General features: G+C 35.6%; 2 protein-coding genes across 4 annotated transcripts; both read left to right on the top strand.

The window, feature by feature from the left end:
• Nucleotides 1-14511: 14511 nt before the first annotated feature.
• LOC136033405 (lysosome-associated membrane glycoprotein 1-like) lies at nucleotides 14512-45567 on the top strand. Its single transcript, XM_065714175.1, has 5 exons — nucleotides 14512-14630; nucleotides 33645-33943; nucleotides 39775-40012; nucleotides 41468-41659; nucleotides 44678-45567. The coding sequence occupies exons 1-5, from the start codon at nucleotides 14588-14590 to the stop codon at nucleotides 44827-44829; spliced, it is 924 nt and encodes a 307-aa protein (XP_065570247.1). The 5' UTR covers nucleotides 14512-14587; the 3' UTR covers nucleotides 44830-45567.
• Nucleotides 45568-50136: 4569 nt separating this feature from the next.
• On the top strand, nucleotides 50137-137240 carry LOC136033376 (dual specificity mitogen-activated protein kinase kinase 7-like). Of its 3 annotated transcripts, XM_065714174.1 has the most exons (14): nucleotides 50137-50362; nucleotides 60712-60875; nucleotides 68514-68630; nucleotides 72402-72629; nucleotides 88962-89141; nucleotides 93050-93162; nucleotides 103313-103423; nucleotides 109936-110097; nucleotides 114463-114617; nucleotides 121114-121286; nucleotides 130444-130729; nucleotides 133863-134115; nucleotides 134877-134965; nucleotides 136222-137240. In XM_065714174.1, exons 1-13 carry the CDS (start codon nucleotides 50245-50247, stop codon nucleotides 134956-134958), a joined length of 2142 nt encoding a protein of 713 aa, XP_065570246.1. In that variant the 5' UTR covers nucleotides 50137-50244; the 3' UTR covers nucleotides 134959-134965; nucleotides 136222-137240. The 3 variants fall into 3 exon arrangements, with proteins under 3 accessions (XP_065570246.1, XP_065570236.1, XP_065570241.1); XM_065714164.1 differs by lacking the exon at nucleotides 134877-134965 and having other exon boundaries at nucleotides 50146-50362; XM_065714169.1 differs by lacking the exons at nucleotides 68514-68630; nucleotides 134877-134965 and having other exon boundaries at nucleotides 50153-50362; nucleotides 136222-136592.
• The last annotated feature ends 6939 nt before the right edge of the window (nucleotides 137241-144179 follow it).

Here is a 144179-nt window from a genome sequence, read left to right as displayed (position 1 = left end):
GTGTGCGCTGTCAATACCTAAAATTCGACGTGTGCACTGTTATTACGTAACACCTACGTGTGCCCCATATCATTACGTAGCATCCACGTATAAGATTGTGTCATATCCCACGTGTGCATCGTCATTAAGTAACACCCCACGTTTCGCACTGCCAGTATATGATATCTCACGCATGTATGTGCTGTCATTACGTAACACCCACATAGGCACCGCCATTACGTAGCACCCACGTGTGTGCTGTTGCTCAGTTACAAGTGGGGGTTCTCCACGTTCCCCTTAAGTCTAGCTTGTCATGCGTGATTATGTCACGCGTGACCATCAAGTCACACAAGATTGTGGCACCCACTTCTCCAATTATGTACCATGCACTTGTTGGCTATTGTCGAAATAACGGGATAGGGATGAGCTTAAAACTAGAGCTATCATGGAATCCATGCACCTGCGTTTCTTAGTAAATATTCCCTATGATTTGCACCTTCTGGCTGCCGTGGGAATGATGTGATAGGGCTCCCGCGAAAAGTAGGGCATCATTTAAAAGTAGGGTTAGGGTTCCTGTAAAACCATCTTGGGTTCACTATTAACGGGGGTCAAAAACACACATTACCATTATTCTGGGAACAACCACCGTATTGATGTGAAATATCCGGGGTGTCATGAAGGGCATCGTTCAACTGACCAAAAGACAAAATGTAGATGCTACTTCTGTTGTTAATACTGCTGTTACTACTGTTACTACTATCACTAACACAACATTGCTACTCCTGAGACTTCTCCTATTACCGCCACTAGTATTGTGATACTAGTACTACTAAGGCTAAGTCTATGAAAGTGAAGATTTGAGAGAACTGAGGGGAAATTTGAATAAAACAAGTAGACACAATGTGTATATATATATATATATATATATATATATATATATATATATATATATATATATATATATATATATATATATATATATTGTCAAAAGGGTGCATCTCAAGAGGGAATTCGGGTTTTAAGTTAGAACTTTCAAAGAATGCTCAAAGTGCAAGATAAATTCACCAAAAGAGAATATATGCACGGTAGTAGTAATATTACTGCCACTGTTACATTTACTACTGCTATAACTGCTTCAACTACTACTTCTATTGCAACAACTTGTAAGGCTAAGAGGATGAGGATGAAAATTTTAAGAACTACATGAATATATAGGCCATCAAAACGACATATCAGCAATGTCGTAGCAACGGCTAGCTGGTGAAGCTTCCAGGACCTGATGAGAGGGATTTGTAACTGCCCAAAGCAATAAAACAAAATAGATTTTAAATCTTTTCACCTTTTTAACCTTAACAAATAAAAACTATTAATACTTTAAGTAATAAATAGTTGTACATGTACATTACACGACGATCCAAGTTTATTCGTTATTTGTTTTTCAGTAAAGTGCAAAATGATGTTCTGGTCTTGAGAAGGCATGGGAGTTGTCAGCCCTACTCTGATTGTTTCGAGTTTATCTCGGTTATTATTGTAATTTCTATTCGGTTTGGGTTTTTTGTCTGTTTTTTATTTTCTCGAAAAACGTTTTTAAAATTGATCTATTATAAATAAAAAAGTCTCATCAGTACATTTGATAATAGAAAGAAATAAGTCGACATTCCAGAGTCTACAGTAAATAGCTGGTTTATAGTCAAAATAATACTTAACTCGGAGCGGAAAATTGAAACGAGTAATATTGAAATGAGCAATATGGCTTTTTGAACTACTGACAAAAAGAGATAGTTGGCATGACATGTCAGGACACCAACCATAGCTTGGTATTCAAGTCACATCAAAATATGACTCTAGTGATTTATTGATAGTAGGAGTAATAATTTAGATAATTTGTTAGACCACGCTGCTTTTCCATTTAAAATTTAACCAAAAAGTGGTTTAATTAATCAAACAGTGAACAAAATATACTGAAACCAAATCAAAACAAAATACATTAATCAATAACAAATTACCGAATAGTTGTTGAGCAAATGCTTCATGTAGAAATCAATCAGTTTTAAAACAAAAGAATTATTATAGTCTTACGTTTTATTACTGACGGGATAATATCCTATTTATTGATTGGAAATTCCTCTATTTCCAGCTCTTCAGGAATTATATCATAGCCGGAATACACAAGTCCATTCTTTTTTTTTCTAACGCATCTGGGGTGGTTGAAGAAATGTTTTAAAAAAAACTTCTTCATTGTCCATGTTTGTACAAACAACTGGAAAAAAATATAAACAATTAAAGAGCGGGAAGTATTATAAATAACGGATGGAGGATTGTCTAAAAATAAGATGAATTATCCTTGCTATTTTTCAGACAGAATATCCCCCTCTCTTTAGTCTGATTCTTGATAAAGGAAATCACAAAGGATTAAACCTTAGATTTGCCCTTCCCACAAAATTTTGAAAGAACGACGTAAATAACATAAATAACGTTTCTTATGTTTGTCACAATTTTTTTCATTTTTACTATATTTTCAAGAGGGGGGGGGCATAAAAAAGTCCATTTTAGGCGACACAATAAAAATTTTTCTTTAACAGAGACGAGTCTGTCATACTAATCTAAGAGGAGTATTCCTTACATATCGACCCCCTTTTCAGCTTGCGTGCAGGCTGTAAAAATACCTATTTCTACGGGTTTCTACAGTCTGGACTAGTCTGGCATGTAGCTCTATAACGAACTAAGGCAGAGAAAAAAAAATACCAAAAAGTATGAAATTACATTCGACGAGCAGAAAAGAAGAAACGAAGCATTCAAGGGTAATAGTAAAGGTAAAAGTCAAAGGAAAAAAAAAATACATGAATAATTAAATTAAAAGATTAACATTGACTGTGATGTTACTTTATTCAGTATATAAATTGTTTGGTCAGTTTTTTGTCTCTTTGGTAGAATAAAAATTATGATTAAAGTTATATTAGAGATAGGAGTAAAACAATACTCAGACAATTTAACACGAGATTTATCTGCACAATTATAACCATAAAGCGTACGAGTTTGAGTGTATTTGAATTAAGAAATTCCAAGATTCGAGATTTTTATTTCACATAAAATAAAAAAGCACAAATAATTTAATGCAACCAACAGGAAACTGAGCTCGAAAAAAAAGGCTAAAGGGATAAACTAAAAACATCATAGAATAGAAGAAGAGGGACAAATTAGGCTAGCCCAAGATGGCAGATTCCATGAAAAAAAATGACCAAATAAAATCACCCGGTCATCAAAGGTCAATAATATGTTCTACGAATTTTGTCTTTGAAAGTGATCAGCTATTAATATTTTTAAATAATTTCAGCCTATTTGCTATAAAAGATATTTGATATCTTGTTGAAAATTTATCTTTTTCACATTTAACCGAGGGGATTCCATACGCTCCAAAACGAGCCAAAGAAGCAACAAGTAAGCGAAAGGGGATGACAAGAATATGTGACTCATAAAGAAAACTCTAGAGACTGAATTTCATAAAGCCAGAGCGATAATTCTAAATGCTTAAGTTGACTAAGATTTGATATATGAAGAAATAAAAATAAAGTTTTTGCTTTACTTTTAAGTGGTGCAGGATGAAAAAAGAAAGTACCAAATATTCTTTATTTTGAAATATCTGGAAGGGTTTAAAACGATTAGGAAACGTATTTAGGCAAATAATGGGGCAATATTTTAGGCATGATTCTATCAAAGAATGATACAATAATTGAAAAAGGAAAAACATACTTTAATCGAAGTAAATATCCTAAACTTTGGGCTAATTTTCTAGGAAGATGATCAGAATGACTAAGAAATGACAAAAACTCATCAAGAATAATCCCTAAATATCTCAACCCTTCAGAATCTTCTCCCAGAGATAACTAAATCATCAATAGCAACTCCATGCTTATATCTTCCGAAAAACGTAAATTCTGTCTTAGACAAATTTGAGACTAAACAATTACAAGGAAACCACTGGATAACTTGGTTCATTTCATCCACCAGATTCTCAATCAATGACGAAGGGGTTTTAGCTTCAAGAGATAACCCTATATCTTCTTCAAACATAAATGATAGGCTATCCTTATAGGATAGACAGTTGGGGAGATCATTTATGTGTATCAAAAACATTAACGGTCCAAGTATAGGTGCCTTGGACACTCCAAAATCATCTAGGGAGTTAGGCTGAGGCTGACGGACCTGGCAAAAAGAGGAAAAAGGATGAAACTTGTTTGCCAGTGATAGTGCAACCCCTCTCTTCAAGTGTCCCAGAAACTAGTACTATCGATTACCCCAATTATTATACTGTCTCAATCAAGAGAACCAATGGCCAACCCTTTTCAAAATATCGAATAATGCAAGTTAGGAAATCTGCCTTTCTGATCGCCAAGGTAAATTTTGAACTTGTTTTCAAGCAGGACGAATCTATTGATATTTACTTTACGTCTTCTCAGGCGGCAGATCATGTCCTGTCAAAATCCAAAGAAATAATTCTTGATGGCTCAAAACTTTTAGCCACAAAAAAAAGATGTGGAAAAGTTACACAAGTGTTTGCTGTATGGTATTGATACCAGTGTAAAAGTGGAGGAAATACAAACTGAACTAATAGAGTCTTCAAGCCTTCTCATCAATCCTTCAACTGCAATAAGACTAAGTTTAAATAAAGAAGGAGTCCTTCACCCAAGCCGTTCATTCCTCATCTCCTACAAAGTTGAGCTAAACAAAGGAATATTCTTGTACGGTATGTCCCTTTTTTAAAACATTTATAAGCCGAAGCCATTACAATGCTCCACTTGTCTGGCCCACGGCCACAGAAAAAACACAGCAAACATTCCCATCCATCTTGCCTCAAGTGTGGGAAAACAGGCTATGCAATTAGTGAATGCCCTGAGTCAGACCCTTAATGCATAAATTGTAACCGTAAGGGACACACAGCCCTCCAAAAAAACTACCCTACTCAATAGTAGCTGCAAGAGTCCCTTGGCAACCCACACCCCATCGGCCCAGTAGAAGCCAAGCAACAGTTGCCGTAGAAGATGCAAATACAGTATCATTTCCAAAAGAGGCAAACAATATTCATAATCAAGGTTTTAGTCAGTCCCTCATCCCTTACCTAAGTTTATTTCAACGTCCTCCCCTCCAAAAGATTCATCTACAAGTAGCCAAGAATAGTAAAAAACTCTGACAACACAACATTTCCCAAGACGTTTACCGTCTTGGGAGAAACTTCTAAATGTTCATCTTAGTTGAATATGAATTGGCTTGCATGGGAACATAAGTGACTAAAAACCAGAGTGTTGTTCAAATAAATAAAAGTAAGTCTTCGTTTCCTCAAAAGATTTTTCCAGAGCGAGGCATATGTGTATTGCTTATCATCTTGGTGGATAAAAGCTTATTTTTCGAAGAAAACATCATTGCTAGGATGAAAGTGAATACCTCAGGGTTCATTACATAGTGGAGCTCTAAGACCTGAGGTCTTGGCGCTCAGTCGATAGTCCTACTGTTAACTCCAGCATTATTGCACCTAAAGACAGTTCTCACACGCTCTCTTCCACCTTCAACAAACAAAGAACAAATTTCCAAATTCTCAGGTTCTGTTATTCGGTTGCCAAAAATCCCTTCTTAGCATCAGGACTGAAAAAGCCTGAAGAGATGAATGCCTAATGAAGGCTTGTAGTATCTCAAGGCGAAAAATCTGAAAACAAAAGGAGTTACTTACAAAAAGAGCTATTTTCCTTGTTGACAAAGGTGACGGGTGTCAGATGTTTGGCTGGTGCAGTGTCATCGGAGTCATTTCTAAAAGTTTCGGGCGTATCCATTGTGCTACTGCTTGAAATGTTTGAAAGAGAAAGACGCTTCCGCGGAGTGTCGGTTTTTCCCAAGAAGTTTTTCCCAAGACGGTAGTCGGTGCATCTGCCCTAGTCAAAGTCAAGAAATCTAAGAAAAAACTGCAAACTTTCCATCCCAGTCCAAAATAACCACCAATGATATTTCGTCGGCTGAAGAAGAATTCCAATATTCTAATCAAGAAGATGATGAAACTCAGACCACAATGGATGTTTAAATCTGTACTGTACAAGATTTTACGTTTCTCACGAATTTATAACTGTGGAATAATGCTCTTTTTAACTATTACGATGACCAAAATATTTTGCCCACCAAACCCTTAGCTAGCCCCGATAGCCCTTTAAACCAAATTAACTATGAATATCTCGACACCTTTGATTTTGTGAAAAATTTGAAACCTAAGCTAATTGAAGAGACCAAGCTTATTGTAATCTGCCTTAACATCAGAAGCATACGGGATAAGTGGGCTAATTTTAAAGATTTAATTTTAATGAAAGGTTACTGCCCTTTCGACGTATTTGAAATAACGCAGACGTGGCTTACAGAAACTGATGATACTAATGAATTTTCTCTTCCTTGGCTTTCAAGCTATTCATATTGAAAGAAAATTAACCAAGTCCTCTGGCGGCATTTCTCTTTACATCCGGTCAAGAATAAAATTCACCAGGCTATTAGAATGTGAATCCTTATTCTTGTAACCTATGAATAATAGTTACATTTATTCAACAATCGTAGACATAAGTTTAGACGACAATTCTTTTATTTTTCATTATTTCACAAGCCATCCTCATTTCCGACACCCTTCTTTTGTAATCTGTTTGATGATTTTTCTAGTTTTATTAATTTACCACGGAAGAAGGCAATAGTTTTTTGTGGTTTCGATTGTAATTTACTAAATGCTAGCAAAAATAATGATTGTGATACCTTCTTTGAAACATTTCCCTCAAGTGGTATTCTTCCCACAATCCCTTTTCTTACTAGAGTTGATCCTACGAGGTCTACAGCTACTATAATTAACAACATTTTTGTATCCACTTCCCTGGGAATCCACCTGTCCTCCAAAATAATATTTTCTGACCTGTCAGACTACTTTCCAATCTGTCTCTCACTACCCTCCCTAACAGCTACTCAGCCCTCTAGAACTAATAACCCTACATCTAATAGAATATATAATACTGTGAATATGAACCGTTTCATGGATCTTTTGAAATCCTACGACTGGTCCAAGGTTTTGGATTGTCAGGATGTTATTTCAGCCACATATGGTTTTACACAGGGGTTGAGTGATCTTATCAGTTCAACCTTTCCAATCCATAAATCAAACCAAAAAACTACCCATACACGTCCGTGGATGTCATGTAGCCTGATAATCTCATCTTACCGCAAGAATGACCTATACAAGTTAGCTTGCAAAACCAGTAGCGTTATTGACCTGACTAATTATAAAAAAATATAAAAACTTATATAGGCTACCAAACTCGTCCGGGAAGCAAAAAAGACTATTATTATTCAAAAATTTCTCGCTGCAAAGGGAACTTGCAAAAAATTTGGTCCACAATAAATGAAATTAAAAAAAAAAGAGTTCAAGATCTGTACCTATTAACCTTAAGGACATCAGTGGCATATTAAATGACCCAATTTCAGTACCTGATGCCTTTAATAATTATTTCACTGTCTTCCCAGAAATATTTAAATCAGCAATTGTTACCTCGATTCATAAAAATGCGATCCGTATGAGATAAGTAATGATCGTCCAGTCTCACTTCTCCCAGTAATATCTAAAGTGCTCGAGAGAATAAATATTCCGACGTCTTTATCCCATTTTATTTGGGATTCATTCTTCAGATTTGTTGATTTCTCCTCATCAATATGACTTCCGTTCCAAATTGTCAACTGCTCTTGCACTAATAGACGCCACATAGTTTATACCTTCCCAACTTGACTTTAAAAATACTGTATTGGGCTTATTTCTGGATTTTTCTAAGGCCTTTGACATGGTTGATCACAGTGTTTTATTAAGTAAACTCAACAGTTTAGGGGCTCGGGGAGATCCTTTCTCATGGATCGGCTCTTATCTCTCTGGTAGAGTACAGAGTGTGAGTCTGGGCGGAGTGACTTCATATCCCCTACCTGTCCTGAGGGGCGTCCCACAGGGCTCTATTCTTGGTCCAATACTTTTTCTCCTTTGTATTAATGATTTTGTTACGGACCTGGGTCCATCAGTGCACCCAGTACTTTTTGCTGACGATAGTAGCTTTTTCATCACCGATCCTAATTTACCATCCGTCGTCACCTCTACTCAAACCATTCTGAATAGAGTATAGGAGTGGTGTCAGGTTAACAGCATGACCATTAACAGCAAGAAAAGTCAGGTTGTATTATCTCGAACCCCTTATAAAAAAAAAGAAACCCAGCAAGCACTTGGCCTAAAATATTCTACCAATCTCCTCCCGCAGGTCGAAGTTGCCAAGTTTCTTTGTGTCCACATAGACTCCTCCCTGTCATTTACAACACATGTGTCCTACACCAGAGCCAGAATCTTGCAACAGGTAAGTATGATTAATCGTGTTAATTATTTTCTTCCTCCCGATATCCTTGTCACCTTTGTTTTCTCTTTTATTTACCCATATATCTCATACTGTGGATCTGTTTGGGGCATCACTTATTCTTCAGTTACCAATAACTTAAAATCTGCCCAAAATCGTGCCGTCAAAGCAGTTTTTGGCTGCCCCGACTATATCCTACGCAGGACCTGTATTCCGATTTTGGTATTATCCCTTTTGAACAAATCATCAAGAAATTAAATCTATCCCTTGCAAACTCCACTTACCAGAAAAATCTTCCTCCCCAATTATTATCTTATTTTAATAGTAATAATTTTGAAGACCTCTCTCTCCGTTCATCCAACCATTCCTTCATTGTCCCCAAGTGTGTCTCTAGTTCGGCCCAGCGTTCCTTCATTTATAAATCTATACTTCAATGGAACAGAATACCATCCAGTGTCGATCTATCCAGAGGTTTTCACTCGCTGCATAACAATGTGCTAAAATTTTGACATTATAATTCTCTAAATTTGTATTCGATTTGCTTTAATTACCCATGTTTTCTTTTTTCTCTCTTCTTCATTTTCAATTTTGTTGTTATGGTCCTCAACAAGTTCACTTCCAATATCTTTATTATTATTGGGGTAATGTTTTTTTTTTATTTGAATAAATTTAAATTGAATTGATTGCCTCCCATCCGTCTAGTGCTTGACAGTGGGTCAAAAAGCACAAACTTCGTCAATCTGCCATCCTTTCTTGAGAACGTGCCTAAGCCATCTCAATCTTCCTCTCATCATGGCCCTAGAAAGTGAGATTAATTCGAAAAACTAGAAATAATCAGGTATTTTTAACTTACGAACGGGTGATCGGATCTTAATAAAAGTTGATATTTAGAAGAAAATTGTGTCTCAGAGCTGTTGTTTTAAATGCAGACCGGATCTGGTGGCATTGGGGGGAGTTTTTTTGGGGGGAGGAACCTGAAATCTTGGAAAACACTTAGAGTGGAGGGATTGGGATGAAACTTGGCAGGAAAAATAAGCACAAGCTCTAGATACGTGAAATAACTGGAACACATCCACTCTCTTTGGAGGAGTGGGGGGAGAGGATACATTCTTAAAAATTAGAAAAATAAAGTATCTTAACTTACGAAGCAGTGATCGGATGTTAATGAAATTTGATATTTAGAAGGATATCGTAACTCAGATCTCTTATTTCAAATTTTGACCGGATCCAGCATCATTGGAGGGAGCGGGGGGACCGGGAATCTTATACGTGATTGACATAACCGAACCAGATCCGCTCTCTTTGGGGGAGTCTTTTTTTTTGGGGGGGGGGGTCTGATTTGGTAATTCGAAAAAATTAGAAAAATGAGGTATTTTTAATCAGACCGTATCTGTCGAAATTGGGGGGATTTCGAGAAGGAAACCGGAAATCTTGGAAAATGCTTAGAGTGAAGAGATCGTGATGATGCTTGGTGATTAGAATAAGCACAAGTCTTAGATACTTAATTTACATAAGCAAACCAGATCGACTCTCTTTGGGGAAGCTGGGGGGGGGTGTAATTCGGAAGAATTAGAAAAAAACGAGTAATTTGTAACTTACGAACGGGTGATCAGATCTTAATGAAATTTGATATTTAGAAGGATCTTGTAATTCAGAATTCTTATTTTAAATCCCAACCAGATCCAGTTGGAGGAAGTTGGGGGTGAAAACCGGAAATCTTGAATAACTTGAAAATTGAAGTATCTTTATCTTACGAATGGGTAAACGGATCTTAATGAAACCTGATATAAGTTTCAACCCTTTTCCGGACTTTGAATTTTTATGGAGGAAAATAAAATATTTAAAAATTTAGGTATTATTTTCTATTCTTATCTTATAATTCATAATCATGAAGCTAAAAAAATTGCTTTTCTTCACCTTTTTTTTTTAGATCCGTCAGCATGTTTCATTCCCATTATGGCATACTAAAAATTTAAGTAAAAAATTAAAAGACTTGTAACTTTCAGAAGTAGATGACAGAATCAGATTAGCAAGACAGTAGTGATGAGCTAAAACAAGACATAGAAATGAGCTCCCTGTGTGCCTTTGAGTTAAAACTAAAGGTCACTGTAAAAAAAAGAAGTTCACTATACTTGACAAAAAATAGGACCAAGTTTTACGGCTTGACCTTTTAAGAGTTCCACCAGATAGGGAAAAGGTCTGAGGATCATTCTAATGACTATTCGGCTGTTATGTAAACCAAAAGGGGTATCTTAATCAAATTTATTTTAGTCTGAGGAGCATCCTAATGGCTATCAGGTTGTTCTGTCAACCAAAAGGGGCTTCTTAACCAAATTTCTTTAGAAGTGACGCACGATATCCTAGTTGTACCTTTCAATGAGAATTAATTCCCCAAGCATGTTGCGATAGGTCCAAGCTCTTCTATTACGAATACAAACCAGAAGAAAACGTAGAACACCAACCAAACAAGTTGAAAAGCTAGAGCTAGGCTTATGGTTTTGCCTTTTCACGGTTGACACCTAGTCTAATATCCATTTTTGGAAACTCATTATCAGCTAAATTGCTAGGTGGGATAGAAGAATTTTTTCAACTAAACCTCGTCAAGAGCTAGAAATATTCTCTGTGATGCTTTTTGTTCAGAAAATGGCTACATTTTTTCATTTGTATACACAACAAGGGACAATTGAAACTTACTTCGGTCTGGCTGGGATCAAAAGCTCTTGCTTTTGCTGTATCTTTAAAACGTTTGAGTCAAATCGGAGAGATATTATGGGTTTTGTTACTCTGCAACTCTGAACAATAGGTCAGAATAAATGCTACACTTCGTCAACCCCAGCATCAAAGTTCGTGCTTTTGTTGATATAATTATCCCAAATATCTAGAATATTGCCTGTGCATCAACTCCTCTCCTTAAAATAATCAATTTAATAGACTTTTTCCACAAAACTATTTTTTCAAAGAAAGGTAAAGAGCTCTATTAAGCCAAGAATGAGCAGAATTAAGTCAAATAGCCTTCGAAGCGTAAAACTACCACAAATCACTTTCAGTAAATAATTTAAACTCAAAACTAACAGAAATTACAATAAATAGCCAAGTCAAACTCAAAACGAGCAGAAGATTCTGGAAAAAGATGGTGTCAGGGAGGCGGGCTTGTTGCTCTCATATTGAAAGACATTTAAAAAGGAACCAAAGTATACATTTCAAATCAAATTAGCCTCTTTTGCGTCAATTTGGCAATTTTGAGCTCGTTTTCTTAGTCTGTCGCAAGATTCCACCATCTAGAAAGAAAACAAAAATTAGTTTAAAAGAATCGGGAATAGAAGTCAAAACTTTAGCGTAAAGAGCAGGGTATTGTGTTTGAGGCGTCCTCCCTCATTTGCGAACCAATTTCTCACTGCTTTGAGTTTTAATATCACTCTTTTCTTTCATTTTAGAAAACTTTTAATTATTTAATCTAGTTTAGGACATAATTTTTTTTATCTTCTAAACGAGTCTAAGGCTGGGATTGATCTTTACATCTGCGTTTAGGACTGGAGAGGCAACTCGTATATAACACATTTTCTGGTCTCATTGGACCTAAGCCCCAGGTTTTACATAATTACAATCAAATGTTGTATTAATTATTTCTAAGATGTAAACAATAAGAACCAGCTACACACAGAGTCCAATTACGAACAGCAAATAAACTTACAATTGTGTGAAATGAGAAATTCAAATATGGAAAACATTTTTGAAACACCGAAATACGTCGAGAAATCAACATTGAATATAAATGTGCAAATTTGAAAAACACTGTTCCTATTTTTACCTAATTCGCTTCACAATTTTGAGCCACGATCGTCCGATGTTGTATTTTTACAGCATGAGGAAATGTATCTTGCTACTGATCCAGATTATTGCACACTTCGTGAATTTCAACTACAGTAATTTTGAATTGTACATATTTTATACACATATGACACACAAGGAATCTCCCACCTTTTCATTTTATTTCCAGTTTCTAGCTTAGAAATCACCCACCTTTTCATTCGTTTTTCTTATCCTTTGGTTTAGTGACTCGCTGTTTAGGCCACGCGTCACACAGCAGCTCCCCAAAGGCATCAATCGACTGCCATCTTTCAGCCCCATCAAAAAATATTGCTAAAAGCAATATTTTTTTTACGGCAAGATGGCAGTCAAAGCTCGAAGGGTACAGTGTTGTTTTCTACAACAATTGCCTCTATAGGGTTAAAATTTGTCCTTTAAAGAAAAATATAAAGAGTTTGGGAGGACTCTTCAAAAGGGAGGAAGTATTGCAATAAGGTTGACCATATGAAGAGTCAGGACTTGATGTTTACAAAATAAACTAAAATATATAAAACGTAAATTACAAAGTTTTGAAATAAACACTTTCACTGAGACAAAGAGGTTTAAAAATAACTAAATAGCCAAGAACTTATAGGATGTATTGGTTAATTTACAGAATTTTGAAATATACCCTTCCATGTTTGAAACAGGATACGTGGTTAGGGCAAAGGCTAGAAAATGTATGTGCTTATTTTGAGATTACGTCAGACTTAACCTCGGAACTTGCTATCATCACTGATTTGCACTGTTTATGTTGTGTATTATGTTGTTAATTTTAAGTCGTGCATGGTTTAACTATTATTTTATGTACCAATTAATGATTACTGTAATCTTTTTTGTCACTATAACTCCTCATTCCGTGCCGTTACTTATTTAAGAATCAACTAAAAGTAAACAATATTTAACCTGTGTCTTTTCATAAAACTTAGTAGTTCACGCCTTCTCCTAATTAGATTAGGTTTTGTCACGACCAAGACGCTATTCGTAACTATTAACTTCATTACTTTTGGTGACCTTAAAAGTCACCAGTCTCATGAAAAATATTTTATTTTACATCATTTCGTGGCTATAACATTTTTAAGGTCGTTCGAAATAAATGGTCTTTCGGATAAATATGCAGGACTTTACTATTGACCTCCCTTCGGCTGGGAGAATCTATTCAGGCTAAGCATGCATTATGGATACTTAAAAGTCATGACAGCCCCCCTCTCATAGTAAAAATAGTAGTTTTTAACATCTAACGTTTGATCGTAAATATATAGGCACTACACAGGCAGAAACTTAAGTAGGCAGGGATATTTCTTAGATAATATAATAAGAAAATAAGAAATAAGAAAAAAAATAAGAAATAAGAAGCAAATAACAAATAATAAAGTCTGAAATGAGTGCTTCAATATACAAACCTATTGAACAGATTCAATACAGGAAGCTAACTCTTATGTAAGATATATATATATATATATATCCTTCTTAAAATGACCCGATGAGCCCTCTTATTAAGAAAATGAGAGTCTGGAAAGTAAATGTCCTTATTTTATGCCCCCCTCCCCCAATCTAAAGGTTAGTCCTATCATTTCTTCCCTAATTGTTTGGCCTATGTGCAGGATTGCCACCAGGGCAAGCCACCAGGGCGTTTTTTAGTAGTTCACACCTTCTCCTATTTAGATTTGGTTTTGTCACGGCCAAGACGCTATTCGTAACTATTAACTTCATTACTTTTGGTGACCCTAAAAATCACCAGTCTCATGAAAAATATTTTATTTTATATCATTTCCTGGCTATAACGTTTTTAAGGTCGTTTTATATGATCCACCAAGCTTCCTGTGAAATTTTATGCACTACAAAAGGTTCAACGGTTGTGTTTAAAAAATTCTACTGAGTTACCGAATACTGAGTAACTGAGTAACCGTCTACTGAGTAACAAATCATATTTATTTGGAGCTATCCATTAATTTTACAAATAGCATTAAGGTCAAGTCTTTTTGATTCCAGTATCTAATGATTAAGGATCAAGGGGGTATTTCTGGGAAAATGAACATATATTTTAACCAGGCATGGCTAGCCTAAGTAAATATAGGTTACCCTTTGAATATTTTACTTGGATTCTTAAACTTCACTTAGCCCATTCATGTGCGCATGGTTTATAAATATCTGATAATAATTTTGTGCTTCAACCAATGCAGTGAACAGATTCCGTATGAACATTTTTATGACTTCCGTGCATCCGCTAGTTTTACGTTAAAAAATTGCATCAAGCTCACAAAAAGAATGCACTTTAGGGATTTTCGTATTCATCATTCGCCTTCTTTAAGAAAAGAATATAATCTATTGTTTTTCGTCATTGTTGTTGGATCTGATCCTTAGCAATGGAGTTCTTTATTCTTTTTGCTCTTGTCATTATTGCATCAGGTAGTTCGAGTTCCATTATTGATATCCCAAAATATCCTTACAGCTTTAGTAAGCCATGATTTTAAAAATAAAACCTTTAGCTAATTGTTGGTAAAACATGACTGCTTTCAAACTAGGCTATTTTCAATATTGTCTTTTGGACAAAGGATGTTAGTCTATTTTATATTATCTTCCGAAAAAATATTAGTGACTTTTATTTATTGTTTAGCATCTTCTGTAGCAATTATGCTTAACAAACAAGCCTAAGAGGGTACAATTCTAGACAAGCTGCTTTGGCTAACTTGGAAAGAGGCTAGGTTACAAAAATGAAACTTTCAGCAATAATTCTAGGGTTAAATACATACTCTAGGAAATTATAGCTAAGCTTCTATGTTAGCTTTCTTCTGATTTATTTAGAAATTTTCCTAAATGTCAGGTCTAGACCTATTAGAATTTTAATAAACAACATTGTACCTTAGTTTTTGTTTTAAATTTCTTTGTTAAAATTCTAGTCAATTGACTTCTTGCTATCTTGGAAAGGGTTTAGGTTAGGAAAATGAAACTTTTAACAGATGGGTCTAAAGGGTAAAGTATGTTCCAGGAAAGTAGTCTATTTTGAAGTAGCCTACCTACCTCAATTCTTTCTCCCTCTAGAGGGCCCTGACCTTTGATGACCCCTAAAAATATGTGTTATAAAAGTGAAACCTTGCAAAATAGATCTTATGCTTAATTGAAGTACAACAAAATTGTTTTCAGCTTCATAACTTTGCTCAATCTCAATTAGGCTATAAGGTTTTACAGATATTCAAATCCATTTCCTAAATTTTGAAAACATTGATATGGCTCAAGATTCAGTCATTGTTCCTATTACCTGAACAATTATTTAGGGTCATGAAACTATTGTTAATAGATGTGTTTTGATTTTTGAACATCTTTTCTTTTTTCAGTGCAAACTCACTGTTATGGAGTTATTCTGGCCCAAATATCCTGTGTTTACACATATAGAATTGTTGATTTCCAATTTTGTTGATTAGATGTTTGAAATCATGAATCTGTAATAGTTTAGAAACAAATTTGGGCTATATATTTGCACATCAGGGGGGTGGGGGTAAAGCATAGCATATATTAAATACATAAACTAACCATTACTATATTTGGTAAAATTCTAGTTAATTGACTTCTTGCTACCTTGGAAAGGGTTTAGGTTAGGAAAATGAAACTTTCAGGGATAAATCTACAGACTAAAGTATGTCCCAGGAAGGTATTTTGAAGCAACTACCTTCACTTCTTCTCCTTCTAGAGGGCCCTGACCTTTGATGACCTTTAAAAATATGTGTGCTATAAAAGTGAAACCTTGCAAAATAGATCTTCTGCTTAATTGAAGTATAACAAAATTGTTTTCAGCTTCATAACTTTGCTCAATTCTGTTTTATGAGGTTTTACAGATATGCAAAAACATTTCCTAAATTTTGAAAAAAAACATTGATATGGCTCAAAATTCTAGGCTACTCAAATAACAGGAATAGCATTTTCAGAACTAAAGGCAGAGAAAAAGCAAATAGTAACTGAAAATTAAGGTAAAATGTTGTTTTGTCAAAATTTCAATAGGTAATAGACCTGTCATGTAGGTAAATTTCAGGGCCCTCTAGAGGGAGAAGGAGTGGAGATTGGTACTTTAAAATACCTTCCTGGGACATATTTTAGCCTGTAGACCCATCCCTAAAAGTTTCATTTTCCTAACCTAAACCTTTTGTGATAGCAAGAAGTCAATTAACTAGAATTTTACCCTAAATTTAATATATGCTATGCTTTACCCTCCCCTTCCCCCTAATGTGCAAATATATAATAACTCCATAATGGTGAGTTTGTGGTAATTTTGCAAGAGAGAAAAGATATTCAAAAAGTTAAAATGCATCTATTAGCAATAGATTCATGACCCTAAACAATTGTTCAGGTAATAGGAACATTGACCAAAATTCTACTCAAATAACAGGAATTGCATTTTCAGAACTAAAAAGAGCAAAAAAGCAACTAGGAAATTGAAAATTAAGGTAAAATGTTGTTTTGTCAAAATTTCAGTAGGTATAGACCTGTCATGTAGACAAACTTCAGGGCCCTCTAGAGGAAGAAGGAGTTGAGGTGGGTACTTTAAAATATCTTCCTAGGACATACTTTAGCCTGTAGACAAATCCCTGAAAATTTCATTTTCCTAACCTACACCCTTTCCTAGATAGCAAGAAGTCAATTAACTAGAATTTTACCATTTCTTTTTCTCTATTTTTAGTTTTCAAAATAGAATTCCTGTTATTTAAGATGGATCTTAAGTCGTCTTACCTTAAATTGCATTTACAGCAAGATAAGGTGGACTGTATCCTCCTGTAGAACATCTTGCTGTTGAATTGATGAGGTAACACAATTAGTGGGTGTGGCCTCCCACTGGTACTTCCATTCCACATTACTCCACTCCAATTCAACTGCATTTTTGAAGGAATTAATTGTTTCATCAGTGACAGTCTCATTGGAAAGACTGTTCCAAGTTGAGACAGCACATACTGAGAAAAAGTTTGTCCTCTCTCTGCATCTGGAGTGCTTCTGTTGCAGCTTCATTGAGTGGCTTCATGTCATAGTGGCTAGGGAGGGAGTAAAAATGGAGTTAGAGCCATGTTGTTTTGGTGTATTTTCTTGACAAAAATGACATCTCCTCTGTGCCACTGGTAAACCAAAGTGTGTATTTTCAGGCAATCCAGACACTCAGGGTAGGGAAGCTGTTGGTGTGGGGCACAAAGCTTAGTTGCTCTTCTCTGTATACTCTCTAGGGCTGCCACATCTTGCTTGTATTGAGGATTTGTAACAGAGCAGCCAAACTCCAAATGTGGTCTTGCAAAAGCATTACATAATTTTCTTATTATCAGAGGATGGTGTGATGATATGGTTTGTTTAATTAGTCCCGGGGCTCTGTTGGCCTTAGCAACTTGTTGCATACTGTGCTCATGGAACTTAAACTTCCTGTCAATGATTACCCCTAAGTCTGATTCACTCTCAACAGCCTCAACTTGAATATGTGTGCCAGATTTATCCAGCATAAAATATGAAATCTGATTGTTGTGGGGACCCATATGAAGGACTTTGCATTTTGATGGGTTGAACTCCATCATCCAGGTGGAAAGCCCATAAGGAGAGACTATTCAAGTCATTTTGCAGGGTTTCATTGGCAATTCCAATTAGTTTGCTGTCATCAGCATAGAGAGTGATGGGTTTTTGTAGAACATCCTCACAATCATTAATATGTATAGAGAAGAGGGTGGGGCCAAGGATGCTTCCCTGCAGTACCCTGCTTATAACTGGTACAGGCTCTGAAAATATGGGGTCTCCATTGTCAGAATAGACCATGAGCTTCTGGATTTGGTCAATCAGAAACGATCTTATCCACTCCACAGTGTCAGCATAGACTCCATATGCATGGAGCATATGTAAAAGATATTTGTGGACAACTTTATCAAAGGCCTTGGCTTGGTCAAGTAACAGGACATCAACTGCTTTACCTTCCTCAATTAATTTAGTGACTATATCGTAAGAGTGGTTTGTCTCAATGGACCAACTTCTTCTGAAACCATGTTGAGATTTCGACAGTAAGCCATTTTTTCGAGGTGGTTAATAATAGTGTCATACAATCTAGACAGTTTTTTTTCTAAATTTAGGAAACATTTTTGTAGATCATTAAAACCTTATAAATCAGGATTGAGCTGGAAATACTTTAATTGTAGCCTACTTTCTTTTAGGCTAAGCATAATATCTGTTTTTCAAGGTTTCAGATGATGAGGCAGATTTTGGTCCCTTCTTGACAACATGGTCATTCAAGTCCTCTCTCTGTATTCTTCTTGATACTCACTTGTCAAGCTGGAAATTAAATGATTCCCAATGTCTTTAATTATATCCTCTGATCATGTTCAATTTTTTCCAAGAATTTCAGCACTAAGTATACAACTAGTATTTATTTCATCACTTGAGAAGCCACCCAGAAGTAGATTCACTGAAATATTAACCTTTTGTTCCTTGAAAATTGATTCTATAGGGCAACTCTGGTTTATGATCAGACTCAGTTAAAAAATGTTCATCTTTTTCTTCACTGTCACATTTCACAAGTGCTTTCCTCTCCACCAAATTCTGTAAGATATTAATCAGCACCTGCATTTCTGTGTTTCAGACAAAAGGCTATTGTTCCTTCTCTCCTTCTTAGCTTTGTATAATGTTTCACTTCTGAGTTTATTCTGATTTTACATATTATGAACCAGTTTCAAAGAAGTTATAATTTTCCTCAAAATATAATTGCTGCTTTTTTTATAATTTCTTCAGTTATCATGATCTGAGTTTTAGAATTACATCTTGTAAAAGGACCACAAAGAGTGGTGCCATTTTGGCAGCCTTGCCAGCTAGTTCATTTCCATGTAAATCAACATGAGCTGGAACCCACTCTAATACAATCTCCTGTCCTAGAGATACTTCCCTTAACCATGTCCCTCATCTATTTATGTTGCTACTGTTGTCTAGTACACTTTTTGCATCCAAGCATATTAATATGTTAGAACAATCTTTCAGACCTTCCTTAGTATACATCACTGCTTTCTTTATTTTTATTAGAGTTTGGCTTGACTTTGGCCTTTCCCCAAAATGAAATGGACACAAGAGCCCTTGAAAGTGTCCAAAGGAGAGCAACCAAACTGGTCCATGGCTTAAATAATGCCCTTTAACAGGATCGCCTAAGGTCTCTGCGACTTCCAACCCTCATGTATTGAAGATATAGAGGAGATGTGATCATGGCATGCAAAATTTTCAGATCTGGTCACCTGAACCATATCTTCACCCCCTCCCTGGCTAACAATTCAAGATGTTACAGTCTGAAGCTTCACCTGCCTGGATGTTGGAGAAGGGAACAACATGGCTTCTTTTCCATTTGGGTGGTCCCCCTCTGGAATAGCCTATCCAAGTTGAGACTCCCCACTCCAAGGCTGGAGTCAACAGGGACTGAGAGAGGGCTGAGTTGAGGCTGGACTGGGAAGGTAAGCCAACATAATTACATCACTCACCACCCGCAAGAACTACAGGAGGATCTACAACCTTATCTTGCTGGCAAATGCAATTTACAGTAATTACTTCAGCTTAAAAATCATTGCTTGTTTAGGTAGCTTGTACTATTGTTGCAAGTTTCTTCTTTGGTATGCAGGACTATGATCATCTACTTTGGATCCCTTGGTATTAAATAACCAGGAAACTCCTGGATGACTCTCTCAATCAAATTCTGAACCTAGTGGCTAAGCCTAAGTTTCCTCTCTAATACATGATAGTTGAGCACTTACTTTTGCAGCTTTCTCATGGTGGAGGTAACTCTATGTATAAAACTTGCAGCATTTCTGTAATATTTTTGTTCCAGGTCAAATTGATAACATATTTGAACAGATCTTACAGAGAAATCTAATTGATTCTGCTTTGTGCAATTTTTTGCCATCATATACAGACCTGGTTTAACAATCCTTGATTTCACTGGATTTGTTCCATTTGACCCCATGTTTTTGATAAATATCTTAATGTAATAGTATTACTTCTTGTTTCTAGATCTTCCAAGTCACTTTCTGATTGCAGGAATGACACTAGGGCTGTTTTCCTAGCTCCAAGTACAGTCCTCATTTATGTATTTGGTATTGCATTTAGCTTTTTAAGGGATAACAGAGTTACAAGACAATAAACAACATCTGATTTAGTAACCAATTTACCACAACAGCTGTATAAATGAATGACTGTATTTAAAGCCATTTTTCAGGCTGTATACATACATATATAACAACAAACAAACTAAATTATGTAACAATCAACTTTCAAATAACAAGACCCTTCTGGACAAAATTTGCCACTGCTACTATATTTATTTTCAATGTTGACTTCAAAGTTCCAAGAAGGGGCTCACAACCACCCACTCCAAGAAAACTCTCTCTTAGCTCATTTAGCCCCTGACACCTGAAAAGAAAATGGTCTAGCACATCAAGATCACCACAAATTGGGCAAGTATACCACATTTCTGGGTGACAACTATTTTTCCAAATACTGTGAAGAGGGAGACAGTTTGCTCGCACCTGCATCCAAGACCTCAGGAATTCTTTTGGAATCCCTAATTTAAAATATAACTCTTCACCATAATTTTCTTTCACCTTATAGTAAGAACTTAAGCTTTCCAACTGGCTAAGGTCATTCCGCCATTCCTGAATTTCTTGGTCATCCAGCCTTGTTTGGATCTCTGACAGAAAGGCTTTTTGATCTGAGATTGGGCCCTCTCCTCCATTCCATGCATAAGATAGACCTGTGCTGTCCAGTAGTTTTTTGACATGGAAGGGCCTGTGTTCCAACTTTGATGTAATGTACTTTCTAGCTTTGGTATGTCTACCTGGCTTGATAATTGCCACTGCTAATCTTGACTTACATACTTTTGTGAAATCCACTCATTCAGGCATTATTTACTATACCCAGCTGCACTTCTGCCCATCCTTGTGGGATGTTTTTCATAAATTGAGGATAAACCTTATCAGCACATTGGGCTATATTTGACAAATTCTTGATTATATTGCTCAGTTTTCAATAAAGAGAAACATTGATTATATGGCTCATGTTTGTCTTTTTTTAGTCAATTGTCTTACTTATGCTACCATTTTGCTACTGCCTCTTTATCTGGATCCTCCTATCCAATTGTTTCCTTCATATGTTTAACACAAGCATTAACTTTGTCCATTTCACTTACCAAAGTCACATTCTCATAAACTAGGGGTGGGTTGCTTGTTCTGTTTGGCTTTTTGTTTTGCATCCTATGTATTTAACTATATACTTTACCTGCTTGCTTTCTAAAATCCAGATTAGCCAAAAACTTTAATGCTGTTCTTTTTTGCTGCAGACATAGTTCTCTTAAATCTTGCATAGAAGTATTTCACATTAATCATATTTTCTAAAGTTATTACTGAAACATTAACCTTTCTCTTTTTACATAGTCCTTCTTTGTATCTTCACATTCACTGTTCCGCCAACAGTTGTTTTTATGTGCCCTCTTTGAGTTATATTTTATTAGAACAGCTTTCTTTTCTGCTGTCAGTAAACTTTCTTGGAATATGCAAATGTTTTCATCTGTTGATGTTTCTGCATCCACTAATGTATTAATTAATACTTCTTTAAGTTAGCCCCCATACTCTTGTCAATTTGCTCTCTTCAATCAAAAACAAGGAGTGTTTTGTACTTTGCAAAGGTGTTTGATTGCTGTCAACATTATCAGCCCTCAATGTTGATTGGTATGGGGAATGATCTCTAAAAAGCAGCACATCCTCTGGAATTACAACAATATTCCTTGTGGTGAAGTTAGGACTAGTAAATATTAAGTCAATTGTTGTGGGACTACCAGTAAAATGATTTTTACAGCTTTTGCAATCCCTTGGCAAGGCAAATTTGGGATTCTAACAAGAACTGCTCCATACTCCCTCCAGATTAGTTCGCAATGTTGCATTTGCACCAAACTTTATAGTGTGCATAAAAATTACCTATCATAGCCAGTTCTTCATCAGAAGAAATTCTCTATGATACCTCATTAATAGTACACCGATTTTGCTGTTGTTTCTATTTGCATTGTACACATTTATATTGTTGATAGTTGATCCATCTTATTGAAGTACACTGTAACCATGGATTTCAACTTTATAGTCTAGAAAATCCTGCAGATCAATCTTCCACAAAATAAAATATAAAGGCTTTTTCACCCTTTTAAAGTTGAATCCATATATGGTCAAATAACTATGTTTCTAGTATGAAAATTACATCAGTCTAATTTTCTTACAGTAATCTATAATAAAGCCCTCTTCTCTTTCATGACCAACTGGGCATTTCCAAGATAAAAGTTTAAGGTTCATTTTGATCATTTTCAGTTATTCCATTCAGCTTGTAAACACTGGCAATCTTTGGCTTATTGAGCTGCCCTAGCTCTAGTTCTTCAATGAATCTGCAAGGTCTTGGAATTCAATTAAATATTGAAATGCTGCTCAGTTCCAAAAATTTATCTTTGTAGAGTAAACTTATTACCATTTTTTCTGCTGTTTCTTGTTTTTTAACCTTTCTTATTTGTTCAACATTGTCAGCTGATACAGATATATTTGTTGCTAGTTGTTGCAAACTCACCCTGTTAGCTGCATCTGCATAGCTCTTAAATGTTACTTAAGCCATCCTATATCCCATTTGGTAAGTTTCTGTCACCTTAGATATTTCATAATTTTCTTTCCTTACAGGGTAGGCAAATGATGTAGGGGCATGATTTGCTCTATAATTGGTATAAAAATATGCCCTTGGTCTGTTAAGTGAGACATCATTTTTCAAAGGACCCTGATCTGATGTGTTTCTTTAGCAATGTAGGGAAACTGGTAACTTGGCTCTTTAATCCTTTTGCAGTTGACCATCCTTCTGGCATTTATGACACTGCATGATTTGAAAATGATAAACATGCACATCTCTTTTCCTCCCACAAAACCAAATGTATAGAGTACCTGTTATCACTTTTAAATATCACCCTTACTGCAAAACTGTCTTCTAGTTTTTTTGTTTCACAGTTGAATCTTTTCTGTTTTACTGCTTCATGTACAACCATTATGCTTTGTAGACAGTACATTATTTCTTCTGCTTTCAGGTTAAGAGGAATCCTCTTCACAATTTCTCTCACAAGGGGCACTTTCATTATTGATGTTACTGTAATATTGTCAGTTTTTCATTGTTCATTATCTGTGCTGCAGTCTCATTTTGACTATATACAATCATCATGGGCCTACCCCTCATATCATCAAATTCAAGCATGTGGCTTGTGAGCAATGCTTTAAAGACTTCACCAGATCAAAGTCAGATAGAAGAACGTCCCCTTTATTAATCAATTCAATTTCAACCTTAGTGGTAAACTGTTCTGCTGAGGGGATATTCACATTTGCAAACTGTCTTTTGGATGGCTTGTCAATGTTCTGTCTTTTTATCTGAAGCAAAAAGGACTTATCACTATTTGGAGAAACTATTTTTTTATTTACAGCCACAATTCTGAATTTGACCCACCCTTGGCATTTGTTGGTCTCCGGATACCTTCAGCATCATATGGGTTTCACTACTTCTAAAGTTATTTCTGAAACATAAACCTTTGCCTTTTCACATAGTCCTTCTTTGCATCTTCACATTCACTGTTCCACCAAATGTTGTTTTTGTGTGCCCTCTTTGAGTTACAATTCACTAGAACAGCTTTCTTGTTTGTTGTCATTAAAGTTTCTTGGAATATGCAAATTTTTTCATCTGTTGATGTTTCTGCATCCAGTTATATCTGAATTAATGCTTCTTCAAGTTAGCCACCATACTCCTGTCAATTTGCTCTCTTCAATCAAAAACAAGGAGTGTTTTGTACTTTGCAAAGGTGTTTGATTGCTGTCAACATTATCAGCCCTCAATGTTGATTGGTATTGGGAATGATCTCTAAAAAGCAGCACATCCTCTGGAATTACAACAATATTCCTTGTCATCATAACTTTCACATAGTATTGCTGGCAATTGCTCTGTGCTTAATGGCATAAATATATTAGCTGTTGTTACAGCTTAACATTTGGATTCTGTGTTGGTTCTTGTTGGATCACTGGGTTTGCTGAGCATTTACAAATTTTGATCGTGCTGCAGCATAAACATGGCTATAGGAAGATTCATCCTAATTTGGATTATGCCAGCCTATTGATGGAGGTACATCCTGCTCTGGACCCAGCTGGTAATGATGAAACCAGTTCTTCATTGCTGGATTGCCCTTATAATAAGTATTTATTGGCATAAATTGTCCCTGACTCTTGAGGATCTAACAAATTATTCTTCTTCTCCCATTCACTTCAATTTATATTACACAATATTCTAAAACTATTAAAAAGGCAGAAAACTTCAGTAAGTTCTTAAGAATCACAAATACTCACAGGAAGATTGAAAAATTGAAGCAAACATTTTACAGCCAACTATTTAATATTTTCTTTTCCCTTGCATGTTTCACTCTTATAGCACAAAATTTTTTAATGGTCGTTAAAGGTTAGTGCCCTCTAGAGAGAGAGAAAGAGCAGAGATAAGTACTTCAAAATACCTTCCAGGGAGATGATTTAGTATATAGATCCACCCCTGAAAGCTTCACTTTCCCAACCTAACCCCTTTCCAAGATAACCAAAAGTATCTTGTCTAGAATTCTACCTTTGATTGCCAATTTTATGTACATCTTAATTGTGAAGTTGTTTTAGTGACAATTCAGCCCCCCCCCCCTGACCTGATGGTCCTGCATTAACCCTGTGCTACACAGAAAACTAAATTAAAATAAATGTAAGCATCATTAAATTTTATATTAATTTTTTCAAAATTATAGTCATTACCCTGACATTGCAAAGCCCTCATCTTCCTGATTGATACATATCCCTAATATAGGCCTATACTCAGAGCAACCTAACCAGGTCCGCAGAGAGTAACCTGTTTTACAACATATCTATCAGTAGAGAGAATAATAAACAGTAAATTTGGGGCAGTTTTACATTACAGTACTCAAAGTTCCTAATAAACAAATATGTCTCCTTTTTGAGAGCCCTTACTCAGCATATTTATTATATGTATTTTAGATTTTTTTTTTTTTTTTTTTTTTTTTTATTTAATAGAGGTACCTTCAAAAAGACCTCAGTCTAGCATCCAAAGCAAATAGAACTGACCTCAAAGATGGGTCCCCAATCACCTGGGGATTGAAAGTGATATAGCAGATGAAGTAGCCAGTGCTCAAACATCAGAAGAGGGGGAATAGAGTTAGCATAGGAAGGTGGGATGTAATAACAAAGCAAGTACTTTGAAAGTTTAACTCCATGCTAAACACATGGCTAAAAAGTCTGGTGATAAGAATGGTGACTGAAGCCATAACAGGAATGAAAATTATGGGAAACACCTTTCCTAGATGGCAAATGGCTGATTCTGCTTTTTTGCTAAAAACACAAGATAGTTTTGAAAACAAGGAAACATCTGGTTGAGGAATGTCCATTAAGGAGTAGACATTGGCTCAGGATATTTATGAGTTAAATTCTAAGCTAGGACACATTAGAGGAATTAAGAGTCCAACAGCTGTTATAAGTAATATGAAACTGGTTTGGAGGCCAAATACATCTTTGGTTCCTTCAACCAATGCTTATGTGTTTTTTGGGGGGAGGGGTTATAAAGGCAAGGGGTCTGTAAGTGCTATTAAATTAAGTTATGAGAAAACCAATCAGTATACTAGTATCAATTCTCAATGTATAATATGCAGCATGTTTCTGTTCATCAGATTATTATATTTCTTTCCATTATTATCCTTTCATTATAAGTCTTCAAATAATATCTATATTCACAGTTTTATTGGTCTCATTGAGGTGAAACTATTTTTTTTGAGTTGAGAATGGAAAACTAGAGAAATATTTTGTTGTTGAAACTAAGTTTCCTTGGAAGAATAAAAATATTGAAAATATACTATTAGAGCTACATCTGAGACCATAAGGGGGGTGGTGCTTTTTCGGAAAAGCAGCCATGATATTTGGAAAGAGCATGTTTCCTTTTGAGAAGGACAACCCCAAAATGTGTAGCCTAAGGATAACAAAACTCTTGACTTGTAGGTTTATAAAGTCAGGGTATTCAGTAATAAGCCCAATCACTGTTCCTGAGGTTAAGTCAGATACCATTCTTGATTAGGGGCTCCTCGAAAAGGAATGCTTTAATAAAAGGAAAGTATTACCATTAGATACTGTTCCTCTATTCTAACAAATAATTATTGTATCTCAGAGTATTAGTAGTAAATCCCTTATTTAATGATAAAAACAGGCATAATAGGAAATTCCCTCATATTACCATGTAAGAACTTCAGTTTTGTTGATTTTTAGTTAGGATTAATTAGGGATGATACAACGCAAAAGGGAGTAACAATTAGGGTGCAGTGTAAAAACCACAACTATGGAATCTAATGGCAGGCATCTAAGGTGAATGTTATTCAATAAGATGTTTCCTTCTATGGACCCACTGACCTAGAATGGTACAATAAGTGTCTAAAATCTCTATCATATTACCTAAAAATTGGGTTATTACACTACTGAATCTGTCTAAGGTTCTGCTCCAGATAGAAATTGCAGTTTAATTTTTATTTATTATTTGTGTTATTTTTATTCAATACAAATTAAATATGGACCTGGAATTATTTTTTTTACTGATGCCTCTTAACAACAGGTTATGAGTTCTGTTGCTTTGGCAGTTGAGAAATTAAGAGCTAGTGGAAATAATAGCAAACTGCTTTTCTCTGTACAAGCTCATCATTTTTCCTACACAAGGTCTGATGCTCACTGCATTTGTTGTTTATTTCTATTTTTTTCAATTTTATGACTGCGCTGAATTCACAAAATGCCTTTCTTGCAACCTGGAAAGCAAAGCTGGCTTAGTTTTCCATAGCCTAGTTTACACCATTATGTGGTAACTAAAGGAAAGCATCTAAATTAACATCTTTAAGAATACAAGAATTTGCTAGACTTGGAAAGCACATTGTACCCATTAATGGACTATTTTTCTGGCTAGTAGTTTTTGGTGTTGAATTCAAACTATTACACACATGACCTTAATAAAACTTCCAATTTTGACTCATTTTTTGTTCATGTTATCATCAATCAAACAGTTTGTGGTAACTAGTAAGGAGCGACCTGGCTCAATAGAAGCCAAAACTCTAAAAAACGAAATTCTGATACCAATAGTTACATCAAAAGAATCGAACTTTAATGCTGATTTTAAATATATACTTTTCATCAAGTTTAGACTTACCCATCAAAAGTTAAGAGTCAGAAAATTTGCCTTAATTTAGGCAATAGGGGCAAATATCCCTTAAAAGACATAGAATCTTAACGAAAATCATACCTTCAGATTCAGCGTATCAGAGAACCCTACAGCAGAAGTTTCAAGCTCCTATACACAAAAATGTGGAATTTTAGTGGAAAATAGAGCTGAGAAAAAGGGTCAAACTTTAGTGTAAAGAGCGGGGTGTGGAGGAGGGAAAAGCCCCTTTCATTTATGGAGTGATTTCTGTTCGTTTTAAGTTTTAATGTTGCTCCTTACTTTCAGTTAAACAAAAAACTTTTTTTTTTTAAATACTTCAAGAAAGGAATAGTATTCTTTTTGAACAGCTTTCTATATAATTACTAAAATAAATTATATCAATAAAAGGATGCCAGGGCTGTATCCAGGATGTTTGGTTGGGAAGAGGGAGGGGGGCTTGGGTAAAAATAAGTTTGAAAAATGTATCACAAATTTGCTTGTATGCAATTTGTTATTTTTTTAAAGTTGTGGGAAGGGCTTCGGAAATTGGACTTCTCCAAGAAGAACACTTCATGGTGCCCAGGTCTTTTCCCATTGTGTTGTACTTATATCTTGTCAACAATCGGTTCATAATTTCAATGTGTAAAAGCTACTACAACAACAACAAAAATATGCAAACTTTGAAATAGTTCAGGTGTGTCTTGTAAGAAGGGGAAAGGCGCTTGGTTACAGTCATAGCTGATGTGGTTATTATATTTTGACAGAATACTGAATGGGGAATCAAATAGTACATATTATTTTTTGCTATATAATTTCAGTGTCACAAGATAAATTTACTTTAACATTTGATAAAGAACCATAGGTCTGTTAGATGCAGTACAAATTTTATTGCTCTTGTAGTCTTTGCTGTTTGGAAGGGGAATAACCTAATAACATCTGCTTATTGAAAGATTCACTTGTCCTGTTCAGAAGTATTTCTATGTTTGTGAGAAGTGGCCAAACTAATTCTACCCCAACTTGAAGATATAAACACTTTTTTAAGCCTCAGCCTCTTCTCCCCATTTTGAAGGCTCAATTTATGAACTTGAAAAAATTTGTTAAAAAAGAATGATAAAAGGCAGGATGATTTGATCTTTGCAATCTTGGAAAGGAATAGAATAAGGGTAAGCAAAACTTGCTGAAATAAATTCAGGAAAAGATGGCAAATGGCTAAGATGATCTTTTGAGGGATATGTCTTTGCCCATTCTTCCTCTGAAGGACAATAAGCTCTTATAATCCTAGCCAAACTGTTATAAAAGCAAAATTTTAGAGATAAGTCTATAGCCTACACAGGGTCTGAGCAGTTTTGATCTTCTTGATTTCATCAAACCCTGATTTACATGGTTTTAAAGAATTTGGAGAATATATCTTGTTCAGAAAATGATCCAAAAGGGTTTTAAAACCTACTTCCCTTGTTTGAATTGCATTTTGAATATCTTGAGTCATCCAAATTAAGGAATATCAAAACCAAGCAAGGTAAGAGAAAAGCCTCCAAAAAGCAAGAAGTTATATTTGGGATTTTGAATTCTTGTAAACCAAGCCCTAAACCAGCTTATAGATTCATTCCAGTGTAAGTTTCATTTACCTAGCTCAACTACCTTCCCAAGATAGTGCAAAGTCTGTCATGGTTTCATGTCATAGTGGCTAGGGAGGGGTCTGTCATGTAGAATTTCTAACTCTAAAAGTAAAGCTTGTTGGTTGTATAAAAATAGGTCTTATCTTTCCAAAAAGTCTGTCATGTAGATTTTCTAACTCTAAAAGTAAAGCTTGATGGTTGTATAAAAATAGGTCTTATCTTTCAAAAACAATTGGTTTTGGCTCAAATATTCCAAACTTTCTTGTCATGGCCTGTCTTCAACTCTACAAGTCTCACAAGTAAAGAAGATGTCAAAATATAACCTTGATAAAACCATTTCATTCCTGAGAAGAAAGATTCCCGGTCTCCAGGTCTTATCTTATTTTGTTGGTTTTTATTATTTTTTGCTGTTGTATCTATTACATGCTGTAAATATATTTTTTAAAAGCTTTTATTGTTGAACAACTTTCTACAACAGTGACTTTTTAATATATATTATGATTCTATTATAGAGCAGTATGAATAAAGATTCTACAGATAACTTTTTATGGCACTTGGTAATAACCAAGTGACATATAGCAATCGCAAATTCTGTCGGTCCCAGTTTTGCTACTTTAGGCACTTCCAGGTAAGCTAGGACGATGAAATTTGGCAGGCGTATCAGGGACCAGACCAGATTAAATTAGAAATAGTCGTTTTTCCGATTTGACCATCTGGGGGGGGGGGCGGTTAATTCGGAAAAATAGAAAAAATTAAGTATTTTTAACTTACGAACGGTTGATCAGATCATAATGAAATTTGATGTTTGGAAGGATATCGTGCCTCAGAGCTGTTATATTAAATTCTGACCAGATCTGGTGACATTGGGGGGAGTTGGGAGGGGGAAACCTAAAAACTTGGAAAACAATTAGAGTGGAACGGATCCATTCTCTTTGGAGGAGCTGGAGGGTGTTAATTTGGAAAATGTAGAAAAATTGGGGTATTTTTAACTTATGAACGGGTGACCGGATCTTGATGAAATTTGATATTTAGAAGGAATTCATGTCTCAGAGCTCTTATTTCAAATCCCAACCAGATCTGTTGACATTGGGGGGAGTTAGAGGGGGAAATCTTGGAAAACACTTAGAGCGGAGGAATCGGGATAAAGGATCTTTTGCTTTAAAGCTCGTGCTTTAAATTCCAACCAGATCCTATGACATTGGGGGGAGTTGGAGGGGGAAACCGGAATTCTTGGTAAACATGAAAATTAGGGTATTTTTATCTTACGAAAAGGTGATCGGATCTTAATAAAACTTGATATATAGAAGGATATTATATTTCAGATGCTCCATATTCGACTCGGATCGGATCTGGGGACATAGGGGGTTGGAGGAGGGAAATATAAATCTTGGAAAACGCTTAGAGTGGAGAGATCAGGATGAAACTTGATGGGATGAATAAGCACTAGTTTTAGATACGTGATTGACATAATGGGAACGGATCCATTCTCTTTAGAGGAGCTGGGGGGTGTTAATTTGGAAAATCTAGAAAAATCGAGGTATTTTTAACTTAAGAACAGGTGACCTGATCTTAATGACATTTGATATTTCATTATGAAGGGGGGAAATCGGAAATCTTGGAAAACACTTAGAGCGGAGGAATCGGGATGAAACTTGGTGGGAAAAATAAGCACAAGGCCTAGATACATGATTGACATAACCGGAATGGATCCGCTCTCTTTGGGGCAGTTGGGGGGGGGGATCATGGAAAACGCTTAGATTGGAGGGATAGGGATGAAACTTAGTGGGAAAAATAAGCAGAAGTCTTAGATACGTGATTGACATAATTGGAACAGATCTGCTCTATTGGGGGGGGGGTCAATTCTGACAAATTAGAAAAATGATGTATTTTTAACTTACGATGGAGTGATCGGATCTTCATGAAACTCCATATTTAGAAGGACCTCGTAACTCAGATCTCTTATTCTAAATCTCAACCGGATCCAGTATCATTGGGGGGGGGACCGGAAATCATAGAAAATACATAAAGCGGAGAGATCAGGATGAAACTAGATGGGAAAAATAAAAACATGTCTAAGATAAGTGGCTGACATAACCGGACCGGATCTGCTCTCTTTGGTGGAGTTGGGGGGAGGAGATAATTCGGAAAAATGAGGTATTTGTAACTTACGAACGGGTGACCAGATCTTAGTTTGAAGTTGTTGAGGAATTGATGTTGGTGGTGTACTTCTAGAATAGGGTAAACTAGTTGGTCTGTCGCTTATTTGGCCCTGCTTTCTCTCTTGGGGTGGTCCGATGACAGTCTTTAGTTTGGATTGTGACAACAGCTGTTCTACTCAAGTAGCTAGTAGGAGACCTCTGGGTTTTCTGGGGTCTCATTATATTTGGAGAGAACAAGGATTCTTAGTAAGGGTTGGTTTTGATTTTAGGAATGTGTTGGTATGGTTTGATTTTTTTTTTTATATATATAATTCGTTTTACTACTTAGCTACAATAGATTCCTAGTTGTTTTCTCTTGAACTAGTTTTAGGGTTCTTGTTCTTTGTAAATATTATTTAAAAACGAAGTTTTCCAGAACAAAATAGAATACAAATATTAAAAACTTTAAGAAGCAGAAACACTCAAATTAAATTTCAACCTTAAAACACAGAGGAGTGATTGTGAGTGAATAATCAAGTCATAACATATATAGCAACCCAAAATTGCCCCAACTAATTGATGATTATTGCAGAATTAGCATTTTGAATTGTATGATTTTAATTTGTACAATGTCAGCAACAATAAATAAGTAACAGAATTCAAACCCTTTAAAAGATTAGTTTCATTCTACTGAAAAGTGTACATATTTTAATGGTAAGCTTTTCACTTGTCAAAATATCAACAAAAACAAAAGAGAATCAATGGTAAGCAAGGCTTCAGGAATGAATAGAGAATTCTTAGAATGTCCATAGTTGTGAACTTAAGTTTAATTTAACCAGATTTACATGATTTTGGTTTTATCAAGGCTTTCTCTTGTAATTCCAGTTTAATCAAAAGTATGAGAAATTGATACCTAAGCAGAAGCTTCAAAACTAACATTATAATTTTGGAAGCCATTACTTTAAATAGTTTTAGCAATATCATGAATCAGCAAATCAAAAAATAAATCACACGTTGACTTTTGTGCCTTTGAAAGATGTGCATTTAAAAGGAAGGCACTATTTGGAGAAATTTACTGTATATCAGGCTGCTGGATTCTTTGTGGAAAAAACTATAAATAAATAAAAGTAAATTATTGAAAGTAATCTTTTACTTCATAACTGGGGTGGAAGATGGGGAAATCAGTTATACCCTTGTTGCAGAATTCAATAAAGTTTGGTTTGAATGGAAGTAGAAAAAAAACATTACCTATTTATTGGGGAATCTTTCTCTAGCTTAAATATGTTTGGGTCTTACAGATGTATATTTCAAATTGTTCAAAAAATAGTTCAATGGATAGGCTATATATATATATATATATATATATATATATATATATATATATATATATATATATATATATATATATATTTTCCATTTTATCTGGTCTCTATTGGCCAATCCACTTATGGATACATGCTTCAGGAAAGTGGGGCTGTTTTTTTTTTGTGTTTTTGTTGTTTTTTTTTTTTTTTTTTTTTGCATTTGGGCTTTCTTGGGTGAATGACTTACAGATAAAAGTCTCAAGGTAACCAGAAATATTAGTTTTTTCAATTTCATGGAACTTGGGTTCTTAATCTATTCTTTTTCCAATTTTTGTGTGTGTAATAAGATCCTCTTGGCTCAATAGCCTATAGATTGAAGTCTCAAGTCATTTGGAAACAAAAGCTTTTTTGGCAAGCAAATACATTTATTTTTATTTATTTATTTAATGCTATGAATTTCAGACAAATCAGAGGCAAAAAGTTTTTTGGCCTGTTTTTGGGCCCAACAGATGATACTAGAAGGTTTCTAGCTAATCAGAAAGTTTGGTCCCATTGTAGAGGGCTATGTTATCATTACTATTTTTTTACTCAGCTTTTTGACAAGAAGTCCAAACATATCCCTCTTGCCTCCAATGTTACATATACCCATTTTAAAATATTTGCTTGCAACCTGGAAATCCTTTTGTAGTTCATAATTATTAAGTTTTGACTTAGGTAGTGCCACACTGCATTCAAGATTTGTTAACTGATTATTGTTAATTCATTAATTCTGTTATCAGTTTGAATAATTTTTTCTTTATTTTCAGTTTTCTAACACAGTCCTCGTAATATTGTTGGTTTGATGTAAAATTGTTAATTATTGGCCCAGGTTCGTGCATTTGATTTTCTCCCTAATATCTGTTTTAGAAGGAAAACCTTTTTGTTTTCCAATTGTTGTTTAAAACTTTTGGTAACTTTACTTTGCAAAACTCAAGTGGATATTTTGGTAAATTGTGATTTTATAACTACAAGCTATGATAAATACAGAAAGAATTTTATCTAGGAGGCACATTAAGTTATAATTCAAACTAATAATGTTTTCCTCGATTATGACTCATTTTTCTTTTGCAGCTGAAAATAAAACAACCGTTCTGCCTCCTACTACTGTGACATCAGAAGCTCCACCAAATATTACAAGTACTTCAACAGCATTTACCACGACTACAGTGAAGCCAAATACCACAACTACAATACAGCCATCCACCACAGTTACACCAGCACCAACTTCAACAAATGCACCAATACCTCCTGGACCTCCTCAGCCAGTTGCTGGATATTGGGTTGTCCATGATGAACATGCTAATATCACATGCATAGTTGCGAGGTTTTCTGCAGCCTTCAAAGTCCCTTACATTAAAACAGATGGGCAGGTAATTGTAGCTAAAATCCTTACATTTTTATGGAATTGCATGCTAAGTTGGTTACTGGCATCAAACCTGATCATTCGCTATATCCATGTTTAGGACAGATAGTTTTCCTAATAGAAATCGGTTGTTTTTTGAAATAAAGAGGCTGTTTTACTGGGAGGGGCACTTGCCTTGGGTTTCAATTAATTAATCCAAAGATTATAATCATCTTATAATTTTCTACATTTTGAATTTCGAAGTAAAGTATAAGGCGCAGTTAATAAATGGAAATATTCATAAATCATTAATTAATGGAATGGTAGTAATTAAAATAATTAAATTTCAAATAATTAATAAAATTTAAATAATAAAATAATTCGAAAAATTATTAAAAAAAAGTTATTAATTCATTTGCTAATAATTTTTTTTTTAATTTGGCTTGAAAATTTTGTGGGAGACAGGGGGGGGGGGGGCTAATCTGGATTTTGTTCGAGGCGCAAGAGAAACCAGAACCACCACTGTCTAAATATGACCTGACCTGTCCTTAGTTAATGTATTCAGTCTATTTTGTATGTTTATATCTATTTTAATGTTTTGACCCTTTCTTCTTAATATGGGGGAATGATATAAAGGTGCCATTCTCATTCAAAAATATGTTTCAAAAGTATCATGGGAATTTTCTTAAGAAAGCCTAATTGACCAATAATGGTATCTATAATTAGAAAAGTACTTTTGTTGCTGGTTGATTTGGTATTAGGACCTGTAAATACTTATATTCATTTAAATGAAAATTATTCCTATTCTCAAAGAAATGTAGTGTGGGAATATGGTCTTTGCAAAAGTCAAAATTTCCATGGATTTCCTAGCAAAAGGGCTTCAGCTAAAAAAAAAATTACATTTGCTATTGGAAAAGGTGATCTGATATTACCTGTGACTAAAATTAACATATTTGTTAAATATATAACATATATTTATATAATATATAAATATAACATATTGGGACTCAAATTAACATATTTGCAAAATGATTTCACAGTGCTTGTAAATAATCTTGTTCATTTAAATGAAAATAATTTTTATGCTTAAAGAAACACAACACGGGAATACGGTCTTTGCCGTGTCAAAGTTTATGTATGGTTTTGTGAGCCAAGGTAGATCTGCTTACAATTGAAATTGGTTTTGTAAATTGATTTTATCTTATTTCTTTTAATAATAAGATTAGATTTACATTTTTGAGTATAAACGAAGATAAACTGGATACATGGTTTCTGTTGAGCTAATATATTTCTACTAAAGATAGACTTTTTTTCGTAAAATGATTCAACATTGCATGTAAATAATCATGTTCATTAAAAAAAATTCTAATCCTTAAAGGAAGATAACATGGGATTACAATCTTTGCCGAGTCAAAAATATGCTATAATTTTCCATATGATTTGCCTGTTTTGTAAGGTTTTTTGACAACTCTGCTTCGAAGGCGAAGCAGATACCCATGCCCCAAAATACCCATGCCTCATGGGTATTTTGTTTTTTCATCTATGTTAACTTATGTTCTATTTTCCTACCTAATAGTTCTTTCCTAATTAGGAAATGATGGGTTTTGAATAAAATGAACCAAGGTAGAGTTACATTTTTTCAGGTGAGGGTGGCTAAGAAAAATGGACAAACTTTTTTTTTACAAAGTAAATGTGGCGGATGTGGGCTTATATCTGCTCAATAACTCTAAAGTAGTGGTTTTCTACCGATTTTGGGTCTTGGGGTCACAAAACCCCTCGTGGTTTTGTTAATCAAAATTCACCGAAAGGAAGCTTATAAAGTCATTAAGTTGGTGAAAAAACTTATACAATGCATCACGTTAGTGTAATATTATCATGTATCCATTTTGTTCTATAAATAAATATCAATGTAATGTTTTTCTGTTGTTGTTGTTTTTTTTTTTGTTTTTTTTTTATTAAGACTAAAATATAGTCAGCCGAACGGTGTACTTCTTGCCCTTGATCCGCTAAAATATTGCCATGCCCCAGCGGTGGGGCCTATATCCCATATTGGGAATCAGGGCTTTAGAGGATGATAGAGGGTGTCTATCTCCCAAATAATATCATTGTAAATATTGTTATTCCGTAGGAAAACCGATACATGGTCACCTAAAGAAGCACTCTTAGTATGATAAAGACAGAACTTGGAGAAAATAAGAAAAAATAACGTTTTGCTTTTAAGAAAGTTTATATATAGAATGAAAGGAAATCTAAATTGTTGATTTTGAAATGTACAGAAAGCTACACTGTGAATGAATTAGTGCAGACAGTTTTAAAAAGCTATTAATTTAATGTATAGAAAGAGTAGAATAGGAGTCACTCAGGTAGATAGAAGGGTAGATTGGATTGAACACAGAGGAAAGAGTAGGTAAGAACATGGATTCATAACATAGCCTCTTGCATTCTCATATAATTGTATTTGCTCTAGGAAGCAATATTGGCTGTTATTCATATTTTATCTGTCAATATAATTTATGACAGTTTTGTGCCGAAATGTTATTTGACTTTATTTCTGCTCATATTTGGGTATTGTAGCTCTATATTTCTCTTTGAAAAACCTCTTTTGTGGAAAAAGCTTGTTAAAATTAATTATTAGTTAAGACAGGGGGTACACCAAGCTCCTGGAGAATTTTTCACAGTTAAAAAAGTTAGGGAGAATAGTAATACAAGTATGCAAACCAAGATTAAAAAATTGGAATCGTCAGTGATGACAGTGGTTAATTATGGTTCTGAAGCATGGACGCTCTGAAAGATGGAGGATAATCTGTTGGATATGTACAAAAGATGTGTTTCAATCTTGTTTTCTTGAGGTATAATGAGAAAAATGTTGAGAAGGCTAGGACTTGATCTGTGGATGAAAGGTGTAAGATTGGCAAAGATTGTATTTGTTGATCAGCTATCTGGGGCCAAACGAAAAGCCGATCGTCCCCGAATGGGATAGGAGAAAGTTGTAAGGAAAGATTATAAAGGAATTGGAACTTCTTGGAAGGGTGTAAAGAGGAAGGCTTTGAGCAGGTTGGGATGGAGTAGGAGCGTGCGTAGTCGTTTTGGCCTCAGGTCGCTTGCTTCTGATGATTCGTTTATAGTGGTAGTAGTAGTAGGCAGTAGGTGACTTGGTGTGTTATTTCCTCGCTACCTAATCCAGGTCTTGGTTTTTATTTATCGGTTAATATGGGTGTGCTGAAGAAGTTTGCTATCTCCATCAGAGATTTATTTAAATGTACCGGGGCAATCCATATTTTCTCTTCATACATTAGAAAATATGAAATTTTAATATTTTTTTAAGTTTTCACTTTAAAAATATGACGAAAAAAAAATAAGAAACCTTCTATGCGATGCATTTTTAGCAAGTGGCTCAATTGTATCCCCTTCTTCTTTTTATTTTGTTTGAATTTTTTGTGGAAGTGAGCAGAAAAGAAAAAAAGAATATAAAACCTTCAATCTAAATTTTTCTTTTCTCTAAATAGATATCGAAACTCCAAATGTGGAATTACTTCAGTTACATCTTTATTTAAGACATCTTACTCTATTTAAGGCTACATCTTTCGTATTCCGTTATTTTTATTAACTTGTTGTTTCGCCGTGCTGTTTATTCAGTATCCCTGTTAATTTACACATTTTCTTTTCTTTTTGGAGACAAATAAGATATTCGAATGTTGAAAGGAATCAGAAAAATTTCAGAGAATCGGTTTTTTTTATATATATATATATATATATATATATATATATATATATATATATATATATATATATATATATATATATATATATATATATATATATATATATATATATATATATATATATATATATATAGTTGCACGTACTTCAGATTGAGTTCTTATATGGCGATATTTAGGGAGTAACCAATTGCATATATTTAACCTCTGAACATGCGTAGTGTAATTATATCCTAAGCATAGGAAGTTACTTTTGTTTATTTCGACGAATTTACCATGGTATTATAGTATACTATAGTTTATTTGAAAAAACAAAAACATAGGACCATGGCCACAAAGAAAATGAAATCACAAACAAAATATTTAAAGCAATGAAAAATAACACTCGGAAATACTAATAAAAACATAAAACACGCCATAAGACATCCTCCTGGTGGATATACTCATACAGATAAAGCCTGCCAGATTCTTAATACTAACAATTATATATTATACTAATAATAGTAATAGGATAGTATTGCATTTATTAATAATAAGTATAATGTTACTATATTATAATATTTGCTGTTTTTTTTTTCATAGGCATGTATTTTGGGGGTGATACCTGACAAGGGGATGCCATGGAAATTCTGTGGTAGGCACAACACTTGACTGGGTAGAGAATTTAAAGTGCCGAAACCCTATAGGCAAGTGTATTCTCCTGATGAGCCCTTGTGTTGGGTTGTTGCCTCTGAATTATTTGTCTTTATTGTTTTTATTGTTTGGTAAATGACGTCTTATACTTATTGACGACATGAATGCCTGTCCATGGATTATTCTTTATGGTTGATTGTGTATGGCTATGCTGTTTGACCTATGTGATTGTATGGATGAGTAGGGTTAAGGCCTCATTCAAGTGCTGGTCTATATTAATCACTAATTTAGGAAAACAGTCTTCCTTTTCTCCTTCTGTCTCTTTTTTTTATGTGTGTTTGTGCTGTTGCATTGGTGATTTCTCTTTTCATAATATATTATATTGTTATAATATTAATAATAGTATAGTATACTAATAGCATAGTAATACTAATAATACTAATACAATTACCAAACAAGTATTTTCTGCCACAATTCTACCCCTCCTTCACTTCAAAATCTTTATTTTTCAAATCCCTTAACACTTGACCACAACATGCAGCAAATTCTCCTTCCTCTATCGGACTGCTGTAAAGTCCATTCTTCATTCCAACTCCTTCCTAAATATGTTCCTCTTTCACCAGGTGGCATGAAATTACCTCTTTATTAAATTTAAGCTGATATGTTTTTGAAGTCGATAGTATTTATAGGGGTAATGTACTTTAAGTAGGAGGTGGCTCTACCTGAGGTGGTTTTAAAATTTCGGCCGAGGTGGCTTTCCATTTGTATACTAAAAAGGTAATAAAAATTTTTAAGGTAATATTGTATTTTTATTTCAAGGTTGGTAATGGAAGAGTGGTTCTTAATCAAAATGCAACAGTTACTGGCACTTGCGGTATTAACTTAAAATAGACTGCTGTCTATTTACTATTTAACTTAAAATAGTAGCAATAGTAAACGTAACAGTGATAGTAGTGGTAGTAGTAGTAGTCAGAAAAAGTACATATGTTTTGGAGGATTTGGGAAGGATGTCCACCTTTTCTCGCCAAAAAAAAAGAAAAAAAAATGATAGCACATGTAACCTAGCGGTATATAATTTGTAATTATGCTCCACATTAAAATAAATCGACGTGTTTTTCAATCATCCTTTTTTTCATTTTTAGTTTTTTTCCAAATTTTTACTTTTTGTAAAAATTTTCGGCCGAGGTGGCTTTCCATTTGTGTACTAAAAAGGTAATAAAAATTTTTAAGGTAATATTGTATTTTTATTTCAAGGCTGGTAATGGAAGTGGGGTTCTTAATCAAAATGCAACAGCTACTGGCACTATATATTGTATTTTTATTTCAAGGCTGGTAATGGAAGTGTGGTTCTTAATCAAAATGCAACAGCTACTGGCACTATATATTGTATTTTTATTTCATTGTATATGTCCATTGTATATGTGTTTTATTTTCATTATATATATATATATATTTTTATTTCATTATGTACTTTTATTATTGTATAATATTGTATTTTTATTTCAAGGCTGGTAATGGAAGTGTGGTTCTTAATCAAAATGCAACAGCTACTGGCACTTGCGGAGAAGTTGAGCAGACATTGACTTTGAAGTGGTACCAAGTGGCAGAGGGAATTCAAGCTCCAAAACCGAATATTTTAACTTTCACTTTTACAAAGAACATATCAAATGACATCTATTATGCGAAATCCATTGAATTAATGGCTTATCCAGATCTCATTTACTTTCCAAATGCAACTACCCCAGGTATTTTCTATTAATGTTTGCTCCTTTTTTTCTCTATGAATAGACGTATTTCCAGTTTCGTTTATCCCTTGCTTTCTTTTCATTTTTTTTCTTTAAAGCTTGAATTAGGCCATTGCATTTTTAAAACTCGATATAACGCAACCGCAAGCCATAGTCTTTTTCTGTATTTTATATTCTATACTACTTTAAATATGAAAATACTTTATGCGCTTTATCTTAAGTACTAGGGAAAAATGATTAGAAGTATACACTTTTAAGTAGTTATAAAACTTATTTATAAAAAAAAAAAAAAAAAATACGCATATGCTTATTGCCATTAGAAATATTCTGAGTGGAGGAAATCAGCGTAAAAAGTTTTATTGTGCAAAAAGAATCAATATCAACACTGGTTTAATCCTAAAAAGAAAGAAACTGACCAAAATTCTGAGGAAAGGACATTAAAAAGAATTGACAAAACTGATAGAAAAAGTCTAATAAGTTTTGGATCAACAAAAGTTGTTTTATTTAAGTCACATAAGTTATCTCAATTGCCAAAAGGTCAAATCTGACATTCTATCCGAGATAAAATTTGAAACATTAAAATTTAAAATTATAAAATTTTATTATAATTATTTTATAATTATTATAATTATTAAAATTTTATTTTATTATAAAATTTAAATTTAAAATTTAAAACCATGAGTTAAAAAATCAAAGCAAGAAATGGATGATAAAAATGATTTTTAGATGCGTGGAATTATAATTAAACTCCTACTGGAATATACTCCTACTGTATATATTTCATATTTACAATGATTCAATAACTTATAGACTGCAACCATGGAGTTGTAACTTATAGACTGCAACAATACTGAACAATAACTTATAGACTGCAACCATGGACTCCATGGTTACAGAAATAGCTGCAATCTAGTAAAAGGTACAATTAAAGATTGAAAAATAAAAAAGATGATTCTTGATGATTGATATATTTATTTGGATCCGAAATCTGTCACCTGTTTCTAAGACTAATTAATAGTTTATATTTAATAAATGTATATTATTTCATAATAAAATCTTATATTGTATATAATTTTAGAATACATAATTTCATTTAAAGTTTCATTTTGTGCTGATAGTTGTCCTTGACTGTTTTGAACACTTGATGTCTTAAATTCTGTATTTATTTCATATTTGCGATGATTCAACAACTTTTTGACTTAAAGACGGATGAACAAACAAGTTGATTCATAATGATTGATGTGTCCGTTTGAATTCGAAATACTCCATATATTTCTAATCTTGTCGAGAGTTTATATTTATGTAATTTATTTAATAATAAAATTTTATTGTATAATTTAACTTATTAATCTTTATCTAATTATATACAAAAATGTAAATTTTCTGTGTGTTCTAGAGTCATTTCTTCATCTGTCCCATTTTTCTAACGAACTACTTTTTTTAAATTCCCTATAGATTATATTGAATCAGTTCTTTCGGACTCCTACTTGGACTTTTTTCCTGCTCACCTAAATAACTCTTATGCCTGTCGATCGGAGCAAATTTTCAATATGCCTCAAGTTAATACCGGTTACCAAACACATGGAAGCATTACAGGCATGCAGATTCAGGCTTTTAGGAATACTGGAGATGAAGAGTTTGGAGCATGTAAGTTTGTCCCTTCTTTTTCCGTATATCCTTCAATTTATAATTTAAAATTTTACTGCAACAATTGACACAGAAGTCAAATCAGATATTGTACAAAGTATTTTACCCAAACATTGTAATGTATACAAAAAAAATAACTGCGTAGTTGTTAGTAATTGTAAATAGTCATCTGCCTGCTCTGTCTCATCAAAGAAGACAAATATATAAATTTTCTAGAAAATGTTTCCCCCTATGGCACTTGTCCGTCGGCCAAGTGCCGACGGCTAATTCGGCAAAATTAATAAAAAAAATGAGGTATTTTTAACTTACGAATGGGTGATCGGATCTTAATGAAATTGATATTCAGAAGGACCTCGTGTCTTAGAGCTCTTATTTTAAATCCCAACCAGATCATGTGACATTGGGGGGAGTCGGGGGGAGAGACCGGAAATCTCGGAAAACGCTTAGAGTGGACAGATCAGGAGGAACAGTATATTTGCAAGTTTATCTTTGTAACAATTGCCAATAAATAAAAAACACCAAAATTGATAACTAGTACCAAGTCTAATTTTAGGTTCCAATCTCGTCACAAGTGCCATATGAGCTCTTGGCTCTTGTTTAAATAGAAATACATCCTGAAAAGATTGCCTGATTATAATTTTTCACCTTTGGTGACATCAGGGCAATTTCAACTATTGAAAAGAAGGAAAACTTTCGTTTATGTTATGTTACTCTTTCTTTCCTCTAGCAAAAAATTGTATTTTGGCTCACATGGCTCATTATTTTTTTTTTTTTTTCAAAATGGCAACCAATTTTTTAAATGTAAGTTTGGTGTAAAATTTAACTGCAAAAAAAAAATTCAAGGAAGGAGCTCTAAATTCGACTTGAATTTGATGTTTCTACTGTTCACTAGCATTATTGCAGGGGTTTCAAAAAGTGAATAGTTTTTCACATTTTTCAGAAGTACTCATAACCCTGGCAATATCGCCAGGTTTGGCACCAGCCTAGTTAGCCTAATTAAGCCTAATTAGGCTTGAGTTTGGCACCAGCTAGGGGTGATCATATGTTCATAATATGTACGTATGTTCATGTGTTCATAATAGCATATGTTCCAGTTATTTTTTTTAATAACATTCTCCGCATTTCTAGCATCTTTAGAATGAATTTCTAAAGAGACATCCAGCTAAGCAATTTATTTCCATTGATATAGTGAGTATCAAATGAGTCTGTCGGATGACATGCGTCAAAAATGATAAGGTCTTTAAAACAGATAAGATCATTAAAATAAAGATATTAAAAAAGAACGTGGCGTACTCTTTTGCAAGGACCAGAGGAAAATATCTTCTTTGTTCTCGTACGCAAAAGTGGATATAACGTAAATGGGATGTAATCAGAGGTGATTTTAGGGGGGAGACAGAGGGAGCCCACTTGCACCTGGTAAGACATTTGAGGGGGGTGCAAAATTTCAAATAAATAGTATAACGGTTATTATCATTTTATAGTTTTTTAAATTCTATTTTTTCGTAGTAAACTAGAGGACGTAGTTAAGAAATGGAAAAAATTGATAAATTATTAATTAGTTTATAAATTGAAAATAATTTGTGAATCTCTGAAAAGTTTGTTAAAATTTGGCCTGAAAATTTTTGGGAGACGGGTATGGGCACTAATCAAGATTTTGCCCTTGGCGCAAGAGATGTTTGAACCGCAACCAGATATGATAAGGTATGGTCTTCCCGGTTAAAATCAATAGTGTGGTTGTTAATTCACTCCTTTCCTCTATTTCTACCACTGCAATGTCTCATCTTTTCAAGCAAACACTATATTTTGGAGAATTTTTCACTTTTGTGCAAATGTGCAATAAAGTATTTGAAAGAAAATGGGGTTTTTAATAAAATTTGAAATTAATTCCTTGAAATTAAAAGGTGATAGATAGATAGAGAAGAATCTGTAGAAACGGAGAAACAAAAGAGTTTAAATTATCAAAAGATGTAAAAACAAACAATAGGTAATAAAAAATTTGAAATTAATTCAATGGAATTAGTAAATGATTATAGATAGATGGAGAAAAAACTGTAGAAAGGGAGAAACAAAAGGGTTCATAAGACTTACCATAAAATCCAATTTTTAGAAGTGAAATTAAAAATATAAATAGTGCTAGAATCATTATTTCAACTATGTTAAACCAAGACATCAGACCCTCCTTGGCATCATCCAGTTAAACTGAGTCCTGGTTGAACTTTGTTGAAGTAATGATTCTAGGACTGTTTTAAGTTTTGATTTGAGTCTTAAAAATTGCATTTTTATTATAAGTCTTATTTTACCAGTATTTCGTGTTAGTTTATTTAGATAGATATTGTAGCACTCAAAAATGAACGCTAAATCATGCTACTTTTGCAATCATAAGAGATGTAGAAAAGAGCAAACAACAAAATCATTTCTGAAGTACGGTTACCAAACATGGCACGAAGAGGTTTACAAATCTATTCGTACGGCACTTAACGGGTCGTAGTTTACATGTCTTTGAGCGAATAGTGTGGGCAAGTTCAAGAGCACTTTCGTAGCTTCTGAAGAGGGGTCCGAGTATTTTTTTTAATTGTTTTTAATATTTATATATTGATATAAATATTTTTAATATTAATATAATAGATTTTAATATTTTTTAGTTTTTAATATTTATTTTTAATAATTTTTTATAGTACGTATAAGTGTTTTGCTGAGAACAGCTCATGAATATAGAGCCGAAATATTTATTTAATATTTAAACAAATTTCAATTTCTTCGAAATTTTTCATTGTTTTACCTATTGTTTGTTATTAAGATGGAAAGGCTGTGTGGCCTTCGTCATAATTCTCAATAGATGAAATTTTAATAGGAAACGAAGAACCCTAAAAATGTCGAATCTCACAAGACAGACATTTTTTAGATTAGGCTCTTCAATTCGCGGGGGGGGGGGATTTCTGTTGCAGAAAACAAAGTAAAAATGATAGTGCCTTTTCCGCGGACTTTCTTTATGCCTAATGTTTTTGTTTTTTTTTGCAGCTGAAAACTGTTCTGGCGACACGGCCACCTCAGACATTGTTCCAATTGCTGTTGGCTGTGCCTTGGCAGCTCTAGTGGTCATTGTTTTGATTGCCTACCTCGTCGGCAGGTCCCGCTCCGCTTCTCGTCAGCGTGGCTACCAAAGCGTGTGATTTACCTTATGAGTCTCCAAGAAACCGCGAAAAACGATCTTGTGTTAATTTTAAAAGGGCTTTCTTAAGTTCAGTTGTAAATGGCTTCTTTGAAGCTGTACTTTCATTTATTTTTTCTCTCTACTTGACTAAAATGGAATATATGAGGGCATTCAAAAAGTTTTACAACAGTGTTGTGACGAATTCAAGATTTTATGTCTGTTGTCATTTGGAACTAAACTGTTTTAAACGTTTCTGTCTAAAGTCGTGCGTCCAAAATGAACCATTATCTTGAATTCTATGCTTTTTCGTTCTTCATTAAATAATCATAAGTAGCCCCTTTATCTCTTCAAAGAGAAAGGTTATTGGCAACAATTACTTCACTTTTATTTATAGTAACCAACTTCTTTTCGTTTTACCCAACTAAAAGATAAATTATATTTACCATTTTTAAAACATACATAAATAGATAACGTATATTAATTTCTGGTCTGTGTTTCATAGTGATTCTTTCTCTTGTTTTCTTTGTCTTTATGAAAATGTGAAATCATTATGAAAATGTCTGGAATATTTGGTGCTGTGATTATGGTTTATTTTTTCTTTGCTTGTATGTGCCTTTATTGTACGTACCTTATAGATCGTTTTTCATTCCCTTTCGGTTTCAGTGAGTATTGTGCCGTGTTTTGTTTCATTTTTCCTCTATATATTACGCAGTGTGGTAGAGTTGTTTGATATTGTAGTAAAAGTTTTGAAATCTGATCAAGCAGTCTCGTCTTATTCTGACTTTTAGAACCATTTTCATAAATTTCTTGAGAGATTTTCAAATAGTGTGCAAGGTCAGCATCAACACAGAACTAAGAAACATCAGGTTCAGGTAGAAAATGTATTTCTGAGTGCCGGAATAAAAAACAATGGTGCGAATCTGAGGAAAGGACAAGAGGATCTCCAGGACATCATCTGAGGAAAGGACAAGAGGATCTCCGGAACATCATCTGAGGAAAGGACAAGAGGATCTCCAGAACATCATCTGAGGAAAGGACAAGAGGATCTCCAGGAACATCAGGTTCAGATAGAAAATGTATTTCTGGGTGCCGGAATAAAAAGCAGTGGTGCGAATCTGAGGAAAGGACAAGAGGATCTCCAGGCGCAGCATATTTTGTTCCGATCAAATAAACGTGTTTATTGGTTTGTTTTTAATTTCCAGAAAAATTTTTGAGGAGGGGGTGAAAAATAATATTGCTACCAGGCGCTGAAATGCTTGACCCCTTGTCAGAGAAAGGATTAGAACCCCTTACTAACAAAAAGGATAGCAAAAACTTGGTATTTTATATGGAATATCCAAGGTTTTGTTTTCAGATTTGATAAATATCAAATGATTTGATTTCTTCTAGTATCAGCAGAAGGACTTATTCTTTCTTGAAACTTGTGGAAAAAATTAAATGGGACTTAAAACATTCTCATAAAACTGGTAAGATTTTGTTCCTTTTTTTTCTTTTTTTTTTTGCTCTTCTTAAGATTCCGTTGTGAAAGATATTATAATGCCATCTTTTTTCTAACGAATCGAAAGCAAATTGTAAGTCGCTAGTGATGATCCAAATAATTGATTGGATTCTATCCTTACTAGTCATCGTAATTATGTTTCATAAGTTCCTCTCAAAAGTTTAATTTCTTTATTCCTTTTAAACGTGCTAATATAAGTCTTGGTGCTGAGTGTCCTTTAAGAACATTCTTTCTTCTCTTAAAAAATAGCCTGTAATTTCTGTGACACTTTTATTATTTTTTTTCTTCAAAGGTATTAGTTTAGTTTGTGAAGTATAATGGTATACAGTATTTTTGAAACAAAAATAATATTCATACCCTGCTGTACCTGTAGAATGTGGGTTAGTTTATTCCAACAAAATATGTCCTATGTTACTAGAAAGGACTAAAAGGCATAATAAATTGCTAATATTTCTGGAAGCTTCCATATTTAATTTCTCTATGACCTTGTGATTTAAACATCAATGGGTGAAAAGACGATATCACGCATAACTGCATTTATAACAAATCGAAAAGTTTTTTAGAAGTTCTGTAAGACCCATCAGAATTGCCTAATGTGCTGAAGATCAATACCATGTTCAGACACGGGTATTGAAATACAACTCGTAGAAGCTGTTATAGATGGGTATGTATTAATGGTTGCAGTGACACCTGTGCTTAGTGAAGGATCTTACTGCCTGGTGTCCTGTGCCTAGATATGTTGTCCAGTGACAAATATTGCTCGGGTATCACTAGTTCGAGAATAACAGTTATCATTGTTGGTCATCGTAACTGTAATTTGTAGTTATGAGAAGGAAGCTTCTGGAATTTCAAGATAGTACCTGAAACCAACTTTTTCAAAATCAAGTTGAGATAAAAAGTGCACCATAGAAATTGCCACATTTCGACATTCATCCTGTGAGCCCTGCCTAAGCTCAACTTTTAGGGAAACGTGGATTTTCAAAAACCGGGTATCTATCTATATATATATATATAAATAAGTTATTTGTTTGTGTGTTGACTGACGTCATGTTTGTCGACTGACGAAATTACAGACCGGGACACAGGGAATATAAATGACGACCGGGACACTCAAAGAGAAATTACAGAATGGGACACAAATAACGACCGGGACACAGGGAATATAAATGACGACCGGGGGGCACAGGGGGGATATATAAATGACGACAGAGAATGTTCGATTAGCAATCACCATCAACAAAGCTCGAGGGCGATCATTAGGATAATGAGGTATAGATCTGAATACGGATTGTTTTTCCCATGGACAATTATATGTTGCATGTTCAAGAGTCGGTAAACCTGACAATCTATTTATATTCACTGACAATGGGACAGCGAAGAATTCACAGGTGGGATACAGGGACACAACTACAATGGCACGTAACGACTTACGCACGGGGGGGGAGGGGCAAAACGCCCCCACCAACTAGGTGTTGGGATGGCGCGAAGCGCCACCCAACAGCGAGTTTTCTATATTTCTTTCTGTTTCTTAAACAGATATGACGATTGAAGAGATTACTGCATCATAATTTAAATTGCTTGCCCTAAGTAAGTAATGATGTTGTTCTTCCTAGAACACCATGGGGCATGTGAAACCTTTGTGTCGATCTCATGTCTTGTTAATTGTACTGTATGTTTAGGTTTTGCTTGAATAACCAGTAGGCTCTAGCATATTAGCTCAGATTGTTTGTAGTCTTTTATTTTGTAATACAAGGAAATTTGGTCAAAAACAGTTTCCACACAGCTTGGGGATATCCTATTGTGTTTAGGATTAGCTCCTAATTCATATTTTCCAGTGAAACCAAAGAAAATTCCTTATTTTATTGGATACCAATTAAGTAAAGCTGGGTGTATTCCCATTCGATCCTTCAATATAAAAAAGATACATTGTCATTTTCTTCACGACTAGCATGAAGCTTGTCAGTTCTTAGAATACACAATCCAGAAGGGTGCTGACTTCAGCTTCGTGTGCTTCGTTTTCCCTTGCCTCAAGAGAGATGAATCTGATAACTCCTGGGTGGAAGGTTATTTGCGGTGATGGCACGAAAGAAAAATCGAAGAAAGGAGAACTGGCAAGTCACTTACCAATCATTTTCGTCGGATTTGTGTCGCTTCGTCAATAATAGTATTCATGTTGATTTCCTACTTGTTAAAACGCTCAAATTAAGTTTTTGCACCAAGCAAAAGATAGAGACAAATTTTTAAATCCTTTTGGATATTACAAGGACCCTAGCGAAACAAGATTTGTCTTTAGAAGAATGAAGAAACAAACTGTAACTTTGTTCTGTTGACCTTCTTGCGAGAGTGCCCGCTCCTGAGTCTTCGTTAAATGCTCCCAGATATAGACCATACACAGTTACTTATTTACGCCCAAGATAAGATAATAGATTTGCTATCAGCAGAAGTCAGGGCAAAGTCTTGGAATCAGAATTTTGTGAGTGCAGATACGACATCCAATGCTTCACATTGTGATAAGCTTGTGGTCGTGATCAGCTAGGAAGTGACAGCTAGAGAGATTATTAGATGTTAACAAGTCTAATGATAGAATGCTATGCAGAGTATGTGTGAAAATATAATAGGAAAATTATCAAAGAGAGGAATTGCAATAAAACTAGCTTTCTAGTCTTCTGACTATGAAAGTGTAATGTCTCATCAGTTTAATGAAGCCCAGCAGAAAGTATCTGACCTAAGCAATTGTGTCGAATATTTTCCTCTGCTAAGACCACAAAATAATCATAGAGCATAGTTGCTATTTATCTTTTTATCTATTTATCTATTTATTCTATTTATCTATTTATATTTTTATCTATTTATCTTTTCGGATAGTCGAGCATTTCAACATTTTTGAAGATAATGTATGTGTTCCTTTCTTTTTCTACAAAGCATCTTGCCGCTCTTCAAGAGATACTGTTCGATTAAAAATAGCCTTAATATCCGAAGCTTAGGATGTAGTCGGTGGACTGCAATGACTGAAACCATTCAGGAAGCAGCTGCTCTGTATGAAGCAGCAGTCTCAGTCCCTGAGGAATTAAAACATAGAAAGATCGCTAATGTGATAAAGAAAGAGCCCGTAAGCGGGCCTCTTAAAAGGTTCCTCAATTTCGACTTCTTCGCCTGCCTCATGTTCATAAAAAAGGTCAGGATTTCAAAGTAAAACTTGAAGAGGTGATATACGTCATCGACTCAGTCAAGATGTTTTAAGCTACAAAGAGAACAGCACGATGAATATCGATCTAGATGAAGGTTACTGAGAATTGGCTGAAAACGGGCATGGTAACCTCTCAACTGAATTTTTTCTTGGTGATGGCAAGTGAAAAAGATCTCACCAGCGCAAATTGACTTTAACAAGATTGTTCAGCGAACGAGAACTTTGTAGCAAAAAGTAAACAATATTTGACAATAAACAATACATAACATTCTAAAAACAATTTGTAAACAATAAACTTCCGATTCGTGTGTAATTGGGCAAGAAAACCTTAATGGGATAATCTAAGAGAGCTTCTTCTAAACATTTCTGCGGCAGTCCTTATTTGTTTCATTTACCAAACGAAAGCGATCTGTAATTTAGCTGTTAAACGAATAATTCCTTAAATTAGTTATTTCCTGAATATGCAAATTATAAAAAAATGGGTTTTTTGAAGTCCTTACTGTTTTACTTGTATACTGTAGACGTTTATCCAGGGAATCCCTGAACGAGACATAAGCTATCAGAGCATCGATTTATTGCCTGTTTCTTGTTTGGTTTTAGGTTTTTTTGTCGCTTATGCTAAAAACATATCTATGCCATTTATTCTTCCCAGGAAGAAAGGAAGAGTTTTGGATAGTAATTGTAGATTTAGGAGGGTATGTTCAGAAATTAGCCTTTCTGAAGGGGAAACAGCTTTATGAAACAATTTAATGGAGCTGTCACTAACCTCTAAACTGATTGGATTGCAACTGCACAAGAATGACAGTCCCAGGTTCCAGGAAGAGCTATCTTTATCTCGCAAAAACTCAGGCAGACTTCGTCCTTCTTGTGAGTCATATTTCTTTAGAGCTTTCCTCAGCAGATATTGTAAACTTTTTGTATTTCAAAGATAGGCCTAAGTAAAATATAGTGGCTTTAGGCAATCTGAGGGAACCTGAGCACATGTGATGAAGTGCTACAAGAATGGACCTTAGCCAAAGGAGGGCCTAGAAAGGTCCTCCCACTCATGATTTTATATAGGGTAAAATTTTAGTTTTTGGCCTTCTCTCTATCTTGAGAAGTAGTTGAGTCAAATGAATAAAACCCATTGAAATAGATCCAGAGTCAAACTACCCTGGGAAGGCATTGCAAAGCTACTGTGGCTACCCTTTTCTTTTTTCCAGGGCTTAGACAGAACTGTTCCAGGGGTTTGTGGCATCCATGGAAAAATTAAAAAAATATGGCATCCAATTATTTTATGGAAAGCTCAAATATAAGCATAAAAGCTTATTCACTATAGCCAAAAAAATTGGGGTAAATTGGACAATATTCTAGCTGCAGCACCCCTCATCCCTAAACCACATCACCCTAGAAATGGCTCTAAAATCAAAAATTGCACACCTGACAGGTCTGTAACTGTCTAAATTCTGACAAAGAATATTTTGTACTAATTTGAATCTTCAGTCTTTTTTCATTGGCTTTGGTTTTTAACACACAATTCTGCTGTTTCAGTAGGGCATAATTTTTGCCATATCAAAGGGTTTTTTGAGCTGTTTTACAAGGTTAGCTTACAAATTTTTTGTTGGTTGCCTTATCAGGGGATCATCAAAACTCTGTAGTAATTCTTAGAAGTTTTAATCATTTAAATCAACCACTTTCCTAGATCAATCCTTGGTGGTTTTAATATGTTTCTGTTGTTTTTTTTTCATAATCTAGTGCATCATGTAAGCACTAGCAGAAGATGTATTTGAGATAGTGACAATGTGGATACCCTTTTTAATTTCTCTCTTTGAAATGTTTCTCTGTGTGATTGAGTACATAATCTACAAAAAATTGGTAAAATTCTAGTTAATTGACTTCTTGCTATCTCAGAAAGGGTTTAGGTTATGAAAAAGAAACTTTCAGGGATGGGTCTACAAGCTAAAGTATGTACTGGGAAGGTATTTTAAAGTACCCACCTCCACTCCTTCTCCCTCTAGAGGGCCCCAAAATTTGCCTACATGACAGGTCTACACCTATTGAAATTTTGACAAAACAACATTTTACTTTAATTTGCAGTTACTAGTTGCATTTTCTCTGCCTTTAGTTATGAAAATGCAATTCCTGTTATTTGAGCAGAATTTTGAGCCATATCAATGTTTTTTTTTCAAAATTTAGGAAATGTATTTGCATATCTTTAAAACCTTATAAAATGGAATTGAGCAAAGTTATGAAGCTGAAAACAATTTTCTTGTACTTCAATTAAGCAGAAGATATATTTTGCAAGGTTTCATTTTTATAACACACTTATTTGTAAAGGTCATCAAAGGTCAAGGGCCTCTAGAGGGAGAAGGAGTGGAGGTAGTTGCTTCAAAATACCTTTCTGGGACATTCTTTAGCCAGTAGACCCATCCCTGAAAGTTTCATTTTCCTAACCTAAACCCTTTCTGAGATAGCAAGAAGTCAATTAACTAGAATTTTACCAAATGAAACTTTCAGGGATGAATCTACAGACTAAAGTATGTCCCAGGAAGGTATTTTGAAGCAACTACCTCCACTCCTTCCGTTGTTATCCCCATTTTAATTAATATATATTCTCCAACTCAATTCTATCATGATTACCTAGGCTAAACCAGAGGTGCCATTTTTTTAGGGGGGGGGGGGTCAGGGGTGGGCCAATGCCCACCCCAGATTTTCCAGGGGGCCCAAGCTTCCACCACAAAGGGCCCTTTCCCAGCCATAATTATCCATTATGTCCAACATAATCCATTATGTTCAATTGATTTGAAATTGCTGCACGCCTATTAACCAAAGAGCATAATTACCTGATGACCCTTGGGGTAATTATGCTATTTGCTATTAATCATTGTAAACTTTGATAGTAGGTTAGATTCATAATAAAAGTCCTAAGTTCTGTCGAATGCCCATTTCCTAGGTGATTATATTAATATTATCATATATTAAACTTGCCCTGAAACTTTCAACTTAACACCCTTATCATTTCCAAATGTATACAAATATGCCCAAATGACAAACTTGGATGAAAATAGTGTCTTTTGATTTAGTTCAGTATTTCTGATAATTTACTCTGAAAGTTCCAACAAAACACCCATAGCTGTTACAAAGACATTACAAATACAACTTTTCAAATGAGAATCTTGTGAGGCTACACATAGTACCTTTTGGTTAAGTTTTACACCTCCTGAATTGTCCCTGAAAAGTGAAATGTATACCTTATTCTGTTCTGAAGATATTGTTATGCCATTTTGACAACCTGGTTGTATTTAAACCTTTTGGATAGAAAAACCAGTGTGTGACCCTAGTTGCAATTGCAGTTTGAAGTTGTCACAATTGCAGTCACAACTAGTTGGAATCACAGTTGCAAGTAGTCACAAATGCAAGCAATCAAAATTGTAAATAGTAGCAGTTGTAGTAGTAATGATACTAGTAGTAGCAGTTGCATTGGCCATGAAGGGTTTAATTGAATACCCTTAGTTGTTCATGTGATGTGGTTGATGTGTCCTTTTGACAACCTACATGTAAACCAAATTAAACTTAATATAAACTGGTTCGGTTTGATTTAGACTAAACCAAACTGAAACTTTAATTTTGTTGAAAGTTTCTACTTTATATTCTGTAAAAATATTTGATTTAGTTCAATATCATCTGTAGCAGCAGAAGTTGTAGCAAAAGTAGTTATATTAACAGCCCTGAAATTTTTAGTTCAATACCCTAAGGTGTTATTGGGATGTTGCTGATAAACCCCTTTGATAACCTGCATGAACATAGTGTGTTTTCATTTTGTTGGTAATCCCTCTTAAAATACCTTCTAAGCTTTAACTTAATCTTCTAAGCTGTTTCATAGATATTGCAGATACATCCTTTTGGCATGTTTTGATTTTATTAAATACTGACCTTACCTTTCCCTGAAAGTTTTATGTTAATACCATTAGCATTAACAAAAAGAAAATAGACAGTAGAAATAGTGACAGTAGGAGTAGTGGTGTTCACTTAAGTCACCTTTGTTATGTAGTCCAACATGCCCTGATAGTTTTGACTCAATACTTAAAGGTTTTTAAGATATTTTTGATCTATCATTTTGATAACCTGCATGCATATAATGTGTTTTGACTTAGCCCAACAACCTCCTCAACAATCCCTAGAAGTTCCACCTTAATAGCATTAGCCTTGGTTATAGTAGCACTGGTAGCAGTTGTAGTACTGCTACTGCTGCAAGTATTAGTAGTTGTATGCACATTGTGCCTTTTTATTGGTTCAACATTCCCCTCAAAGTTTCAAATGTATATTATAAACAGTTTTTACACCCTTTTGACAGCCTCTACACACATAGCATGTTTCAAGCTGGTTCAACACCCCCACCCCCTTAGAATTTCTCCTTACTAATCTTAGACTTAGTAGTAGCAGTAACAGCAGTAGTAGTAGTAGTACTAGGCATATAGTACCTTTTGATTGATTCTGCTTCCTATCAACATTCACATAGAGTTTCAACTTAATACTCTAACTTGTTCAAAGGATATGGCTGTTATACCCTTTTGACAACCTGCATTGGCATAATGTGTTTCAATTTAGTTCAACATCCCTCAACAGTTCCTGAAAGTTTAATCTTAATACCTTTACGTTAAATTGCAGCTTGGAACAATCAAAGGATATCTCCTTGTAGAGCTCCAGTGTTGATGATTTGAATTAAAATCAGGATTATTTAGTGACCAGGTGCACTGTGCTGATCCATAGAATCCCAGTTGAGTTTACACTTTCTGGAGGACCACTCAGCATTCAGTCTTCCTTTAAAGATGTCCACAGATTCAGCAGTAATAGTTTTTATGGCACTTGGTATTAACCAAGTGATATATAGCAATTGCTAATTCTGTCAGTCTGTTGGTCCTGGTTTTGCTACTTTAGGCGCTTCCAGGTAAGCTAGGACAATGAAATTTGGCAGGTGTATCAGGGACCGAACCAGATTAAATTAGAAATAGTCGTTTTCCCAATTTGAACATCTGGGAGGGAGTGGGGGGCCTGTTAATTCGAAAAAAATAGAAAAATAGTATTTTTAACTTACAAACGGTTGGTCAGATCTTAACGAAATTCGCTGTTTGGAAGGATATCGTGTCTCAGAGCTGTTATTTTAAATCCCAACCGGATCTGGTGACATTGGGGGGAGTTGGGAGGGGGAAATCTTGGAAAACACTTAGAGTGGAGGGATTGGGATGAAACTTGGTAGGAAAAATAAGCACAAGTCCTAGATACATGATTGACATAACCGGAACGGATCCGCTCTCTTTGGGGTAGTTGGGGGAGGGTTAATTCTGAAAAATTAGAAAAAAATGAGGTATGTTTAACTTACGAGCGGGTGATCGAATCTCAATGAAATTTGATATTTAAAAGGATATCGTGTCTGAGAGCTCTTATTTTAAATCCCGACCGGATCTGGTGAGATTGGGGGGGGAGTTGGGAGGGGAAAACTTAAAAGTCGGAAAACACTTGGAGTGGAGGGATCAGGATGAAACTTGGTGGGAAAAATAAGCACACGTCCTAGATACATGATTGACATAACCGGAACGGATCCGCTCTCTTTGGGGTAGTTGGGGGGGGGGGGGGTTAATTCTGAAAAATTAGAAAAAAATGAGGTATTTTTAACTTACGAACGGGTGATTGGATCTCAATGAAATTTGATATTTAGAAGGATATCGTGTCTCAGAGCTCTTATTTTAAGTCCCGACCGGATCTGGTGACATTTGGGGGAGTTTGGGGTGGGGGAACCTAAAATCATGGAAAACGCTTAGATTGGAGGGATTGGGATGAAACTTGGCGGTAAAAATAATCAGTAGTATTAAATATGTGATTTACATAACTTGAACGGATCCGCTCTATTGGGGGGGGGGGGGGTTAATTCTGAAAAATTAGAAAAAATGACATATTTTTAACTTATGAAGGAGTGATCTGATCTTCATGAAACTTCATATTTAGAAGGACCTCGTAACTCAGATCTCTTATTTTAAATCTCAACTGGATCCAGCGTAATGGGGGGGGGGAGTTGAGGGGAGCCGGAAATCTTAGAAAATACTTAAAGCGGTGTGATCAGGATGAAACTGGATGGGAAGAATAAAAACCTGACTTAAGACACGTGACTGACATAATCGGATAGGATCTGCTCTCTTTGGTGGAGTTGGGGGGATGGGGGTAATTTTAAAAATTGAGAAATTTGTAACTTACAAAAGGGTTACCAGATCTTAAAGAAATTTGATATTTAGAAGGGTCTTGCGCTTTAAAGCTCTAATTTTTAATTCCGACCAGATTCTGTGACATTGGGGGGAGCTGGAGGGGGAAACCGGAATTCTTGGAAAACCTGAAAATTGGGGTATTTTTATTTTGCGAATAGGTGATCGGATCTTAATGACATTTGACATTTAGAAGGAATTCATGTCTCAGAGCTCTTATTTCAAATCCCGACCAGATCTTTTCTCATTAGGGGGAGTTGGAGGGGGAATCTTGGAAAACACTTGGAGTGGAGGAATCGGGATGAAGCCTGGTGGATAGAATAAGCAAATGTCCTTGATACGTGATTGACGGAATCGTACTGGATTCGCTCTCTTTGGGGGAGTTGGGGGGAGGGGTTTAGTGATTTGGCGAGTTTGGTGCTTCTGGACGTGCTAGGACGATGAACATTGGTAGGCGTGTCAGGGAGCTGCACAAATTGACTTGATAAAGTCGTTTTCCCAGATTCGACTGTCTGGGGGGCTAAAGGGAGAGGAAAAATTAGAATTTTTTTTAGTTATTTATAACATACGAGTGGGTGATCGAATCTTAATGAATTTTGATATTTAGAACGACATCATGACTCAGAGCTCTTATTTTAAATCCTGACCAGCATTAAGCCTCTTATTTTCCTTTTAAATCAATCTATTGATTCGTAGAATTTTGCTAGAGCTCATACCATATGATCTCTTGGCTCTTTGCTCTTCTTGCCCCGTCACAAGCGCCATATGAGCTCTTAGCTCTTGTTTCAGAGAGCTTATTCCAAGTTTTTATGATTCTTGGAGAAAAAAATTGAGCACATACTCTGGACGAGGTAGGCTGCTTAGCAAGTTTCAACTGATGACCTCTAGATCTTGAGTAAGGACCAACAGTGGGAGATAATACTGGGAGTGTACTAGCTCTCATAAACTTATAGGTTAAAATGGCATTGCCTCTATTTCTCCTGTATACAAGAGTAGGTAGTTTCAGCTTTGCTAGTCTTGCTGGGTAGGAAACTTCCTCCATGCCAGATATTGCTTTGGTGGTATGTCTTTGCATATCTTCCAACACTTTTATGTCTTTTTTAAAATAAGGGGAGGCTATAGACGTTGCAACTTCTAGCTTAGGGTGCACAAGTCCTTTGTACAGAAGACTTGTGACTTTAGGGGAATGCATGGAGAGACTAAACTTAATCTGTCCCATGGATTAATTAGTTCCAGTAACAGACTTCTTAGCATGAGTGCTGAATTTTAGTTCATTATCAATAATGACTCCAAAATCTTACAAAATCTTTGTATTTACAGAGGAAAGTGGATAACCTGAGAGACAATAAGATCAACAAGAATTCATTTTGCCAAGTTGAATGACATGGCACTTGACAACATTAAATTTAAGAAGCCAAGTCTCAGCCCATTGATCAAGCAGTCCAATATTATTTTGTTGAAGGGTATGGTCTTCACAGGACAGGGCTGGTCCAATGAGCTTCCGGTCGTCAGCATAGAATGTTAGTTTACTGCTGATAGTGGAAGGAGCATCATAAATGAAGATATTAAAATGTGTAGGACCCAAAACACTACCTTGAGGAACTCCACTCAAAACATGCTTTGACAAAGAACGAATACAGCTGCCAGTGTTATCAAATAACTGAACACATTGAGATTGCATAGAAAGAAAATCAAGGATCCAAAGCAGGGACTCTGCTTCAAGCTTGACAACATGTATTTGATTGCAAGTTGATTGTGGCAACTTTGTTAAAAGCTTTAGAAAGGTCAAGAAGAAGGCACGTTTCAGTAGGCACGCCTGCATCAAATAACTTTTGATACAGTCATATGATTCAAGGAGATTGGTATCAACAGATCTTCCAGAACAAAAGCCATGCTATGAGCTGTGCAAGAAATTATTTGCTTTAAGACATCTAAATAAATGCAGAATTGGTTATTCTTTCAACAACCTTAACGACTGCTGTTGTCATGCTGATATGTTGGTAGTTTTCAGCAAGGCCTTTCTACCTCTCTTAAATATTGAAATGATATTGTTTTCCAATCCAGGTAGTCTGGAAAGATTTGATGATAACTTGAACAGTAAGGAAAGAGGTTGACTCAAGACTATTCAATATTCATGGAGGATACAAGGATGAATAAAGTCTGGTCCAGCCGATACTGACATAGGTTCCTTTATAACTATTGAATTATTAATCAAATAGATTCTATATTATGCTGTACATCATTCATAGGGGTGGGTGAAAAACAATACTGGAAGTGGAAGAAAAAACAGATGCAGATTGTTGGCTGAAAATTTCAACTTTCAGCTCAGGATCAGCAACTGATTGACTATTGTACATGATATCAGGGACAGCCCGTCTGCTGCAAAAGACACAACCCTGTCATTGTAGAAGTAGGCACACAATGGCTTTTGGTTTGTTTGATATCCTCCTTAACATGCCATTAAAATTTCAACTTGATACCCTAACCTGTTTCTGGGACATTACTGATACACCTTTTTGACAAACTGTGTCTAAAAAATGTGATTAGAGTCGGTTCAACATCCCCCTAAACATTCCCTGGAAGTTCTATCTTATAACTCTCAGCCTCAGTAGTAGTACTAGTCATAGTAGCAACCAGGGTTGTGGAGTTGGTTACAAGTTATAGCTGATTGCAACTCTAGACATTTTCAATACTCCAACTCCATTCAGCAAAAAATTACTAAAGTTCAGACTCCAACTCCAGAGGCCTCAATTAAAGCTTCATATAGCTAGATTTCATATGTTATGACCAACTGTGGCTCCAGAGGTTTAAGTTCAACTTTCCCTTAAAGTTCTACCAAAATACGCTTTGCTTCAGTGGTAGTACTAGTTGTAATGGCACAAGTGGTAGCATGCACATTGTGCGTTTTGGTTATGTTCAACTTCCCCTGAAAGTTTCAACTTAACGTTCTAAGCTGATCATATGATATTGCTTATATGCTCTGTTAACAACCTGCATGCATTGAGCATGTTGTGCAAAATCAAGTTGGTTGGCAGAAATTACATAATGTTGCTTATTCTGTATTAAACCATTATGAGATATTGATGCCAAATGCAATCAACTGCTAAAGCCTCTTCATGGGCATTGAAGGCTGGATTTTTCAAGTGATTCTCCTTTCAGGGTTATTTCCCATATTTATTATCATTAGTTGATCATTTTTCCCTCATTCCATTACCTTGCTGCCATCATTGCAAAACATAAATTTTCTCTGGTACTTGTCGGCTTTTGGGCCTATATTATAGCACCTATGTATATAAAAACTAAGTAGAACCTGTTTCTCTGATGCTCATTTCTAACGAAATTTCAACAAAATTTCAATTTCACAAATTGAAAATATAATACTTTATTTAAAAAAATTATGGAAACTATGAAACTGCAGAAGTAAATAATCCAGTGCAGGCCAACCAGAATGCATTGATGTCATTAAAAATCATGTGTCGGTAATAAACACCCCCCTTATCCTGGAAAAATTCAATTACCTCTTCTTCAGTCTTTGCCAATTCCCAAATTTTCATTTTAACATCGATGATCAGATACTATTCTCTTTCAATACAGATCACAATGTAAATAAATGTCATTCAATACAGATTGCAATCTCAATAAAGAATCGCTCTACTTAGCTTCTATATACATAGGCGCTATAACACACCAATACCCTTTCTTATTTGTAAACATATAAATGCACTCTCCTGGTCGAAAAAAATATGTTGTCAAATATCCAAAGATCTAAAGCACTGCATGTACCCATTGTGTAGGCTCTTTTGAAAGCATGATTATAGTGCTATCTATAGCAGCCAAAACTAAAATCATTGTGTAAACATAGGAATCACTGCTGTCCTGTTTCTGTTATGATGCCTATTGTAATCCTTTGCCGCAGAAAAGTTAGGAATGATTGATATCTTTTCTTAATCAGGTCTCTAGTCTATGTTCTGAATCATATGGCTCCTCTTGTGAGAACATGATATTTTTCATATTTTTGATTTGATAAGTAATCTATCTATAGCAGCCAAAACTAAAATCATCGTGTAAACATAGGAATCACTGCTGTCCTGTTTCTGTTATGATGCCTATTGTAATCCTTTGCCGCAGAAAAGTTAGGAATGATGGATATCTTTTCTTAATCAGGTCTCTAGTCTATGTTCTGAATCATATGGCTCCTCTTGTGAGAACATGATATTTTTCATATTTTTGATTTGAAAAGTAATCTATAAGTAATCTATCTATAGCAGCCAAAACTAAAATCATCGTGTAAACATAGGAATCACTGCTGTCCTGTTTCTGTTATGATGCCTATTGTAATCCTTTGCCGCAGAAAAGTTAGGAATGATGGATATCTTTTCTTAATCAGGTCTCTAGTCTATGTTCTGAATCATATGGCTCCTCTTTTGAGAACATGATATTTTTGATTTGATAAGTAATCTATAAGTAATCTATCTATAGCAGCCAAAACTAAAATCATCGTGTAAACATAGGAATCACTGCTGTCCTGTTTCTGTTATGATGCCTATTGTAATCCTTTGCCGCAGAAAAGTTAGGAATGATGGAAACCTTTTCTTAATCAGGTCTCTAGTCTATGTTCTGAATCATATGGCTCCTCTTGTGAGAACATGATATTTTTCATTATATTTTCTTGATCAGATATGGATTTAAATCGTATAGTTTTTTTCTCTACAAATCAAAATTAGGTATGGGGTATTGCTCTTGTGTGAGGAAGTTGTTAAGCACATAGAAAAAAAATGTTTATTGGAAGGATTCAAGAAATTAATAGCCCATGGCTCTAGAATCTGGAGTACGTTGTTCCTCCCCCCCTTAGATGAGCCTCATCTATAAATGTTTGTTCATAATTTTCGAGAGTTAAACATAACAATGCTAGACAGTATCAAAACTAAAACTTTTGTGCTTTTTTGTTCTTTTCTTCTTCATGATAGTTAATATTTTTTTTAGTACAACTTCAAGGAAATGGAACTCCAACAAGGGTTAGGAAACCTGGACTATTGGATATTGGTTGTGGAACCGGGCCCATGAAGGAACAAAAAGCGGAAGCAGAATTTGAAGCAAGACTCAAGAAAATCATGAGTGTCAATGGACTCATAACAGTTAATGGAAAGGTAAAAATATTCAAGTATTTTAGCGGTTGAATTGTCTAATTATATATACAGAGGAAATGGTGAGATTGGACTGCCAGTCCTGGAACTCATCCTATACCCAAAGTTCCAAACCCAAGAAAAAGACTGATCAACATAGCTATTCAGGTGTGATTTCTCATGTCAAATATTGGCAAAAGTATCAAAATCACTTTATTAGTGAGAAAGCTCTAAATATGTCCCATTGTGGGGTAGTGGGTTTGATCACGAATTGGTAATACGGGAACCCAGCTGTAGCAAGACACTGCAGGGCTGATACAAAGACCTCTTTAGTCAGGAAGTGTCGTTTGTTGGATTATTATATTATTATTAGCAGCCTTGAATATTTGTTCTTTTTTGGTAGGGAAATCTAACCCTAAGTCTTTCTCATATCCAACTCTCCTCTTCCAACCCCCCCCCCCCCCTGAGATAGATGCATTTAGGTAATATGCTTATTATGTTACTTATTCGTATGGTTTACTTTAATGCAGTAAAGAAGTGGTAAAAGAAAGGTAAAGAATACGGCATCGGACTTTACAGTCCCTACTGGCGGTGCCGATCTCCGTTTCTTGGCCCTTCAGCCAGGAGCTGCAAGGGGGGGCTGGGGGCCAACCATCCTGTGAAAAGAAGTGGACAGGAACAATTGAAATAAATCCTAAAATCATGAGCCCAACACTGAAGTTAAAATAGAGTAGAACTATTTAACTCTTACACCCCTACCTCTTATACCTCTCGATTTTGTACTGTATTGAGGTGAAAATGAGGATTTTTGGTCTTTCTTTATTTGAAGACAACTTTCAATTTTCTCCCGCCCCCCTTGATTCCACGCGGGAATTCCCCTCTGTAGCTGTCTTGATATTCATGAACAAAAAAAAATCCTTAAAAACTTTTTTTTTATGTCCTAGGACTTGGAAATCTGTTCTTTCATGGTTTGGTCCATCTCCTTGCGATGAATGATTGAACAACAATTTTCTTTGAATAGGACTCAGATGTTTTATTATGTATAATATTAAAATAAGGAGTTATAATGTGTGGATTTGGAGATAATTTGGCTTTGGCTATAACTGTATTGAGATGAAAATGAGGACTTTTTGGTCTTTCTTTATTTGAAGGCAACTTTCAATCTTCGCCCGCCCCCTTAATTCCGTCTGGAAATTCCCCTCTGTAGCTGTAACGACATTCCATGAATAACAAAATTCTAAAAAACTGTGTCTTTGTTTTTTTTATGTCCTAGGACCTGGAAATCGGGTTTTTCAGGATCTGGTTCATCTTTGTGGAATGAATGATTGAACAACAATTTTCTTTGAATAGGATTCAGATATTCTATTTATAATCTTAAAAAAGGGGTTATAATCTATAGATTTGAGATTATTTGGCTACAGTTGGATAACATCAAAGTTAATGCAATGAACAAATAATCATAACGAAAAGTTACTTTCACGTTTAAAACGAAAGGACAAAGTAAAGTGAAAAAGTCAAGGGGAAAATGAAACGAAAAATTTGGAGAAGAGTTATCGTTTATTTATCAGCTGAAATATTGATTTTATTGATTATTCTTCACTTAAATCCTCAAAAACAAAATCTTCCTTCCAAATACTTGAAATACTTGTTTATGCTATTGTGTAAAATGATGAGCTTGCTAGATGGTTCAGGGGCCCCAATTGATGGAAATTAGGGGGGGGGGGTGTCAAGGAATTTTTCTGTCTGTCAATGAAAAAATTGATGAATAGAAAAATTGAAGGCAAGTCTCCCTCTCTGAGATAGATGTTTGTAATATGCTGATTTTGACATTTATTGGTATGCCTGGCATTTGTTTTTATGACATTTAAATGCTTTTACTGTTCTCAAGAAGTAGGCATACATTGGTTGATTCTTAAAATGACCGACTTTTTTGGTCTTTCTTTTGTTTTATTGACCTTTTCTTGCTGATTTGCTTTCTGTGTGCCTTTGATGTGCCCGCTTGATTTTGGTTTTGCTAATGGGCCTCAGTGGGTATCCGCTTTCAGAAATCATCTGCACATGGCGAATGCCAAGTGTTGCATGATTGTGCAAAGCGTTACAGGGACTGAGCCTTGTGTGGTGGAATTATGCCGCTTTTGGAAGAACTACGGTAGGCTTGGTGCTCCAAGATTTGCACCCGGTAGAGGAAAGTGGGAACCCCTCCAACATGCCTTCAATGTCTAAAAATTCGTATATTTAGGGTGTTTAAATTTACATGTGTTAGGTATGTGCGGGAATTTGTTTACTAATCAGGTATAATCCCAAAATAAAATAAATATACAATGGAATAAATAAGATAAACTCATTCCTTAATGAAATAGTCTTAAACAATAGAATGATGGGTGTTCGCAGTTTTACTAGGACATTTTTTTTGTTGAAGAAAATTTAAGTTGTTTGTATTATCAGTGACTCCTCGCTTAGTTCACTGCCTCATAGTATTCCTACGACTTGCCTATTTTTTTGTTTTTAAAATCTGAATTTTTAAATTACTGGCATAAATATCTTGATTATTAGTTTCAACTTTGTTCTACTTTTCACTCGTTACAAATGCAATTTAATGGTTTCCTACGTGAAAATCTTCAAATATAAAAACTGAACTTTTTAGAACATTTTTACGAAAAGCTATTTGCCAAACACGTGTAAAATTCAGTTAAGTCTCTAACCCGTAAAACAAAAGAAAACAAAAGACAGTGATAGTATTTAAAAGGGAAAAAGTTATTGTCAAAGACTTTCCTTGATAAATGGAAAAGGAGAAATTTCATCTAAAATTTTAGATAAGCCCGTGGACCCCTGCAATTTTAGCTTGAGTCTTAGTGACACTGGTGATTCGAAATTTCAGGAGTTTGTAAATAAGCAGGGTTTATAGAGGAGTATACGTAATTAACGTTGTTTTATCTGCCGAGTTGCTTATACTGTTTCAGTTGACAAGTTATAAGTAATTGCTGTTGCTCTTTTTGGATTAAACCCAGGGAACTTAATAAAAAGCAGACAAGGGCTGGATGGAGGTTATTTTGTTGTTTTATCTGCCTAGTTGCTTATAGTGTTTCAGTTGACACGTTATAAGTTATAAGTAATTGCTGTTATCCTCTTTGGATTAAACCCAGGGAACTTAATAAAAAAGCAGACAAGGGCTGGATGGAGGTTATATTGTTGTTTTATCTGCCTAGTTGCTTATAGTGTTTCAGTTGACAAGTTATAAGTAATTGCTGTTGTTCTTTTTGGATTAAACCCAGGGAACTTAATAAAAAGCAGACAAGGGCTGGATGGAGGTTATTTTGTTGTTTTATATGCCTAGTTGCTTATAGTGTTTCAGTTGACACGTTATAAGTTATAAGTAATTGCTGTTATCCTCTTTGGATTAAACCCAGGGAACTTAATAAAAAAGCAGACAAGGGCTGGATGGAGGTTATATTGTTGTTTTATCTGCCTAATTGATTATAGTGTTTCAGTTGACAAGTTGGATGATAAGTAATTGCTGTTGTCCTTTTTGGATTAAACCCAGGGAACTTGACAAAAAGCAGAAAAGGGCTGGATGGAGGTTATTTTGTTGTTTTATCTGCCTAGTTGCTTATAGTGTTTCAGTTGGCAAGTTATAAGTAATTGCTGTTATCCTCTTTGGATTAAACCCAGGGAACTTAATAAAAAGCAGACAAGGGCTGGATGGAGGTTATTTTGTTGTTTTATCTGCCTAGTTGCTTATAGTGTTTCAGTTGGCAAGTTATAAGTTATAAGTAATTGCTGTTATCCTCTTTGGATTAAACCCAGGGAACTTAATAAAATGCAGACAAGGGCTGGATGGAGGTTATTTTGTTGTTTTAACTGCCTAGTTGCTTATAGTGTTTCAGTTGACACGTTATAAGTTATAAGTAATTGATGTTATCCTCTTTGGATTAAACCCAGGGAACTTAATAAAAAAGCAGACAAGGGCTGGATGGAGGTTATATTGTTGTTTTATCTGCCTAGTTGCTTATAGTGTTTCAGTTGACAAGTTGGATGATAAGTAATTGCTGTTGTCCTTTTTGGATTAAACCCAGGGAACTTGACAAAAAGCAGAAAAGGGCTGGATGGAGGTTATTTTGTTGTTTTATCTGCCTAGTTGCTTATAGTGTTTCAGTTGGCAAGTTATAAGTAATTGCTGTTATCCTCTTTGGATTAAACCCAGGGAACTTAATAAAAAGCAGACAAGGGCTGGATGGAGGTTATTTTGTTGTTTTATCTGCCTAGTTGCTTATAGTGTTTCAGTTGGCAAGTTATAAGTTATAAGTAATTGCTGTTATCCTCTTTGGATTAAACCCAGGGAACTTAATAAAAAGCAGACAAGGGCTGGATGGAGGTTATTTTGTTGTTTTATCTGCCTAGTTGCTTATAGTGTTTCAGTTGACACGTTATAAGTTATAAGTAATTGCTGTTATCCTCTTTGGATTAAACCCAGGGAACTTAATAAAAAAGCAGACAAGGGCTGGATGGAGGTTATATTGTTGTTTTATCTGCCTAGTTGCTTATAGTGTTTCAGTTGGCAAGTTATAAGTTATAAGTAATTGCTGTTATCCTCTTTGGATTAAACCCAGGGAACTTAATAAAAAGCAGACAAGGGCTGGATGGAGGTTATTTTGTTGTTTTATCTGCCTAGTTGCTTATAGTGTTTCAGTTGGCAAGTTATAAGTTATAAGTAATTGCTGTTATCCTCTTTGGATTAAACCCAGGGAACTTCATAAAAAGCAGGCAAGGGCTGGATGGAGCTTATCTTTTGCTGTAACTTGTCTTTTGTTTTATTGGGTTCCCCTGCCTAATACTTGAATTAATTTTAAAAAAATGCCTTTTTTGTAAGTATATTCTTTTTATATATATATATTTTTTTATTTGCTTTAACATTCACCACGAGCCGAGTGCTCTAAAACTCAGTCCTTAGGTGTGCTTAGCTAGGCCTTAATGTCTAGATATATCAGGAAACATCGATACAGATTATACTTGGTCGCACAATTTTATTTTTTCTTGAAGAAAAATTTAAAGCAAGAAACAGACTATGGATAGTTAATAATGTAGTAATTAACTGTTGACCATTAAAACCATTAATAAAAATGGTTAAAAATGATGCACAAGCGAAAGTTTTCCGCGTTATGGTAACAATAAATGAATAGTGATTATGTCTAGATATTGTTGTCTAGCTAAGCATTTATGTGAAATTGATTTAATAGTTGAAGCTCTAATCAAAAACGAAAAAAATTGAGGCATTGTTGGGGAAAAGTGCGCTTAAATCCCATTCTTATATTTTCTTGACATATTTTTCTTAACCAACTATATTATTTCTCGAGCTTGAGTCAGAAAGGGAGGCCTCCCCCTACCAGTAATACATATTATTGTATTCAATCGTTGTTGTTATAATAACGTCTCGCCAGTAAAAAGGAGTCAAAATCTAATTGGTGATTCGTATCAAACTTTAAGGTAGTAATATTACGAAAAGCGGACTTGAATTGAAATCAAGTAGTTGTGGCCATCAAGTCACGGCTAATTGTAGAAATAGTCAAGACAAATACTCCGATTGAGTGAGGGGCAAATCTGGCAGTTCAGCTCATTTGTTAATAAATAAGTTTATCTATCATCCGTCCATGCGTCATTCCTAGGGCAGAAGAACTAAGGTAGATAGTCATAGAAGCTATAGTTTTCCAAGTGTTTGCTTAAATGATACGGATAAACGGCGGGAGTAAGTATGACTCTCTTATTGGACCAATACTTGTATGTTAGCTTTTAGAAAGGCACGCCCGCCTAGGGTCTCAAACAGGTTGACCAAGGATTTAAAATTGACATAGGACTGTTAGAATGCCCGGAATGCATGGAATTGCCTGGAAAAAAAACTTTATAAGCAAACTCTCTGTTCCATTTCAACCAAATAGTCTTCGTATAGCCTATTATTTGTCAATAAAGTGCGGTAGTGTTGGCCTCAGGTGGCTTGGGGCTGTGCTGAGTTTTTGGTAGGGGTAGACGTCGTAGCTGTACTAATATGGCTTCTTTAATTGCTTTGACAAGATTTTAATACTGTTTTTTTTTTTCATGAGCCTTTTAAACCTGATTCAAACCTATGCTTCATATTTTTTTGTATCTTTTTTATCTTGTGAATATGTTCACTAAGACACTAATTTTAGGAAATGCAATAGATGGAGGGTGCTAAGAACGAAAATTCAAGTATGAAATAACAGAAAAGAGCCAATGAAGAGATATTTTGCATTTGTTGGAAAGTATTGTTCTTTAAACACAGTGTAATATAATTCCAGTCTCAAAATTCGAAAGGTTTATAATGATAAATTATTTTTATATATTTTAGTTTAGATACTTCGTCTTTGTATACATACATATGCACATTTTGTATTTCAAACCAGATAAAACAAAAAACTGATGTAATTAATGACAAAATGTCCCATTTATGGACTTCTTATTTAGGAAGGGCAGATGATGTGTCAACCAAATTTTAGTTCTTAGGTTAATATTGAGAAGTGCCTGACTCATCCAACACCTTTAGTCCTCAGTTTTATAGATTATAAGCAAGCGTTCGATTCAGCTGATAGTAGAGCTTTAGCAAAGGTCTTATCCTTTAATGGTATACCAGACAATTGCATTAAAGTGGTTAGAGACATTTTTCACAATTGAGCACCGTATTTTGTCAAAAATTATTCTTCCTTAAATTTTAACTAATGTATATCTTAAGAAACTACCGTTTTCTGCCCAAGCCTTTCTCCCCCTATTAACTAAGATACTCCCCTCCATGTCCCAAAGTTCTGCCTTGTTTTTTGGGATAACTTAGTATCCTTATTCCATAGAGGTTTTCGTTTTGTTTTAAAAAATGCGCTTACACCTTGCTATCTTCTGGATTCTTGCTGGGTTGGGGGGGGGGGTAGTTGCTTTAGCTCAAACAAGTTGGGATTGATCCTATCCTTCGTGTCTTCTTACAAAGAAGTGATCTCAGGCTGCAGGATTTTTGTCAAGTGGATTTGAATAAGCCCACTCACAATTCATAGGAAACGTCTTGGCTTAAATGAAAAATGTGACTAAATCTAGTTTTTAAAAATATAATAAAAAGTGCCTTGGAGAAACGCAAGCTTCAGCTGCTCTTTGTGTTCCATCACACCATTAGCCACTTGTTAAAGGTTACTTGCCGATTGTGTATAGTAAGATAGTTTTTAGATATTTAGTGACAGGATTACAGATTAACAAATCTGTGTTTTCTTGTCTTTTTTGTCGCGAGTCCTGCTTCTATAAAAATGTATGTCTTACCTACTTCTACCAATCCGCAACGGCTTTTATCGAGAAATGACTAATTTGGGTTGTAACCAGCATATTTTCTCCCACTGAGCTGTGAAGAACTCCTATACCCTTCACCAGCACATGCAAATACTACTCTTCTAATATCCTTGCAGATGTATTGTAATTTTCAAATCCATTATTATTATGACAATACAAATTGAAAGTTCAAATTAATCTTGATAGTGTCTAACATTTAATTTAAATTGTAATTAAATTAATTTTAAATGTTAAATTCGAGGCCAATCAAAAACGTAATTGTGGTTGTTTTTTTTTTTTTTTACTTTTTATTAAGCATCAGACTGTCTCATTTTTTATTGCAAATTCCAGAGCTACAAAACGAGTAAAGATGACGACCTAGATCATCTGGGTGAGCTTGGCTATGGATCTTGTGGCCATGTTGTCAAAGTGAGACATGTTCCTAGTAATTCTGTAATTGCTGTGAAAGTAAGTTACTCTGTTCCTTAATAAACGATTAAAACGTAAGTTTATTTTAAGCTCATTTTTTTCATATATTTTATCGTCGTTCTTAGATTTTTGTAATTTTTTTTAGTCATTCTTAATAACTGACGCACTGTCACGAAATATTCAGTTCCATCATGGACTTGTGCCCTGTCCTTAATGTGACAAGTAACCTTTTTTGCACTCAGAGCTCTTATTTTTAAATCCCAACCAGATTCGGTGACATTGGGGCAGTTGGAGGGGGAAGCCTAAAATCTTGGAAAACGCTTAGAGTGGAGGGATTGGGATGAAACTTGGTGGGAAAAATAAACACAAGTCCTAGATACGTGATTGACACAACCGGAACGGATCCACTCTCTTTGGGGGAGTTGGGGGGGAGGGTTAATTCTGAAAAATTAGAAAAAATGACATATATTTAACTTACGAAAGAGTGATCGGATCTTCATGAAACTTCATATTTTCATATTTAGAAGTACCTCTTAACCCAGATTTCTTATTTTAAATCCCGGCTGGATGCAGAGTCATTGGGGGGAGTTGGGGGCGGGGAATCTTGGAAATTGCTTAGAGTAGAGAGATCAGAATGAAACTTGATGGGAAGAATAAGCACAAGTTCAAGATCCGTGACTGACATAACTGGACCAAATCTGCTCTCTTTGGGGGAGCTTGGGGGGGGGGGGGGGTAATTAAAAAAAAATTGAAAAAACGAGGTATTTGTAACTTACGGACGGGTGACGAAATCTTAATGAAATTTGATATTTAGAAGGATCTTGTGCTTCAGAGCTCTAATTTTAAATCCCGAGCAGAGCCGGTGACATTGTGGGGAGAAACCAGAAATCTTGGAAAATGTGAAAATAGAGCTATCTTTATCTTACGAATGGGTGACCGGATCTTAAAGAAACTTGATATAAAGAAAGATCCCCTGCAAATTTTCACCCTCTTCATTAAAATTCTACAAATTTGAGAAAAAAATATTGTCAAATTTAAACCACACATATAAGGTGTCATGTGTATTATCCGCCTGTTTCTAACCGTACTAAAAATACATAGCGTGTACGAGCAGTCCAAGATTACTTGTCTTCTAAGCTTGATTACTTATCCTTAGCGTTTCAAGAGACGTAAATGACGTCAGAGGCTAGTAGGTTTACTAGTTGAAATAGCCTGGACTACTTGTCGAATACAGTACACCCTGGAAAATGCAAGATTACTGAGGATGTGATGTCATATACAAACAAAGAATGAATCTCTTCACGTATGGAAAAACTATATGAAATTACATGCGGATATAAAAAAAGACAGTTATTGTGAAATGTGAAACACCTTCAGGAGTTAGTAAATAAGCTATGTTTACAGAGGAGTAGTTGTAATATGTAATTACTATTTTCTTTTAATGATTACACCCAGCGAACTTAATATTAAGCTGATTAGTAGAATAAGAGATACTATAATAAGAGAACTTTCAATGAAACTAAAAAAAAAAAAAAAAAAAAAAAAAAAAAAAAAAAAAAAAAAAAAAAAAAAAAAAAAAAAAAAAAAAGAGTTGAAAAGATACTGAAAAAATGAAAGGACTAGGGCTTTTTCGTCTACAATATGAATCACAAGAAAACTCATTTATTAGTTAAAATATATTATTATATTATTATCTTTTAAAGGAAGGGCGTAAAGGGGGCAATTACAAACTAGGGGGGTATATAAAAATTGCAACTACGACATCTTTCTATTCAATTAAGTACCTTAGGAGTGTAAAAATATAAAATAAAAGGAGTTTGATGTCAGATGTAAAAAAAAACTGGGGAGGGGGGCAAACCCTTCCCAGGGCTAGAACCGCCGTTTCCAATGATGAATAAGTATCACTTCTTTTTGGGGAAAAGTAACTGTAGGCATATAGCAAAATTATGTTTCACACGGAACGTAAACAAATCGGAAATGACAGAAAATTTTTCGAATAACAAAGAGCAACGACTCACTTTTTTGTTACTTGAATCAACTTTTCTTCACAGTCTCTTAGAATTATAAGACACTTGAAAAACTCGGTGAGGACGTTACTTATGCCATGATAAAAAAAGAAGAAAAACTTTCGCGCTGAAGACTAACCTATGAGGGTTTTCGGTCGTGCGAAAGTCCACGTAACTAATGACCTATTAAAATAAATATTGAAACACACCAAATAATATGTTTATATATATATATATATATATATATATATATATATATACATATATATATACATATATATATATATATATATATATATATATATATATATATACATATATATATACATATATATATATATATATATATATATATATATATATATATATATATATATATATATATATATATATATATATATATATATATATATATATATATATATATACATATATATATTACCTTCCCAAGAACCTGGTATATATGGGTATATGCTCTAGCCAAGAACAGAGAAAAGCGATTCGTCCATCCTCCAAACCTGAAATCCTAATTCTTCTTACTCCCTATAGTGTCCATTAAGAACCTAATTGGCTATTTACCAATTTGATTGATGATTTCTTTTCCTTAATTCACTAATGAAACGAGAATATACTTCTAAAATAACACGCCAATGAAAGCCAGTAAGGACACATTTTTTTTTTATAACAATGCACTTTTATTCGGTTTGTTTGATCCGAATTTTTGTCATAAGACCATTTACCGGAAGAAAAGTTGGATATTTTTCGAAGCTATGAGATATAAATGGTAATGGCCGAGCTCTATCTTAGAGTCAGGACCTTTGTAGGATACAAAATGTAAGAGGATCCCAAAACTGGTGGTTTCTGGATATGTAAAAATAGAGGTTGTCCATAATTGATTTTTTTTTTTTTTTTTTTTTTTTTTTAATGACAGATCCTGAAGTTGCAGCAGGAGATTAGGATTTATCATTCGATACAGTACGTTATGGTCTTTATCTTCGAAATTTTTTTGATCTTCGAAAATTTATGAAGGTTTCTAATTAGTGAAAGTAATCCGGATGTTAGTCCGACAGCGATATGAGAGATAACTTATATTTCTTTTTCTCATTGAATGTTTTTTACCTCTTTCATATTTAATTGTATTTTGATTTACACTATGTAAAATATTTTCTAGATGAATTTTTCAAGTGTCAAATATTCATGGTTTCTGCCGTAAAAGAAAACAGAAAGAAAAGCATGCTCTTGAGAAGACCCTTAAAGTACTCTATTGTAATTTACTTTGCTCCCTAGGAGGCCGGAAAGAGTCATTGTGTTTCGATAGTAATTGAACGGGAGTCGGCCCACCAAAGAACTCTTTATAACCCGTTTGGCTACGATGTTTCAATAAATGTTAATAATGCCTATAAAATGGCTAACTATTAGCCATTTTTATTTTTATCCAACTATTATTGTCGTTCATGTGGCTGCAAAGAGTTGGGATATTGCAATAAATTTAAAAGAGAATTCTTTACTACTAGCGGATTTCGAAAATCTTATTTTTAACGTCTTTCTTTTTGTTTTTTTTGGGGGGGGGGATTTTCCTCTAAATGAACCTTTGAGGGATGATGCTGTTGAGACCTTCTACTGGAGGGTTTATCCATGATCTGAGGCTAGAATCTTTTTTTAAATTAATCACACTGGAACATCAGTAATAGAGTGGGCATTGTTTTTCAATTTATACTCGTTGTTGGTAGTAAGAATATTTTGATCATTAGTTTAAAGTTATGTCATTAATTCCAAGTGGATTTTTTTTTATTCTTCTTAATAGCAAATGCGGCGTTCTGGCAATCATGAAGAAAATAAACGTATCACTATGGATCTCGAAGTTGTACTGAAGTCCCATGACTGTCCGTATATAGTCAAATGTTTAGGGTGCTTTATAAGTGATGCAGATGTGTGGATATGTATGGAGCTTATGTCTACCTGTTTTGAGAAACTTCTAAAGAAGACACAGAAGCCAGTTCCTGAACAAATTCTCGGAAAAGTAGCTGTAGCTGTGAGTTTTTGTGTCTTGTTAATTTGTGTCTAATAATTTTTTAACAAATGTTTTTCCTCGCAAGTTGATTTGTTGTAACATGTCATTTTGAAGCTTCAGTTAAGGAAAAGGAAAATTGTTGTTCTAATTTTTCTTGGTTCTTTCTTTAGTTTTGTATTATTTTCCCTTCGCATTATTCTTTTTGTCTTAAGTTCTAAATTGATCACCCGGGGCCGCGTCCAAGTTTTTTTTTTTTAGGGGGGGGGGGGTACGAAAAACGCATACAAAATTTATTTATATTCATTTTTGGTATGTTTATACAAGCCGAAGAATTATTCCGAGGAGGTCAAACCTTCTACCAAACCCCTGGATACGGCTTTGTGATCACGAGATACAAAAAAAAAAAAAAAAAAAAAAAAATCAGTCATTAGCTAAACAGAGCTACAGTAAATTCGTAGTAGTTTTTCGTTTGGTTTATGCTAATTGTTTAGTGTATTGAATGGTTTATTTTGTACTTTGGAGGAGGTATTTTCTACCTGACATAGGTCACCACAAATAGGTGGCCTAAAAGTGTACTTTGTTTTTAGACGAAGTTTTTATTGCTCAATGCAAAAACTAACCCAGCGTTACTCAGGAATCTTGATGTCTTTGGATTGGTTCTTTCGTGCCTGGAACCATAATGGAAGGTCCCCTTCTCCTACGAAGCGGTTTGCAAAGGGCTTGACTTAGAGCCTGACTCAAAGGAAAATATATAACCATCTCCGTTCAGAACACACATTTATGTAGAAATGATAATTATGGCAGATGTTGGAAATCCGATCTGTTTAGCGATTTCTTTTATATATCTTTTATAAAGCCGACTACCAGTCATTTACTGTTTCCGAACTTAAAACTCAAAAACCATAATGACCAATATATTTCATCCACATAAAATATGATTAGAGAACCTCAGGACTATCCCCCCGCAAAACAAAAGCAATTTTATGACCTTTTAAGCTTCTTTCAGGCGAATATGCGTAAAATTTTGTATAAAAAATATTTAACATCAAAGGAGGGGTGATGGCGCAGAACTGGTGGGGAACCAATGCTCTAGAGCCATTGCTCGCGCTAAGGGGGTCCAATCGGCCTTTCTGTCGTAAGTCTGTTGTCCAGCCCTGCCGCACAGGGAATCGGGACATCGGACCAAGTATTGCCAAGCAAAGTTTCAATGCACTATTCTACCACATGGTAAGCCTCTTAAATCAAGATTCGTCAAAAGTTTCTTGCTCCAACAAGTCTTGGAGAGATTTTCTCACACCTGTGATACATTTAGACCACGTTAGTTCTATGGAACTAGATTATCTTGAAACGCACATAGCACCGCCTGCCTCTGCTCGTACGCCCTGAGTTTGTATTAATGTATTTATTTTTTCATTCGGTACATTAAAAATTTGCATTCCAAATAATAGTCCTCTAAAACAAAGAATGTGTTTTTAGTATGGACTTAAAAAAGGGGCCCCCTTCTTAATTTTATCTTTCATTTTTTCTGGCTTGTGTAAGATGCGTTTTATTTCGAGTGATTCTTGGTGGATGAGTATTACCAGTATTACATATGACTTTAAAGTTCAGTGGCGGTAAAGCTTTATTTCATTGGTAGTGCATTAGCACTGCCTAAATAAAGAGCCATTACCCTTCAGTGCATTATTTGTTATTCGTTTCCCCGGGCACTTTGTGTGAAAGAATTGGTCGTAGGAACATGGGAAGAGAATAATTCGATTCGAAATTAAAAGTTTTAGTGCTCTGCCTCAAGAGTAAAGGCTATAAATAGTCTGAATTGCTAACAGTTTAAATACAGTTTTTACAATTCAAAAGGGGGAATATTTTATGTTAGGTGTGCGAAAGGATCGCTCTTCGAGTTGAAAAGACCAAAATATTTTCTTGTTAGAGAGGGGGGGGGGGGTAGAAATAGGCCAAAAACTTTTCACTCTTGATCAATTTGGAAGTTAAAGCTGCAAGTCCTTGAGCCAATATGGACCAAAAATCAAAATGACTCTTTCTCTTAACTCTACTTTATTAAACAGTAAAAAACTTTAGCGTAAAGAGCGGGGCATTGAGGAGGAAAAGCCCCTTTGATATACGGAGTAATTTCTGTTCGCTTTAAGTTTTAATGTCGCTCCTTACTTTCATTTAAAAAACTTGTTTTTTTTAATTTCTGGAAGTTTTTGAATTAATGTATGTTTTGATCTTGGCTCTACGCACATAAATAATTAAAACGAAATTTGCATATTGATTTTTTTTTTGGCTAAATGGCTTTTTCATAGTTTTAATCGGAAGATTTTGAGAAAAAAGGAGCGAGGGAGGAGGCCTAGTTGCCCTCCAATTTTTTTATTACTTAAAACGGCATTAACTTTAAATTTTTTACTAAAAGCTTCTTAATGTATGCGTAGTGGACGTGTTATTGATCGCAAGGAGTGAACTGGTATCATATACTGTTGATATCAGTACCTGACCTAGTCTGTACAAAGTTATTAATCATTCGTCGTTTTACTAGTCTCCTATCTCTGTGCACTTCTATCATAGAGCAACTCTTCTACATTTCCCATTAATTATATATTTTCCAGTTATTTTTTTAAGCTTTACCATACCCTGCTGTGATAAGTCAACCACAAAAACATGATAAAAGAATTAAAATAATAAAAAACGCAAAAGTAAGTACTATAGTTTCTTCAAAATACTTAATTTTCCTAAAAATTTGCATCCTCATTTGGATTTTCTTCGATAATATTTTCAATTTTCACTTTGACTTCATGTATCCTCTGAATCACTTTGGTGCGAGATAGCCATCGTACTTCAATATAGTGCAAAAATAAGGCGTGTAAGTAGCTCCCATACTGTCATACAGCTTTGTAAATAATCTAGCATATAACTGACTTTTTATGGCACTTCGTATCTACCATATGGCATATAGCGATCACAAATTCTGTCGGTCGGTCTGTTTGTCCCGGTTTTGCTAGTTTATACACTTCCAGGTAAGGTAGGACGATTAAATTTGGCGGGCATATCAGGAAACAGACCGGATTAAATTAGAAATTGTCGTTTCCCCGATTCGACCATCGGGGGGGGGGGGGGGGGGGACGGTTAAATCGAAAAAATTAGAAAAATGAGGTATTTTTAACTTGCGAACAGGTGATCGAATCTTGATGAAATTTAGTATTTAGAAGGTTATTGCGTCTCAGAGCTCTTATATTAAATTTCGACCGGATCCGGTGACGTCGGGGGGGGGGGGGGGAGTTTGGGGGGGCTAAAATATTGGAAAACGCTTAGAGTGGAGGGATCGGGATGAAACTTAGTGGGAAAAATAAACAGAAGTCCTAGATACATAATTTACATAACCGGGACAGATTCGCTCTATTTGGGAGAGTTGGGGGGGGGGGGGTAATTCTGTAAAATTTGAAAAAATGAGGTATTTTTAACTTACGAAGGAGTGGTCGGATCTTAATGAAATGTCATATTTAGAATGACCTCATAACTCAGATCTCTTATTTCAAGTCCCAACCAGAGCCAGCGTCATTGGGGGATGGGGACCGGAAATCTTGGGAAACGCTTGGAGTGGAGAAATTGGGATGAAAATTGATGGGAAGAATAAGTGCAAGTCATAGATACGAGATTGACATAATTGGTAAAAATCTGTTCTCTTTGGGGGAGCTAGGGGTTGTTAATTTGGAAAAATTAGAAAGATCGAGGTATCTAACTTAAAAACGGGTGACCGGATCTTAATGAAATTTGATGTTTAAAAGGAAGTCATGTCTCAGAGCTCTTATTTCAAATCCCGACCAGATCTGTGGCCATTTGGGGGAGTTGGAGGTGGACTGGAAATCTTGGAAAACGCTTATAAATGTCATAGATACGTGTTTGACGTAACCGGGCTGGATCCGCTCTCTTTGGGGGAGTTAGGTGGTGGGGTTTAGTGCATTGGCGAGTTTGGTGCTTCTGGACGTGCTGGGACGATGAAAATTGGTAGGCGTGTCAGGGAGCTGTACAAATTGACTTGATAAAGTCGTTTCCCCCGATTTGACCATCTGGGGGGCTGAAGGGAGAAGAAAAATCAGAAAAATTGAGGTATAACTTACGAGTGGGTGATCGGATCTTAATGAATTTTGATATTTAGAAGGACTTCGTGACTCAAAGCCCTTATAAGTCCCGATTGGCATTAAGCCTCTGATTTTCTTTTTAAAGCAATCCATGGATTCTTAGAATTTTGCTAGAGCTTATACTATATGAGCTCTTGGCTCTTCCGACCTGGTCACAAGCGCCATATGAGCCCTTAGCTGTTGTTGAAAGAGGTGGGAAACACCTCCAAAATATCAAGTTACAGATCTAAAGTCGAAGTGGCCAGCCATGACAAAAACAAAGAAATGAATATAAAGACGACAAACGGTTCTATTTACGGTTAACTTACTGGCCATGGACCCGTTTGTCCTCTTTATTTCATTTCTTTGTTTTAAAACGTCAAGTGATCTTACTGAAAATGACACCATCAGATTAAGCATGCCCTAGGATTCTACTGTTAAGGTTTCAAGGTCATGTGTACAAAAACGTGTAACTTTGCATATTTTTTTTTGCCGAAAGAAAGATTACGGATGCGTTTTTCCCAGGGGTGATTGTCATCGAACCGGCAATCCCAGAAGGTCGAGAAAAGACTCATTTCATCAGAAATTAAAAGTTCTAGTGGCCTCTTTTTGCAACCAAAAATATTGGAAGTCGGCTAGCCCTCCTCCCACTCTCATTTTTCTCAAAGTCGTCCAGTGAAAATTTTTAGCTAGCCATTTTTTAAGCATAATCAAAAAATTTAATAACTATGTCTATGAGGATGCCTTGACCCCCTAAAGTGGATGACTTGACCCTCTACAGTCCCCAGGGAAAGGGCTGCAAGCTATGAACTTTGCTCATTGTTTACATATAGTATTGGATATTGGGAAGTATACATATATTCTTCAGGGGGATTTTTCTGGTCGAGGCGGGGGGTTTACGCGGGAGGATCCCTCAATGAAGGTTTTTTCGTGGGGGAGTTTTCCATAGAGGGGGAGCCAAATTTCCCAGCATTATCTAAAATACATCAGAAAAAAAAACAAGTTTTTTCAATTCAAGGTTCAAGGTTTCAAGGTTCAATCGGGTTTAATTAAAAAAAAAGGAAATAACTAAACTTAAAGTACACTGCCCTGTGACAAAACTCACGTTGAGACACATAAACGTAAAAGATTCTTCACTAACTCGCAGTACGGCTCCCACTCCACTCTTTGATACAACCACACGCCTCCTCATTATATAATCTTAACCATAGGGTTCCTCCCTCCCTCCACGGATGTACAACCACCTCACTTAAATATACTTAAAAATCTAAACTTCATCTAATTTAATTTATGTTCCTTTTTTCATCATTCACTTATTGACCTTTAACTAAATATTTATTTAAATTATTTTTGAAAGACCCGAGGGAGCTCCTACATCTCAGCTCTTTTGGAAGCATATTCCACACTTCAGCACATGCTACATCCGGAGAAAAATCTGAACGTACTGTTGGAGTTCGTCACACTTGAAGGTCAAAGGCAGAGTGCGTGTTTCGATTATGTTGTTCAGATATCAACCGAACCAGATTGTGGAAGGGAGTCTCTTCAGGTGTGATTTGCCAAGATTGCGAGAGAGTTTCAGCTCCACAGCCCGGACGTGGTTTAGAAAGGAGAGGTTTTCGTCCAGGAGTACACCTAGATACCTCGCAAAACCCGTTTCTGTCCGCCAGATCGTTCCTCTAGAAGTCGTAATTCCAGTTATTTCTGGGTGAATAGTTCCAATCCTTGAAAAGAATTAAATAAAAAAACTAATTTTTTTAGCTGAAAGTAAGGAGCGACATTAAAACTTAAAACGAACAGAAATTACTCCGTATATAAAATGGATTGTCCCCTCCGCAATCCCTCGCTAATTACGCTAAAGCTTTTAATTGTTTTAAAAAGTAGAATTGTGGCAAAGAGTCAAACTTTAGCGTAAAGAGCGAGGGATTGCGGAGGGGACAACCCATTTTATTTACGGAGTAATTTCTGTTCGTTTTAAGTTTTAATGTCGCTCCTTACTTTCAGCTAAAAAAATTAGTTTTTTTATTTAATTTCTGAACGTTTTTGAATTAATGCATGTTTGGTTTTGGCTCTCCGCACATAAATTATTAAAATGAAATTTGTATATTAATTTTTTTTGGGCTAAATGGCTTTCTCTTAGTTTTGATCAGATGATTTTTAAGAAATAAGGGGCGGAGAAGGAGGCCTAGTTGCCCTCCAATTTTTTGGTTGCTTAAAAAGGCAACTAGAACTTTTAAATAACGAACGTTTTTATTAGTAAAAAATATACGTAACTTATAAATTAGCAACTTACGTAACAAACTTTCATAATCTTATATTTTTATTATGTATACAAGGGGGTTTGTATCCTCGTTAATACCTCGCTCTTTACACTAAATCTTAAGTTTTGTCCCGATTCTTTAAGAATGACCCCTGAATCAGAAAGGCTGTAGAATAAATAGTTGAAATTACTAAAAATACTTTAGCATAAAGAGCGAGGTATTTATCTCCTCCTAAATACCTCGCTCTTTATGCTAAAGTATTTTTGAAACCCCTCATATGTGTAATAATCTCTGTTCGTTTTAAGTTTCAATGCTACTCCTTCCTTTCATTTGAAAAAACGTTTTCATGTTTATTTTTCATTGTTTTCTTATAGTAATGCTAGAAAATCATGCGCCCTTTTCCTTGAATTTTTCTCCCACCATGACAGATTCCTCCAAGGAAAGATCCTCCAACATAGCCCCCTCCCCTCAGCCCCACCCCCCAAACAAAATAAAATCCCCCTGAAAACGTCTGTACACTTCCCAATAACCATTACTATATGTAAACACTGGTCAAAGTTTGTAACTTGCAGCCCCTCCCCCAGGGATTGTGGGGGAGTAAATCATCCCCAAATACATAGTTATTATGGTTATCGACTATGCTGAACAAAATGGCTATCTCAAAATTTTGATCCGTTGACTTAGGGAAAAAATGAGCGTGGGAGGGGGCCTAGATGCCCTCCAATTTTTTTGGTCACTTAAAAAGGGCACTAGAACTTTTCATTTCCGTTAGAATGAGTCCTCTTGCGACATTCTAGGACCACTTGGTCGATACGATGACCCCTGGGAAAAAAAAAAAAAAAAAAAAAAACAAACAAATAAACACGCACCCGTGATTTGTCTTCTGGCAAAAAATACAAAATTCCATATTTTTGTAGATAGGAGCTTGAAACTTCTACATTAGGGTTCTCTGATACGCTTAATCTGATGGTGTGATTCTCGTTAAGATTCTATGACTTTTAGGGGGTGTTTCCCCCTATTTTCTTAAATAAGGCAAATTTTCTCAGGCTCGTAACTTTTGATGGGTAAGACTAAACTTGATGAAACTTATATATTTAAAATCAGCATTAAAATGCGATTCTTTTGGTGTAGCTATTGATATCATGTGCAAATCGATTTGCATCCTAAAATTTATAGACATTTTAGATGAGCTTATTATTCTACTTAACGGCCTTTTTGGCAGGCATATCAGGAACTAAACCAGATTAAATTAAAAATTGTCGTTTGCTTGATTTGAACATCTGGGGGGGGGGAAGTGGGGGACGTTTAATTCGGAAAAATAGAAAAATATACGTATTTTTAACTTACGAACGGGTGATCGGATCTTAATGAAATTTGATGTTTGGATGGATAACCTTCTCAGAGCTCTTATTTTAAGTCCCGCTCGGATCTGGTGACATTGGGGGACCTAAAATATTGGAAAACGCTTAAAGTGGAGGGATCTGGATGAAACTTGGTGGGAAACATGAGCAATAATCCTAGATACGTGATCGATATAACTGGAACGGATCCGCTCTCTTTGGGGGAATCGGGGGGGGGGGGGGTAATTCTGAAGAAATTAGAAAAAATGGGTTATTTTTAATTTGCGAAGGAGTGATCGGATCTTAATGAAATGTGATGTTTGGAAGGACATCTTGTCTCAAAGCTCTTGTTTTAAATCCCGACCGGACATGGTGACATTTGGGGAAGTTGGGGAGGGACCTAAAATCTTGGAAAACGCTTAAAGTGGAGGGATCAGATGAAACTTGACATAACCGGAAATGTTCGCTCTCTCTGGGGGAGTTGCAGTGGGGGGAAGGGTTAATTCTAAAAAATTAGAAAAAATGAGGTATTTTTAACTTACTAAGGGGTGATCGGATCTTAATGAAAGTTCATATCTAAAAGGACATCGTAACTAAGATCTCTTATTTTAAATCCCGACCGGATCCAGTGTCACTGGGGGGGGACTGGAAACCTCGGAAAACGCTTAAAGCGGAGGGATCAGGATGAAACCTGTTGGAACGAATAAGCACAAGTCCAAGATACATGACTGACATAACCGGACCAGATCTCCTCTCTTTGGTGGAGTTGGGGGGGGGGTGAGTTGGAAAAAATCGAAAAATGAGGTATTTGTAACTTACGAACGGGTGACCGGATCTTAATGAAATTTGATATTTAGAAGGATCTTGTGCCTTAGAACTCTCATTTCAAATCCCGACCACTCCATTTTCAATTCGAATCGGATCCGGGGAAAAGAGGGTTTGAGGTGGGAACCAAAAATATTGGAAAATGCTTAGAGTGGAGAGATCGGGATGAAACTTAATGGGAAGAATAACCGTAAGCTATAGATACGAGATTGACATAATTGAAACAGATCCGTTCTCTTTGAGGGAGCTGGGGGTTGTTAATTTGGTAAAATTAGAAAAATTTAGGTATTTTTAACTTAAGAACGGGTGACTGAATCTTAATGAAAGTGATATTTAGAAGGAATCCATGTCTCAGAGCTCTTGTTTCGAATCCTGACCAGATATGTTGACATTGGGGGAGTTAGAGGGGGAAACCGGAAATCTTTGAAAACGCTTTTAAATGTCGTAGATACGTGATTGACATAATCAGACTGGATCCGATGTTTTTGGGGGAGGTAGGGGATGGGGGCCAGTGCTTTGGCGAGTCTGGTACTTCTGGACATGCTAGGACGATGAAAATTCGTAGGCTCATCAGGAAGATGCACAAATTGACTTGATAAAGTCGTGCTAGAGCCCATACCATATGTGTTCTTGGTTCTTGCCTCTTCCGACCTCGTCACAAGTACCATATCAGCTCTTAGCTCTTGTTTATCATATCAGACAAATGGCAAACAGAACCGTGATGCCCAAAAAGAAACCCGGATATTTTTTACCTCGTTCAAATGGAAAGTTACATCCTTAGTCCTTGGGTGAAGTGGACCCAAATGAATAAAAATATAATTTAGCTAATTTTGATAATATACAATTTTTTTCCTCCTGCCAGTTTGAAACTTACAGAGTGTGTAGACAGGGCCAGGAGAACCCAATAAAAATGAATCTTGAACAGAAGTATGGTTTATTAAAGAACCACGTAAATTTTATGGTCTGCGATCGGTTTGATTTTTGTGGGTTAAAGTATGGGGGAGATTCGGTTTCCAAAAAACTGTGGGTGAACGAATATTGATTAAACATTTCTTTTTTCTTGTGTAATAAAGAGTAGGCCCACTCTATATTTGTGATGATTATTCTTAGTTTTCAATTTAATCATTAAATAATGAAGTTCTCTTTTCTAGGTTTCATTTGTTCATCCATAGTTATATCTGTTACTTTTAAATTTGATTAATCGTTCTGATTTCAGTTAATTTCAAGTTTATCTTATTATATTACTTAATTGTTGTCTCGCTTTTCTTAGGCCCACTCTTTATTTGTGATGATTGCTCTTAGTTTTCAATTTAATCATTAAATAATGAAGTTCTCTTTTCTAGGTTTCATTTGTTCATCCATAGTTATATCTGTTACTTTTAAATTTGGTTAATCGTTCTGATTTCAGTTAATTTCAAGTTTATCTTATTATATTACTTTATTGTTGTCTCGCTTTTCTTTTAAATGCCGCTCTTTATTTTTCTTTGGGTGGCCATAAGGTTGTCCTATACAAAAATGAAACAAAAACAACTTGTGACGAGGCATGAAGAGCTAAGAGTCAAGAGATCATATGGTATGAGCTCTAACAAAATTCTATGAATCAATAGATTGATTTATAAGGAAAATAAGAGGCTTAATGCCGGTCAGGATTTAAAATAAGAGCTCTGAGTCACGATGTCCTTCTAAATATCAAAATTCATTAAGATCCGATCACCCACTCGTATGTTATAAATAACTAATTTTTTATAATTTTTCCTCTCCCTTTAGCCCTCCAGATGGTCGAATCTGGGAAAACGACTTTATCAAGTCAATTTGTGTGGCTCCCTGACACGCCTACCAATTTTCATCCTCCTAGCACGTCCAGAAGCACCAAACTCGCCAAATCCTTGAACTCCCCCCAAACTCCCCCAAAGGGAGCGAATCCAGTACGGTTCCGTCAATCATGTATCAAGGACATTTGCATATTCTATCCACCAAGCCTCATCCCGATTCCTCCACTCAAAGTGTTTTCCAAGATTTCCCCCTCCAACTCCCCCCAATGTCAAAAGATCTGGTCGGGATTTGAAATAAGAGCTCTGAGACATGAATTCCTTTTGAATATCAAATTTCGTTAAGATCCGATCATCTATTCGTAAGATAAAAATTCCCCAATTTTCACGTTTTCCAAGAATTCCGGTTTCCCCCTCCAATCCCCCCAACGTCACATGATCGCTCGGAATTTAAAATTAGAGCTTTAAAGCACAAGATCATTCTAAATATCAGATTTTTTTAAGATCTGGTCACCCTGTCGCAATTTACAAATACCTCAATTTTCAAAATTACCCCCCCCCCCCAACTCCAACAAAGAGAGTAGATCCGGTCCGGTTATGTCAGTCACGTATCTTAGACATGTTTTTATTCTTCCCATCCAGTTTCATCCCGATCTCACCGCTTTAAGTATTTTCAAAGATTTCCGGTACCCCCAAGTGCCCCCCCCCCCCCAATTACGCTGGATCCGGTTGAGATTTAAAATAAGTGATCTGAGTTACGAGGTCCTTCTAAATATGAAAATTCATTAAGATCCGATCTCTCCTTCGTAAGTTGAAAATACGTCGTTTTTTCAAATTTTTCAGAATTATCCCCCCCCCCCAATAGAGCAGATCTGTTCCAATTATGTAAATAACGTATATAAGACTTCTGCTTATTTTCCCACCAAGTTTCATCCTGATTCCTCCAATCTAAGCGTTTCCCATCATTTTAGGTTCCCCCACCCCAAACTTCCCCCAATGTCACGAGATCCGGTCTGGACTTAAAATAAGAGCTTTGAGACACGATATCCTTCTAAATATCAAATTTCATTGACATCCGATCACCCGTTCGTAAGTTAAAAATACTTGATTTTTTTTTAGTTTTTCACAATTAAACCACCCCCCCCAACTACCCCAAAGAGAGCAGATCTGGTCCGGTTATGTCAGTCACGTATCTTAGACAGATTCTTATTCTTCCCATCCAGTTTCATCCTGATCTCACCGCTTAAAGTATTTTCTAAGATTTCCGGTTCCCCCCAACTGCCCCCCCCCAATTACGTAGGATCTGGTTGAGATCTAAAGTATGAGATCTGAGTTATGAGGTCCTTCTAAATATGAAGTTTCATGAAAATCCGATCACTTCTTCGTAAGTTAAAAATACGTCATTTTTTCTAATTTTTTAGAATTACCCCTTTCCCCAATAGAGCGGATCCGTTCCAATTATGTAAATCACGTATCTAAGATTTCTGCTTATTTTTCCCACCCAAGTTTCATCCTGATCCCTCCAATCTAAGCGTTTTCCATCCTTTTAGGTTCCCCTACCCTAAACTCCCCCCAATGTTACCAGATCAGGTCGGGATTTAAAATAAGAGCTTTGAGACACGATATCCTTCTATCCGGTTATGTCAATCATGTATCTAGGACTTGTGCTTATTTTTCCCACCAAGTTTCATCCCGATCCCTCCACTCTAAGTGTTTTCCAAGATTTTAGGTTTCCCCCTCCCAACTCCCCCCAATATCACCAGATCCGGTCGGGATTTAAAATAACAGCTCTGAGACACGATATCCTTCCAAACATCAAATTTCATTAATATCTGATCAACCGTTCGTAAGTCAAAATACTTCAATTTTCTATTTTTTCCGAATTAACGGGCCCCCCACTCTCCCCCAGATGGTCAAATCGGAAAAACGACTATTTCTAATTTAATGTGGGTGGTCTGGTCCCTGATACGCCTGCCAAATTTCATCGTCCTAGCTTACCTGGAAGTGCCTAAAGTAGCAAAACAAGGACCGACAGACATACCGACAGAATTTGCGATTGCTACATGTCACTTGGTTAATACCAAGTGCCATAAAAAGACCATTGAGACACCATGCTGTAAATTTTCTGAAAAGGCTATCTGCTGTTGGGGTATACGTCTGACAATAAAGATCACTTTTCTTCTCAAAAAGAGTTAAGGTATAAGGAGTAATTCCCTGATATGCCATAAAAGTAGGTTTGAGGTTCAAAATAGTCTCCCCCCCTTCTGTTATATCTCTTCTCCCACTACCACCAAAAAGATTTGAAACAGAAGTCTTAACTAAGTTGATTTTAGTAAGTTCTATTTATCAATGCTGTAAGGGGTGCAAAGATGACCTGTAGCTTCTCCGCCTGCCCTCCCCCGGTAGACTTTCTTTCAAGAAAATAGCTGCGTTGCATTGAATCACGCATTGATTCTCAATCTGTAGATTGGGAGACGAAAGGGGCCCTGTAGTCCCTCCAATACCCGAACAACCTACCACTACCAAATTTCTTCTAGAAAGTTCGACATTTTCGTCCTTGTTTTAACCGAACTTTTGCAAGTTGAACTTCAGTTGGGGTTGTCTATAATAGCTACCCCGCAACCCCCACAACACACCACCACCAAGGTTGTAGTAAAATTAGGAATGGTGTATCTTATTTGAAGAAGAATCATGCAAACATTTTTGACATTGTTGGAGGTACAAAGAATGACAGTGGGCCTTTCAACCAAACGTCAACTTTTTTTTTCCCAGAAAATAGGTATGTTGTACCTTGTTTAAACCAAGACTTTGCAAAATCTTTGGGTATGCATAATTGGAGGAACTAAACTAGCTATTGGTCCCTCTACTTCCAGCCTATCCTACTCACTGCCAACTTTCCAGCAAAAAGAGTATTGAACTGTTTTTGAACTACTATAGTACAAGGATTTTCAGAGAAGTGGGTCCGCTGCCTTTCCCACTCCCTCCCTTTCTCCCTCTTTCGGTAAATGTATTTACAGTAGATTATTTGAGCGATAAATTGGTCCTGCCAACCTCTGCAACGTCACCACCCACTAACTCCCAACTTCTCTGTCGAATGTTGGTACGTTAGAACTTGTTCTAACATAAATCACGCAAGGAATTTCAATCTGCACAAGTAGAAAACTAAATTGAGGTAGTTGCGCCTTCAACACCCTGCCCATCTATCTACGGACTTTTTAGTGGAAAAGCGGTATCTTGCCTATTATAATAATAGGAATCTATCAAGGAAAATTGATAGTCGTTCAGGTTTGTCCATGCTTCCTCTAACATTCCTCACCTCTTCATTACCAGCTTTCTTGCAAAAAAAATTACCTGCCGCACCTCGTGTAAACCAAACTCACACATGTATTTAAAATCAGTATGATTGCATACCTAAAGTTGATCAGACTGGAGATCCAAGCCAAGTTAGCAAAACTTAAGAATGTTGTGCTGTGCTTAAACCAAAATATGAAAGGATTATTAGTTTGCGTGACTGGAGGATAAAAGTGAGTCCGTGATGTAAGGGTTTTCAATCTGTAGAAATAGAGGCACAAATAGATGTTTTGTCGTTCAAAGACCCCTTCCCCTGTCTGACTTTTTTCAGATATGCTGGCATGCTTTCCTTCTTCCAAGCTATGTCACGCATTGATTTTCACCTTGTCGTAACAGATATTGTTGTTTAGTCCCCCTAACACTGCCATCTTTTTGTTTGTGAAAATCTTGGTATGTTACCCCTTGTAAGAATCAAAACCCACCGTGATTGTCAATCAGTATGGGTTTAGGCACAAAGTGGGCCTATATACCTTCAGAAACCCTCCCTGTCTCCCTCTTAGCGTTTAAATATATTTTTTGATGTGGAATCACACAAGGATTTTTGTCTTTGTTAGTGATAGTACAAATCGGGACACGCCCCCCCCCCCCTTCACTACGGAATTCTCTGCAAAAGGTTGACATAACCTTGCAGCTAATTACTTCAAATTTATGTGACAAATATCCTGGTAATTCAAGAGGAGAATTCTTTTAATCTTCCTATATAAAAACTGCCCGAGTTATTTTGTTATTTTTGTTATATTTTTTTTCCTTAATAAAAAGTTATTTTTGGCCAAGGGGACAATGCAGATTAATTTTCAGATGTATCCACCCCTTTTAAGCCGCACCTACCTTCCAGACTAGTGCTTATGTATCATTCTTATTCTCTCGATCTTTGCACCCCTTTTTTGCGTGTACCTTTTGTCAAAAATGCGATTTTGAAGGGGTACAAACTTGTGCCAGTCTGTAAACCATTTTAGGGTAGAAAAATTATCCTCTTGCAATTAATAGTCAAGTGTTTATGTGGCAACCGCCAGTTAGTATATATATACTCGAGCCGTTTTTTCCATGAAAATTCATTGAAAAAAAATTATACGGTTTATTATTTCATAGCCCTAGTTGTTTCATGCTACAATTTGGGACGTAAAAACGGAGATTTAGATTTGTTAGATGATCCTATACATTAGTTTTAAGGAATAAACACCGTATTTTGAACTACATTTACGGGATCTGTTACGAAACTATGCGTTCTAAATTTCCTTGATGGGACATTTCATTTTAAAATTTTCAAAAAGTTAATGTCTCCAGCGTTAATCAGAACACAAGTGTCGCTTCCGTAACACTTGCCCTGGCGAAGCCGAAAATGGGCTCTGCAACACTTCATGTTGTCCAATGGAATCTCATGGAGACTATATTAATCTAATTAAATAATTTAATTGATTAATCAGTTTAAGAACTAATCTAGTTTAAAATTTGTCCTATTGTATGGTTATTCTTATTGATTTATACTTAGATTTTCTAATAGTCAACCGAAGCATACTAAGTTGCGCTTCGTCTTTTCAGACTATAAGGTCATACTTTGTCTTCTCGGACAATCAAGTGTCAACCACCATTGACCAACATCTGTTTAATGTGAACCTTTCTCTTTAGCAGGATTGCCATGGGTAGTATCAAAGTACTATTTTAGTACTTTTTGATCAAAGTCGTACTTTTTGAATACTTTCTACGAAAGTAGCTCTTTTTCAGTACTTTTGGTTAAAAGAAGTATATTTTCATTACTCTTGTTAAAAGTAATTTCTTTTTAAGTTTTGAAGTTCAAGAAATCAACTTGCTCATTAGCAAAATCTTTCCCGTAAAATAAGAACTTTTCCGTTTTTTTTTACAAGCATTTTCGCTACAGCATGTAACACATAACATACTAACAATTACTTGTACTTCTTGCACGTTCAAGCCGTATCCAGACTCATCGTGGTTCCCAGCAGAAGGCGGCATTTTCTTTCTTGAGATTTTGGTCGAGGGTGCCATGCTCCATAATTTCAAGCCAGTGAGGATATCAGCGTCGCCAAATTTTCGGAAACCTCCATTAGACTCTAGGTCAGCATTGACTGTTGCAAGCCATGTTATCTTATGCCCTCCTGCTTTCTTCCATGCTTGTAGTGGAAGGCATGGAGGCTTTTTGTGTTAATTTGCTCCTCTGATCTCTGCAAGGTGTGGCCAAACCACCTCAGATGCCTCATTATGGCAACATCAGATACAAGTAGGTGACCCTCACCTCTTCTTTTGACCTCTTCGTTCGAGACTCTGTGTAAGAGGCTGACGCCTTGTATATATCGCAGGCATTTGTTGTAGAATACCTCCAAGTTTGACGCTTCCGCTGCTTTCAGTGACGAAGTTTTACGCCCATAGACAAGAACAGAGAGTACCTTGGCATCGTAAAATTAGAGCTTTGTGTGGGGAGAGATTTTGCTACGCTTCCAAAGCCAGTTCTTAAGCTGCAGAAAGCCATTCCATGCCGAGGATATGAGATTAACACATACTCAACACATAACATGTAACACGCAACACTTTCGTTGGCAAAGCCAACCAATTGCTTCCACCACATCTCACGTTGTCCATGCAATGTTAAGCTAGTTGAAAGAATTTTTTTCCTGTTGTGAGTTTATTCTTATCGTTTATTTTTCTAATACTTGAACAAAATATAATAAGATGCTCTTCGTCTTTTCAGACAATAAAGGCCTTGAATTACCTTAAGGAAAAACATGAAGTTATTCATCGAGACGTGAAGCCTTCAAACATATTATTAGATGAAAAAGGTAGTATCAAGCTCTGCGATTTTGGAATATCTGGCTGGCTTGAAGACTCTAAGGCGAAGACAAGAAGTGCTGGATGCGCAGCTTATATGGCAGTAAGTCTTCAAGCTTTTTGAATTGGGTATATTACAACCTTAAATAAGCATTAGTACAGAAATTTTAAGTTGAGAATTAGCTCCAACGAGAGACAGGGTTAGTATACTCCAATTTTTTTTGTACCTTTTGATAGACATTTGAGACCTTCCACGAATTATTAAGGTTTTAGAAATAATCAACTTAGAAGTATGAAGCCAGGTGACCTAACCCATTTCTACACACAGCTCTTTCAATACTATTTCTTTGTCTTTTTTCGCACAAATATTTTTATTCTTTTTCTGTTTCAGCTTTGAAATAAATTCGTGGATTTTTGCCTAAACGGAATATACATTTCCAAGTTCAATTGTAACTGGAACGCCTCATTTTCGGTCTGTCCTTCTTTATCGTATATTTGTTGGCATAAGATGTGCATAGGCAAGGAATTCTATTCTATATATTTTATTAATAAAAGTTTTGTTTTGTTTGATATAACAAAAATTTTCTTCTGCTGGATTCATTGGAGTCCATCTATTCTATTTAATTTGTTTAATCTGTCTTATCTATGCAATGTTTGGGTTCACAAAAAAAAAATGTTAGTTAATTCATTTATTTTTTCCCCTCTGTGAATAAGCAAGGTTTTTTTTTTGTCATGTGTCTTGTTTTGACTCGTGTGTCTTCCACCGTCTTTACAGTCCAAAGCGCCTTTGTGGGGATAGTATAGTGTACTATTGCATGCGTATTTCGTCATGAATTTATTCTATCTTATCCATGTCGGAACTTTATGGACGAGAAAGTAGCTTTGAATCGCACAGGGCCTTCACATGTGCTCGACTTCCTGAGATTGTAGATGTACGAGTTACAAAGCGGTGGAAAACATGGGTGGATTTGTTCAGTAAGTCTTGGTGACTCAGCTATTTGCCTACCAAATTTGGTCGGACTTGGTATTTTTATGTTTATTTATTAATACATTAAACGGTATGCAATAATGCTTATCGCTATAAACACAAAACAAGAAATACGTTAATTAGCAACACTAGTAACAGTTCTGATGTTAGATGATGTCTGATGATATGTTAGAAAAAAAAAAATATCCAAAACTCAAAACTCATAAATTCATAACCAAAAGATCAACTTGTAACTAAACATCAAAAACGTCCAAATAGAAAGGTGTCTCCATTAAAGAATGTTGAAATATCTACACATTCCCAGCTTCCACGAATTCAACGGGTAGATTATTCCGAGGTGAAACGACCCTATTAGAAAATGAACATTGCCTTATTTTCTTATTTGATTTTGGGGTGTACAGTTTGTAATGGTGTTGGGGGGCTGTGTGATAGTGGCTTTATTTGAAAAATGAATCAAAATCTAGGTCATCTATACCTTTAATAATACGGAACATGTTGATAAGGTCACTACAGTATCGTCTGAAATATAATCACGGAATACCAAGCCTTGAGAGTCGCTCTTTGCAAGGAAGATGATGAAGGTAAGGAATCATCCTTGACCCCCTCCTTTGTACCTTTTCTACGCGAAGGTCATCCATTACATTTAATTGGAACCAGACGGAAGTGTTATACTCGAGAAGTCGGCGAACAAGAGATTTGTAAAGCAAAAGGAAATTTCGAAGTTTCTGAAACTTCTTTTCAAAGACGATAGACGGCTGAAACATGCTTATCTAATTTTAGTTTGGTATCGAAATGGATACCAAGGTCTCGCACCATTTCTTCAGAAGGGAAATTTGTACCAGACAAAAGATACCTGTAATTGGGAGGTATCTACGACCATAACTTGGACGGATTATAACAACCCTACATAACTTGGACGGACCATAACAACACACTTGGACGGATTTATAAACATGGAATTGGATTCACACCACTGAGTCAGGGAATCCAAGTCCTCTTGTATGAGTTGTACCTTTGTTATATTTTTATGGGTAAGTAGACTTTCCCGTCATCGGTAAACAATTAGAAATGAGTGATGGATAGAATAGGATAAATCATTCGCAAGTAAACAGAATAAAACAGGTCTTAGGGAACTGTCCTGGGACACCCTACTTAATATTTCAATCAGAGATGATATCACCTCCCCAACAACTACCTGTTGAGTACGCTCCTTTAAATAATCAACTATGAATGAAACTGTTTTTGGTCCTAGGTTGTACATAGCACATTTAAGAAGAAGTAAGGGTATCGAAACCTTATCAAAGGCCTTTGAAATGTCAATATGAACAAAATCAAATGGTACACCTAGGTCTGCAAAGCCCTGAAAGTCAGCAATTACTTAAATAAGTAGGGTGTTGTAAGATTTTCGTTTTTGAAAACCATATTGAGCAGGACTCCAAAGACTATTATCATTGAAGAACTTCTGAATTTGCGCTACAATCAATTTTTCCATCACTCGACAAAAAATAGATGTGATTGAAATTGGCCGATGAGTTGTAATTTATACCAAAGTTGTTTGGGACTTGGAAGTGGTCTTTGACTCTGAAAGTCCGTCTTTCCTGTCCTCTTGGCTCAGTGTTCGTGTCGTATAAGTTTCAGGCGAATTGGGGTACTTATGTTCAAAAGTTACAGATTGGAGCAAATACCTCTACAAATCCCCATTATCAGGTATAATTTATCCAGTCTATTTGTTTTATGAATTTAATCCAATCATAGGAACGGAAACTAGCCAAAGTTTTTGCTGATTTTTTTTTTTTTTTGACTGAAGGGTATTTGCAGGGACCATAGACCCACTTTCTCCATCGAATTGTCTGGATTGTGAATTCTTCTATGATTTCTGTTCAAATACGGTGTTGCATGCCTGTCTTTTCACTCAAAAAGGATGTTGGGGCGGGGGAAGAAACTGTTCCTCCAATCATCGTGGATGCAGCGATAGCTCAAACCTAGTAAAAGAGGGAATGGCCAATAGCTAAGTAAGGAAATATCCTGAAACCCCTAACCAAGGTTTTGGATCGAAACGAAAAGTGCCTTGGTCGAAAAAGCCTATTCAAGAGATTTACTGTCCCTTTACTTGAACAACAATGAAAATCTATTGGCTGGAACGGCGATGTTGCTCACTTTTTTGGCATGTTTTTCTACTAATAAAAAGCTGTTCCAAGATTCTGGCTCAAAACAACGTGCAAAGTGCCATTAGAAATTATTCTAGAAATTTGGAGTTGAGGCGGGTTTTGGAAGGACCACTTTCCATTTTGGTTTGCAATTCATGCAATTCGAAAGCTATTGCGTTATTCAGCTTGAAGGAAGATGCACCATACCTAACCTTTCCGTTTGAAAATTGATGTTGAACGGTTCTTGAGTTTATTTTGTACCTAAAATCGTATCTAAAATCATTACTTCTCTGTTATTTAAAAAGAGGTTGCCTTTCCAAAAGTATGCTAAAAAGGCTGAAAGTTGGACAGGATTAATTGCAGTCTCAACCTTCTGTTTTTTCACATATTGAGTCAGGACTTCTTGTTTATGTCTGATGTGAGAACTATCGAGTGTTTGGGTCGAATCTGATTGCACATTGGACACTCGTTTTTTAACTATAATCGTAAACTGTTTTGCCAATGTTTGTACAATTTGACTTAATTTGGTATAGCAAGATAACCATATATCTTACAACTTGATTTGAAGTTTTATGAAATTAAAAATCAAAACTTGAAGATCCGGAAATCAATTCTTGCAACTTGATTTGGACCCTTATGAGTTAGTCAATTTTGGGTGTACATTATGACGTCAAAAAACTTGAAGATCTGCAATTAAGACTTGAATATTAATTCAAAAATTAAATTAATAGTGAAAAAGTTCAAGGGAAATATAATAGGATGATGACCATAATGATCCAGGTTATTCTGAATTCTAGAAGGATTCTTTTTTTTTACCATTATTACTATTTTCACTATTACTACTCCACTTTAAATAGTTTTCTTTTCTTTTTTTAGCCTGAACGAATTGAACCTCCAGATCCTAGTCATCCTAACTACGATATCAGAGCTGATGTCTGGGCTCTTGGAATAACTCTTGTTGAACTTGCAACAGGACAATTCCCATATAAGTATGACTTATTTCTTTACTTATGATTATTTTGTCTGATTTAAAACTAATATGTTTTTTGTTATTAGAAAATGTCAAAAGATCATATCTACATAGCTATTAATTTTCAGAAAAATCAACCCTAAACTGGAATCGTAGTTCTACCTTGTGACACGCAGGATTGAATCAGGGAACCTTTAATTAGGAGACACAATGTCTTCCACTACGCCGTCACAAGGTGTACAGTATTTTAAATTTTCTAATACGTGGTTCATATATTTTTGATAAAAGAAATGCAATGGATTATTTATAGTCGCTTCTTAGTTTACGGCAGATTTGAGGAATCATTTAAAATATCTATGTAATGGTTTAAGAGATTCATCTAAAACTTTGAGTGAGCATTTTGAAAAGGATAAGGACTCGATTAGATTTTGAACGTTTACTTGGGGATAAGGCAGAGATTTATTGAAATATATTATCTGTATAAATTTCATCAGAGTATCATGTCTGCAGTATATTGGGGATAGCTTGGGAGATAAAGTTTAGATTTTCATGTACTTTTGGGTAAAGTAAGGGGGAGTCCTGGGAAAAGGAAAATCACATTTAACATGGAGGGAAGAGGGAAGGGGCTAAAAAAAATATTTGTCTCCTTCGCAGACAAAAGCAAAGAAAAATGAAATAAGCTCCTATTAGGCTTATAATTATGTACAGTTCTGCAGCTGATAAATCAGGAGACGCTTTGTGCTGCCAGGCCCAAAAAATCCATCATGACTGAACAAAGACGATGGTTGTGATGGATTCAGATGACTATGATAAAGAAGTTTTGTGAACCCATAGAAAAACTTCTTCAAGAAGTACGAAAAGAGCTTACTGATCTAAAAGCAAAAGCTCCTTTCCATATAAAAAGAAAAATAATTGTAAAACTATAAGCTCCTATTAGGCTTATAATTATGTACAGTTATGCAGCTAGATAAATCAGGAGACGCTTTGTGCTGCCAGGCCCTAATAATACATCATGATGGAACAAAGACGATGGTTGTGATGGATTCAGATGACTATGATAAAGAAGTTTTGTGAACCCATAGAAAAACTTCTTCAAGAAGTACGAAAAGAGCTTACTGATCTAAAAGCAAAAGCTCCTTTCCATATAAAAAGAAAAATAATTGTAAAACTATAAGCTCCTATTAGGCTTATAATTATGTACAGTTATGCAGCTAGATAAATCAGGAGACGCTTTGTGCTGCCAGGCCCTAATAATACATCATGATGGAACAAAGACGATGGTTGTGATGGATTCAGATGACTATGATAAAGAAGTTTTGTGAACCCATAGAAAAACTTCTTCAAGAAGTACGAAAAGAGCTTACTGATCTAAAAGCAAAAGCTCCTTTCCAGATAAAAAGAAAAAAATTGTAAAACTATAAGCTCCTATTAGGCTTATAATTATGTACAGTTATGCAGCTAGATAAATTAGGAGATGCTTTGTGCTGCCAGGCCGTAAAAATCCATCATGACGGAACAAAGACGATGGTTGTGATGGATTCAGATGACTATGATAAAGAAGTTTTGTGAACCCATAGAAAAACTTCTTCAAGAAGTACGAAAAGAGCTTACTGATCTAAAAGCAAAAGCTCCTTTCCAGATAAAAAGAAAAAAATTGTAAAACTATAAGCTCCTATTAGGCTTATAATTATGTACAGTTATGCAGCTAGATAAATTAGGAGATGCTTTGTGCTGCCAGGCCGTAAAAATCCATCATGACGGAACAAAGACGATGGTTGTGATGGATTCAGATGACTATGATAAAGAAGTTTTGTGAACCCATAGAAAAACTTCTTCAAGAAGTACGAAAAGAGCTTACTGATCTAAAAGCAAAAGCTCCTTTCCAGATAAAAAGAAAAAAATTGTAAAACTATAAGCTCCTATTAGGCTTATAATTATGTACAGTTATGCAGCTAGATAAATTAGGAGATGCTTTGTGCTGCCAGGCCGTAAAAATCCATCATGACGGAACAAAGACGATGGTTGTGATGGATTCAGATGACTATGATAAAGAAGTTTTGTGAACCCATAGAAAAACTTCTTCAAGAAGTACGAAAAGAGCTTACTGATCTAAAAGCAAAAGCTCCTTTCCAGATAAAAAGAAAAAAATTGTAAAACTATAAGCTCCTATTAGGCTTATAATTATGTACAGTTATGCAGCTAGATAAATTAGGAGATGCTTTGTGCTGCCAGGCCGTAAAAATCCATCATGACGGAACAAAGACGATGGTTGTGATGGATTCAGATGACTATGATAAAGAAGTTTTGTGAACCCATAGAAAAACTTCTTCAAGAAGTACGAAAAGAGCTTACTGATCTAAAAGCAAAAGCTCCTTTCCAGATAAAAAGAAAAAAATTGTAAAACTATAAGCTCCTATTAGGCTTATAATTATGTACAGTTATGCAGCTAGATAAATTAGGAGATGCTTTGTGCTGCCAGGCCGTAAAAATCCATCATGACTGAACAAAGACGATGGTTGTGATGGATTCAGATGACTATGATAAAGAAGTTTTGTGAACCCATAGAAAAACTTCTTCAAGAAGCACGAAAAGAGCTTACTGATCTAAAAGCAAAAGCTCCTTTCCAGATAAAAAGAAAAAAATTGTAAAACTATAAGCTCCTATTAGGCTTATAATTATGTACAGTTATGCAGCTAGATAAATCAGGAGATGCTTTGTGCTGCCAGGCCGTAAAAATCCATCATGACTGAACAAAGACGATGGTTGTGATGGATTCAGATGACTATGATAAAGAAGTTTTGTGAACCCATAGAAAAACTTCTTCAAGAAGTACGAAAAGAGCTTACTGATCTAAAAGCAAAAGCTCCTTTCCAGATAAAAAGAAAAAAATTGTAAAACTATAAGCTCCTATTAGGCTTATAATTATGTACAGTTATGCAGCTAGATAAATTAGGAGACGCTTTGTGCTGCCAGGCCCTAATAATACATCATGACGGAACAAAGACGATGGTTGTGATGGATTCAGATGACTATGATAAAGAAGTTTTGTGAACTCATAGAAAAACATATTCAAGAAGTACGAAAAGAGCTTACTGATCTAAAAGCAAAAGCTCCTTTCCAGATAAAAAGAAAAAAATTGTAAAACTATAAGCTCCTGTTAGTATTTTCCTTATGCCTAAATAAATTTGTTGTAGGAAAAGTAAATAGTAACAGTTGTAGACTGCTGCAATTTTGTAGGTGTTGCAATGTATTCATTATCAATACGGTATTTTGTCATAAAATGGCCCATATATTAATATGGTATTCACATGGTAGCAAAAAGGTCAACCTCATTGACTATGTTGTTGTAAACGGAAGACTGGATCTAACTGTTCATGTTCGTTTTGGGTTTCATTTATTTATTCGTAGTGATTTATTTTCGATTTGGCGCTTGAGTTGCTATTTGAAAATATTTCTGCTTGTCTTTGGTAAATGTAGCTCTTTACTTTTCTTTGAAAAATTTCTTTAGTGGAGAATTTTTTTTTTAAATTAATATAAGAAAAAATATCTTACATGATGAGCTGAGTTTCTATATGTGATAGGGGGCACCCATGGAAGCCCAGTATTTTTGTCTGTAAAAATTAGCTCAAGAATTTTTGTTAAAGGATATGTGAGTGAATCAAGAGTTTAAATAATGCGAGTGTAGATTAATCAGATATATGAGTTAGCCTTGAGCTTCACCTCCAAAATATTTTTGGCTGTTCTGAGATCACAATCAGCATACATTGATTACAGATAAAAATTAGCAATTCTCGTGTTTGGTGTGACCAAACATGGTTTTACTTTTGAAAAAAAAAAAATCACGAGAATTTTCATGTTAATTTAAAAATTTTTATCTATGCTGTAGGAGAGTTGAACGAGGATATAAATGACCGAAGGTGATTTCCGGGCTGTGAATTTTAGATAGACCATAAAAACGAAGAACTGTACAGCCCCGTGGATGCAACATTTTAAGAAGCTGATGTGTGATTTCAGCTTTTGCTTTAGATTAGTAGGCTCTTTCCATACTTCTTACACATATTTTTCTATGTGTTCGTAATAAATTTTTTGTCATAGCCATCCGGATACATCATAAACCTTGTCTTTATTCGGTTAAGATTGATTGTTTATTATGGTTCGCTGTGTCTTGTTTGTTTTACAACCCTTATCACATTATTTTTCTTGCTTTATCAAGTAATTTCCTTGGCCATATAAAACCCCATTCTCGATATTATGGCAAGACAATAGGGCTTACAAAATTATTTAAGTAGCAGTAGAAGTAATAGTAGTAGTAGCAGTAGCTCTGAAAGTTACAAGTTAATATCCTTTGCCGTTACTAAGATATTATCAATATGCCCCATTGCCCCAAACCCGTTAGCACATAGTGTCTTTTGATTTAGCCCAACATATCCCTCAGTTTTCCCGGAAAGTTCCAACTCGATTCCTCAAGCTGCTCTCAATATATCTCAATATATTAAAGCATAGCATGTATTAAATATATAACCTAAACAAACCTTTTCTAACCTAACCAAAATACCAACTAAATATTTAACTAAATTATAGTTACAATGTATTTTCCCACCGATCCGAAGCTAATTGTCAGGTATAAAGGCCATGAAAACCGGTTACTTTATTATATTGTTAAAAATGTTAGTTTCTCCATCATTTTATTTTATTTTCACTCTCCGTTCCTTTGCGGTTGCTGTATCCGGAGTATGCTGGATCCTGCTTACATTCTTATTGGATGTTTGTCTTGCCTTGCCTTGTCTGTCTATTTATTTATTTTAAATGCACTGGATTCGTACTTACGAATCCAGTGTGCCTTAAAAAAATGTTTGAAGAGTTTTATTGTTGTACACATTCCAACTGTTTTATTCAGCCTTGTCCGGTGGTATACCATAAAATGATGGAAAATACCTTATTTCTACATAGGATTCAGTCACTTTGCTCCTGTAACTGTAAGAAAAAAAAAGGTGCAAGTGACGTAACTGGAATGATAATTAATACGAATTTTTCTTTCGCAAACTGTAATTATTCATTAGCATTTAGTTGGTCCAAAATTTTTCTCACTTAATGAATTGCATGTTTATAGATGCTTCTAAAGGATTTATTTAATTTTTAAATTTTGAATTGAATTGAATTGAATTTATTTATAACCTGTTATAATACACATGAAAAACGGAGTATAATGTGAATAAAAGAAAAGAGGGAAAAGGAAATGACCTAAAAAACTACACGAAAAACTTTGCAACACTTCACCTTACTTAAAAACAATTAAAACATACAAAAGCAAAACATTCATTGAATCAAAATAGCGCTCCATGGGTGCCGACCAATTCTACTATTATAAGCTTCTATGCTTTTTCTGATAGAAAAAGCTTTTTATAACATATAATAAAATAAATAAAAATAAAATAAATAAAATAAAATTTTATTTATAACATATATCGGATATGGATTTTTTACTTATATTTTATATTTAGCATTGTATGTTTATCATGGATTTTTAGGGGGATGGGGAGGAGCGTCTGCTGCTGTGTTGATCTCCTGAGGTAATGAATAAGAATACTATGAATTCTCAACTGATTAATTTCTTTTGAATTAAGTTTACATCAAACTCTGTTATTAAATCTGGTTCATCGACTTAAGAAATAATAACGAATAAACAACTTTGATGAATCAGAAATTAATAAACTAATTGAAAAGAAGTAAATTTAACAGAATTCTTCTCTGTCTTCTTTCGAAGTCATGTTTTCTGCTACTGCTGTAATATATCTGTTTCTATTATTATTTATTTTCCTGCACAAATAACTGGAATGCCTGAGCTATTGTCCCACTGTATTTATATATGAAGTATGAAGTAAGGGAACTGTAGATTTGAAACTGATTAACTGGCATAACTAAGATCATTTTGTCGTACCTTTGAATGGTTACGCTAAGTAAGGCTATAGGCCTTTGCAGGTAAGGGGCTCCGAAAACAAACAAAATGCATAAGGCTGTAAATGTCTCAGTAATAGTGGCCCTAAAAGTTTTAAGTTAATACATCTAGCCGTTCCTAATTTGTCGCCTTTCTAATAATCTGGATCCAAATAGTGTATTTTATTTAGTTCAACAACCCCTTCCACATTCCCTAAAGTTTCGGCTTAGTACCCCACAAATATTTCCCTCATCGCCAGTAGTAAGTCCTGTAAGTAAAGAATGGGCCAATTTCATAACTCACAACCCTATCCCCGGGCACATTTAGGTGTACGGTATTATTGGAGGCATAGTTATTAGATCTCTAAGCCGTTTTGTACAAATTGGAAAGGGTATCTATAAAGGGGGAGGAGGAGCGGAAACTGGTGACCCTCCGAAATTTAACATCCTCTTCAATTTGCCATGAAAGTTTTAACTTAATACCTTCAGCTGCTCCTGAGATATTGCTGATACGCCCTTTTGACCACCAGCATGCGCATAGTGTGCATTGATTCTATTCAATATTCTCCTCAATATATCCTGAAAGTAGTCACAGTCATAGCTGTAAGGAATTTTAGTCACAAGTAGTCATAATTGCAGTGGCTGTAGCAGAAGTTGTAGTGACCCAGGGAGTCTCTAATTAGTACCCATAGTCGTTCTCAAGATATTACAGATACGTCGCTGTGATAAAAACTGAGCAAATCAAAGAAATACATCTGGAGACGATAAATTTGTCTATGACCAGTAGGAAGAAAAACAAGAGGAACAATCAAACGAAAGTTTTGTCCGTATACAGCAAGGCGTCTGAGAAAAACAATGGAAATCTGAAAATAAAGCAAAAACAATGGGAATCTAAAACTAAAAGATTATAAATAAAAAACACAAGAATGGAACAACACAACTGCTATATATAAAATTAATGCGCACATATACACATAGTCAGCTACTTCAATGAACACAGCAAACAAACTGGCAAAAGCGAGATTATAAATTTAAAATTTGAAAATGAACTTAATTATTCTTTTGAGAAATGATCCTTCGGTTAGCATGCAGTGCCGCCAATCTTTGTGGTATTTATTTAATTTATTCCCTTGGAGTCTTCTGCAGGTCTTAGTTTTTGAATTTCGGCTCTTTTTTTTAAATTACGACATAAATGGAATCAATATTAAAATTTTCAGTGTCCGTACTAATTGACAAATCTGAGAAAATATATCTTTTTATTTCTAATGTTTTCCTAGCCCATTGCGTAAAACTTTTATTATTGGAAACAAGGCCGTATCCAGGGAGTGGGGGGATTAGGGGGTTTGAGCTCCCGCTCTAAATGTTTGTCTGACTCATAAAGCGTAATAAAAATGAATATAAACAAATTTTGATGCGTTTTTTAAGTTTTTTGTTAAACATAAACATTCCCCCTAAATTCTTTTGCGCCCCTCGAAAAAATACTGAATATGGCCCTAATTGGAAATAACCATTACTTCTTAAAATTGTACGAAAAGACCTGGGTGAAAAAAAAGTTCCGCTAAAGACGAAGCAAAAGTTTTGGGAGGCTTTATAAATTTTAGACCATGATCTATGGAATTTCCGTGCTCACTTAACTCGCTAAAATGCTACTGTTTTTGTTTCCCCAGAATTTAGAGTTATCGAATGGCCTGATCGATTTGAAGCAAGTTTCAATCTTATGTTTCAATAAAGTACGCTCAATTTCCTCGCCAAGATCTTGTGTATTAGGTAAAAAAAAACGCATTTGTTTGAAATTACAGAGTCAATAGATTGGGTTTCTCCGTTTTTACTGTTTTTACATGCTTATTTTGTCTTTTTTATTATTTCATGTACGAATTGAATTGGATACCCGTTGCAAAATAAAATATCTCTCAAATGCAATAATTCACTGTCAGTATGCTCCGGGGAACAAAGTCAGTACACCCTATCCACCAATGATCTAAACTATTCCTTTGTCACTGTAACTGGATGACATTAATGAAAGTTCAGATATCTCTCATTATAAGTTGATTTTCTATATATTGAAAAAAGTAAACTGCTATCTTTTCCAGTGACCTTTGATAAAATTCTTCTCTAAAACCGTAATGAAAGGGGTACTTGTTGACTGAAACTACGAATTTCATTATAACTTCAACATCCATGCTTTCTGAAGTTACATCCAGTAACAAATCAAAACGTTTCTGTATTTTATTTCTTAATATGCACTCAAAATTTTAAAATCACAGTATGTGTACTTAGTTACAAAATCAAAACCACAGAGAATTGTCTTGTCGTCTAAGTGAGTTTTTTTAATGTGTCAATATCATCACTTGGATTTTTAAAATAATATATTCGAGTTCCTCGACATTCCCTGAAGTCGCCTTAATTCCCTCAGCCTCGGAGACACCGACGATCAAACATTCCCCTCCTTCCCAATGACATGACCTGTATGTAAACAATAAACAATTCGTACTATTTGCGACCCTTGCCCAGGTGCTTTGAGGGGGAGTGGAGCACTGCATCCTCGGGAGACGCAGTTATTAGACCTTTGGACTATTTTGAACAAAATGACTTACCAAATTTTGATCAGGGCTGAGGAGGAGGGTTATCTAAAAGGAGTGAGAGGGAAAGGAAGCTGGTTGCCCTCCGATCAATTTTCAGCATCCTTCAACCTGGCACGTACGCAGAAGGGGATGGCCTCCAACCCCTCCCCCCAAAATCTCACGATTTTGTTATTCTCCCAAAATTTTCTGGTAATTCTCACAGAATAAGGGATTTGAAGAATTTGCCCTCCCCAAACAAACTGTACATGCCTGCTCTCAACATGCCCTGAAAGTTTCAAATTAATACCCTCAGTCGCTTCTAAGATATTGCTGACCCGCACTTTTGACAACTTGCATGTACATAGTGTATTTTGATTTTTTTTTAACGTATCCTGAAAGCTGTCGAAAGTAGAAAAAGTCACAATTTGAAGTAGTCTCATTCATAACCATAAGTAGTCGTAGTTGAAGATACAAGTAGTTGTAGTTGCAGTAGAAATAGTAGTAGCGGCCCTGAGAAATTGAATCTTATATCTTTGGCCGTTCTCAAGATATAGTATATTCGACCTTCAGATAACCTGGATACGCATAGTGTCTTTTTATATTTTCAACATTCTCCTAAAGATGGCGTGAAATTTCACTTCAGTACCCTTAGCTTTCTCTGAGATACTCACGATCAAAAATTCCGCCTCCGCCCCTTTTTCCCATTGGTAAATCCTGCATGTAAATAACGGGTGAATTGTATAATTTAAAAACCTTCTCCTGAGGGCGGCAGAGAGGGGGCCTAACATCCCCCGAGGTATAATTATTAGACGTTTTTACTCTTGAACAAAATGATCTTTTCGAAGTTATAATCAGTGTTGAGGGGTCTGAGGTATCTTAAGTGGGAGAGGATGCCTGGGGGCTGGTGGCCCTCCGATCACTTTCCAACATCTCTCAACATGCCCTGAATGTTTGAATTTTAGTTCCCTTAGCTGTTTCTTAGATATTGGTGATACGCTTATTTGAAAACTACCCCGCTCTATGTATTTGGTTCTGTTTAACACCCTCCTCCACTAACAGTTTCTGAAAGTATCACTTTAATACTTTGAGCCTTCTTTAAAACCTGAGAGAAAATATGTTCCTTTCCCAATAACAAACCCTATATGCAAACAATGGGAAACTTGCATAACTTATAGCCTTTGCCTCAAGGGCCGGGGGGTGGGTCATATCATCTATGGAAGTTTTTTTTACTATTAGACTTGTGAACAAAATGGTTATTTCAAAATCTTGATTTCATGTCTTTGGGGTGAGAACAGCCGAAAAGGGCGCTTACGATCACCCCTTCCATATGAAGTGGCTCTGGAGAAAATAATACATTGAAGCTTATGACTCTTTAATATAAGCAATCGCCTCTGAGAGTTTCAAAAACAAAACTCTGTATACGCTAAGACGAAGTGGAAATCTGAGTAAAGTTGAACCTAAAAAAGAGCCATGTCTGATGAGCTGAAAATTATGTTAAATAAAATAATGTGTGTTAACTTGGGAATTCTGCGGACAAGTTTCGGACACAGAAACGAGGAGAAATCTAGTAGAAGTGTGAGAATTTTTCTTTTTTTACTTGTAAATGTTTCAGACGTTATTCTATTTGCTATTCTTGGTTTGAAAATATTTTAACAATTCTTATTTTTATTTTAGAGATTGTACCACTGATTTCGAGCTGCTTGCCAGAGTATTAAAAGATGATCCCCCTGCAATTACTCAGGAAGACGGATTTTCCAATGAGTTTTGTTCATTTATACAAGTTTGGTAAGTCGGTTGTATATTAAAACCAAAATTTTATTTTCTTTTTGAGAACCAATGTCAATTTTATTTAGATGGGGTAGGTGTTCTATATTCTTGGCGTGCGTTAGGACCCTTTTTCAGTAATATCCGCTTTCTGTTGGTAGCTGAAGCTTATCATCTATTGAAATTGTAAAATAATTTAGAACTACAGGCTTACCGCGGATTGGAAAATAGACATCGTCGTTGTTTACATACTAACTGTTTCAATTGACAAATAAGCTCTATTCAAAGAATCTTATCGAATAGATTCATAATCTGTAAGAGAATCTCAACTTTCTGCAAAACCCTTAAGAGAAAACAAAGTCCCAGATTGTAATAGGTCGAAGAAAAAAAGTAGAAATATAAGAGGAAAGAAAAGGAAAGACGAAAAATGAGGATGATATGCAAACTTAAAAAAAATTTGAATCTGTGTAAACAAATTTACGATGGTTTTGCACTTGAAGCTCAAAGTTAGGATAATGTCTAGGTAAACAGAAAGCAGCCTGAATAGCCCGATTTTTGCGATAATTTCCTGCCTAATGGCGGTGCAATCAAACAATGAAAGAGGTTCTTGAGGTCTCCTCCGGTGAGGTCTCCTCCTCTAGCAGGAGGTGCTTTTACATGATGAGGTAGATAAATAAAAAGTTAATTTTCTTAGTTTGGCCTCCACATGCAGGTCCATTTTTGGTGATGTCTTTTTGAAACCATTACTTACAAAAATATACCGATAACTGGTCCAAACTGTCTATTTTTTCTTTTTTTTTTAATACAAAAACTAAATTATACAGAGAGAATTAAATTGCGCTCAGACTATTTAAAAATCAAACAAAAAACATTAAATTAGAAACTGGGCCAAAAATAAGGGGAGCCGTCGTGAACACCCTTCGTTCCAATAACTACTGTTTGAAGTGGGCTGGTATGGGTATAAACCTAAACTCCTAGTGCTGTTTGAGTGGAGAGAGAGAGAGAGAGCTGAAAAACAGGCAAGCATTTTTAGGGTTCCCTTGCGAAACGCGTGGCCTTCCTCCACTACTGCATTTGTAAAGATAGTAAAGCGGGATTAGCTGTTTTTAAATAATTTTCTCTAATTTTCTCATTTGTGATTTACTGAAAACAGATTCTTGTCAAGCTGTGTGTTTTTATTTGTCATGACATGAAAAATAAAAGAAAAATGGCCATAATAGTCACGATTGCTCAAAACCATAATGAAATGTAGATTGACAGTTTAATATATACTAATATTCATTCCTGAAAGTCTCAGAAATTTTTGATTTATTAATGCTATAAAGAGAAAAATGTCTAAAATTTATTTTGTTTTCATTCAAGTACAAATGACATTCTGGTCTTTAGAAAACACGGAGGCACGTTAGACCTATCTTTATTTGTGTTAGTTTCTGTTCATTTTGAGTTTGACTTGATTATCCGTTGTAATAGCTGCTCATTTTTGGCTGTTTTCATTTTTTGGATCGTTATTCGTTTTTGGCTGTTTTCATTTATTGGATAGCTAGTTGTTTTTGGCTGTTTTCATTTATTGGATAGTTATTTATGCTCTCTATACGTTTATATTGTTATTTAATAGTTGTTTACGCTCTTTTTACGCTTAAACTATTAGTTGACTTTATTTTTGCTTGTCTTTGGTAAAAAAAAAGTCTTGAAAATGGTAAAGTTATTTTTTAATCAATTTGTGTTCGATTTAATTGGCATACCTTATTGCTTAACAAAAGGAATATTTGAATTTTTTTTGTCTTTTTTAAAACCTTTTAGAAATTTTAGTAGTAAAACATTAAAAAATTTAGTAATAGTGGGCGGGTCCTTGCAATATTATTCAAATACATAGATTTTAAAATCAGTATAATCTTTTGGTTTGTGTTGGTCCGAAGCCATTTTGACCTCCACGAGAAAAATATTCGTCGATATTCCCCCTCAATACACCCAGTAAGTTTCAACTGATTAGTAAGTTTCACCCTTTAGCCTTATCCAGATATGTCCTTTCGACCACTGGCATGCACTCCATTCTAATGTCCACCATGGTTTTGCGAACCTTCTTTGGCTTTGGAGGAGTCAGTTATATTTTTCCTCTTTTATCGAGAAGTCTCATACCCATGTGAATTGATGCAAATCACCAACAAACAAAATGTGTCTCTAAATAGGGATGAGAGCTCTCCTCATTAGAGCGCTCTTTACCTGCAAATATGGCGTGTTGAGGCAGAAACTCTAAGCTTAGTTTAGTAACACTAAGATTTGTTTATTTTGTCTTTTGCAAAGATTCTTCTAATTTCTAACTCAAAGAGTATGGGTATCTTAAAAGAGTGAAAACTGGCGCTATTGTCAGCCAAAAAACCATCAATGTCATCTAATGTTTTGCGACAATTGGCATTTTTCGAGCTTTGTAATCGTTTTTATGGGACTTGGTATTAACCAAGTGACATATAGCAATCGCAAATTCTGTTGGTCTGTCCGTCTGTCTGTCGGTCCTGGTTTTGCTACTTTAGGCACTTCCAGGTAAGCTAGGACGATGAAATTTGGCTGGCGTATCAGGGACCGGGCCAGATTAAATTAGAAATAATCGTTTTCCCGATTTGACCATCTGGGGGGGGGGGGGGAGTGGGAGGCCGGTTAATTCGAAAAAAATAGAAAAAAGATAGTATTTTTAACTTACGAACGGTTGATCAGATTTTAATGAAATTTAATGTTTGGAAGGATATCGTGTCTCAGAGCTCTTATTTTAAATCCCGACTAGATCTGGTGACATTGGGGGGGGGGATTTGCGAGGGAGAAACCTAAAATCTTGGAAAACACTTAGATTGGAGGGATTGGAATGAAAGTTGGTGGGAAAAATAAGCACAAGTCCTAGATACATGATTGACATAACCGGGACGGATCCGCTCTCTTTGGGGTAGTTTGGGGGGGGGGGGGGGTTAATTCTGAAAAATTAGAAAAAATGAGGCATTTTTAACTTACGAACGGGTAATCAGATCTCAATGAAATTTGTTATTTAGAAGTATATCGTGTCTCAAAGCTCTTATTTTAAATACCGACCGCATCTGGTAATATTCTGGGGAGTTTGGAGGGGTGGAAGTAAAATCATGGAAAATGCTTAGAGTGGAGGGATCAGGATGAAACTTGGTGGGAAAAATAAGCAGAAGTCTAAGATACGTGACTGACATAACCGGACCGGATCCGCTCTCTTTGGTGGAGCGGGGGGGGGGGGTAATTCGGAAAAATGAGGTATTTGTAACTTACGAACGGGTGACTAAAAAGTGCAAGCTTTTCCAAGAAGGAGATTCGCAAAATGCGAAAAAATTGCGAAATCACATTACCTCTCTCACGAGAAGTGTGGAGAAAGATTACGGACGTGAGAAATTTTCGGACAGTCTTAGGCACACTAATCCCAGGAAATGGCACTGAACGGTCAAGCAAATCACTGGCAAGTCCATTCATAATAGCATAAAAATAAGCCACCCTGACGGAACTTACACAACTGCTGATGAGGTTAATCAATATTTCACACGCACCTGGACTTCATTTCCTTCTCCCACACAAGCCCAGAAGTCTGAAATACTTGACTCCCGCGCAAATGAAGGTGCAGTTGTTTTCGATGAGATGACAACCTATAAGACCCTGATGAAGGTGAAAGTAAACTGTTCAGCTTATCCAGACGAACTTCCACCCAAACTGATTCGATAATACGCCCCTTTCATTGCAAAACCACTCTCAGTGCTGATAAACCTTTGCTTTCGTATAGGGATCTTTCCAGCTTTTTGGAAGAAAGCTTACGTTACAATAATTCCGAAGGTTACCAACCCTAAGAGCTGTGACGAACTTAGACCTATTTCGCAAACACCATGCCTGGCAAAAGTGGCCGAGACCTTTATCATGAGGGTCTTACTTGATCAAATCTAGGGATCTATCGACCAGAGACAATACGGTGGACTGAAGGACTGTAATACCTCAGTGTACCTAGTGCGGATGTACGACAGTCTCCTCAAGTGGGTCGAAAAAGGTCACAGTTTCGAAGACCTTGGTGCCATAGATTTCCGAAAGGCATTTGATTTAATCAATCACATTGTAGCTGCTCTTAATCTCAAGCTAATGGGGTCTAAGAAAAAGACTCTTACGCTCGTGTTGGACTTTCTCAGTCAGAGGATGCATCGTGTGTTTGCTCTCTACAAAGGTGATAGTAATTCCGAATGGTCCTCAATCAACCTGTGGAGCCCCTCAGGGCACTAAGCTTGCAGATATTGTATTCTTGTCTGTAATTAACTTCCTCATAGCTGACTATGATGACCGCTACAAGTTCGTGAATGACCTGTCATTTATCCTGAAATATTTAGTACAAAACGGAGTTGTGACGCCACAATTCAGTTCAAACTTTTTCAGTGTTTTCACAAAAGAGTGTGTGGGGCTAAATCTTGAGATTACTGTGAACAAGTCGAAGATGGTGCGCTTTAACCCGCTAAAAAGTGATGTTGTGGAGCCAAATGTTCCATTCCTTCTAACAAACAATATCAAGATCCTTGGAGTTACTTTCTCCAATGACTTCAGCTTTGCCGCACATATTGAAAACGTGGTTAAAAGTGCAAACGCTAGTCTACAGACTTTAAACGGTATGCGTAGGTTCGGTGCAAACACAGAGAGTATTAAGTATGCATACGTAGCGTATGTCCGCCCCATTCTGGAATATGCGTGCCTTGTTTGGGTGCCCTCAGTACTTAGAACAGTGTATCTTTGTCAGGAGCTTGAATCGGTACAGAAGCGAGCGGTATCGATCATCTTGGGCCACCGTGACATCCCCTACGGAAAGGCTCTGGAAGTGCTAGGACTGCCGTCACTCCAAAACCGGTACGAAACTCTGATAATGAGTTTTGGAAAGTTCTTGCTTTATAAATCTCAGCACTGTGACATTCTACCTGATCAACCTCTACCATCAAGAACGAGAAAGCAAGATAAGTTAGTTCCCGTTAAAGCAAAAACAAACCGATATGGTAATTCTTTCGTCCGGGTTTTCGTCGAAATGTATAATAAGAGTTAATATTTATAGTTTGATTTATATTTACAAGTGTAGTTTGATTTTGTATATGTTGTAAAGAAACACAAATCAGCGATAGCTGTCAAGTTTTTGCTATAAAACCTGTCTACTACTACTACTAGATCTTAATGAAATTCGATATTTAGAAGGGTGTTGTGCTTTAAATCTCGTATTTTAAATTCCGACCAGATCCTGTGACATTGGGGGGATTCGAAGGGGGAATCGGAAATTCTTGGAAAACGTGAAAATTGGGGTATTTTTATCTTACGAATAGGTGATCGGATCTTAATGAAACTTGATATATATAGGGATATTATGTCTCAGATGCTCCATTTTCAACTCGAAGCGGATCTGGGGACGTAGGGGTTTGGAAGAGAGAAACAGAAATATTGGAAAACGCTTAGAGTGGAGAGATCGGGATGAAACTTGATGGGAAGAATAAGCACAAGTTCTAGATACGTGATTGACATAATTGGAAGAGATACGTTCTCTTTAGAGGAGCTGGGGGGTGTTAATTTGGAAAATCTAGAAAAATTGAGGTATTTCTAACTTAAGAACGGGTTACCGGATCCTAATGAAATTTGATATTTAGAAGGAATCCATGTCTCCGAGCTCTTATTTCAAATCCCGACCAGATCTGTTGACATTGGTGGAAGTTGGTGGGGGAAATCGGAAATCTTGGAAAACGCTTAGAGCGTAGGAATCGGGATGAAGCTTGGTGGATAGAATAAGCAAATGTCGTAGATACGTAACCGTAGATACATTGACGTAACCATACTAGATTCGCTCTCTTTGGGGGAATTGGGGGGGGCAGTGCTTTGACGAGTTTGGTGCTTCTGGACGTGCTAGGACAATGAAAATTGGTAGGCGTGTCAGAGAGCTGCACAAATTGACTTGATAAAGTCGTTTTCCTAGATTCGACCATCTGGAGGGCTAAAGGGAGAGGTAAAATTAGAAAAAAAATGAGGTATTTATAACTTACGAGTGGGTGATGAGATCTTAATGAATTTTTATACTTAGAAGGACATCGTGACTCAGAGCTCTTATTTTAAATCCTGACCGTCATTAAGCCTCTGATTTTCCTTTTAAATCAATCTATTGATTCTTAGAATTTTGTTAGAGCTCATACAATATGAGCTCTTGGCTCTTAGCTCTTCTTGCCTTGTCACAAGTGCCATATGAGTTATTAACTCATTGTTCTGTCAGGAACTGAGATCGAACATTTATGACTACACTAGTTTTACAAACAACACAAATTAAACTAATTATTCTTATTATTATACTGAAATAAATGCCAATTGTCGCCGAATGATAGATGGTGTTGAATTTTTTCGTCATTATTAGCGCCAGTTCCTTCTCTTTGGTCTGACTCTGAAACCTGGGATGGGATTTTGTGACATTGAAAATGGCCGTAAACTTAGAAGAAATTGCTATTTTCTTGTGAATTGTATAGATTTTTTTTTTGCAGTCTGATAAAGAACTATAAACAAAGGCCGAAATACAAAAAACTCCTGGAGCATCCGTTCATCAGGCGCTATGAACATGCGGATGTAGACGTCACTGGCTGGTACCAACAGGTCCTTGCATCAGATCAAGATTCAACTTTCAAAAGAACTTCATCCAAGCGTGGGTAAGCGGTGAAAGACTTCAAAGTGGCAGAAAATACTCTGCTAATTGTGTTTTCTTTTCATTTGATTCATTTATAATTTAATTAAGAAGGGGAAAATTATGTTCCTTTGAACAAGAAAGATATCTTAAAAAGTATCCGAAGCTTAGTGTCCAAGTTCATTAAGAGCAACCTTTTCATGTTTTACAGAACATAGTAACAAAAAAAATAATTTTGAGAATTTTTTCTATATACTTTTCTATACATTTGTTTCATCTTTTCTTGCTTGTTTTATAGTCTGGATAAATCAACAGCAGCCCAGCTCCGTTTTAATTTGTGATATTAATGTTTGGTTAGTTGTTTCCCAGGAATTTTATTCTGGGAAGAAAAAAAAGAAAAATGTCAGAGGCATGTATAACATCAAATTCGTTATAGAAAGTGTAAAAAAAGAATCCGAAAAAGGTGTCCGAAACTTACTGATATCTTTCTATAATCCAGCCGTCTTTTTTTTTGATTGCTCATATTTAACGTATTTTACAATTACAACACACAACATGCAGCAACACCAATCTCTCTGAAGCCAACACTACTGCATACGCTCCTCCTCCACCTAGTCTGTTCAAATCTTTATTCTTTATCCGCTCCTATGAAGTTCGAACTCTCGTTAAATCATTTCTCATGACTTTTTCTACTGGGACTACCTGCTTTTTGTTGGGTCCTAGGCGTATGACCAGAAGCACCATTTTTTGGAATTCTGCCATCCTTCATTTTGAAAAGTCGACTAAGCTATCCATTTTCTTTCATTATAGCTGAAGAAAGTGGTATCAAACTTCATTTTCGTAGCCTAGTACTTATTTCTACCATAAAACTTATAAAAAAAAGGCAGCTATTAAAAACTTATAAAACTTACTTATAAAAAAAAGGCAGCTTATAAAAAACTTATAAAACTTACTTATAAAAAAAAGGCAGCTTATAAAAAACTTATAAAACTTACTTATAAAAAAAAGGCAGCTTATAAAAAACTTATAAAACTTACTTATAAAAAAAAGGCAGCTTATAAGAAACTTATAAAACTTACTTATAAAAAAAAGGCAGCAAATATGGCAGCAGAGTGAGATGAACAACAGACAGAAATAAAAAAAAAATAAATAAAAAACCAACCGATTGTTTACTTTTGTGTGGAATCACAGAGAACTTAGTTTGCCTGGTGCTTAGAGAAAAATCCCATTTTCCTGACAGCATTTCAAAAGTGCTTTGGTGAATAATTCCTACTACCTTTCCTTTATAAGATATCCCCATTGACACTAATTTAATATAAAGCGAAGTTGAAATTAAGTGACTTTAATTTGTTATGGAAAGCGACAGAATTATTATGAAGATAAACTGAACAGAGTTGAAATTGTATTTTTAAAGGATTGTGGACACTTTAATTTGGGATGGGGAGAGGTAAGCTTGTAATCACCTAAATATCTATATTCAAGGTCTCCTTGACAACAATACCAAAAAGTAGAGAGCCATGGAAAAAATATAGAAGAAATTTGAATTAGCCTATCTCCCCCCCACACCCAACGAAAATTCTGTGAAAGTCTTAACTTGATTACCCAGTTATGAGACCAAAAAAAAATTATAACCTTGACGCTTATTTACTAATAAAAAAAGTAATTTCAACCACATTTTTCGACAGTTTTACGGTTAACTATAATGTAAATCGTAAAACTGTCGGAAAATGTGATTGATTTGTTTTCAGCAACTAAGTTAGCAATAACAGAAACACCATAGGGTTAGTCACAATTCGAGAATGGTTTGGACAATGCCAAGTTTTTGGATAAAGTCAAGCTTTCATCATGTTGTAGCAAAGGCTGCAGAGACCTACTACTACTACTAATAATAATAATAACTCACTGCAGCACCAAGCCGCCTGAGGCCAACACAGCTACGCACGCTCCTCCTCCAGCCTAATCTATTCAAGGCCACCCTCTTTACACCCACCCAGGAAGTTCCCATTTCCTTTAAATCTTTATGACATCCTCCCAACCCAGACAAGGACGACCTGCTTTCCGGAAAGCCCCAGACGGCTGGCCAAAGAGGACAATCTTCGGCAATCTTTCATCCTTCATCCGCAGAACATGGCCTAGCCATCTCGACCTTTCTTACATTATAGCCCTAGAAAGCGGGATTGAACCACATTTTTCGTACAACCTACTGTTTGAAATACGGTCAGTCAGCCGCTGAATAAATATCTTGATTCAAAAGGAAGGCGTGTGGACGGTGTAACTGAAGGTAGAAATTGTGAGAGTTATAGTAATTCTAGTAATTATTGTGCTGTTACGGATCGTAAGATTGTGTGTGATCTGTTGGCAGCATCAACTGAAGTTTGGCCCAAGTCTGACACAAATACTGTTAAAATTAGCAATTTGTATGGAAATGATAATGGAAGCTATATTGAAAAAAAAAATTAAAAAACCGGATTATCATTCGCGATATGGATTCCTGATCAAAACTTTTGAACTACAGCGGCTCTTATTCAAATCACAAGAAGTAGGTTTGGGACAAAGGAAGATTTTTCAACCTTGAAACCCACATTGGAAGCCTTGGAAACGAAAAACGTAGCCAACAAGTAAGGGAAAACAGATTAAGATTGTAGCCAATTGTAGAATCGATTGTTTTCTCTGGTTGACAGAAGTTAAAAAGTAGGAAAAGAATGACCTGTGTTGTCCATATCTCAAACTTGCTCACAATTTCTCCTGGTCCAAAGATTCTTCTATCTAGAATCTTATAAACTCCATTGAAGCGTAATTTTGTTTTAATCTGAATGATGAAAGCACAGATAACTGATATGTGTGAAACATTTTGAATTGAAAAGCATGATTCCTGAATGCCGTTCGTGACAGAGCTCTTTAAATTGTCGTTGCTCTTGAGACCACCAGAAGCTGGACAGAATACATAACTACAGCAAAAGCAAAATTGACTGCCATCGTATCCTCTGATCTCGTTTTAACCATGTGCTCTTTTAGAAACAGATCTGGACTGATTTTGCCACCGAGTCGGCTTATTCAGATGAAAAGCTTGGACCTTGCGTCTACAGCAAGCCATGTCAAGGACCTTCTTACTCAGCTGAAGTCAAGCGCTAGGAAAGTGAAATCGAAAAAAAAAAACATTTGACGATGATGTATCTGAAGTAGCAATTGGACTAGGTTTAGAAATATCATTCCCAATGATAGCAAAGCCATCGGATTGATGTGCTATTCAGTTCATGCAAGAAATATTGTAGAAGATCAGTTTTTATTCCCTTGTTTGACACAATTATTTCGGACTTTCCTGGAATTTTCATTCTGGATTTTTCAACCATTTTTCAGAAGAAACGCTGGATACTTTTAAGCTATGTATTTTCTTGCTAATAAATTGTTTAAAAACGAACAAACAATAATTTGCTGATACAATTCAGCACATTACTGGTCAGCATTCGGTTTCTCTCCCAATCGGTTTGTGAATCTGTCCTGACCGGAGAAGCGACAATATGGAACACTTTGTGACTTTGTCTGAGAGAAGGCAACACGAGCACAGGTAAGATATCTGAGACACTTGGGGAAACAGAACAGAAACAGCTGTGTGATGCTGATATTTTCCCGAATATTTTAGCGCTTTTGTAGATTCCTATGACCGTGCCTGTAAGTGTAGCCTCTGGTCTGCGAAGTTTTTCTGTCTTGAGAAGATTGAAAACATGGCTAAGAAATAAAATGACGGAGGGGAGACTCACCGGGCTGGTCCTCTTTCAAGTTCAACGTGATATTGTCGGAAGTGTAGAAGGTACTATTGATGGATCATCTACTAACGCACACATCAGCAGTCGTCTGTGGGAAAAAGGCGTAGAGTGTGCGCCGTCCCATTTAGTTCCATAGGCCCCAATCTCGGAATAGGCGTTTATTTCATCTAGCGTTTATTTTGCGGCTGCGGTGCTGCCTTCGACGTTTGTTTTACCGCCTAATGTGTTAGTCACAATATTATCCTATACACCTCTAAGAAACGCTGGGCAAAAAACGCCGAGTGTGTCTCGGACCTTCTGGTACCATATGTTTTTAGTATTTTGTTTGCTGATTTTTCCCACGTTTCTTTTTTATTTTTGTGCCTGCTCATGATAAAAACTCTATGTGAAAGATCCTTTTCATTGAAAAATGCATCTTCAACTATCCTTAATTTTTAGAGATGTGGTCGGAAAATTTCTACTAAAACAATCCAAACAATCATATTTTTTTCATTATTTCTGGTACTTATGTAATTTCTGTGTCAGGTACTTTAAACCCTAATCTATACTCCAACTTAACACGCTTTAATGTTTATTTTCCTAGGTTTCTTACTTTAATAATTAATAATGAAGTAACTTTTTCTTAGATCATCAAGATTTACTCCACCATCTCCTATTCTTCGGCGTGTTATATCAGATCCTCCTCCTATTCCCCCGAGAACTCCAGATTCGCAAAGAAAACCCTTGATACAGCGCCTGACATCAAATGAAGCTCTGGCAGAACATCTTGGACTTTTTAATGGTGAAGTATCTTCTATTACTCTTCTATTTGAATGGCAGGGGTTAAGAAATATTTAAAGGAGGAGACAGAAAACTCAAAATTCAGCTTTACTTATAATGAACTTTTCTTTGTCTTTGAGACGGTCAGCCGACGCTGAAGCTCCATGAATCAATAATCTTAGTATTGGATCTTTTGATGCGTTAGCTGAAGCTATTAATGAGTATACTGGTGATGTTATGATAGTTACTCACCTTGAAAGGCTAATACAAGAAAAAAATTGCAACCTGTATCAAACAATCAATGAGTTGGAGGGTGATTTGATGATTACGGAAATAAAATATTGGATGCTTTAGGGGAGCAGATTAATAATCTAAAACATATAACATTTAAACACATTTTCTTATGTCACTGGCACCTGTTGAAAGGACAGAAATTTGTTGAACACATATTAACGAAAATGTACGAGGGGGTTAGGAGTCTTTTTGGAAAAAGGTGACCAGCAGAAGTTAGAATGAGTTCAGAGACTGGCTAAGAAAGCAATTGACGGATGTAAATACTTAAACTGTTCATTCTGTCATCCCAATCCTTAAAGGAGGAGACTGAAAACCCAAAACTCAAATTTCAGCTATACTTATAATGAATTTTTCTTTGTCTTTGAGACGGTCAGCTGACGCTGAAGCTACCCATTTAATAATTCACAAACGACCTTCAAAATTTTGCTAATAAAATGATTTATTTTCATCATATTTTATTTTCACCAGACTTCACTTCTCGAGTGTGTTTTTTTAGACGAACCAAAATTGCCTTTTGGTCCGTCAATTAAAGCTACACAGGAGTTGGTGTTATCATCTGTTTTGGAACAACTTAGGATAACATATGGCCTGCTAGTCTGGGTGAAAGGTCGTTTTGATAAAAAAACACTTCCTGTAATTTATAATTCAATGTTTTTGCACCTCATGTATTTTTCATTGTTCCATTTTTGAAGTTTTTGAGTAAAAGTGATAAAAAGCGTATTCTCATTTACTTTTTCTGGTTTTGTGAATATTTTCGTGGAATTCCATTATGGTCCAAAAATAGGTATATTATGGTATCATGGGTGCTGTTTTATGAGTCAGGTTATTATATATGGGTAATGTTTTACGAGTAGTTTTTATGGCACTTGGTATTAAGGTAAAAAAAAAAGGTAAAGGATACGGCATTAGACTTTACAGTCCCTACCGGCGGTGCTGATCTCCGTTTCTTGGCCCTTCAGCCAGGAAGTGCAATGGGGGGTTGGGGGCCAACCATCCTGTGCTTTCGCACACCCTTCCTGTTTACCTTCCCCAGATTTCTCCAGGTACCCATTTAAAGCTGGATCGACTCTGGCTAAGCTTACAGAGTCACGCCACTGACTCCCGTCCCAAACTGAACAATTGGATACACTGGGATTCGAACCCGCGTCCTTTCAGACAAAGGATCCCAAATCCAGCGCTCCAACCGACTCGGCTAGGACGGCAATCGCAATTCTATTGGTCTGTCTATCTGTCTGTCGTTCCCGGTTTTGCTACTTTAGGCACTTCCAGGTAAGCTAGGAGGATGAAATTTGGCAGGCGTATCAGGGACTAAATTAGAAATAAATAAATTAAAATAATAAAATTAGAAATAGTCTTTTTCCCGATTTGACCACCTGGGGGGGGGGGGGAGTGAGGGGCCGGTTAATTCGGAAAAATAGAAAAAATGAAGTGTTTTTAACTTACGAACGGTTGATTAGATATTAATGAAATTCGATGTTTGGAAGGATATCGGGTCTCAGAGCTCTTATTTCAAATTCCGACCAGATCTGGTGACATTGGGGTGGGGGGGAGTCGGGAGGGGGAAACGTAAAATCTTTGAAAACACTTAGAATGGAGGGATCGGGATAAAACTTGGTGGGAAAAATAAGCACAAGTCCTAGATACATGATTGACATAACCGGAACGGATCCGCTCTCTTTGGGGTAACTGGGGGGAGGGGTTAATTCTGAAAATTAAAAAAATGAGGTATTTTTAGCTTACGAACGGGTGACCGGATCTCAATAAAATATGATATTTAGAAGGATATCGTGTCTCAGAGCTCTTATTTTAAATCCCGACCGAAAATGGCGACAATAGGGGGGAGTTTGGGGGAACCTAAAATCATGGAAAACGCTTTGAGTGGAGGGATCGGGATGAAACTTGGTGGGAAAAATAAGCAGAAGTCTTAGATACGTGATTGACATAATTGGAATGGATCCGTTCTCTTTGGAGGAGCTAGGGGTGTTAATTTGGAAAAATTAGAAAAATTGAGGTATTTTTAACTTAAGAACGCTTGACCGGATCTTAATGAAATTTGGTATTTAAAAGGAATTCATGTCTCAGAGCTCTTATTTCAAATCCCGACCAGGTCTGTTGACATTGGGGGAGTTGGAGAGGGAAATCAGAAAACTCGGAAAACGTTTAGATTGGAGGAATCGTGATGAAGCTTGGTGGATAGAATAAGCAAATGTCGTGTATACGTGATTGCCGTAACCGTACTGGATTCGCTCTCTTTGCGGGAGTTGGGGGGAGGGGTTCAGTGGTTTGGCGAGCTTGGTGCTTCTGGACATGCTAAGACGATGAAAATTGGTAGGCGTGTCAGGGAGCTGCACAAATTGACTTGATAAAGTCGTTTTCCCAGATTCGACCATCTGGAGGGCTAAAGGGAGAGGAAAAATTAGAAAAAAGGAGATATTTATAACTTATGAGTGGGTGATCGGATCTTAATGAATTTTGATATTTAGAAGGACAGCGTGACTCAGAGTTCTTATTTTAAATCCCGACCGGCATTAAGCCTCTGATTTTCCTTTTAAATCAATCTATTTTTTCTTAGAATTTTGTTAGAGCTCATACCATATGAGCTCTTGGCTCTTAGCTCTTCTTGCCTCGTCACAAGTGCCATGTGAGCTCTTAGCTCTTGTTTGAGTTATGTGAAAAAAAAAACAAAAAAACTATTATCTACATATTTTCATTAGAAGAGTAATTTTTATATTTTTCAGTTTCTTTTCATACTGGTCTGTGTACATCTTTTGTATGTAAAGAGGGCATAAATAAATTATTATTGTTATTATTATTATTATTATTATTATTATTATTATTATTATTATAATAGACTAGTACCGTAACAGTGAGAGAAGGCTCGAAAACTGACATTGTCCTCCGGAAACTGGCATCGAAAACCCTACTTAAGCCTTTTATATAGGCCTTTACTTACATTAGGCCTTTGCTTATAGACATCAACTTTCGATCTATCAGAATTTGTTTTTGTTTTCTAGCATGGGCTATAAAACAATTTGGGTTGCAATTTGTTTGATGTTGACCCTAGTTTGGATGAAGAAATTGCTTAAACAATTACATTACAATTACAATTATATTGTGAATTAAGATACAATTTTAGATGCATTTACTAAATACTTTCGATTTCTTTTTAATTCACAATTACAATTACAATTATAATGTGAATTAAGATACAATTTTAGATGCATTTACTAAATACTTTCGATTTCTTTTTAATTCTATAGTAAAGTAACGTTAGTAATTTATATAATAAATTATTCTATAGTAAAGTTATAAAGTAAAGAAAACGTTATTAATTATGCAGTAAGTTATTCTATTGTGAAGATTTATAGTAAAGAAACGATTCATTCCGGATGATATAAGAAGGGCCAAATAGCAAATGTTGAAGCCTTCAATTGAAACCCAAAGTGCTTGTCAAGATTTTGGTCCATTTTCTCATTTATTATCGTATAATGTGTACGCAGATCTGACTAGGTGGGGGGATGAAATTTATCTACTGTGTTTCCAAGAGAGAGAGATGGTGGGAAGCCAGAAATATTGTATTGTTAGGCTTATTACTTACAGTTTTCTGGGAAGGATCTTCCCTGTGAGTGTATTATGCTACTGTTGCTAAGGATGAGATTTATTCTTTAAAGAATAAACTCAAGTGCCTTTTTAACAATTTTTTCATTTATCTTGTCCTTTCAAAAGGCTTCTATTGGAATGGACCTGTCCAGTCTGGCATCTGGATCTTTCCATAGAAGTAAAGATAGTTCAAATGGACTCTCTGGCTTATGTGCAAAGAGAGTGACATTCTTTATTAGTTTGTCGCCAAAAATTCGTTCTTTACCCCCCTGACAGCCAGAAGAGACGTACCTGTCTGTTTCTGTCAAGTCAGTCCTGACTAATGTCAGTATCGGGTCTATTTTTCTTAATATTCACAACTCCTGTCTTTGCTTCGTAGCATCCCCAGGGATCCCAATTTGTGCGCTAACTGAAATTTTGAGCTAACTGAAAATTGTGCTCTAACAGGTTGTTGGTTAGAGACCAAAGTGAAGGATCCTGTAGTCTGTATAAAGAAAAAATATAACAACATTTGAAGATATGGCGAAAGTTAACCTTTTAGGCCACAATTTATTTCCGTTTTTTAGTAACAGTTCTGGCTCTTGATGATTTATAGGCTAAAATATTTAGCAAGTGTTTTTGTATCTTTTTGTCTTCGCTTTTTAAGTGTTTGATCAATATCTGATAGGTTTTGATTGTAAGTGTTATCATTTGTCTTTTCTTTATATTATATTGTAGCGTACTCCTCATTTTTTGAGGGAAATAAAGAAAATAAATAAATAATTCCAAAATCAAAACACATTGAGTTAATATGGCATAAATAGTGCTTACTTTCATCAAAATTGCTATTCAGATTTATCGGGTTTTGTTTACGAATCCAATGCTGATATCTAACAGAAACCCAAAACAAGACAAATTAGCTGTATATTTCAAAAATATTGTTCTCAACAAAACTGGTAGATAAGGATTTCTGAGGCTGTTGGTTACAAACCTAAGGCTAATATCGCAATAGAGAGGTCTAAGTTCAAAAAGTATAAAGTGTACGATTCACAAGTGGTATTTGATTTTATCCTTATTTTTGCCTTAGGAATTAACTTTAAATTAATGCCGGAATTTATGAAAGATGTCTCAGAAATTGTTTAGATGAATATAAAAGCTAAATCGAAGCTATTAAAATGTTTAAAAGTTATTTTCTGTTAACTTTACTTAACGTAAGTGCAATTGACTAACCAAACAGCATCCTGAACATTAAGACAGACTTTTAAAAAACTGAATCTTTTCAATTGCTCCGGATTCCCTTAGATTAATATTGGCAGCTAGTGACGGAACTTTCTTTTTATTAAGGATTTTGGCTAAGTGGCAATTCTTTTCGTGCATATTGACTGCATGATTTTTAATAAAGTGAGGTTGTTGGTTGAGGAATTTTTTAACCCAAACGAAGAAGGGGTTTGCTTTTATTTTTGAGATTGATTTGGCTTCAGGAATTTTGTTAAAAAAAAACCGCTGGGCTGAGATGTTAGGTCCACCTTCTTAGGTGTTCTTAATATTTTTCTTTGAAATTTGTTATGGCTGCCTAATATGGATTCAGAAATTCCAAACAATAAACAATAAAAATACAGGGGAAATTTTCAACTTGGAAAAAATACTACCCCTTCCCTCTCTACCCATTTCGGTTTCCCATAGTTGTACAGGTGTACAACTATAATTTACAGTTGTACATTGTTCTAAATACAATAATTGCTGCTCATGCATTTCCTTTCTATACCAGGGATGTTATCTCGGGGGGGGGGGGGTGGTGGTGGACTAATTTCATTTATGATCAATTTTTAAATGTTGAACTAGATATATTCGAAATTCATATAATTATCTAATGAATGGCTAGAAATTATTACGGTTTTGCTTTGCCACAACGCTGTTTCCGGGCAACAAAGGACCAAATAAGAACATATTCTCTCTTGTAAGCGTCAGAACAGACTGAACCTAATTTTACGGCGAAGACACTCTCGCTTCAGAAACGCTGCCCATAATATCACATTGCCATTTTGTGATTACTGACTGGGTCGAACTTCCGGACATTTACCAGTAATTTTAATAAAATATTTTATGGGATTTATGCTATTGTTTTTTGTGTCTTATTTCTTTCTCTTTTCAATGCTTTTCCTTTAAAAGGGTCTTTGGCTAGTTCTTGAAAAGAGGGATGAAAATTGTTTTCAATGGTATCTGTTGTAAGATTGCTTTAAGGTTAGGGATTAGATGTAAGCTTTATACACTTTTCACTTATTTAACGTAAGTTTATGGTATTCTCTACACAGAGAATAGCTTGATAGTGTATTTAAATGCGATTGGTAATTTAAATAATTGGTAATATATTAACAGGTAGACATTGACTTACTTAATCAAATCTTTAGATTTTGTGACATCGGTCTATTTTATGATTTTAGTGTTTTTGTCCTGATCTGCGTTGTGTTTTAAATTTTGTTGTCGAAGAGTTAAATTTTTTGCTTGGAAAAAAAAGTTATTTTTCTAGGAATGTTTCCTAAAACAACTCCTTTTCATGTTTTTTTTTCAAGAGTTCCCTTAGATTTTCTCGAAAGAGATGAGAAGTGATGCTTGTGGTTTTTTTGAACCTGTTTCAATTTCTGTAGGAAAGAGTGTTGTTCAGATAGGATCTGGAGGTTTGACCCTACATGATATGAATGCTACCCAAAGAAGTAAAAGAAATTCAGAAGAAAGACTACCAGATATGTCACCCAATTGTGGCCGGAGACTCAGTCAAGAATCTCGGTATGACGAGTCTGAGCTTTATCCGACCCCACAAGTAAGCAATGTTTATTTTTCAAGTATCCTTTTAAATGCAGATGACGTAAAATCTTATGAATTAAAATCTTGTAGTGAAGTATTAATTAAAATATACCTGCAAATAGTTTTATGTACCTGCCCAGTCGCAAGTGCTTTTTTGCATCTTTCTTGGGGCGGGTACTGGGATATTAGTTAAATATGTTTGGATTATAAATAAAGTAAACTGACCTGAATTGAACTGTTGACTGAGCCTCCCTAGGTGTGTGGTCACAACACAAGTGCATTGTTTTATATTTAGGCTTGTTTGCACCTTTTTTTTATGGTATCACATCCTTTGGTCGTTGATTCCAATATATCACCGTCTGTAAAATGTTCCTACGGACTGACTTGATTCAGCAATATGATGCAGCAAGCAGGAATTCTGTAAGTTCATCTGTAAGTTATTGCCTATATTAACACCGTCTATGGCATTCAAGAAAACATTATATTAAAAGGAGGCCTTGGAAGGCATCAGTTTGTATCTGTGATCGAATCCCACCCCCTCCGAGGCCTCAAGGCAGGCTTATGGAATGGGTGGTCATATGAAATTCAAATAGATCTCATTTGATTTTAAACTGTAAGTTATAGTACCATTTTTAAGAGTCAAAGTGATTTGAGAGACCCCCCCCCAAAGAAAAAACGCCACGCCCATTATTTTCCTTAACAAAAAGATCCAAAAAACAGTTTTGACCTCAATTTTTGTCAGCGTTGTTGAAAAGCCCAGTAATTATGTGTTTGGGGTCTCATGTCACACACCCCCCACCCCCTAGGCCTCGGGGGAAGGGCTACGAGTTATGCAATTTGTTCATATTTACTGTGTTACTCAGAAAAGGTATGCATGTTTGAATTCTATACCTTCCCAAAATACGAAGGGCATTAAGATGAGTCTTTCAGGGAATGTTGAGGTGAGTATTGAACTAAATCATAACTCGTGTGTGTATATGGGTCGTCAAAAGGGTGTAACTCAGGAATGAATGAGTATATTGAATTGGAATTTTCATGAAATGATAAGGGAGACGAACAATTGACCAAAAAGGCAATAATTGAACGCTGCTGCTACTTCAACTACTGCTGCTGCTATTGGTACTACAAGTACTATTACTATTATCACCAAACCTAATACCTCTGTATATCCTCAGCTATTTTAGAAAAAAATATCTGAGGAAACGTTGAGGGGAAATTTGAACTAAATCGAAACATACTATATGCATACAAATTGCTGATACGGGTGTATTAGCAATATTTTTGGAACGGCTTATCATACCAAGAGGAAACTTCAGGAGCATCATGAGTGGGATGTTGAGTTGACCAAAAGGCAAAATGTTATCTGTTACAACTGCTATTAATACTGCTGCTGCTATTGTTACTACTAATAATTACACACTATTACTGCTACTACTATGGTATTAGTAAAATCAAGGCTACACAAATAAAGGTGTTACAAATTTGACGGAATATTGAGGGGAAATTTTAACTAAATCAAAGCACACCATGCGCAAGCAGATTGTCAAGATGGCGTATCTCAAGGATTGATTTGGGTATTATGTTGAATCTTTCGGAGAATACTTAAAGTGTATGATCAATTGACAAAAAGGTAATACATGCATGTCACTACTAACACTAATACCACTGCTACTTTTCCTTATGCTGCTAATGCTACTAAACCTTTCCTACTTCAGTTGGAACAACTTGTAAAGCTTAGAATATTAATGTGAAAAGGGCGTCAAGGGGGTGTCAAAAGCGCATATCAACAATATTTATGGAATGGCTTAACGTGTCAGGGTGAAACTTTCGGGGCATCTAGAAAGTGATGTTCAACTGACCAAAAGGCATTATGCACATGCTACTGCCGCTAATTACTGCTGTTACTACTGCTAATGCAACACTAACACTGCAACTACTTTTACTACCACTGAAATTACTGTGATACAAGTACTATTAAGGCTAAGTCTATGAAGGTAAAATTTGAGAGAATATTGATGACAAATTCGAACTTATAGAAGACACTGACAAACTGAAAAATTTCAAAAAGTATGCGTAAATACATTTTAAAAACGAGTAAATCGACAATTTCATAGCGATGGCTAATTCTATTAAGTTGAGTAGTTATATTGGAGCTGTGACTACTATTACAACTATGCCTAAGGGTATGAAAGGGAAATTTTCAGAAAATATTTTTGAAAATTTCTGTTGTACGGATGACAACCTGCCATCCGTATTCAGGTTGTCAAAAGGGCGCATCAGCAATATCTGAGGATCAGTTTCGTATGTGAAATCAAAACTTACAAAGCTTATTGTTTTAGATGTTGAACTAAGCAAAAAACAATGCTTGCATCATAATGCTACTGCTTCTACTCCTCAGACTACTGCTACTGTTAGTATTATTGCTACTAATACTACTGCTACTAAAGCCAAGACTACTATTAAAAACCTAAAGCGAAGCCAAGTGCAAATTATGCTCTGGACTTGGGAAGGCATAGGACTTTGAGCCCTAATCATGTTAATTTCTGCTCATTTTGAGTTTCATTTATTTATCGATGCTGACTTGTGGTAGTTTTATGCTTGGTAGATTATTTCCTTTTATTAGCTCATTTTTGATCTAATGGAGTTCCTTACTTTTCTTTGAAAAATATATTTTGTTGGAAATTTTTTTTTAGTTATTAATTAAATAAAGCCAACAGGGAGCTAAGCTGGAAAAGAAGGCTAAAAAGATAAACCAAAAACATCATAATATATAGAAGGAAAGGGACAAAGGAGGCTACCAATTATGACAAAGTCCGAAAATAATACTAAAAAAAAATACCTGGTAAAATCATCCCGTTATCGAATTTTAGCCTCTTCGCTATAAAAAGGATGTAGTATCTTATGGAAAGTTTATCCCTTTCGTATTTAATCGAGGGGATTCTATAAGCTCCGAAACGAGCAGGTGAAGGAGCGAGTGAGTGAAAGGGGCTGACAAGAATATGTGATTCCTAAAAGTAACTCACCGGAGACTGAAAATCATAATGCCAGAGCGATAACTGCAAACCCTTAAGTTGACAAAGATTTAATATATAAAGAAATAAATATAAAGTTTTTGCTTCAGAAAGACTGAGATGGTGCAGGACGATGAAAGAAAGTACCAAGGATTCTTATGGCTTTATTTTGAAATATTTGGAGGAGTTTAAAATGGCTAGGAAACGTATTTAGGTAAATAATGGGGCAATGTCTTAGGTATGATTCTATTAAGGAATGATCAAGAATTTTAATAATTAAAAAAGGAAAAATATACTTCAATCGATGTGAAATTCCTAAATTTTGGGTTAATTTTATGCGGAGATGATCAGAGTGACTGCGAAAAGATAAAAATTCGTCAATAATAATCCCTAAATATCTACATGTCTTAACCCTTATCAATAACCTTATCAAACCTTAACTCATCAATTCTAACTTTAGTAACTTCATGCTCAGATCTCCCAAAAAACATAAATTCTTTCTTAGATAAATTTGGGACTAAACAAATACAAGAAAACCATTGAATAACTGAATTCATCTCAGCCGCTCAATTCTCAATCAATAATGAAGGGGTTTTAGCTTGAACAGATTGACAGTCTGCCATCCTTCATCCGCAGAATTTGCCCTAAACATCTCAACCTTTCTCTCATCATCGCCCTTGAAAGCGGGATTGTGCAACACTTTTCATACAGCAAGTTCAAGTTCAAGTTCATTTATTTATTAATCGCACATACATATATATATAAATGACATAGGCCCATGGGGAGACAAGCTCGAAAAACTAGCCTACTGTTTGAAATATGATAAGTCAGCCGGATACCCAGAACATTCCGGAGGAAATCTCTCTCGAAAACATCTAGCAAATCTTCATCTGATTTTCAGAGAATCTATGTTTCCGAGCCGTATTTTTTTTTTTTTTTTTTTTTTTTTTTTTTTTTAATTGTGAAAAAACACCCTGAGCCTTGGCTATTCTACTTTTAACATCTTCACTACTCCCACCGTCTTGACTGATAATGCTACCAAGGTTAGTGAAGCTGTCCATCTGATCAATATTTCGTTACCTAACGTCACCTTTTCATCTTCACTTATTCATAACCTTACTGACTTAGTCTTCTTAACATTTATTTTCCAACCTATTTTAGCACCCTGAACTCGCAAAACCTCTAAAAGTTCATTTATTTTGCTCACATTTTGATCTAGGATACTTGAATCATCAGCACAATCTAAGTCCATGAGATTTTTTCCTCCTCATTTGATTCCATGGTCTACCATTGCCTTTACTGCGCTTCTTAAGGCAAAACCATCAAAATGATCCGTATAAAGGGGGATACTATACAAGGATAAAACCTTTACTAAAGCTCTTCTATCAATAGAATCGAACACTTGTTCATAATCCATAAAACTGAGGATTAAAGGTGTTGGATAGCTCAGGTACTTCTCAATTATTAACCTAAGAGTGGAAATTTGGTCGACACGTCCTCCACCTTTGCTAAAACCGCAGTTCTTCTCTTAAAACTTTGTCCACAGCATGTATCAGTCTAAAAAGTATCTTATTACTAAGTAATTTGCTACCTAAAGAGACCAGACTAATGCCTCGATAATCACCACACTCACTCTTACCACTTTTTATGGCACTTGGTATTAACCAAGTGACATATAGCGATCGCGAATTCTGTCAATCTGTCTATCGGTCTATCTGTCGTTCCCGGTTTTGCTGCTTTAGGCACTTCCAGGTAAGCTAGGACGATGAAATTTAGCAGGTACATCAAGGACCGGACCAGATTAACTTAGAAATAGTCGTTTTCGCAATTTGACTGTCTGGGGGGAAATGGGGGGTCGGTTAATTCGGAAAAAAAGAAAAAATGAAGTATTTTTGACTTACAAACGGGTGATGGGATCTTAATGAAATTTGATGTTTGGAAGGATATCGTATCCCAGAGCTCTTATTTTAAATCCTGACCACATCCGGTGACATTGGGGGGAGTTGGGGGGAGGGAACCTAAAATCTTGGATAACGCTTAGAATGGAGGGATCGGGATGAAACTTGGTGGGAAGAATAATCAGAAGTCCTAGATACATGATTGACATAACCAGAATGGATCTGCTCTATTTGGGGGGGGGGGGAGTAATTCTAAAAATTGGAAAAAATGAGGTATTTATAACTTACGAAGGAGTGATCGGATCTTAATGAAATTTGAAGTTTGGAAGAATGTCGTGTCTCAGAGCTCTTATTCTAAATCCCGACTGGATCTGGTGACATTGGGAGGAATTGAGGGGGGGGGACCTAAAATCTCGGAAAACGCTTAGAGTTGAAGGATCGGGATGAAACTTGGTGGTAAAAATAATCAAAAGTCCTAGATACGTGATTGAAATAACCTGAAAGGATTCGATCTCTTTGGGGGAGTTGGGGGAGGAGGGTTAATTCTGAAAAATAAAAAAAAATGAGGCATTTTTAACTTATGAAGGAGTGATCGGATCTTAATAAAATCTGATGTTTAGAAGGATATTGTGTCTCAGAGCTCTCATTTTAAGTTCCGACCGGATTCGGTGAAGGGGACGTGGGGGGGACGGAACCTAAAATCTCGGAAAACGATTAGACTGAAGGGATTGGGATGAAACTTGGTGGTAAAAATAAGCACAAGTCCTAGATACATGATTGACATAACCGGAACGGATCTGCTCTCTTGGGGTAGACTTAGTCCTGTACACGGGATTGACATAATCGGAGCGGATCAGCTCAATGTGGGGGAGTTGGGGGGGGGGGTTAATTCTAAAAAAAATAGAAAAAATGAGGTATTTTTGACTTACGAAAGAGTGATCGTATCTTAATGAAATTTCATATTTAGAAGGACCTCGAAGCTCAGATTTATTATTTTAAATCCCGACCAGATCCAATGTCATTGGGGGAGGGGGGCGGAAATCTTGGAAAACGCTTAAAGTGGAGAGATCAGGATGAAACTTGGTGGAAAGAATAAGCACAAGTCCAAGATAGGTGACTGACATAACCGGACCGGATCCGCTCTATTTGGTGGAGTCGGGGGAGGGGGGAGTAATTCGGAAAAATTTGAAAAACTGAGGTATTTGTAACTTACGAACGGGTGATCACGTCTTATTGAAATTTAATATCTAGAAGGATCTTGTGCTTTAGAACTCTCATTTTAAATCTCGACCAGATCTGATGACATTGAAGAGAGTTTGGGGGGGGGCGGAATTCTTCGAAAACGTGAAAATCGGGGTATGTTACGAATGGGTGATCTGATCTTAATGAAACCTGATATATAGAATAATTTTATGTTTTTGATGCTTCATTATCAATTCGAATTGATCCGGGGACATAGAAGGTTGGAGGGGGGAAACAGAAATATTGGAAACCGGAAATCTTAGAAAACCCTTAGAGTGGAGAGATCGGGATGAAACTTGATGGGAAGAATAAGCACAAGTTATAGATATGAGATTGACATAATTGGTACGGATCTGTTCTCTTTGAAGGAGCTGGGGATTGTTAATTTGGAAAAATCAGAAGAATTGAGGTATTTTTAGCTTAAGTACGGGTGACCGGGTCTTAATGAAATTTGATATTTAGAAGGAACTCATGTCTCAGAGCTCTTATTTCAAGTCCCGACCAGAACTTTTGACACTGTGGGGAGTTGGAGGGGGAAACCGGAAATCTTGGAAAACGCTTATAAATGTCGCAAATACGTGATTGACGTAACCGTACTGGATCCGCTCTATTTGGTAGAGTTAGGTGGTGGGGTTCAGTGCTTTGGCGAGTTTGGTGCTTCTGGACGTGCTAGGACAATGAAAATTGGTAGGCGTGTCAGTGAGCTGCACAAATTGACTTGATAAAGTCGTTTTCCCCGATTCGACCATCTGGGGGCTGAAGGGAGAAGAAAAATTAGAAAAATTGAGGTATTTTTAATTTACGAGTGGGTGATCGGATCTTAATGAATTTTGATATTTAGAAGGATCGTGACTCAGAGCTCTTATTTTAAATCCCGACCGGCATAAAGCCTCTGATTTTCCTTTTAAAGCAATCTATTGATTCTTAGAATTTTGCTAGAGTTCATGCCATATGAGCTCTTAGCTCTTGTTTATATAGTGGTTTAATTAAGGTTTTCCTAAAATCGCCAAGTACTTCCCCTTTTCAAAAATCATATTCATAATCTCTAGTAACTTATTTCGAACTTCAGAGCCGTCATATTTAAGAAACACATTTACCACAATATCAGCACCTGAAGCCTTATTATTTTGTAATCCTTTTAGTACTGTCACTAATTCTTCCTCACAAAATAAATCTTCCTTCAAATCTAAGGTATCATAAACTTTTTCGTTTTCTTCTATATCTTTCCTGCAACTCTCTCGGTTTAGCACATTCTCAAAATTCTCTTCTCATCTCTTTTTAACTCTTTCCTTATCACTAATTTTGACCCCGCTCATATCTTTAACTAGGGCAGGTCCTTAAGACGCCTTTAGCAACTTTCAAAATTGTTTTCCAAAAATAATTCCATCCAGCTTCCACATCGTCCAATTGAAATCCCCAGTTTAGTATTTAACCGTTACGGAAAATTATCTCTCAAATTCTCATCCTAGAGTCTACAAACATCATAACTTCCCGGGACGTAGTTACTCTTCCGAAATTTTAACTTTAAATTAACCCTAGACACTACTAGATGGCGATCTTTACTTTAGCATCAATAACAGCACTCCTATATGCCCTAGTATCTTCTATTGACCCTGCCAGTCTTCGGTTTACAATAGCATAATCAATAAGGATTGCTTTCTTACCATCACGTGAGTACCGTATTAACTGATGGGCCATTTTATAACCGAACACCGTATTGGTTATAACTAGATTGTTATGCCTACAAAATTGCAACAGTCTGTAGCCATTGCTGCTTTCTTTTCCTACAACAAATTTACCTTGCCTAGGATACCATATGTTCCTATTTCTGCCGATCTGGGCGTGAATATCCAATAAAAAAGCGTATTTCTACCTGGTACCCTGTCTATTTGCTTCTGTTACTGTAATTAAAATTCATCTGAATCACTAGTATCTCCGTCAGTCGGCTCTACAAGGGCATACTACTGCAACTGATAACTGATACTACTATAACTACTATAACTGATACCCTGAACTTTTTAGTCATAAAATGAGTGATTAGTATTCACACTATTAATACCTTCCTAGCCTAAACAAGATTTAGCAGCTTCCTTATTCATCATGAGCCCTACTCCCTCTCTTTGTACCCTATCCTCCCTGTCTGTGTAAACAAATTCTATATCACCTAATGTCATGCTTCCTATCCCTGGGATAAGAGCTTCTTAAACTCCTAATAAGTCCAGTTTGAATCGTCTCGGTTCATTAGTCAAAATATCGATACGATAGTTATTTTTTAACGTCAAAACATTCCAAGTTCCAATTTTCATGTTTTTTAAATCATGGAAATTATTTTGGCCTCAGGAAAAGTAATGGTCCTGGATACCAATACAGGACGGGGACTAACACCTCTTCTCAAGTCTACACTGAAGCACTTAAGCCGGCTTAGAACCGGACAGCAAGAAGTCCCCGAGACCTCCAGTATGAATGGAGGCTTTGCGCAATCCTGGGCCTATTCTTTGTCACATGCTTTTCAGCTCTTGACGATGCACTTCTATCAACAAGAGTCGAAATTCTGCACAGACAGTCTCGCACGTATTACCTCCTGCTCATTATATATCCGTGCCTACAAATATTATTCTACTATCGGGAGGCAACCCATAGTAGATAAATAAGCTAGGAAGAGATTTTTCAGCCTGAAAACGCCCACCAAAACAGTCCAAGCCCAAAAGAATTGTTCATCAATCATAATCCTGTGTTAATGATGGATTGTTTATTTCAATACAGTAACCTTTTTATGAAATTAAATAGGAAAACATGTTTTTTCCTATTTAATTAGAGGTAGTTCCGTTTAAATAGAATAATCTTCTCATTAATTGATCTCAAGAGTGACTCAATAATCCATGGTTTTCTTAAGAAAAGCTTATTATGATTCATTTTTCTTTTGTAAGGACATTTTTGTAGACAAAGAAAGATCGTGAAAAATCTCAAATTTCAGAGCTGAAAAAAAAAAGTTTCAATATTTCTTAAGTCGCAAATTTTTCAGGAGTCACGGCGAAAATTTGAAAATTTGACTTCAGTGCGAGGAGATTCTAGTCCTGGTGCCATTAACCGTCCAGTTTTATTTCATTCACGCTCTACGTCTAGCGAACTTGTTGGTTTCAGCCCTCAGCGTAGACCATCTAATTCTAGTATTAGCTCTTACAACCAGCAGTCTCCTAGCGAAGGTTCCCCAACTAGTGAGTTTGACTCCTTGAGGACTTGGAGTCTCTCTACACCCTTTCAAAATCCTGACAATGCCAGTGCAAAAAAAAGTCCTGCTGACAAATCAAGTGAGTATAGCTACGTTTTTCGTTTCCCATTGTTGTGTTCTTGCTTTGATTCTATTCACACAAAGGAATTAACATGAAACTAAAAGTGCAAAATGGTTAAACTGACAATTAAGCCCTTTAACTGTTTATATTCTTTTATTTTCTTCTTTTTCGATATTTTAGTTATTTATTAGTAAGCTGTCATATAAATATATTTTTTAGCTTGAATGTCTTGTCGATATGAATATGTTGTTGTTGTTGTTATGTATTGTCCTTATTGTGGCTACATGTATTTTAAGTGTCGTTTCCTTCTTGACTTTTTCTTAGCACATGTCACCAAAAGCCTTCGCCCTGATATACCGCAAGGCAACCATTTATCTGTGTTTTTCCCCTGAAATTGTGTCTGTTCTACTTTTAGAGGGTATTTTGAGCGTTTTAAAGGTAATATTTTAAACTGACCCTTGAGACCCTATATGGACCTTCTTGTGTGGTCCAAGTTCGAGCATTCCAAAATTACTTATCCCACAAATCAGATTACTTATCCCTAGCGTTTCGCGATACGTAGATGGCGTCATATGATTACTATTGAAGCGGTTCGGATTAGTTGTCGGAAATGTAGGATAACTGAGGATAATTGACGCCAGATATAAACAAAACGTTCATTACCAAAACGGGAAAAAAATGTGTGAAACTGTATGCAGAAAACAAAAAGGGACAGTAACTGAATTGTGGCATATTTTCAGCGCTTTGTAAATACGCCATACTTGCAGTAACGTACACGTGACTAATGTTGTTATTTGCCTAGTTGCCTATGACGTTTCAGTTAGCAAGGTGCCAAATAGGTATTTGTTGCTATCTTTTACGGTTTACATCTCGGAACGTTAACGCTAAGCGGATAAGTTGGATGAGGGATGTTTGAAGGCACTCTAGTGTCTTAAGAGCCCCTGAAAAAATGGACTAGTTTGCACATCTTTTACATGATAATAACGCTTGTGTGAAAAACTGAATGCGTAATATTGCTGCTTCAATTTTAAGTGAATATTAAAAAAAATAGTTTCTTTTATTTTGTTAATTTGGATTTTTGCTATTGCAGAATCAGTTTGGCAGAAAGAATTGTAATCTTTTCAGTTGTATTTGGCAGAAAAACTCTTAGGAACTGACGTTTTGACCTGTGTTATGGTTGACTGAGAATTTAGACTTACGTTGTATAGTAGGGAATCAAAATCGTGGTTGGGTTAATTCAGCGATTAACCTCTTCCCTTTAGGGCAATTATTGTTATTTTCAATTTTGTTTCAGGTATATTTTAATTAAAGAGTTTTAAACGATGACAAAATTTCAGACAGCATTAAAAAAATAATTAAATTTTAGAATGAAAGTTTAAGAATGCCCAAACTTGTATAGGTGAATTGCCTTTGCCCAACTCCAAAAGAATTGACCTGTCGAATATCAAACCGTAGCATTAAAGCCATGGCTTGAACTGGCTGTAAGTCATAATTAGTTTGTAGTTAACTAGTTGTAGTTAACTACATGGCTTTAATGCTATGGTTTGATATGGACTGGGTTTCAATTATTCGAGGTAAAACCAGTTTTACTCCTTTAGTTAACTACAACTACTTAACTACAAACTAATTATGACCTACAGCCAGTTCAAGCCATGGCTTTAATGCTATTGTTTGATATCGACTGGGTTTAATTATTCGAGGTTAGTTTGTATGGCTTGAACTGGCTGTAGGTCATAATTAGTTGGTAGTTGACTAGTTGTAGTTGACTTGTAGTTAACTTGTAGTGAACTAAAGAGGTAAAACTAGTTTTGTTTTCTAAAGAGATTTATAACAGAAACAAAAGATTACTAATAGAAAAAAGGCAAAAATAAAATTATTAACCATGTTAAGAATTAAAACAGGCATTAATTACACTGAGTAAGAAATTCGCCTGAGTGTTATTCACCTCTTATCGGCCAAGTGTCATTTGGGATTTACCCAACACACTATTGCATTATGTATACCTGCTAAAATGTTCAAAATGTTTTTGAAATAATAAATATAATGTCAGGATATCTGGAAACTTAATTGAAATCCCAAAAGATTTTTGCTGATAATCTGACCGGTTATCTGCTTTCACTCACTAATCTTTTGTCACAATGTAAACATAGTTAAAATCTTAAATGGTTTTAAGAGCCCCCACCCCCCTGAAAACTTGAAAGAGTTTTGATTATTTTGATGGACTTTTTTATTATTAATGGATTAATTACAAGGAATAACTGCAAAGTAATTGCCATTATATATACAGGAAGATCGATAAAAAAAAAAAGAAACACGGGACCAAATAAATTACATAACTCTTGTGTAATTCAAGCAGTTCATATCTAGAAAGAGGGTTTTTGCTAATAAAATAAAATTGTTGCTTAGTTATAACTTGCTTTTCAATTTCATTTAATATATTTTAGTTCAGGAACTTAATGAAGAGTTAGTTAAGAAACTTACTGAAGAGAAACGATAATAACGCTTAATTAGTTCTTCTTAACATTTATTTTAATATCCTCTAACGTTTCATACCTCACCTTTCCCACCCTACCCCTTCATCCATCATATTTTAGATTTAGTATGTATGTGTATGGCTCGCTTCCTTACCTCTTTCCTTATCGTATGTTGGGTTCAGTTTTGCAATGGATTTTATAAACTTTTCGACTGTCGGTTTTGACATCATAAATTGTTCTTTCAATTTCCTGTTGTATAAAAAAATAGTGTAAATTCTCTTCTTAAATAAAATAGATTTGATTGTATTGCATTTGTCAGATTTCATGAAACTTTTGTTATGCAGCCTTGTTTTTCTGATTTAGTTTTCAAGCTCTAAAATCACGGCAAAACACACATTTAAAAGCTACAAATTCTAACAATTTTCAGCTTAAACAAGCCTTTAAACGAATCTACGAAGCATTTTTGTATTGTAATTTCGAACAGCGGAAGGTTATTTTATTAAAAGTTTTAAGGGAGGATAATTTTCAGAAAGACATATTTTTTAATTATAAATGGAATTTTGCGCGAGAACAAAACTGCATAAGTAAGTAACATTCAATGTGACATTTTCGATTTGTTTTCGAATATCTTTGATTTATGACAAACTGCATAAGTAAGTAATATTTTTGATTTTCAGCACAATTGAATTTGTCTCTCAAATCTCTGAGTAGTCGGCCTCCTGTACCTGATATACAACCACGGCCTCCTAGTAGGGAATTTTACAAATTGGGTAATGTTGAAGTGAAAAAGACTTCGTACCCAGAGGCGGTTGGGACGCGACAGACTCAAGAAACCTCGTCAGTGCGTTGCTTTGTAAAAGACGGCGGTCATGGAAATGCTCCTCAATATTCCCGTAGAATTTCAGTGGATTCGCCAGCACTGCCACGAAGGTAAAAAAAAAAAAATTCTTTGCAGGTATATTTTCTCAGTTGTCTCTTTGATTTATTTTTTATTGCTATTTTGCAAGAGAAAACAAAAAAAAATCTTTTTTTTTCTCAATTATATCAGTTGATTTGAAAGAAAGTATGGAGGAATAGGAAGATGAGTCAAAAATTAGATTATTCTAACCAAGATTATGACATCAGAAGCTACAGTGATGACACTAGTAAAGAATGGCTATGAAACGTATGCGCTCCGAAAAACGGAGGAGGATTTGCTAGATGTTTTCCAGAGAAATTGCCAACGGAATGCGTTGGGTACCCGACTGACTGACCATATTTCAAATAGTTGGCTGTACAAAAAGTGTGGCTCAATCCTTATGTCTATGGCTATAATGAGAAAAAGGTTGAGATCTCTAGGACAAATTCTACCGATGAAGATGACATATTGCCGAATATTGTCCTTTTCGACCAACCGTCTAGGGCCAAACGAAAAACAGGTCGTACCCGAATGGGGTGGCAGGATGTCGTAACAAAAGATTTAAGGGAAATAGAAACTTCTTGGTAGGGTGTAAAAAGGTCGACTTTGAACAGATTGGGATGGATAGGAGTGTGTATAGGTGTGGTGGCCTCAGGTGGCTTGGTGCTGAAGTTAGTTGTTAGTAGCAGTAGCAGTAATAGGCTAACCATTTCACATATCAATAGCTGTTAAGCATTTGTTTTCTTTATCATTATTTTATATTTGTATAATAGTTATTTTTCTTATTCAATAGTTCGAGTCAAACAGGTTACTCCTGTTCTGTTCATAGAGGAAAACACAAAAAATGCTGGAAAAAGAAAGAACTACACGAGTAACTATTCGGTGAGGTTTGTCTTGGTATGTGAATGTATATTTGTCTGCTGGTTGAGAGACTAATATTCTAAGAAACTGTTATGTCCATCTCACTAACTGATTAAGCAATGCAACTTGATGCATGGTATCTTATTTGTCCGTGAAAAAGGTTGCTGTGAAAACTAGCCTGCTTAATTGGACTTCGATGCCATTTTTTTACGATACAAACAAGTTTTCTACTTTATCTTTTCTGTAGTTTTCTTAATACAAAATGTTTTCCCCTTTCTATTTTTTACGATGCAAAAACTTTTTCTGTTAGCTCTTTTTTGTAAATTTTACGATACAAAAATATTTTCTCCTTTCTCTGTTTTGTAATTTTTACGATACAAAAATATTTTCTCCTTTCTCTTTTCTCTAATTTTTGCGATACAAAAATGTTTTCTCTTTTTTGTAAATTATACGATACAAAAATGTTTTCTCCTTTCTTTTTTTTTGTAATTTTACGATAAAATGTTTTCTTCTTTTCTTTTTTTTGTAATTTTTACTTTAAAAAAGCTCTCTCCTTTCTCTTTTTTGTGATTCTTACGATTCAAATATATTTTCTTCTTTCTCTTTTTTGTGATTTTCCGATACAAAAATTTTTTCTCCTTTTTCTTTCTTGTGATTTTTACGATACATGAATGTTTTCTCCTTTGTTTTTCTTGTGATTTTCACGATGCAACAATGTTTTCTTCTTTCTCTTTTTTTCTGTGATTTTACCATACACAAATATTTTCTCCCTTTCCTTGTGATTTTACGATACAATAAATTTTCTCCTTTCTCTTTCTTGTGATTTTTATGATACAAAAAATTTTCTCCTTTGTTTTTTTTTGTGATTTTTACAAAGAAATAGATAATTTCGAAGATCAGAGTGGCTTTCCATGACGATAAATAAAAGTTCAAATTGGAATAAAATCCTTTAATAGGCAGTGATAAGTTCCACGAAAAAAAAGTATCCTCCTTTCTCTTTTTTGTGATTTTACGATACAAAAATATTTTCATATTATAAGGATTACAAAAAATTAAATTTTGCGATTTTGTAAAAATCACAAAATAAGAAAAAGAAGAAAATTCTTTTGTATTGTAAAACTCACAAAAAAAGAAAGGAGATTTTTTTGGTGAAAATCACTAAAGGCTTTCGCCTTTACGCATGCTTGTTCTTTCTCATAAATACTATTTTTCTGTTTTTAACTGTTCTTTTAGCAACTTTGCCTACAATTACGAAGTAAAAGTTCTGTTATTTCCAGATTTCAGCTACCCCCAAACACTGGAACACACTCTCAGTCCGCCACTGCCTCTCGTCGACATGGGTCCTATTCTGTCCCTGCTTCGCCGCTACTGCCTTCCCGCAATTCTCGGGGAGAATCTCATGAGACGCCACCACCTTTGCCGCCTCGTCACCATCTGACTCCAGAGCCTCCAAGAGGTTTCTATGGAAACTTTGGCTATTTTTGAGTGTGTTGTCTGTAAAGTTGCTCACATAGAAATTGGGACGTGAGTGCCAAAAATGAAAAGTTTCAAAAGCAGTTATATTTGACAACTATGACATAAAGAAAAAGAAACTGATCATCGGACAAATTAAGTCAATAGTGCTGCTGATGCAGTTGCCAATGCTGAATATGCTATTTAATAATTATTTTCTGATTATTGTTTATTGCTTATAAGATTGCTTTCTTTTTTCCAACAGAAAGTGAGCGTTCTGAAATTCGTATCCCTTTACCGTGCTGCCTCTTCCCTATGTAGTGGCAGCTCTTAGACAGAGTTTGAACGTAAAATAATTTCTTTTTGTTGCATAAAAGAATCATTTTTAATTACTTTTTTGCAGCTATTTAAGGATTAATTAATGGAATTAACTCTTTCCCTGCTGTTGATCTCTTGTGTTTTATGTCAATAGCAAGAGCTGAACTTTCTGTATTTTCACACATTCAGCAAATTCTTGCGGTATTAGACTTCTTTTCTCTCTTTTTCTTTTTTGAGGTTGTCAAGTTGGCTAAAATACTTGACATCACCTTTTTGGGGCTGTGACTAAGACTTTTAAAACCTTTCAGTTTTTCACCAGGCTTATTTGTTCATGCCCTTCTGATTTACTTGGGATAAAATTCTCAGTATAGTTTCCCTTTTTTGCACTAACGAGTCCGTTGATTTTTGAATTGAAAAGGGAATAGTTGTGGGAAAAGTCAAGTCATGGTCCAATTGTAGAAAAAGCCAAGACAGATTGTCCAATTAAATGGGCATCAAGTCAAGGTGAATTTTACCCCTTTTGATTGCCGTTGTTACTGTCTCCCACTTATGCACTACACAATGCCGAACTAGGGTCAACCTTGTTGGAGGTTGACCCCAAGTCATTGCGTGTTTGGTTTGGCTATTTTTGTTCTCTACTCACCACTTGATCTCGAGTAGAATACAACCTGTACTGGTAATCAATTTTAATCGCCTTAACTGTCTCTTCAGTTGCCACTCCATAAAAATACTTTTTTGTTTGTAAAAAGCTCCGTGTGTTTTCTTCACCTCAGAATATGCATGGCAGATTAACAAAGGTGCTCCGAGGGGAGGTCAGGGAGTTTAGGCTTACTCCTTCTCTTAGAGCACTGTTTCCCAGCCAATTTTGGGTCATGTCCCACCTAGCCATTTTAAAAATTCTGATGCCCCCTCCTGATATTTAAATTAAGTTATTCAAAATTTTACTGTAGGCTATTCTCCTGAAGGAAGTCTAGAAGGCTATTAACTTGGTATATTTTGGAGGTCGTCCTCTAGTCATATTTTATGCTAAGGATAAACATTGTCTGTATAAATCACCTTTTACATTGTATTACGTTAATGCAATACTATCGTGCATATTTTTTGCTCCTTAAACTTATATGAATCTGATGTTATTCACATGAATAACGTTTTTTTCTTAAATTCAGCCCATAGAGTATAGTCAGCCAAAGGTTGCATGTTGTGCCCATGAAGTACCAAAATACTGCCATGCCCCATTGGTAGTGCTTGCATCCCACGTATGAATCATGGCCCTAGAAGAATTGTATATACAGAAAAGATGAAACTTTGAAAATGTATAAGTTGTAATGTTTAAGAGAAAATTGGCAGCGGTAATGCTTGTCAAATTTACTTCTGCTCAGCTTTGAGGGCTTGTCACCTCTAAAAAAGAAGAAAAAGGTATTTTCTAAATGTAACTACGGAGAAATTGTCAAATCCTGATTTAACTTTAGAAGTGTAAGTGCTAACATGCAAAAAGCAGACAAAATAATATAATAAATAGTGAGCTACTAATGGTCAAATACAGAAAATAACGCGGAGATGGGAGTTCATTTTCCAGATTTAATTTATGATTTTGTAGCATTAGCACAAAAATGTTTGCAAAGGTTAAACTAATAACTAACTAATATTCTAATATTACTAATAATAACAATTAACTCATATTCTTCAATCAGGTACCACTAATGGTTTCTGGGTTTAAAGGTGATGTGCCTCAAAGAGGTTTCTCAAAACCAAGCTCATTTTTATTACTTTCAACAGCAGAAAAACGAAAGGTCAACTCCAAATTTTTTTCTTTGCTCCGTTGTCTGAGGTTTACTGGGTACGGCGAAATTATTTGTACAATCTGTGCAACATAATGCCATCGGGTATTGTGTCTCATGGATAACAAGTTTTTTTGCTAAGTCATAGAAGTCACAAAAAGGGAATTTTTATTATGACTGTTGCTCCTCCTCTTCAATCTTATTTGAGATGCACTTTTGGCTCCACAGGAAGCCTCTGATTTATCCTCGTTTTGTGTCACATTTTCATGTCTTTCATTGCGTATTTGCCAAAGCTATATTTTCTTAGGATCAGTTTTCTTTCTAGTTATCTGTTGCCATAAAAGCGTGTTGATCGAAGTAGTCGGAAGCAGATCTTGATTTCTGAACAGTTATTTTCAGACAGATGTAAATTCTGATTGTTTATATGTGATAATTGTGTGTGCCATGATTTATTTTTTATATCACTCAAATACTTCATACAAACTGTATAGGAATTAGTGCTTTGAAAAGAACATAAGCTACATCCACCACTCATAACCCTTCTTAGGATTTTCCTGAAAGGTTGAAAGGAAATCCTTAACAATTAAAGAAATTCTGTTGAGACTTAGCTTTTACACCTTACAATAAATTTCACACCAAGATTTCTGTGCTCCACTGTAATTCCTGTTGCTTGGAGTGTACTGGAAAGGGTGACTGAACCAAAGTAACTAGGTCTATATATGCTGCAACTTTCAAATCTGCACTTTTTGGCTGGCTTTGTAATTCATTTTTGCAATTGTTTTTTTAATTTTTTATCTCTTATTCCTTTTACCGTATTGTAGCACAGTGGATTAATGATCTGCTTGCTAATACGGGGCCCACGGTTTGATCCCGTCGCATCAATGTTGGGTGATAAGCTTGCTACTTGTCCCAGTAAAACCGACTCAGCAACTGAAACGTCGATTCGAACCCCTATGTGCCAGCAATGGCTCAGGAGGATCTTTATCCTTTTTTATTCTTTTTTTATATTTTAAGAAACAGTGAATTTTTCCTCTCGGAAAATCAGAAATCATATCCGGTAGTTGAAAAAATTTCCAAAATCCCACGGCCCTTTCAGGAAAACCTTATAGGAATACTTTCACCCTGTCAAAGTCAAAATACGTCTGGTTGCGCCTGAGAAATTAAGCTTCAACATCCTTCAATTTCTTTTCTTTTTAAGGAGGGCTCTTTTAATGAAGATGAGTTGTATTATTTTCAGAAGTTTACATTGGTTCCAAGTTATTCATTTAATACACATTGCGATATTGAGTGCATATGGACATTCAATTTACATAGTGCTTAGAAAATGCGGTAGTATTTTGGTCGCACATAGAAGTTTCTATTGTGCTTTGAAGATTCAGTAGTATTTTGGCTGCTCAAAGGTGTTTCTATTGTGCTTTGAAAATGGAGTAGTATTTTGGCTGGAGATGGAGTTTCTATCTTGACCAACATCACGTTCTGAATTAAAGAGCTCTCAATATGCAATGTGGTTGCATGCATGTTTTTTTTTTTTTTTTTTTTTTTTTTTTTTTTTTTTTTTTTTTTTTTTTTTTTTTTTTTTTTCAGATAAGTTACTTTTGTCCAGTTTCTATTCTAAGAAGAAGAGTCGTTTTACTTAGTGTTTTTGCAATATTTTTAAATTAGGTTTTGAATATGCAGTACCATCACGGTTACATGTATAGTTTTGTATCTCAAAAATATTATTTTTTTAGTTTCTTTACTTCATTCATTTGTTTCTAGGAAGATGTGTTGCGTTGTATAGTGCAATTATTTTAAAGTTATTCTTGAAATTTCATAGAATATTGTTGATTTTTTATTTCTTTACCATATCTGTTACATCCACAAAACATCAGAGGCGGTTTTAGGGGAAAGACATGAGGTGGCACTTGCCCTGGGCGCAGTAATTCTAGGGGCGCGAAATTTCAAATAAATAATCTAACAGTGTGAACAATTTTGGATTTTGCAATATTTTTTTTTATAGAAATAAAATAAACGGTGCAGCTAATAAATGAAAATAACTAATGGATCATTAATTAAAGTAAATTGCTTAAATAAAGTAAAAAATTTCAAAAAATAAATTATTAATAAAAGAAATTTTTGTTAAAATTCGGCCTGACAATTTTGCGGGAGACGGGAGGGGGGTAATCAAGAATTTGCCCCGGGTGTAAGAGACAGCTAGAACCGCCACTTCAAGATATGTAACTAATTTCTTCTTTTGTTTCGTTTCGGTCGATCAATTTTTTATTCATTTTAGATCGGATGAGCAGATGTCATCCTGATAAAGTTCATTTGATCTTAGTGTATGTTTTCATGTTTTTCTTTCTTCACTTGTTTTGATGCGATTAGGTTATTTTCTTTTGCCTGCGTATTAATAAAAGTATCAAATTTATTAGTCTGACTAGAACATTTATTTACTCGTGGAAAGGGCAGGAAGAGGATGTTCCTCGTGGAAAGGGCGGGAAGAGGGTGTTCCTCGTGGAAAGGGCGGGAAGAGGGTGTTCCTCGTGGAAAGGGCGGGAAGAGGGTGTTCCTCGTGGAAAGGGCGGGAAGAGGGTGTTCCTCGTGGAAAGGGCGGGAAGAGGGTGTTCCTCGTGGAAAGGGTGGGAAGTAATCTAAATCTAAAAAAATCTAAAATTATTTAATTAATCTGGCAGCTTTGTCCTGGGGCGCACTGAAAACGAAATATTTGAAGATTCACATCAGCTTTTCTGATGCGTGGTGGACAATTTATTTATTTCAGTTATCACCCACTTCACAAAACAGAGGTTAAGTGGAGTAAATACAAAAGTAAAACAAGAAACAAATTTAATCACATACAGAAAAAAGACGGATAAGGCGATGAAAACATCCTAGCCTATAAAGCGCTTCAATAGCTAGCTTGGCAGATAATTTTTCGAAAGCACCAGTAATATCTGTCGCACAATACTTTTTAACCAGTTTTCTATTCCGGTAAGAACGAGGTAGATATAAAAGAAATTTGCAGTACCGGTAATAATTTATGCGAATACGTGTTAGATCACCAGTCAACAGAAGTGGCCTAATACCAGAACAGAAGAATACAGAATGATCACAAAAATTCGAGTAAAGCCGACTTAGCGCTCTTCTATAGTGTCCACGATTTGCTACAATCTTAGAGTAACCGAGCCTCAGCTTATAACTAATATCTTTGACAGCACGAGACCGGAGAGCATTTATAGAATCGCAAACTGTTATACAAAGCCAACGAATCGATTTTACACGAGGAATACTATAACCACCACAGTATAGTGATTCTGAACAATTATTACCGTTGAAAACAAGAAACTCGTACTAGTCAATATTTAGGTACAGGCCAATATCGCGGAAAGCAGAAGTAACTGACTTCACTGAACGGGTGAGGCCAAACTCAGTTTAACTGATCAGAAGACGGTCATTCGTATAAGCCAGATATGAGATATCAGATGGTCCTAGTAGGCACGTAGTCGATATTTTTGATAATACATTTTCAATACAAGCATTAAAAATATACGGCGAAAGAACTCCCCCTTGTCTCACACCGCAACGAACAGGAATATGACCAAAATAAGAATTATCTAATGACTTAAGGTGAAGGTAAGAAAGGGATTACCAAAAACGAAGCACGTGAATTACCGACAGATTTACTCCCCTCTGGCATAATGCTGTCCATGCTTGAGTATGACAAACACAGTCAAATGCTTTAGACAAGTCTAGGGTTGCGAAATGAAGTACGCGACGAGTGCGATGGGCATCTTTTAATAAAGAAGTCAAAGCACGGTGAGCATGCTGACAGCCTAGCCCAGATCTAAAACCAAATTGATTATCATCATTTAGAGCAAGCTTAGTGATATAAGTTAGTAGGAGGTGTTCAAAAAGCTTGCTAAGAGCACAAGCTACAGTTATGGGCCTATAAAAACCACAAGAAACCGGGTCTTTTCTTTTTTTTTAGAAGTGACGTAATGCTACCGCATAAGAACGAGTCGGGCACACACGAACTATTAAAACACATTTGAAAAAACAGTTGGAGATGAGATACCAGCTCAAAAGAATTAGGTACAAGATTTGAAACACTAATCCCATCAATATCCAAATATTTTTATTTTCAACCCTTAATACCTTTAACAATAGCCCACTTTTCAACTGGAACCACATGTCTCTGACATAAAAGTGACGGCAAATTTTTTTCGAGCAAACGTGAGAAACGTTTATGCACTGCATAATTAACTTTCGAAAATATTTTTGAATAATGATCGATCCAAGATGGACAAGGTATAATATCACTAGAACTTGTATCCGGAAACTTGGCAGAAGTTATTACTTTTCATCACTCACTATTACTTTTCGGAAAAGTTTCACCGGAGTAAGGAAAGGCACGAAGATGGCCTTTATATTCGAGTTTCGTCTTTTGTTTCAGATCAAACACAGTACCCCGAGAAGGTCGACCACAGGTAGACCATATTCTTAACCAGAATTTGGCCTTACTCTTGACTTTTTTTCAGCAAAGAATCACACCTTCAAATTGGTTTTTGGGTATTCCGCCTGACACGGATCAGCGGGACGGCCACATCTTCAGCTTGCTTTATACATAAGATAATGTCACGATAATAGCGATTCAAATCAGCACGAGCATTGTCAATAATGGGGTACGCATTTGTGCAAAGAAGATGGAAAGGGACACGTACGGTGGACAGTAGAGCTCCAAGTGTAGCAAGGTAAAGAGGCATGTTCGCACTAGACCAATCACGTTTTTCAAACCACTTTTGCGACAGTGATGGTTGGTTCGAGTATACTTCAGAATTAACTGTAATATCAAAATACAGAGGTAAATGATCACAATGTCTCTTACCTTCATCAACATGTACTGCTGAAGTTTGTAATGAACGATAGCAGATACATTGGTCCAAATTTGAGACAGAAGCACAACAGTGAATATATGTAAAACTGAGGTCTTTCGTTAGGACCTTAAATGCTGAGGGTAGACATTGAAAAAGCGCTTCCTTTCGTGTCGAGGAAACGGTGATGTCACAGTTTAAGTCGCCTATAAGCACCCACTTGTATCCCAGATGCTCAATACCAGATATGAGAGTCTTTAATTTGTTGCATGCATTCGCATAACTGGAGAAGGAAGAAACATATCTTCTAACATGGGGCAAATAAGTGTTGATTAGGATCACGTCTACAAGCCAAATTGCAAGATAGTGTTCAGAGGATTGGTAGCAGCTAGGAGACAAATAGCTAGGCAAAGATTGCTTAATTATACAGGCAAGGCCTGCCTCGGGTACGGCGGGCATTCGTGGCGAAAACAGCATGTTGAGAACTTCGCCTTAGAAAGTTTACACTGCAATGTGGGAGCAGGTGTTCTTGTATGAGAACAACATCATGATTAGCTAGTTTCTCATCAAGGCTTAACACTTTATCCTTTGTCCCATTGATGTTGAAAGAGCACACTGAGACTTTATACTCATTCATGATTGCAAGCGAGAAGGTCGTGGAACTTTGGAATTCGCAAGAGCCTTTAGTTTGTAGCAAAGAAAACTGTAAGCAACATGATCTCCACTACAATTTGTACACTTTGGGGTGTTACTGCAAGGTGAGTCACTGGAGTTCATATGGGGACCAGAGCACCGTGAGGATTTGTAGTTTTTATCGGGACATTTTGCAGCAAGGTGGTC

Source organism: Artemia franciscana, chromosome 1, assembly GCF_032884065.1.
Source record: "Artemia franciscana chromosome 1, ASM3288406v1, whole genome shotgun sequence".
NCBI classification, from domain to species: domain Eukaryota; kingdom Metazoa; phylum Arthropoda; class Branchiopoda; order Anostraca; family Artemiidae; genus Artemia; species Artemia franciscana.
This window is presented reverse-complemented; position numbering and strand designations above follow the sequence as displayed.

Excerpts from the sequence above, each read along its gene's own strand:
- LOC136033405 (XM_065714175.1), top strand. The coding sequence starts at position 14,588 with ATGGAGTTCTTTATTCTTTTTGCTCTTGTCATTATTGCATCAG. Across the intron at positions 14,631-33,644 it reads TCTTGTCATTATTGCATCAG|CTGAAAATAAAACAACCGTT; the intron begins GTAGTTCGAGTT and ends TTTCTTTTGCAG. Across the intron at positions 41,660-44,677 it reads AGATGAAGAGTTTGGAGCAT|CTGAAAACTGTTCTGGCGAC; the intron begins GTAAGTTTGTCC and ends TTTTTTTTGCAG.
- LOC136033376 (XM_065714164.1), top strand. The coding sequence starts at position 50,245 with ATGGAGCTGTCACTAACCTCTAAACTGATTGGATTGCAACTGCACAAG. Across the intron at positions 114,618-121,113 it reads ACATCTTGGACTTTTTAATG|GAAAGAGTGTTGTTCAGATA; the intron begins GTGAAGTATCTT and ends CAATTTCTGTAG. Across the intron at positions 121,287-130,443 it reads AGCTTTATCCGACCCCACAA|GAGTCACGGCGAAAATTTGA; the intron begins GTAAGCAATGTT and ends CAAATTTTTCAG.